General features: G+C 33.4%; 13 protein-coding genes across 27 annotated transcripts; 4 read left to right on the top strand and 9 right to left on the bottom strand.

Annotated features, from left to right (window-relative positions):
* Window positions 1–3,024: 3,024 nt before the first annotated feature.
* On the bottom strand, window positions 3,025–5,656 carry LOC107412652 (F-box protein At5g46170). 2 transcript variants are annotated; one of them, XR_001580975.4, is made up of 3 exons: window positions 3,933–5,656; window positions 3,584–3,695; window positions 3,025–3,436 (listed from the first exon to the last, which is right to left on the bottom strand). XR_001580975.4 is itself a non-coding variant. In XM_016020466.4 (2 exons), the coding sequence occupies exon 1, from the start codon at window positions 5,152–5,154 to the stop codon at window positions 3,964–3,966; it is 1,191 nt and encodes a 396-aa protein (XP_015875952.1). In that variant the 5' UTR covers window positions 5,155–5,654; the 3' UTR covers window positions 3,025–3,436; window positions 3,933–3,963. The 2 variants fall into 2 exon arrangements, 1 of the variants encoding a protein (XP_015875952.1); XM_016020466.4 differs by lacking the exon at window positions 3,584–3,695 and having other exon boundaries at window positions 3,933–5,654.
* Window positions 5,657–13,362: 7,706 nt separating this feature from the next.
* LOC107412663 (ornithine aminotransferase, mitochondrial) lies at window positions 13,363–21,177 on the bottom strand. 2 transcript variants are annotated; one of them, XM_016020483.4, is made up of 11 exons: window positions 20,759–21,177; window positions 19,797–19,905; window positions 19,347–19,577; window positions 18,586–18,745; window positions 18,362–18,417; window positions 17,631–17,783; window positions 16,496–16,593; window positions 15,861–15,941; window positions 14,992–15,225; window positions 14,200–14,377; window positions 13,363–13,815 (listed from the first exon to the last, which is right to left on the bottom strand). In XM_016020483.4, exons 1-10 carry the CDS (start codon window positions 20,950–20,952, stop codon window positions 14,224–14,226), a joined length of 1,470 nt encoding a protein of 489 aa, XP_015875969.3. In that variant the 5' UTR covers window positions 20,953–21,177; the 3' UTR covers window positions 13,363–13,815; window positions 14,200–14,223. The 2 variants fall into 2 exon arrangements, with proteins under 2 accessions (XP_015875969.3, XP_048319526.2); XM_048463569.2 differs by lacking the exon at window positions 20,759–21,177 and adding an exon at window positions 20,377–20,511.
* A 2,796-nt stretch (window positions 21,178–23,973) lies between these two features.
* LOC107412623 (KH domain-containing protein At4g18375) lies at window positions 23,974–29,839 on the bottom strand. 4 transcript variants are annotated; one of them, XM_060816875.1, is made up of 9 exons: window positions 29,473–29,804; window positions 28,707–29,319; window positions 27,209–27,703; window positions 26,285–26,524; window positions 25,936–26,202; window positions 25,185–25,240; window positions 24,999–25,095; window positions 24,390–24,522; window positions 23,974–24,301 (listed from the first exon to the last, which is right to left on the bottom strand). In XM_060816875.1, exons 2-8 carry the CDS (start codon window positions 29,295–29,297, stop codon window positions 24,391–24,393), a joined length of 1,878 nt encoding a protein of 625 aa, XP_060672858.1. In that variant the 5' UTR covers window positions 29,298–29,319; window positions 29,473–29,804; the 3' UTR covers window positions 23,974–24,301; window position 24,390. The 4 variants fall into 4 exon arrangements, with proteins under 4 accessions (XP_060672858.1, XP_015875932.3, XP_048319508.2 ...); XM_016020446.4 differs by having other exon boundaries at window positions 23,974–24,522; window positions 29,683–29,839; XM_048463551.2 differs by having other exon boundaries at window positions 23,974–24,522; window positions 29,473–29,803.
* Window positions 29,840–30,619: 780 nt separating this feature from the next.
* Window positions 30,620–33,046, top strand: LOC107412528 (probable glutathione S-transferase). Its single transcript, XM_016020315.4, has 3 exons — window positions 30,620–30,981; window positions 31,825–32,420; window positions 32,528–33,046. The coding sequence occupies exons 2-3, from the start codon at window positions 32,091–32,093 to the stop codon at window positions 32,861–32,863; spliced, it is 666 nt and encodes a 221-aa protein (XP_015875801.3). The 5' UTR covers window positions 30,620–30,981; window positions 31,825–32,090; the 3' UTR covers window positions 32,864–33,046.
* A 301-nt stretch (window positions 33,047–33,347) lies between these two features.
* LOC107412570 (protease Do-like 5, chloroplastic) lies at window positions 33,348–37,031 on the bottom strand. 3 transcript variants are annotated; one of them, XM_016020368.4, is made up of 8 exons: window positions 36,606–37,028; window positions 36,139–36,288; window positions 35,646–35,708; window positions 35,396–35,485; window positions 34,792–34,914; window positions 34,312–34,399; window positions 34,015–34,089; window positions 33,348–33,809 (listed from the first exon to the last, which is right to left on the bottom strand). In XM_016020368.4, exons 1-8 carry the CDS (start codon window positions 36,888–36,890, stop codon window positions 33,703–33,705), a joined length of 981 nt encoding a protein of 326 aa, XP_015875854.1. In that variant the 5' UTR covers window positions 36,891–37,028; the 3' UTR covers window positions 33,348–33,702. The 3 variants fall into 3 exon arrangements, with proteins under 3 accessions (XP_015875854.1, XP_015875863.1, XP_024931805.1); XM_016020377.4 differs by lacking the exon at window positions 36,139–36,288 and having other exon boundaries at window positions 36,606–37,030; XM_025076037.3 differs by lacking the exon at window positions 33,348–33,809 and having other exon boundaries at window positions 34,070–34,209; window positions 36,606–37,031.
* A 3,669-nt stretch (window positions 37,032–40,700) lies between these two features.
* On the bottom strand, window positions 40,701–41,903 carry LOC107412509 (uncharacterized). The gene has a single exon (XM_016020288.4). It carries the CDS (start codon window positions 41,755–41,757, stop codon window positions 40,903–40,905), a length of 855 nt encoding a protein of 284 aa, XP_015875774.3. The 5' UTR covers window positions 41,758–41,903; the 3' UTR covers window positions 40,701–40,902.
* A 3,996-nt stretch (window positions 41,904–45,899) lies between these two features.
* On the top strand, window positions 45,900–47,598 carry LOC107412499 (receptor like protein 29-like). The gene has a single exon (XM_016020277.4). It carries the CDS (start codon window positions 45,970–45,972, stop codon window positions 47,410–47,412), a length of 1,443 nt encoding a protein of 480 aa, XP_015875763.3. The 5' UTR covers window positions 45,900–45,969; the 3' UTR covers window positions 47,413–47,598.
* A 2,702-nt stretch (window positions 47,599–50,300) lies between these two features.
* LOC107412675 (glycolate oxidase 1) lies at window positions 50,301–55,052 on the top strand. 2 transcript variants are annotated; one of them, XM_016020491.4, is made up of 12 exons: window positions 50,301–50,655; window positions 51,691–51,865; window positions 52,115–52,239; window positions 52,632–52,678; window positions 52,770–52,847; window positions 53,054–53,178; window positions 53,368–53,434; window positions 53,558–53,620; window positions 53,705–53,774; window positions 53,894–53,994; window positions 54,292–54,396; window positions 54,651–55,052. In XM_016020491.4, the coding sequence occupies exons 2-12, from the start codon at window positions 51,729–51,731 to the stop codon at window positions 54,834–54,836; spliced, it is 1,104 nt and encodes a 367-aa protein (XP_015875977.2). In that variant the 5' UTR covers window positions 50,301–50,655; window positions 51,691–51,728; the 3' UTR covers window positions 54,837–55,052. The 2 variants fall into 2 exon arrangements, with proteins under 2 accessions (XP_015875977.2, XP_024928411.2); XM_025072643.3 differs by having other exon boundaries at window positions 50,302–50,655; window positions 51,811–51,865.
* A 2,806-nt stretch (window positions 55,053–57,858) lies between these two features.
* Window positions 57,859–64,334, bottom strand: LOC107412684 (disease resistance protein At4g27190). 6 transcript variants are annotated; one of them, XR_007237698.2, is made up of 4 exons: window positions 64,198–64,334; window positions 59,393–62,365; window positions 59,128–59,232; window positions 57,859–58,533 (listed from the first exon to the last, which is right to left on the bottom strand). XR_007237698.2 is itself a non-coding variant. In XM_048462895.2 (3 exons), exon 2 carries the CDS (start codon window positions 62,344–62,346, stop codon window positions 59,440–59,442), a length of 2,907 nt encoding a protein of 968 aa, XP_048318852.1. In that variant the 5' UTR covers window positions 62,347–62,365; window positions 64,198–64,334; the 3' UTR covers window positions 57,859–59,232; window positions 59,393–59,439. The 6 variants fall into 6 exon arrangements, 4 of the variants coding, with proteins under 4 accessions (XP_048318852.1, XP_048318857.1, XP_048318851.1 ...); XM_048462895.2 differs by having other exon boundaries at window positions 57,859–59,232; XM_048462900.2 differs by lacking the exon at window positions 59,128–59,232 and having other exon boundaries at window positions 57,859–59,075.
* Window positions 64,335–69,866: 5,532 nt separating this feature from the next.
* On the bottom strand, window positions 69,867–71,416 carry LOC107412561 (protein TIFY 5A). Its single transcript, XM_016020357.4, has 3 exons — window positions 71,229–71,416; window positions 71,006–71,135; window positions 69,867–70,281 (listed from the first exon to the last, which is right to left on the bottom strand). The coding sequence occupies exons 1-3, from the start codon at window positions 71,339–71,341 to the stop codon at window positions 70,081–70,083; spliced, it is 444 nt and encodes a 147-aa protein (XP_015875843.2). The 5' UTR covers window positions 71,342–71,416; the 3' UTR covers window positions 69,867–70,080.
* Window positions 71,417–82,647: 11,231 nt separating this feature from the next.
* On the bottom strand, window positions 82,648–87,307 carry LOC125422875 (uncharacterized). 2 transcript variants are annotated; one of them, XM_048475271.2, is made up of 5 exons: window positions 86,762–87,307; window positions 86,405–86,516; window positions 85,306–85,398; window positions 83,508–83,717; window positions 82,648–83,110 (listed from the first exon to the last, which is right to left on the bottom strand). In XM_048475271.2, the coding sequence occupies exons 1-5, from the start codon at window positions 87,100–87,102 to the stop codon at window positions 82,937–82,939; spliced, it is 930 nt and encodes a 309-aa protein (XP_048331228.1). In that variant the 5' UTR covers window positions 87,103–87,307; the 3' UTR covers window positions 82,648–82,936. The 2 variants fall into 2 exon arrangements, with proteins under 2 accessions (XP_048331228.1, XP_048331235.1); XM_048475278.2 differs by having other exon boundaries at window positions 83,508–83,708; window positions 86,762–87,297.
* A 1,095-nt stretch (window positions 87,308–88,402) lies between these two features.
* LOC107412550 (pyruvate dehydrogenase E1 component subunit beta-3, chloroplastic) lies at window positions 88,403–91,643 on the top strand. The gene is made up of 4 exons (XM_048475267.2): window positions 88,403–88,809; window positions 88,923–89,026; window positions 89,136–89,179; window positions 90,288–91,643. Exons 1-4 carry the CDS (start codon window positions 88,713–88,715, stop codon window positions 91,258–91,260), a joined length of 1,218 nt encoding a protein of 405 aa, XP_048331224.2. The 5' UTR covers window positions 88,403–88,712; the 3' UTR covers window positions 91,261–91,643.
* An 11,394-nt stretch (window positions 91,644–103,037) lies between these two features.
* Window positions 103,038–105,636, bottom strand: LOC107406906 (9-cis-epoxycarotenoid dioxygenase NCED2, chloroplastic). Its single transcript, XM_016014127.4, has one exon. The coding sequence runs from the start codon at window positions 105,349–105,351 to the stop codon at window positions 103,459–103,461; it is 1,893 nt and encodes a 630-aa protein (XP_015869613.3). The 5' UTR covers window positions 105,352–105,636; the 3' UTR covers window positions 103,038–103,458.
* Between the last annotated feature and the right edge of the window lie 19,045 nt (window positions 105,637–124,681).

Below are 124,681 nucleotides of genomic sequence, written 5' to 3'. Positions count from 1 at the left end.
CTGTTGGTTCTGTGATGTACCTCATGATATGCACTAGACCAGATTTGGCTTTTGGAATTAGTGTATTGAGCAGGTATATGGCTAATCCGGGAAGAGGTCATTGGGAAGCGATGAAGTGGCTGTTGAGATATCTTAAGCAAACAGCAAATGAAGGACTAATTTTCAAAGGAAATCAAGATGAAATTGAGTTAAATGGTTACTTAGACTCGGACTATGCAGGAGATAGGGACAAGAGGAGGTCTATTTCTTCATATGTTTTTACCCTATGTGGTAATTGTGTGAGCTGGAAATCACATCTACAACCTGTTGTAGCTTTATCAACAACCGAGGCGGAATATATAGCTGCAACAAAGGCTGCTAAGGAGGCAATATGGCTTAAAGGTCTACTAATGGAGCTGAAAATACTTAATCAAGATGTGGTGTTGTTTTCGGACAGCCAAAGTGCAATACATTTGTGCAAAAATCCTGTTTTTCATGAGAGGTCTAAACATATCCAAGTAAAGTATCATTTTATTCAGGATATGGTTTCACAACAAGTGTTTAAGTTGGAGAAAATTCCAACTGAGTTCAACCCATCAGATATGGGAACAAAGGTCCTGCCTGTGAGCAAGTTTAATGCTTGCAAAAGCTTGCTCAGGATTGGGGCAGGTTAGACTTGAAGAGAGATGAGATTGCTGGGAAGGTGTTTGAGTTTCTGCACGTTTTGTGTTTTGAGGATTAGGTGGAGATATGTGAGAATTAATCCTCAAAACTTTTGTAAAATGTGTTTACTGGTTTGATGTTATGACAGAACAAAGAAGAGGAGAGAAGCTGCAGTTTTTTGGTTGCTGGTTTTCTGATAGAACGGCATCGTTTATGAAGCTGAAAATATATCTCTTATATTGCCACATCAGCAAAGCTATTGGGCTCACTTAAACAATGCTATGTCGTTTTGTTTCATATAAGTTATATCAGTTTTTGATGCCACATCACAGCAAAACGAGGTGTTTTAAGAGAGGCAGTTCACAAAGAAATATAAGGTCTTTTTCAAGCTTAAAAAGAAAAAGGAAGAAAATAGAGAGAGCAGCTGGTGTGTCTTCTTCGTGGTTCTAGAGAGAGAAAGTTCCAGATCAGGTTTTAGAGAGAGAAATTCCAAAGTTCTTTGTATGGGTTTTTCTACACCTTGTTTTTCTATGTGAAAGAGAGTGGTTTCTTTGTGAAACACAAGAGTGAGGGTGTAATTGGGACTTTGGGATTGGTTTTGGGTTTCTTGTGTGAAATCACCATTGTTGATCTGGTTTTGAGCTTGTAAACACAGATTTTCTCATAGTGCAGAAGCTTCATACTGGAGCACGGGGACGTAGGTCAATTTTGACCGAACCTCGATAAAATTTCTGTGTTGATTTGTAGTTTAGATTCTTGGATTTTATTCTTAGAATACATAACAAGTAATAAGGATCCTAAATTTTTTTTTTTTACTTCCTTTCGTGTGAAAGAAAAAAAAAAAAAAAAAACCCTTTGGAGACAATTTTGTCCTTTTATACTGTGATCATAATTCATAGACAAACTATACTGGTTTTAGCAATTAGCACCCGAAGCAATTTAAAGAATTGTTATCAATCAATTATACGCAGTTAGAGTTGATCTGAAGCAGTTGGAATTTTCTAGTCTCATAAATTTTTAGAGCAAGTTTAGTATGCGGACAGTGGGCAAGGGCAAAAAACTTTATGTCCATCAACTTAAGCAGTTTACATGCGATGACAGTCAATTGCTTGTAGAATTAATGAAATTCCATATTAGAAAGCAAGGACATTATGTTTTCTATCTGAAAGTCTTTTCCAACAGAAAGTAGTCAACTTTCACTAATCTGGGGGCCTTTCCACCAATTGACACAAAACCTTTTTTGTTACATAAAATAAATGCAACCAACATGAAGTGGTTTAATCAAATGCAACCCACCAATCATCTATTTTAGGACACGCATTCATATGCCTCTTCATGGGATGATGGGAGCAGAGACCACAAGTGAGACTTTGCTTGGAAATCGTACGTTTTTTTTTATAGCTCACTGCTCCTGTAATTAATAGGCATCTTTTGCTCATTATACTTGCAATTATTTAGCAGACATGGTTGGTTTTTGGATCAAAACCCACATGGTCTGCAGCTTCACCGAACAGCTTGTTAAGATGAACAAACAGAAGTTTGTTTATAACTTCCACCTGAAAATGTTTTTGACCATAAAACCACATCTTGGATCATATGATACCTTCAAAATACGACCAAACAGGACCCAAAAGTAAAGGAGAAGAGATTAGTTTACAGCTTCACTGTCCCCCTTTTAACTTAGCTATCAAGTATCAATCAAAGCGAGCACACAAGTGGTAGCGTGCGACTTTACCAAAGTTAGTTTTTCCTTCCGGCTCAACTTTTGTAACGAGCAAATGGAGAATATGACGATTTGATGCAGTAGCTTTTGAGAGTTTTCTGGAGAAAATTTTAAGCAGTGGAGGAAGTTGGATCTCCCCTTAAGAATAACACAAGATTAACGGCAAAATTTATGCAGTTGGAGACTTGCATAAGCATTATTGCAAGTATCATGTTTGCTACAAATGTTGAAGTTGCTTAAGGTTCAAGATTACAGCATCACAAATAAAGAAGGAAACAGAAACAAGGAAGAGCGTGTTTTACACATTACGAAGGGAAACTGGACTGCTCAAATTAAGGGAAATAATAATTATACTGATTCCAATCATAAAATCATAGCTAATTCAGAACTAAGGCCACACCAGAAAGCAAGCTAATATATTCAGCTAGCTTTAAGATTACCCCTTTACACTGTCAAAACACTTTCACCATCCTTATTGGAATCCTCCAATAAGACACTCTACCTTCGATTCAATATTCAAGTTATGTTAACCATCCTTCGATTCAATATTCAAGTTATGTTAACCATCCTTTAAGAAGGGCCGGCCAATTAGCATACCAAAACAAGTACAGAAGCATCAATGTCATTCTGCCATTACTGTAATTTGATGCTGCATAAAATTAATCAAAGCTTAATACTAACTACATTGCTCAAATGAACTTTTAACATATATCACAGAAGCATAACATAGTCATACCTATAATATTCACATACAGAGAGATGACAAGATAGAAGTAGATGACTACAAACACCAAGCTCTTACAAGATCTCAATCTATTTGGGGTGGGTGTGTGAACTCTTACAAGCATATGCCTGAAATAAAACAGACAGCAGATGCGTTTTCAACTCTTTCTGAGTTGAAGGGTGATACATTTTGTAGCGCATAATCTGCAGAAGATGGCCACTCCCATGGTAGTCCAAGCAAGATTCATCTTCATGTGGAACAAATACAAAATTGTTCAGTGGTTATCCCCTTTCAGAAATACCCCAATTCTTCTTTCTCTCCTATTCCATCCAAGGCTTGTGCTTTACCTGAGAATCCCAATTCAAACTAAATTACATGAAACTTGGACTCTGAACATAATACACATTCAAAACCCAAAAAGAGGCAATCTAAAAACAGATGTAAAATCACAAGATGAGATGATTTTATTACAATAATTCAAGAATTAAACCTACACTTTTCAACGACTGCCTTATTCTTTTACTGCCAGAGGCCCAGAAGTTTTACTTAATGAACCCAAAAATGTTCCCTAAATTTTCAGGGCATTCTACATAACACCAGAAAGTCCTGAAAGGCCAAAAGAAAATTAACAGGGCCAGGGAATAAGGAATTTCAGAACAACGATGATGCACAATAGAGATTAGCTAAAAGAATATATGCTAATGGGTTCTTTTCTTTCATAAGTTGAAAAAAAGGGGACTGATAATTAATTCCAGTCCCACCGAAACCAAACCATCAAACATGAAACAGCAATCAATTTAGGCAAAATAAATAAATAAAAGAATGGCATAATTCAAATTATACCTCAGATCCTTCCCGTTATTCCTCTTCCCATTCAGAAAGAGTTCATCTCAAGACAGTAAGTCCGCCTTTTGACCAGAATCTTGGCGGCAGTCCCGTAGGGCTCCTCGAACGCGGTGGAAACCCAAGACCCATCGGAAACCTCCTTCTTGGCCGGCGATTGCTCGCTGGGCCGAATGGCAACCAGAGTTGCTCCCTTCAACACAACCCCATCTGGCAATTCCAAGTGAGGCGCATACCAAAGTCTCATATTGAGAGCCGGCACAAGCGTCCTCTTCGAAGCCGACGAGGCCGACAATGGCTTCACCCTCAGCTCCTCCAGCTGATCTCTGTTCATGCACAACACCCCCTGCCCATCTGCATCCGTCAGCACCAAATTATCCAACGTCTTGTGCTCTGAGATTATCGGCTGGAGCAAATAATGCCTCGCCGACGCGGCAATCAGAGAGCTTATCGTCCAAACCACCCTCAGTTTCAGACCCCCATTGGTGTAAAACGATTCGGGTATGCTTCCATTGTCTTCACCGCCATTTCCGACGGCGGCGCAAAACCCATCAGCCCCTCCGTTTTCCTGAGCAAGCGAAGAAGACTTGGTGGTGGGCCCTGGATATATCACCGAAGACGCTCCGAGAATCACACAATTATCCAGAGTGGACCCGAAGTCGGCCCTCCATTTCAACAACACGCCGTCGTCTATACCCAATTCGCCACTGGGCAGCTCGATCCGAAGGAACCGAATCTCGTTGAAATTCTTCAGAACCTGAGTGGGCGAGTGATGGGTCACGCCGCCCTGGTCGACCTCCCCTTCCTCTTCGCTCCCGACGGCCAGCGACGACGACCCGGAACCTGAACCGGAAGCAGAAGAATACGCTCTTTTGGGGCCCAAAAACTGTCCGAGAGCCTGGAGCGGCTTCACAATACCGCCGAAGACTAAGCGGAAGAGGTTAGAGAAAGGGCCACGAGACTTATCGGAAGCGGAGGCGGAGGATGATGAGTCGTCGTCGGAGATGACACAATCAACCCGAACGACGACGTTATCAACCTGAGGAACAAGGGTGTGGAACCGACGCGAAACAGCGCAGCAGCGACCAAGGGCCTTGACGTCTCCGATCTTGTTGAAGACCAAGAGGAGGAGAGAATCAGGAAGGCGATCGAAGTGGTCGATGTCCACGGAATCAGGGTCCGGGAACACTCTGGAGGTCAGATCTAGACGCATGGCCGCCATTGCAGAGCGCGGACGATACGGAAGAAGAAAAGAGAAACAAAAAGAAGGTGAAATGGGCAAATCCCAGATCGAGCTGGAAGAAGAGAGAGAGAAGGGGGTGTGAGAGGAGGTGCGTCAGGGAAAGAGATGGATATATTGGGGAAGTGGGTATGGGGCAGATCTGGAACTTGAAGGATGATATGGCATGGCTTGGCTTTTGAATTTGGGTTTCCACAACAACGACCCCCCCTCCCCTCCCTTAATAATATTATTTGATTTGTCAAAAAAAAAAAAAAAAAATTGAACAAAATACACACCCAACCCAACCAGAGAAAGAAACAAATCTTATTGTTGTTGTTGTTGTTGTTGTTGTTGAGGTTGAGGAGAGCGAAAGAGAAAGAGAAAGAGAAAGAGAAAGAGAACGAGAACGAAGGGAGAAAGAGCAGGGGAGACTGGTGGGATGAGATAGATCCACGGTTGTCTTCACAGAAAAAGAGCGATTTAATTTTATGTGAGAGAAAAACCAAAAAAAAAAAAAAAAAGAGGATATTATTATTATGCACGTAAAAATTAAGAAATTGTTTTGAGATCAAATTTGTGTTGTGTGCGCGCGCGTGTGATTCTTTCACACTCAGACTCCCTGTGTGTGAGATAGAGAAAGAGAGAGAGTCATATATCTGTTTTTATTTGTTTTTATGTAATAGAGAGAGAGAAAGAGAGAGAGTGTGTGTGAAATATTTGTTTTTATTTTATGTCATTTTATATATCTTATTTCATTGTGTCATGTCTGTCCTCCCCATTTACCCAATGCTTAAAAATATACTAAAAATAAAAGTAAACCTTACAATCATGTTATTACAATTTTTTTTTTCAATAATAAAAATAATCAAGTTGCAAAGGAGGATTAGTATTACAAATGCTCTTATGTTAGATATTTATATCCCTTATCTTAAATTCGTGGAGTCTATAATTGAATATGGTACATTATTGACTTGATAGTGTCTTTTTTCTTCTGTATTATTTGTGCAATTCATCATTCAATTTCTATTAATTTAATTAAGATGCTTGCCACTACGCATCATTTTGCATGACTTTTATTTTTATTTTTATTGTTATTATTATTATTATTATTAATTTTTTTTGCATAGTTCATCCATTAATCTAATAATACAATTGCAAAACTTTGAGAGTAGTTTAATGTCATGTCATGTCATAAAAATGCAACGATATTATATTTTTATAGATGTCAATAGAGAAAAGGAAAAATTAAAATATTGTACATAAATTTTTTTTTTTTTTTTTAATCTTAATTCATTCCAATATCTGATTATGCATGTGTTTTTAATATACACAGATGGGTGGATGTATAGTTGGATTGGGTTTGCCGTTTAGCCCACTTTTTAAGATACTTATCCTTTGTTGTTGGACGTATCAAGTAATTCAATTTTACATCTTTGGGCCCAATATCGTCCGGTTTAATTGCAAATTTAACCCCGTATGTAAAGCATAGTTTGCAATCCTAATCTGGTATGCGAGGCATAGTTTTTGGTTTATTTGGGGTTGAATAACCGAAAAAAAAAAACAGAGAATGTATCAAAATTAATAATAATATTTTTAATATATTATTAATTGGTATATTACCATATTACCATAAATAAAAATATATTTAATTTAACTATAAAAAAATTTATAATTTTATTTAATAAATAAAATTTAATTAATAACTATGTGCTGTTTATCATCACTGGTAATAAATATCAATAAAATTTAAGTTAAGATGATAAAATACTAACTAAACGCATTTAATTATATTGACAAAATTAATTAAATTAAATCAACTATTTATTTGATTTTGTATACTAAAAATTTAATAAGGACAAATAAATTTTTTGGAACATCCAATTAAATTGCCGCATTATCTCACTGATACTTCATTACCAATGTCCAACGATGATAATTGTGCGGAGAGTATACAAGTGTTATCATAATCTATATTTCATCATCCTTGTCTTTTTATTTATTAGTTTTTAGTTTGGTGAACGAAAGTCATCCACCGTTGATCAAAACAAGAGTCGAAAAACTTCATAAAATAACGTCATGCCATAACCCTTTTCATCAACAATTTCTCACTTGTCAAATTTCAACAATTTATCATATATGAATTCCTTTTCGAATTTAGCATTTAGATTAGTTTTTCAGAGAATGTACGGAGCACGACTCCAAAGTCGAAAATCAAGTAAAACCCAGAGTGCAAGTAAAAAAAATTATCACAATAACTAGAAAAGAAATATATAAAACAGAGTACAATATATAAATCAAAGTTTACATTGTTGGTAATCATTCATACGTGTAACATTATAGTTAAATTGCATGGTTGGAGCTCATCCATTATTCATGCACACATATACCTAAAAAGAATATATATATATATATATATATAGAAGAAGAAGATGAAAAGAATATATATAAGATCCAATATCTGGTGCACCTAATATTGCTAGACCTCTATTTGCCTTTTGTTTTGATTCAAAAAGTATAAATATGAATGTAAATATGGATGGGTTTGGAAGCATGTTAAAGTGTATATTTGTATCCCAGATAGGTATTCAAAATTGCATGTGCAATTAATTAATTGAGCATAAAATTAAGATTGATTAGATCCAAGAAAACCAACCGCACGTTGTGGCATGTGTTGTTGACTTACCACCTAATTAGCTAAGCCAAATGGAGTGTAATTAATAATTAAACTCTTAATATCTTAAATGGAGTGTAATTAATAATTAAACTCTTAATTTCTTACATTTCATGATGATCATACCTGGCTTCCGTACTAGTTTCATCGTACAGACAAAAATATTAATCAACGTCCCTAGCTACCTACTTTACCACATGTTATTATTATTATTATTATTATTTCTTTTTCTGGTTGCGTTTGCAATTTTTGGTCAAGCTTTGGAGGATATGAACTTTGCATTTTAATCACTTCACAGCACTTTGGATTTCACATTCACCAGAAAAAAAAAAACCTTTCACTTGACAAATTAATCACTTCATGTTAATTATTTCCTTTATTAATTTTGTATTTATAAATTTTGATTCACTATTTTTCGTTGTGTATGTGTGTATATACATATATATATATATATATATATATATACACACAGATATCAAGTCCTACAAGTTTGACAAAAAATAATAAAAATAGAATAAAAAAGGAAATCAAGTCCTACAAGAAAGGCAAGCCAGTTTAGTTATAAAGGCATACTGGTTCTATGATATTAGTATGCTTTAACCTAGTAGTTAATTAGTTAGAAGATTAGTTCGAGATCTAACATGCTATAGATCAAGGACGGACCTACCTATATTTTAGGAATCAAATTGGAAACCTTTGCTAACAAGCAATGTTTCAGAGTCTTTTGCTTCAATACTTCTCGCTCACTTTGCATCGTGAAAGCGTCAAAACCATTAAATTCGAATATTACAAATCCTCCTGCACATATATATATATATATAAAATATAGATGCTATAATTAGAGGTTGGCTTAAAGTCATCACAGTATTAGGTAGCAAGTAGCGGGACACACGCTAGATTAATTGTTAAATTAGCTTAAAATTTCATATATATATATATATATATATATATGTATATATATAATATCCTTCCTATAAATATTTTTTGAACAACTTAAAATTAAGTGAAAATAAGATGTATATGGAAAACTTTCAATTCATTTTTTGTTTATGAACTTTAGTTCCCTTTGATTCAAAGTATCAAACTTTAAAAGAACTGATTTTCAAAAATAAATTTCTTCGAAATCGTGTAATGTTAAGTAATATAAATATTAAAATTTCAAAGTAATTAAATTGACTCTCCAATCACTTAACCAATAAGTAAGTCAAATGAAGGTTCAGTTCTTCTTTATGACCGGTTTATATATTTATTTGATTTTCATTCTCTCAGGAATCTTTCTCTTCGATATGTGAATTTTTTATTTATTTGGCATTTGAAATTAATCGAAATCTAAACGTACAAACACTAATAATGCATATATGAAAATATAAAAAGGAAAATATCTATTTACCAATACTATACTTGATCTATTTTCCTAATATTTTCATTCTGCATTCAGTTTAGCTTTGTTTGAAGAAACATTTCATTCTTAATTGAAAGTTAAACAATACTTTATTGTACTCAACACAGATTGCAAAATCGCAAACGATGGCCGTACGATAAAACTCGACAAAACAAATATTTTTATTATTATTATTTTTTTTCCGCCTTCTTACAGGATTGAATTAGGTGACCTACTACTCATAAATATTTGGTCGTTAATTACAAATACTTTGTTGGATTATATTTTTCACCAAACATGTAACATCAAAAAAAGACGATAGACAAGAATTTTGGAAGGTGTACCTAAAATTTCGATTTCAGAAAGGACAAAAATTCATTATAACAGGACAGAACTCTCTAGAAAATAAATATATATTTATATATTTGTGTATATTTTTTAATTAGTTTTTATTTTTATTTTTATTTTTTTACTGAAATATGGTTCTTATTTATTACATTACTTATGATCAATCTAACCGGGTCATTTTTATTTTCTAGCTAGGCTTGGAGTACTTTTATACTCGGATGAAACTAGATGAGTTACACATTAATCCTAATTACTCCCTCTTAACTAGATGAAAGTAAATTTTTGTTCACCAGATTTTATATACAAGGCTAATGCGATTGTTGTATATTCAATTCACTTTTGTCATACCAATTTTCAATTCCAATCAAGTGCATCTTTCAAAATTAAAAGTTTATTTATTTATTTATTTTGGGTCTATCATAAGGGTAGTATTTCATCTCATGTTCCACTTCAATCTTAATGGTTTATTTTCTGAATTAAGTCCATTTATAAGTGATAAAAACTCAATTTTAATGATTGATTAAGAGATCTTTCTCTTTTTCAATAAATTTGCACCTTTTGTCAAAAAAACAAATAAATTTGCACCTTCTGTTATAAGTGTATACAATGTTAGACATTGTCGCATCATTAGATTGTCACCCATTAATATGTACTCATGATGGAACGTCATTCACCTAATAATCCATAAATAGTGATTTACAATTTACACTCATTGGGTGTTGCATCATCCATTTGAAGATAATCATGTTATGAACAAGGTACATACATTCCCTTACTCCCCTTTTAAAGCTCCCTCCCCCACCCATCTTGTAGAACAGGGTCACTGTAAAGTGGAAGTGGACCACCTTACAAGTTCATCAAATATATGGCAAACAAAGAGTCATGGGTATATAATATGTATATAATATTATCGAAGGCACAAATTGGGCACCACACCAAAAAGTTTTGTAAGTGTTCCTTCCCATGCTCTAGCAAACTTTGTCCTAAATTGGCCATTCCTGGTTTTCAATATATATTTCTCGACTGTGTGTGTCATAGATTTAATTTCCTTCCCCAAAGCCCATGGTGTGCATGTATGCCAAGTTTCTGAAGGACTCTAGTGGGAAGGCTACTGTGGGACCTGAAAGGGGAAGATTGTCTTTACTCTGGCTCTCCTTTTTTTTTTTTTTTTTTTTTCATTCTTTCTTTTTTTTTTTTTTTTTTTTTTTTAAATTGTGGGTGTGGACCTATTGGGTGGCTACTGTTTTACTTTACGTTAAAGTTCAAAAGTAGCTTTCAAGCTTTTGATTTAGGTTCCCTATGCATGACAAAATTGACAATATGATAGGGAGATGATCTGCTGCCCTACCCAAGATCATTTCTTCTTTTTTTTTTTTTTTAGGTAAATGGCCTACCCAAGATCATCCTTATGAGAATTGGGTCCTGTATATAATTCACTTCACTTCCCTGATACTGTGTTTTTACCCCCAAAAAAAAAAAAAAAAAAATCCCTGATTCGCGTGTTAAAAAAAAAAAAAAAAAAAAAAAGAGAAATGGTTTTATTTAAACTTTTGATAGGGAAAAAACCATGTTAGAGAAATTTGATGGGTAGAGTTAGAAATGGAAGATCACTAGTCACTACCCACGCGGAGAAAAGTTATAATAGAATAAGATTAAAACTTTAACAGCTTTCTGTCTCACCCATAAAAGCTCCACTCGTTTTCTCTGGTTTTTATCAATATTGATTAATTTTCCTTTTTAACTTTTCCTTTTCCTTTTGTTTTTGGGTTCGATGTTGATTTGTGACCCTCATCTTATTTATTAGATGGGCTACAAGCTATCAATATATAGTTCATAGATTTTTATTTTTTGGCACTGAAAATTGTTACATATATTTAAGTAATTCTTGTTACCTTTATTTTTGTCTTCCTAACCTATGGTTTTCAACCCGGGCTTCCACTACAAAGCAAAACAGTATCAATAACCAACAGCTTTTCTTTAGTTGTATCCTTTTTTGACATCTCCAACAAAGCGTTCACTTCTCTAATAGAGGAAAAGATATATTAAATATTAAAGATTTAACACAAGGGTAATTAATAAACCTATTAAAAATTTAACACAAAGGTAATTAATAAACCAAGTATATATATATATATATATATATATATATGTATATACATATATGTTCTCATAGCCTGATGATCTTTTTTATGCAGCCCTCGTAATGGTGGAGGTGAATTCACAAGTGATATGCGCTGATTCTCCATTAATTAATTCAGTTTCTTTCTAAATTAATCAACCTATAAAGTTATTCTAAAATGAATAAAAAGATCCCTATTCTCTCCCCACTATGAATGAATCACACACAGATCCTCGCAAGAATATTTGTATACGATTTGATTTACATTGGAAGTGACCCATCCTTCTCATTAACAATTAAAAGAACCACCTACCTCACGTTCTCAAGGCCCACGTACCCTTTTTATAACTTTTTGCAAAAATAAAAATAAAATAAGATTGTGATAATTAAAGGATAACGAGAGAAAAGCAGGTATATAGTATTATCTTTATTAATAATATAGTGATTGTTGTACCCGTATAGATTTTTACATGGCATAGAATAATATAATCGAGAAAGAGGATTTATTTTATTAGTATCTATTACATATACTCTCTTGGGAATCTGGGCTCTAGAAAGTCTAAAGGGCTAGTGGGCTTAACTGACATAGTAATAATCTGGGTCCCAAAACAATCACCTCTCTTTTTCAATTTGACAACATGTAATCTTTAAACCATCCAGCAGCTGGCCACATGGATCTTAAAGAATATCTATGACTGAGTGCTGACCCAAAAATAAAAAAAAATAAAAAAAACTCAAAATTGAACACAACAAATTTACCAACATAAAAAAAAAAAATTAATAATAATAAAAACACACACAGACAATCACAACATATACAGGATCAAAATTCAACTTTCATCTTAAATCCCTAGCTCTTTTTGGTCACTTCTAAGTAAAATGTATTTAGGTGCGTTTCGGTTATTTGGGACCTCGAATATTAAAACAATTAAAAAAGAAAAAAAAAAAAGAAGAAAAAAGAGTTCTAAGGTAAAAGGAGGAGTAAATTAAGCAGCAATACTACCAGGACAGTTATCACTTTAAAGCATTTAGAGACATAATGATGAACTTTAGCAATGAGAGACAAGAAACTTTTCCATTGCTAAATAACTTTTGGTCACGATCAAAGTTCAAATCCTCATTTCACGATACTCATAACCAATCTTTATAAAAGTTTCATAATCCCTGGCACATATTCATTCATACTAAATAATAATAATGCCTAACAATCTAAGCTATACAATAATATAGCAGAACAAGTAAAGAAGATCATGAAATTAAGTGAATATTTTAGGGCACATCTTCTGTCTATTGGAAGCTGATTAGTTACAAAGTCCATACATACATACATATATATATATATATATATGATAAATTAGAAACCAGCTAAGCTTTTTTCAACAACTAGCCACAATACAGTGATGAAATCCAGCGAAGCTTTTATTTGATGTGCCTAGGTCCTTCCCAATTTAATAAGCTTGTCAAGCTCTCTCTCATGGATGGCTAACATGAACCTTCTAAAATAATCTTTTTTATTTAACAAAAGAGTCTCAACCTGTCCCTTTGCTATATATATAATTACATAACCACCAAAAGCTTTGCATTATTGTGTCTCCAACATGTCTCCTTCGACGAATAATTACGATAAGGAAAAGAAATACATATATGACAAGGTTGCAGAATTCCATAAAGAAAATAAAGAACAATAAAGAAACCAGAATAGAAAAAGAATTTATACGCTCCAAACAAAAACTTGATTGGATGGTGATTCATCTAGAATCAAACGGCTAAAAAAAAAAAAAAAAAATCAAATGAAGAAAGATACTAAATGCGTAATTAAGTTTTAGAGGGCCATGAGCTCACGTGTGGTGAGCACTTGCAAAATGACACAGCATATTGGGTACAATTCTAAATCATATGGAAACTAAAGATTATTAAAAGTGATAAACATTAAAAATTGTCCTTTAAGTGCCTCTACACCCGTGTAAAATTTCTAATTACAGTGTGTAAAAAGGTCTCACTATTTCTTTCGACGAGCACATTTGGATTGGATCAGGTTTCGTGCCTCATTTCTAAGACTTCACAAATTGGAAGGTGGCCCATTTTCAGTCTGAAACCCTTATGAGATTTATTCGCTAAGCCACATTGCCCATCAAACTGGATCTGCAATAACATGGGAAAAAGAAAATTACCAATTACTACCACACATCATCTTGTCATTCAGTATCTAGTTAATGTTAAATCTAAACAATGGATTACTTGCAAAATGGAATTAAAATCTAAGAGTAGAAGGGTGACCATGAAGAGCTTATTCAATTTAATTAGTTTTGCATCACTGTAGTTCTCTCTCCTATAAACATGAATTTGTAGTTTACATTGACATGAACACCTCAGAAACAAACAAAAAGGGGTGGGAGGTGGAGGGTCGAGGACAGTGTGGGACAAGTGAAAAAAGAGATGTAAATTCCATGGATAACTACGCCTATTGTAAGGAAAAAGTCCATAAATTCAGCATGTAATTGCCTTGCTAAGGAGAGTGAAAATTACATGCAATTCCAACTTCAGATATCTTCATTCGGAGAGACCATACAAGTTTCGTCCACAGCGGTCACAAACACTAGGAGCAACTGAGGAGATATTTTGTGGTTTTGTCTTCTGCATCAGTGGTAGATCAAGTTCAAGAACTTCATGAAGCGCATTAACACCTTCTTGGAGCTCATCCAAACTAAAAATTTCAAAAGTTAGTTAATTTAAAATTAATAATATATAAAGAAATAACATCAGGCAAAACTTTTTGTAGATTACTTAAATTGGATTACTGAGGTCCACATACATGCATTGAACTTCCTCTAGAATTAATTCAGACATATGTGATCCATTTCACCACAAGTAATCAATGTCAATGGAGGAAGTAGCATATAAGACCTAGAATATATGCATGCAAAATGTAAAAGTACATTTACACCCGACAATCCCATCCCATGTTGTACTTGCTATATTGACATAAAAGAAGATGCCGACAATCATAAATGGCCCAAACAATATAACAGAAGAAAAGAGAAAAATCCTCAGGGTGGTTCAGACCAACCATGAGAAACTACAAAGGCAAGCACCTAAGTATTGTTAACACTTGGAATTAAGTAAGATCTGGCTTCTGAATCACTGTAGAGAATTATGTCCAGTCACCAATATTTCAGTAAAATCTTTACATGAACTATAAACATCTTCCATTAACAAGGCCATATTTTGTGTGTGTATAAAATTTTAAATGTTTTTCATATCTGCATTTGTATGATTTAAAAAGATAGCAAAGCTGCTTGCACTTGCAAACTTATTTACCTCATTGATAACGGAGGAGTTAATCGGATAATAGAATCATGTGTTGGCTTTGCCAGGACTCCTCTTTCCTTCAACTTTAGGCAGATATCGTAAGCAGAAATTGGTAACAGATGCTTGCTACTGAGCTCCACAGCATTGAATAAGCCTCTTCCACGAACTTCCTTTATATAGTTAGGGAATTTCAGTTGAATCTTAACTAGCAGATTCCTAAGTTCTTCTCCCATTTGAGTAGATCTGCAGGATAATTAAGAATGTTTTAGAATAATTTCTGCATTCATTTCATCAGATGGTTAACGGGAGGGGGACTCAAAAAAAAAAAAAGAACAAACATATTCCATATATAAAAGTACAGAAATAAAGCAGGGAAAGTAAACCATGTTTATATAAAAGCCCCTTTATAACCCTGCTTAAATTCAATTCTAATATAACTTCATCACCATCTAATTTTCAGAAAGATTAACGATGCTGCTATAAAAATTCTTACGAAATGAAAAATGATGAGGTTACCACCAAAAAGAAAATTTAATAAGTTTCCCAAACTCGACGTTGAGCAGGATGCAATTTATTGGATGACCTATCTAGAAAATTCATCACTGATCCCAGGTTACAGAACATTTTCCTTTATTGCATTGTAATTTAAATGTGAATTGCAACATATAAAATTGAGCAAAGTAGACTATAGGATACATCATTAAACTTCACGATGAAACTAGATACTTGTAGATTAGCATCTTAAAGTTTCCATTGCACAAATTTGAAAACCACTACTTTGAAAAATAATGCATTATCCATAGTTTAATACTCTCTAGTTATCATATTCAAAATGGAACAGCTTCAACCCATCTTGATCTAGGTAATGAATTTGATACCTCTCAGCAAGTTTCTCATCTCTGATCACATCAAGTGAAGCAACAGCAACTGCACTGGCTAAGGGATTGCCCCCAAAGGTACTATAATTAGCAATATATAAAAATGGGTGAGCTCTTGCATGAAAACTTCCAAACAGAAGGAAAAGAAAACTGTCACAGAAATCCATTAAGTACAAACAAGGACGATAATAATAGTAGCAAGAATAAGAATAACAATAACAATTTGAAAAACAAAATCAAATTTCATGGTCTGGTCATCATAGATCAGACATAGAAATTAGAAGTTGTTTATTCTTTTGCTGGAAATGAAAACATAGTTATTCGCCTGAAAAATGATTCAAATTCCTATCTGTAAACATGAAAGCAGAGATAAAACTTCTCTAATAACCAATAGGGACTCTATAAAAAGTTCTATAAAAAGTTCTGGTGCTAAACAAGTGAAAAAGGTATTCCATACAAAAGCCCCTCTAATAACCAGTATTAGGGAATTTCCATTTTAATGCGGGCGCACTACATTTCTGTATCATATTGGTTTTGTAGGTAACCCTCAGCTTATTACAAATAATAATATTTCAACTCTAGTCGGTTAGCGGGTTATGAAATAGGATGCAGGAGAAAAGGTTATAATTACGCACCTTCCATGCTCTCCAGGTTCGATACAAAGCATCACATCTTTGTCAGCAAGAACTGCACTTACAGGTATTACTCCACCACCCAATGCTTTTCCTAATATCTGGTTTTTTAAGTAAATAAATTAAGAAAAAAAGATTAAAGTTCTTCTAAATACATAAACATTTTAGACTGATCTATGAGATGATAAATTACATGAACCACATAAACAAATAACTCATAGTTTGACTACAACTGCAGTACAAGAACTAAAACAAAAATCTGATATTCAGAACTTATAACTTTCATAAATGTTATTCAATACATGAATACTCAATCCCAAAGTAAACCCTTTTTTTAAATTTTTTATTTTTATTTTTATTTTTATTTTTTTATTGGGAAAATAAAGATATAAAATTGGATTGAGGTTAAAGCAGCTCTTCAATGCAGTTCGGCCTTTGGAAGTTCTAAGCTTTAAGTAAACAGAGTTTTACAACATTATGTTCAAATCTGAATCTGTTGAATATATGCACTCCAGCTTCAGGAGTGTTACAAGTTATTTATTATCGAGTATGTTAAGAATGGACAATTTTTAATTGTTTCAATTAGTTCTTAGATAAATTTTTCTGCTTACTCAAGTTTTGAGTATCGACTTATAACTTTCATAAATGTTATTTAATACATGAATACTCAATCCTAAAGTAAACCCTTTTTTATTTTTTTTTGGGGGAAAATAAACATATTAAATTGGATTGAGGTTAAAGCAGCTCTTCAATGCAGTTCAGCGTTTGGAAGTTCTAAGCTTTAAGTAAAGAGAGTTTTACAACATTATGCTCAAATCTCAATCCGTTGAATATATGCGCTCCAGCTTCAGGAGTGTTACAAGTTATTTATTATCAAGTATGTTAAGAATGGACAATTTTTCAATTGTATAAATTAGTTCTTAGATAAATTTTCTGCTTACTCAAGTTTTGAGTATCGACTCTTGGTTTACATGTAAGAACCAACTAATGAACCAATTTTTGATCTAATATGCAATTACATAATAATGTTTTTGTTCAAGTAACCATATGTCCAAATTACAAGAAAAGATGCAAAAATTTCTGCCATAACCAAAAAAAGTATCAATTGTTGAAAGGAAAAAGGAAGGTGACAGTTTACCACTACATCTGGTCGAACTTCTTCCCAATCACAAGCCAGCATCTTTCCTGATCGTGCTAAGCCAGATTGTATTTCATCAGCAATCATTAAAACATTATATTTTGAGCAAAGATTTCGGACAGATTTTAAATAACCATCAGGTGGAATTATAACCTATGAACAAAAAATACAATTCTTCTCAGAAAATTTGAAAAGAATGGAACAATTATAAAAATATGCTAAATCTGAGGTTTGGGAGAAGCAACCCTTACAGTGAATGCTATCAGAACATTCTATACTATAAGAGTTGTAATTGATATATGGATCTCTCATTGCCTGCTTTGCATGGTCTGCTAAATTTTGAAAGCAATGAGAAGGAAATAACCAAACACAATATGGGATTGACATGTAGGTAATGCTTGCTATCAAATCATATCTGTCAATAAGAAGGATACATGAACACCTTCTTTGTGAATGCTTAAAGAATGCCACCTGGTTCCATATTACAAGGATTTTCTATAATAAGTGAATTATCTGTTTTGCTGCTCTCGGTAAATACTTTGCCCCAGCAAAGAGCATAAATTGTAGGGACAACTAGAAGAATAGAGTAAAAATATGGCATATCTAGAAACTAAAGGTCACACAATCTAATACCTAGACAAAGTCCATACCCGTCACATGTTTTATGTCCTTTTAACATATCTTGTATGCATTCACAAATTGATAAACATTTAATTTTAGAGCAGACATACCCCAGCCTCTCCCTGGATAGGTTCAAACAGAAATCCAGCCACTCGATCTCCATTTTCTGCACATCATAAGAAAGGCAATCAAAAACTCAAGTACGGTTTTTATTCTAGTCTCAAACAGAATAAATGGAAAAGGCATCAACTACAGAATATTTCAACAAATGAGATATCTAATACTATAGTACAAACAGAACAAACACCTAACTATTAGAAAAGTGTATCCAGACCTTGAAAGATTTTCTCTAGAGCTACTAAATCACCAAAATCAACTTTAACATGTCCAGGCAACAAGGGCCCAAAACCTCGAGTTGCCTCATTGTCACAGCTCATTGAGATGACTGCCAATGTACGACCATGGAAGCAGCCACAACATGAAACAATGATAGCCTGCATAGAGTTCAATTTGAATAAGAGGCTTATCCGGAACAAAAACTTCAACTTACAATAACATATATAGATCACCAAAATGGTCTGAAGTACTTTGCTGTAAATCTAAATTAAACAGATGAAAATGCAGTAAAATAAAAGTGCATTTAGCAAAGACAAGAATATTTCAACAACTCAACTAACATAATTCAAGATCCATATGATAATATCCAAAACATAATGAAATTGGTGACTCAGCATTGAAGATTATCAATTTTGACATCACTAAGAGAAGATTACATATCCTGCCTGCTGTCTTACATTATTATCACCAAATAGAAAAAACAAAAAAAAAAACTCACAAAGTTTCTCTATATTAAGCTTTTTTACCAATTGCCTTTCTCATGTAAATATTATTGCATTTATTTGCAGTCTGTAGATGTACAAAGCATGCTTAGACATAAATAATTTAAGTTCAGACAATAAAACTAATCAAATCTGTTACCCCTGATCAATTAAGAGATTTATTAGCCACATTCTCTCTCTCTCTCTCTCTCTCTCTCTATATATATATATATATATATATGCATCTCAGTTATAAGACTCCCATCCTAGATTTTACCTCATCTTTTGGAATTTTCTTCTTCTTGTAACCCCATTTCCTGGCCAACTTAAGAGCGGTTTCAACACCTTCAGCTCCAGTATTCATGGGCAGCATCATGTCATAGCCAAACATGCTTGTGAGATGCTTAGCAAAGATTGGAAATTTATCATTATAGAATGCTCGAGAGCTAAGAGTGAGCTTTTCTGCCTGCTCTTGTAATGCTTTCATGATCTTTGGATGGCAATGTCCCTACAGAAAATAAATGAAGTTATATAATGGAAGGATTAAGCCAAATTGGAACTTCAAGACTATTGTCCTAACAACAAAATATATAATTGGACTGTTGATATGACTTCAAGCAAGAAAATTAATGTCATGTGATTTAAATAGAGATACAAGGTACTGGCGATAAATCAACTAGTTACAGAAGTTCATATACAACAGCATAATTTAGTGACTCATTTTTACCTGATTAACTGCAGAATAAGCAGAAAGAAAGTCTAGATATCTGTTGCCTTCTGGGTCCCGTATGGATGAACCCTTTGCTTGAGAGAATACAATGGGAATTGGGTGGTAACTGTTACAGAAATAAGTATATGATACAGATAAAGAAACTTGATCAGCAGATGACACTAAATAGTTTACTCGAAGAGAAGTATTTAAGACGTGGAAAACCATCCATAAGTGCAACATGCTTTGTGGTAATTGACATAAAACCGTACGTTAGGACAAACAAATGGTTTCCAAAAGCAGAAAGGGCGCAGCTTATGAAACGATGAGTTAGTATAATGGCCAGATCATTCAGTGTAGAAGACAGTTTCAAAATCTCTAGTAGAATACCCAACACTGAAAGCTTTTCAAAATCTCTAGTGTGAAATAAAATGGACTGCCTAAAAATTACAACTTCCAATAGCATCAGCCTACTATTAGAATTTACAAACATCCTCTATGTATATTGCAAACCAAAGGACAAGTTTCCCAAAAAAAGGTTGAAAAAAAAAAAATTTGTTGAGATTGATCAACATTAACTCATGAAGAAGTTTCATACCAGTTGAGGTTCCGAAAACGAGGTTCACTGCTATGCTTAGAAAACAGGCCCAAATAGACAGATAGGTATTTGGAGAAACAGAGTTCCCAGCCAGATGTTACATACATGTTATTTTCAGTCCCGTATGATAAGTTTTTCATCAAATACTAGTTTTGCGTACTGAGTATCATAGATCAGAGAGAAAACCGCGCAAAAAACTCTATTTTTAGCGCTAAAAACAGGCTCTATATATTTGTTTATTTATTTTTAAGTAAAATTGTGTTTATGTAAATCAGTCGTCTCTCGCCTAGAATATACTAAGGGAATCATGGCAAAAAGAAATCAAAATTAAGCCTCCAATTTCCACATAAATAGAGAAGCATGAGAGAGAGAGAGAGATTACTTGTGAGCACTATGCTGGTATTCAAAGTTAATGAGGTCCTGAGACGAAGAAGAAGAAGAAGAAGAAGAAGACGAGGCAGTAGAGCCACGAGGGACGGCACTGAAACACCTCCTCTGACTCCATAATACGCGGCGCAACATGGAATTCACCAACTCACCTCTCCTGCCACAATTCGCCATCATACTTACATACATACACCACCAATGGAGAGAGACAAGAGAGATTGGTTGGTTTCAGAATTTCAAGTTTTGGGGTTTTTATTTTATTATTATCAAATCAAATGGATTGGATAGAATGAATATAAATAGATAATTAGGCACTCTGCAACTTAGCACCAACATCAGACAAATTTAGATAATGGGCTTTTCTTTGTCGTTAGCTTATGCGTTAAGTGCCGCTGCCTCTCAATTCTCAATTCTCATTTCCCAACGCATGATATTGTATATATATATATAAATATATTTCTTATTATTACCATTTAAAGGCCATTAAAAATGTTAGCCAAGTAATTTGGTAATAATTTTGGTAGCAGCATTAGCCTACAACTTATGAGAAATGTTGAGTACACGTCGCACCCCAAAACAAGAAAATCGAGCGAGATTCTGCCGGTAGTGCACTGCCGTGTCGCATTTCCACACACTTCCTTTCTAATTTTTGTTTTTATTTTGTCATCTATCTCACGCAACTTATCAAAACCCCTTTTGGTTATTCCGCCTTTCCCACCAAAAATTCGTTTATCAAAATTTAACTATCGTTTCATTACTTCTCTTGCTTATAAGATGATAAATTTATTATAATGAGAGGGTGATCATATTTTGCTGGCCAAAGATGTAAATCTCTTCATGGTAAATTTGACAAGATATCTACCATGAACATAACAAATCTCAATCAAAATAATTATTATGCTGACAATTTTTGTTCCATTTTTATTTATCTATTTATTTATTTTTAGTACATGATCCAGACAAATAGAGAATTATGCAAATTTTTTCACCTCTCAACGTGGAAGAAATTTTACTTCATCTTACAGTACACCCACTTTTGGATTTACCCAGAAGCAAGCAACTTGCACTGCCACATTTATATTCATGTATCACAAACCAGTAACTATGAAAAATATTCAAAATTCATATTTTTATACTCCATTAGAAATACAACTTTCAGCTACCGCCATTAGATTATACAACCTGGGTATATATATATATATATATATAATATGCCCTGGTTCAAATAACCATACATTATTATCATCCCAACTGAGAAAAACATAGAAAAATAACATGACAAAACCTGAATCCCTATTCCTGTGTTCTTCCCCTTTACCCCGCACTAAAGTCTCCATATAGCAAACAAACAAAAAATTCACCAACAAATCAAGAAATCAAATATCAAATCCAACAAGCTAAATTGTCTTTTTGATATTAGTTTTTAGGACGTTTATGGGTATAAAGGATGATATGTTACAACAAAATTGTATACTTGTACAGGCAAATGCAAATTGCTGCTTTGTAGCGGATTTCACATCCCCACCGCACATGAAAACTAATAGACCATCAGAAGTGTATATCTTTTAGTGATTTCAGTTTCAGCACAACAAAACAAATCAATATCAGGGCACAAATAAATCGATGGCCTATACATGCACTGCAGCTGCTCTATGCTACTGACTCAGCATTAACCCCACTAATAGTGAAAAAGAATCTACCTGGTTGCCAGACAGCCTACTACCATGATCGGGAAAAACATAAAAATAAAAAAATACAGAACAATGGTATCTACAAAATTAACTAAAAGAAAGGGACTTTGAAAATTGTCTAGGAATGCAAGGCAGTGAAATGGCCAAACCTGGAAAAGATGACACAAGGCAGAAAGAAATTTTACAGTATATGCATTTGAGCATGATCCATTGAAGAAAGAGTAGTTGATTTTGATGAGCTTTTGTCAGCACATATATCCCTTTTCCGTGTATGAAGAAAAGATCCTATCAACTTAAAGCCATATATATCCAATAAGAAATAGTAACTTCGACAAGGTAAGCAGGTTGGTTCCAACGTTCAAATATACCTTTACAAATAATTCAAGGGTAAACTAGAAACACGGATACAAAAGAAGAATTATGGGGAAATGAGTAAAGAGCTTTAAAATAAGCATCATTGCTACTGCAATGGTTGTGTTATAGCTATCACAGCATATTTCAATGATAAGACGATCACGACACAGGAGGAAGAAATGTTAGAAGGAAGAATCACAATATGTGAGAACTTTTAGCCAATTGCTAAATATGCTGTACTAATTGCCGAAATATGCTGTAACAAATCATTCAAGGGTCACATAATAGATAGAACAAAAAACAAAAGATATGAGAAAACGAGAGTGAGTGACCAAGAAGCATCAGGATACTGCCGCGTTCATACTGTTTTTCATGGAGTTTATTTTGAATACCATAACACCATCAGGATGCAGAATGAGGAAATATTTTAGATAGCAGAATCTCAATAAGCACACACTTTGCCTTCATTAGGGGGGTTGGTATCAATTGAATGAACTATACTATCAATGAGCACAGTTCATTTCCAGAATCGCATAATTAATTTAACACCATGGTCAAATTTGAGAAACCAAAAATTTTGGTAAGAAGGGTGGTAAACCCAACCAGCCAAGGATCAGATAGACAGCGAACATAACTTTAAACTGAACAAACTGAATAGCCTCCTATTCATCAGCGCACCAAGGTAACAATACACTCCAAGGAAAGAGGAGATCTCAGATATGAACAGTAATCTTTGTCCAACAAAACCAAGAAGCAAAAGAAATGGAGAGTATTCAGGAATGAGTATGTTCTATGAGGCACAATCTACTGCAACTTCCCTTTTAGATTTTTCAGATACAAGGCATGCTCAATTCCGTCAAAGGAATATTACGAGATATACTTCAGAAAATTTTTGTAGATGGATTTTAAAGAAGGCCAGAAACAAAATAGTATTTGTTACACTGAATCCATGATTTAAGTCTGATGACATTTCATGTATCCAGAATCACGATGATTTGCCTGATAGTTTATCTAATTGCAGAAGATGATTTGAGCTATTTTTTCAGCTGCACTGGAAATGTAAGTCAAGGAGAATCTATAAAGAAGAGATTATCACCAACCACACTGCACTTGCACAAGTAGTAGAGAAGATGCTTCACAGAAGAAGCTAAAAGAAGAGGTTGAATGGACAGAATATACCATACATATATTATAAGATTGCTGAATAAATTTTTCCTTTCGACATCTTTGGAAAAGTTGGACTCTACACTAGGCAAAGATAAGATCAGATAAAGCAAATGCGAATGGAGTGAAAGAACTATAAGTTCCTGACCAAGTTTGAAGATAGTGCTGGATAAGAATCGACTAAGAGATAAAAGCGGAAACCTGTATCCCCTAAACATTAAGCAAGCAGTGAATCCACCTTCATGTCTCTGATATCACTACTACGTAAGGATCAGAAGTCCAATTGAATAAGCCTAGACTAGACAGAAGTCCTCTCCTGAACCAAAAACCTAAACGAGCAAAGGAGAGGAAACATGAGAGCGAAATGACCAAGATTTTAACTATTCAGCTTTGAACATCAATAAGTATCCTTAAAACCTTATGGGGCCATTATAAATGCCTGAATCAAGTTTTCTGCTGTGCGCTTCTGTTCAGGTGTTCCAGATATATGAGCAATACGTTCTCCACGGGAAGATTTGGACTCAGATATTTCTACAACTGCACCGGATATCTGGAAAAGAAACAAGTAGAAATGAGAATCCCTTTCAGGTAAACAAAGAAGCAACTAACACGTTCCACAGTATTGGTAAAACAATTTGAATTGGAAGCATGTTAGATCTACCCCTAGAAGCTCTAGAAATATATAAGAAAATACCATTATCAAGAAAAGTTAATTGTCCCATGACCGGATAAATGGTCAAAATTGCATGGCAAATGTGATCAGATGCAACAACAGCACAACTTTCATAGACAGGCCAAACTACAAGGGGTATCTATAGTCTATTCTGACATGAAGTTAAAATATGACATGAAAATTTATAACTCTCCTTCCTTAAACGTGGAAATATCATTTTATTTCTAACTAAATTTGTATTAAAAACTCTAATGACCTATCACAGGATTCGATCCAATGCTAACACAATAACTTACAAAAGATCATTGAAATAAAATGGATAATTTAATATCAAAAGAATAAGATGAACCAACCTTCCGAATATTGGCTATATTTGCCCCTCCTTTGCCCATCACTTTACCCACTGCATTGGCAGGAATCAGCATCTCAACTGTTGAAGAAGGGGGCAACCTGCATAAGAGGCATGAAATGATAGCAGTCTCCATTACAAATCACACAAACTACATGATCAAATCTCATATGGTGGTTGATATACTGACCCTCCATAGAGCTTAGACGAGTAAGATGACATAGATCCATAGCCATTTTCTCCCATCTATCAAAAGGAGAGGGAAAAAAACGAGTATTAGTGAGAAGAAGTTAAAGCTGTCAAAAATTTTCAGAAATACAAGGGTAAATAAAATTTCAAACAGATCAAATATATTAACAAGTAATCAACAGAATAAAAGAAGATAATCAAATATTACTGAACAACAATTGAACCGCAAGAACCAACAGATGAATAAAATAAAATTCCTCTTCTCAGCTAATGTGAATTAATAAATTCAAGACATCCGATACAGATATCTGCAAGGACAAACACAGTTCTCTTAATTGCCTTTCAAATAGATTCTTAAAATTTCACCTTCTACTTGAACATGGTAACTGATTTAAAACCTACCCAACTGAATGGAAAAATCTACAAAAATAAAAGATCTTGACTACCTTTGCAACAAAAGTGAGCACATAGAAACAATTATGGATGGTTCAACACCAAAAGACATGCAAAGATGGAAAGAGATATAAACACAATTTGGATAAATTTATAAATTATTTCATTAAAAGCATAGCGTAATGAGTCATATCTAACAACCTACTGATGTGAAACCTTAGAAGCATGGTAATAGAATCCTGCAGAATGGCACCTATGAAGAAAATTATAAATTACAATGGCAATCATGGTGGTTCTGATGCTGGTTAGTACAGATGACTGTAAATAATATAACTATTAAATTGGTCAAAAAAGCATACCGACAAAGACCCATATCCATAAAGACTACTTGACGAAATCATGCCCAAGCCACTTCCACTTTCAGCCCTTTGATCATAACCTAGTGAAGCAACTGGAGGAACAGAGGTCAGCACAGATGGCATAGAAAGAGCAGTGCCACCAGAATAAAGAGATTCAGCACCCAAAGAGAGGTTACGACCACCATCTCTATCTTTTAATGCATCATCTCTGAGCCTCAATACAATCTGAACAAGCGCATCTCTGACATTACCATTGTCTCCTACCATCTAAATATGAAGAAAAATTAAAATGAAGAATGTAATCAACAAGGAAACAGTAAACCACACAAATCAAAGTTTGAAAACGAACCTCAACAAGTTCATCATTGATATCAGCACACTTTGGCTTCTCACCTTTTGAAATACGGACATCAGCTTTAGTTCTCTTACGAATTTCATTAATAATTGAACCACTTTTTCCAATGATACATCCTATAACTTTAGATGGAACAAGAAGTCGCATAGTAACAGTGTCATCATCTTCATCATTTATCTTATCTTGCAGCAACAAAACAGCTTCCACTGCCATGGATTTCAGGTCATCGGGAGACTGCCAAAGAGCCAACTCAACATAATCAACTGTTCTTGAACATGAGTGTTATGTGCAGCTTAAGCAGAATGGTAGTGAAGAAACATAAATACATCACGAAATTAGGTTCGATATTACAAGAGCTATCATATCAAACAGAGATTAAATACATGCACATTTCAGTAATACATTTGAAATTAAATGATTTTCACCAAATAAAAATGTAAACAACCTGTTCTAATAAATAATGTTACCTGACATAGAAAAAGTTAAGAGACAGAAGTGCACTAACTTGGAAGGACAACTTTTTTTAACTTATCGACGTAATTAAAAGAACATATGTCAGCAATACATTGATGTTATAAAAGTGCTTATTGACTCTTCTTGTCCAATACTTTAATCCCAAGAAGTTAAGCTGGAAATGCTTACACAGGCATATCTCTACTCCAGTAATGAATCATTATACTAGAGATACGTATGGAGTAGAAAATTTCAGGACAGGCCCCAAATGGCACAATATGGTATTCCCGTAATTCAGGAATGGATTGAAAGTAATACTAAGGACAAGATAGGGATGGACGAGGGATTTTTTGACAGGGTTTCCTTACTTATACTTGTATTTTAGATACATATAAATGATATAACGAAGAAGTGGTGGAGAGGCCAAATGAATAATCAAGTATGAAGAAAGGCAAGAGGTAATACCTCTGTTGACGTGACAGTAATGATACACTCATCACGATCATCCCTTGTATCATCAACTTCAACACGAGCACCACTAGCTTGCCTTATACTTTTAATGGTGCCCCCACCCCTGCTGATTACACGGCCAATCTTATCAAAGGGACACAATACTCTCACAACTAACTCCTCTGATCGAGAGGCACCACTGAAACCAGAAACTACAGGAAGAGAAGATGAATATAAAGGCCATGCATTTGCAGTATCTGCATATCCTTGGAGATCCTGTACATGTGTAGCACCTAGGATTGGAGGGACAGATCTTGAAGGGAGAATGGAATCTGCACTAGGGTATAGCCCACTCGGTGGATAGAGTGGGACATCTGAAGGGATAATTATGCTTGGCGGGGCTTCTGGAATAGTTGTCTCAAGAGGAATCTCCTCCCTTGGAGTGAACTTGTACATAATTGCAGAAACTGCAAATAATGCTCTTTTCACTGCTTCAGGTTCACCAGTTATCTATTGACAAAAAAGAAACAAAAATTTACCCAAAAAAGTGTACTAAAGGATGATAGTAACACTGGACCAAAATGAAGAAAAAGAGCATGAAATTTAAATCACGAAACCAGTTAGCAAATGTTCAAGTGAAGATTTAAAATCTCAACTTAAATTTTTTTAATAGTTTCAAGACTCTTGACTTTTCCATGTGAGAATCTCCACCTCGTAGTGATTACAATTTATCGTCTCCAGTTATTTCGCATGTACTTTTAAGAGTGTGAAAGAACTCAAACTAATAACACGCCCAACAAAATTACAGAACAGAGAAAGAGGACCACATACTACATCAATTAGGTACAGTGCCAGATTAATTAAGTTACTGCACAATTGACCAGGAAACAATCTTCTGAAACATAGTATTCCAACTCTAATAAGTCCCTGTAGAGCCTCTATCTAACAGATCTTTACGCTAGAAGAACATCTTAAAACACATATAAATAAGTGTTCACAGTTAGTTCTAAAATATAATAGCAACATGCCATAAAAATCAAAATTAATGTTTACAAGGGAACCAAGAATCAGTTAATCGAACAATTGAGCCATCAAAACATTTTAGCTTCAAGTAGGAGTGTTACATGTTCGATATTTAGATCCAACATACAACATTGATCATTTTGCTTAATGCTTTGAGAGCCTGATAACTGCCATAGCACCATAAGCAGACCAACAAAATCAGTACATGTTGGATATCAGTTTTCCTTCGGGGACACCAAACTTTCTAGACAACTTTCCCCATTTACAATCAAGAAAGTTTTTATTATTTATTTTTAACAAAGAAAACAGTGCCAGATTATATAAGAACATACACTTGAAATTGCCACAAACTCTGAAACTTCTAGGCTGTGTCTGTTGCACAAATTAATATATACACAACAAAGCTATTCCAAGCAATAATATCTAAATGCTATAATGATAAGCCCTGAGAAATAAATATGCAACAGCTTAAGCTACGGCAAACACTAACCAGGAGAAAATTGTCAAAGTCCATAGCACATGAATGCGTCGGGTCAGAGGCATCCTTTGCAGTAATTTTAATGATTGTCCTTGTCTTGCTTCTCAGTCTCTTAATGGTGGCCCCAGCCTTACCAATTATGTTGGCAGACTGGCTAGATGGAACAAGAATTTGACATTCTTCTTTATCCCTCCTTTTCTTCTCAGAGTCTCCAGTAGAAGCCACAGCATTGGCAATAGCAGCATGGACCCTGAGAAGGGCATCCTGTGCAGCACACAAAGGCTGTCTATCATTGAACTCATCATCAACCTCAACTTCATCTTTCTCCTTAACATAGGAATAAATTATTATAACCCGATCTTTGGAACCCGGAAACGGATCCACAACCTTGATCTTTGCCCTTGTCTCTTGCCTTATTGAATTTATCACCTTCCCACTCTTACCAATGACACTTCCAATAACACCATCTGGACATAGTATCCGGTAAACCACCAATTCATCTCCACCACCCCTTTCATCTCTATCATTGACCCGCCTCTTCTGATTCTTGTAGTCCCCATCGTGGTCTCTGTGTGACCGACCACGCTTGCCAGTTTCACCCATTACTGGCAACTAGTTTTGCCTCCTGAAAACCGCAAAACCAATTATTTATATAAAACAGGCAAACATAGTAAATTCCCATTAACGAAATTAGGTTTCAAAAGAAGTCCTTCAAAAACTTCAGAAGTACCAAAAACCCAAAGCAGAAGTAATACCCAAGAAACAGAAAAACAAGTACCTTAGTCAAAACCTAATCATCAATCAGATTACATGGGGACCCAACAAAGAGCAAGCAGAAGTAATACCCAAGAAACAGAAAAACAAGTACCTTAGTCAAAACCTAATCATCAATCAGATTACATGGGGACCCAAGAAAGAGAAGATGAGGAAAGCTAAGAGACTGTGAAGGAAAATTGAAGACAACAAGAAGAAGGGACAGTGTACCAACCCTAGAGCAGAGACGGAAACAAATTGCAGAGATAAACATACAGAGAAAGAAAGAACTATGAGTGTTAAGCCCTTCGCAGTAAATTTCCTTCTTTGTTCGTTAAATGTAAAAATACGTTTTGCCTAGTATTCTGCGTTCTGATATCTTACATTGCCAAATCTAACAACATTTTGTTATTATTATTTCCTTTTTTTTTTTTTGGTAAATAATTATTATTTCTTTTTTTCTTTTGGAGTATTGCACTAAAATAATATAATTTACATTTCATAATTTTAAAGTATAATATAATTATATATATAATTAATTTAAATTATAGTTTCATTTCTATATATTCTGATATCATTTGATTTATGCCTTGACAAATTCTTCTAAGATTAAACCCAAAAAAAAAAGAAAAAAAGTGTTTCTAACTCTTATATTAAACCTATGATTAAAAAACAAACAAAAAAAAAACCCTCTTATATAAAACCTTATCTTTTTTTTTTTTTTTGAGGAAATATATTAAGCCTTATCTTTATTTAAAAAAAAAACAAAAAACAAAAAACCCTTATATTAACCTTGTGGAAAGTGTCGAATGATAAATTAAAATAAAAAATAATATTTTTATAGAAAAGTATAGAAATCTTTCTAAATAAAAAATAAATACTTATTTTGATTATTTTTAATTTAAAAACTAAATAAAAAATATATACTTATTATTAATTTTTAGTCTGAATTATCTCTTTCAACACAAAAATGTAAATTTTTTAAAAAATTAATAATAAATAAATATGTGAATAACATATTCTAAACAACTTAAATTGGTAAAAAAAATCCCAAAAAATTGAATAAAAATAAAATGAGTAAAGAAGTTACCAATGTTTATATATGAATGGCCATATTGCGTGGCATATAACTAATTGGAGTCTAAACTCTTTTTTTTTTCTTTTTTTTTTTTTTTGAAAATGACAGAGTATCCTCAAATCCTTTTCATCGAAATCTAATTTCTTTTATCATTTTTTTTCTTTGTTGAAAATCTGAACTTTTATCCTTAAAAAAGTATTAAGAAAAAAATCAATATTAATTTAGAATAAACAGGAAAACCCCTAGAGCCCCTGGCCGTCGTCAAGTCTCGTGGAGTAGTCTCTGTTCACGGAAGCAAGAGCCCGAGAAAGAGAGCACGGATCTGCGGCGACCCAGAAGAGCCATCAAACCGATCACTGATCGTTCATCGTCGCTTGTTTTGGATCCAAGAAAATTTACAACCCCTTTAAAATCAAAGTGGTTTATTTCATCGCTATTGATCTCGATAAATCAAAGGTGAGTTGCAATCCAAAAGTACCTTCAATTTCCGTTTTCGTGGATTTTTGAACTAACAAAGAATTTTCTTTTCTTTTTTCTTTTTTTCTTTTTTTTCAATGGTTTTCTTCCCCAAGCTTTGAATTTTATTCACCAACAAATACGGTAAAATGGAAAAAAAATTTCTGCTTTTGCAGTAAAATTTATTTAAAAAAAAAAATTGGCTGTGATGGAAGAAGAAGGAGATAAAGCGCCGAGGGAAGGAGGGAGCTCAGAAGCCGTAAAGAGGGTGAGGAAGCTGGTGCATCGGCGAATGCTGGTTGGGATTAAAGATGGTCGGTTTTTCTTGGGGAGCTTCCATTGCATGGACAAACAGGGAAACATCATTCTCCAAGACGCCGTGGAATATCGAAGCACTCGCCGCTCCCCTCCTTCTCCGATGGAGCAGCGCTGCCTCGGCCTTATTCTCATCCCTTCCTCTTGCCGTTCCTCCTGTCACGTCGATTGCTCCATCGAAGAGCAATTGGCTTTACTCTCTTTTTAACTTGGGAATTTTATCAAACATATGTTTGGCTCTATGTATGACACTTTATTCACATGCCAATATTGCTCTTGACAGATGAAAAATTCGGATTTTTTGTTTATATGTTTCAATGGGTTTTGATTCTTCTGCAAATCTAGGCTGCAACTAGTTATGTTTAGCTATTTTGTTTTATGTGTGTATACGTATGTGTATATATATATATATAGGGCCAGGCTATATGTATATTATATATATATATATATATATATATATTTATATATTTGCATTCAAAATGGGGGGCGGAATTGGTAAAGATGACCAATGAGATGATGGTGATTCAGATGATGGTGACGATATTGATGACGATTATGAGAATGGTTCTCACGAGGATAAATGCTTGGTGTCTAGATTTAGTTGGTATTGACATTTATTGTCTTTGACCAAATGCCATGGACCGATGTGTTTGATCCCCATTGCTGCACTATAATACTCTAATACATGATCTGGGAAAATGGTTTACCTATAAATTGCTTCCTTTGCCTCTCATACTTGCATAAGAAAGTTAGATAGCTAGCTTACTTTGGGCTTGAGCTGTGTTTGTTAAAACATGAGTGTTAGTGATGATGTGGTGGTTGATTTCTGGGCCAATGGCTTTGGGATGAGAGTGAGAATTGCATTAGAGGAGAAGGGAATCATATATGAATACAAGGAGGAAGATCTGAGAATTGCTCACAGAAGTAAACTGGTTCTAGAGATGAACCCTGTGCGAAAATCCGTGCCCATTTTGATTCATAAAGGAAAACCAGTTTGTGATTCAGCAGTTATACTTGAGTTCATTGATGAGACGTGGGAGGGGGATAGTTTCCCTCGCTTGCTTCCTGAGGATACTTTCGAGAGGGCTCTAACTCGATTCTGGGTTCATTTTATTGACAACAATGTTAGTTTTCCATCCACTTTATCTGGTACAAATTTCCTAGGTAGGTGAACATGAAATCTATGGAATGATTGTTTATTTGATCTAAGGATACTTTATGTTCTTTGCAGCTTTTCAGTACTCAAACAAAATTCTTAAAGAGCAAAGGTGAAGCCAAAGAAGAAGGCAAGAATGAATTGATTGCAGACTTGAAGCTTCTGGAAGGATTCTTAGGAGACAAGTTGTACTTTGGAGGTAATAAGTTTGGTTTCTTGGATATTGCTTTCATCCCCTTCTCTAGTATGTTTGATGGGTATGAGAGCCATGGGAACTTCAAATTGGAGGTTGAATGCCCAAAATTAGCAGCTTGGGTGAAGAGATGCTTAGCAAGAGAAAGTGTCTCCAAGGTCCTTCCCAATCCTGTGGAAATGTATGAACTGCATAAAAAATGGTATGGGATTGAGTAGACTTGATCAGGTCCGGATGTTCTTGGCTCCTCTACACGGAGTGGAGAGGCAAAGGTCCCTTCTTTGCGATGTTTGTTTTGTATTATACTGTAATTTGAGATACAAAATTACGTGCTTGTTTTATGAAAGCAAAATTTGGTAGTGTACTGTTATCAATAAAATAAACTACTCAACCATTCTATTTGTAAGAAATAAAACTTAAAAATATATATATATATATATATATATATATATATGAAAAAGTAAAGGTTGAGAAAGGAGGATGAAAAATAAAATTTCGTCGTTGATCAGGTGGGATCGGAGGGAATAGATGGCTTAAGAGATGCAAATCCTTTCGGACATATTTATTTTCTTTTCAGTTATTTGTCTACTTACTCCAAATAAATAAAACATAATATGTTGCAATTGATAGTGAGTAAAATGAGGATTTATCAATAAAAAAAGACCTTTTTTTTTTTTTTTTTCTTACCAAAATTTTTGGACATAAATAAAAAACAATTTATTGAGAGGATAAAACGACCACATGTTTACTACCAAATGGAATCTCTCTATTTACCGAAGCCATGAAAAGGACCTCATTTGTAAATGAGGAATACTTGTGAGTATATACAAATAACATCTGGAAACTGAATTGGGTTTGTAAAACATTGTGGACCTCTTTCTGTCCTCCCTTTCAATCTCTCCTATGAAATACAACAGTGGCTTCTCTATCATCTTTTGTCTCTCCTATCGAACGCACCATAATCGTGGCTTTTATCCATGAATGATCATACAAAAACACTGAAAACATTCGTGTACCTCTCACTCCAAGCATCTGGTTGATGTAAGGGATAAAATTATCAAAACCTATCACTGTAAGGTGTTCCATAGACGATGAGGTAAGGTACAGTGCGCACAACAGTATCAATTGGTATCGCAAAGTTGACACCAGATGATACTCCTGTTCCTGTAAAGCAAACGAAAATCAAAGGCATTCAAAATTTGGAACAGAATCAGTTAGCTTCATGTATTCATTATATCTTTTATATAAAAAGGGAAGAAAATTGAAGCATTCCACTAGTGAGAACTTAAATTAAATGTGTGATATGAATGAGCTGTCCAAAGAACTAAACAGCACATTTAAGAAAGAAAGCTGAAAGGAAAATATCTACCTTTGCGAGTGAAAGTTGCTGTGTTAACTCCAATAACATGGCCATATGAATCAATCAATGGCCCACCTGAATTTCCTGCATATTTTCAATGCAATTAAGCCAGAAAAAAAATAATAATAATAAACCTGATATATCTGGGGGATGATAGTGGCTAATGAATAATTCATATCATAACCAGAAGTCAACAACGATGATCTGTGTGTGAGAAAGAGAGATATATTATACAGACTTAAAAATCACAGGGGAAGAGTGACAACTATAATGTTGGATACAAAATCTATAACAACGAAAATTTACCAGCATTAATAGCTGCATCTGTTTGAATGGCTCCTTTAATGGCCCCTCCATTCGGTGAAGGTATCTCCCTGCCTAATCCGCTAACCACCTGCATTATGTAGTATTGTTCATAATAATAAGTATCCATCATGTAACCAAATTCATTCTTTTTTCTTTTTTTCTTTTTTTGTTTTTAAGGTTCACCATGTTATTCTTAGTATGTATCTTTTTTCCCACCAAAGGAATTATGAGAAATTTTATCAGTAAAGGGAACTGGTCAAAGATTTATTATTTATTTAAAGTTGAACAAAGGGGCAGTCCCAGAGGCATTCTAAATGACAGTTTGTAACAGTCCAGAACCAGCAACAGGTATTTAAAACACACATCGATTTCTGCATTGCTATTAGTGTTAATTATAGCCACAAGGAATTAAAATTTAGAACTCGGATAGGGAACTGCTCAAAGAATTAAGTTAGCAACAATCATATCATAGAAAAATACCCCTGCAGTTAGTGTATTCTCGTATCCATAAGGATTTCCAATGGCGAAGCAGCTCTGCCCCACATGTAAATCACGAGAGGTACCGACAACAACTGGCTTTAGTTCATATCCTTCAACATCAACCTGAACATATTATTAGGTTAAGCACCACATCTTGTATTGCTAAAATAATAATGAGATATGATATTCTAATAGAAACCACCATAATTTCTTAATTACAACTTCAACTAATTCATCATAAACCTTCAATGCTAATTTTGCATACTTAAAACTTAAGTTGACTACAATGTTTCAGAGTTTTGTCTTCTCTGTCACTCATCTTTGAATTCCTCTTTAAACTAAATGCTAAGTTCTCATAGCCATATTTCGAATAACATTAGACAACATGGAACCAGCATATCAGGAAAACATTTCATAATGATTAAAGTATCCTAAAGGCCGGGTCTGCATAAGCAGAGTCAATTGATTACTTACAATTCACGCCCTAACTTGCAGAATACTGTCAAATGTTATGTGCAAAACTCACTGAAATTGTTATCTGCATATAACAATGGGGGACTTAAAGCAACCTTTGTCAAGATATTGTAGTATTCTTGAGTAATACCTTAAGAACTGCTAAATCATATGCTGGATCATAACCAACAATCTTGCCTTCCCTATAAAAGCCATTGCCCCTTGAATCTGCCAAATACACCTGCTAAGAAAAGCACCAAAAATGTGCTTCCAAATAAACAAACGGATGATACACTAATTTAATAATAAATAAAAGTCCATTGACTAACAGTGAAAAGAATTAAAGAGGAAGTTAAATTACAATGTTTAAAATCACAAATAGAAGAAAAGAAGGACAGAACCTTACAACGCTGCAGTCCACTTGTATCAGTAATTAATTTTGTGACAACGTGGTAATTCGTTACCTGTTTTAAAATAGATTTCACCACTTTTAGTAACATGGGAGTGAATCAATGAGCTACAAGTACGGATCTAGTTACCTAGAGTATGCAATTACTAAGTGATATTTACAGCATACACCACTTTTCAGAAATCCTTACAAAAGTACGAAATGTAGTGTGTTAGATGATAACCATCAGATGCTAGATTATTTATTTACTGATCTTAGTAAAATTTAGTCACCTATAAACAAGTTCAAGTCTAAAGTTTATATAATCTGCATTATAAATAAAACAGAGAAAATTAGTCTATCTCCTCCCAAATATTAATGGATTTTTAACCGATAGCTGAAGAAATGACCAAAACTATACCACGAAAAAACAAACATAGAAGATGCTATGGGAAGCAACGTTTAAAGCAGAAATAAAGGGGAAAAGGGAAGATGGTAATGCTTACAATATGACCAAACTTATCCCAAATGAAGCCCGAACCTGTCCCTTCAACTTTTGCATTTATATCCTCACTAAGCATGAATTCCTTAGACGAGGTCTTGAGGTTTTTGTCTATCTCAAGGTCTTTAATAAAAACCACGGATGTAGAAGCTTCCTACAGTTAGAAGTAAAATAAATTAAACTTCTGCATTATGCTAGATAGACGGGCATGAAGAAAAAACAATTAGTTAAAATTTTGCAACTTTAAGGCCCAAATGCAAAACTTTTGTGAAAAAATAAGCACCCCCAACTATCAAATTCTTCTACCCAATCACATTACAACTGGCATTGGCTAAACAAATAAGCAAAACAACAAAATGTATCATTTTTACAAATTTGACTACTTCAATAAAAAGAAGAATATGCCAAACAAAATCCAAAAAAAAAATAAATAAATAAGTACACCCTTCAATAGAAAGAAGAAAAGAAGACCTGGAAAAGATGGACCATGTGGTCTTCTTCTTGCTGAAGTTCATCTTGCTGTTGCAGAGCAAGTGCAATATTGTGAAATGAAGGGGGTGAGCGAATTGGGCTGTACAGGCAGAGTAAGGAAGCAACAAGAGCAGTAGGACCCACTAGTAAGGTCCTTCGCCTTGTGAGGAGTCCCTTCGGTGTGGAGCTTGAAGTTGAAGGTGAAGAAGAAGAAGAAGAAGAAGAAGAGGTTGTGGGTATGATAGAAGAGGAGCTAAATTGGCCGAGGCAACCCAATACCACCATCTTACGTTTAACTTTCCCGGGTCTCAACTCTCAACCCAACATCAACGCCTGAAATTTATTTGCTTCTTTATTCGTTTCCATTGGACATAAAACTACGCTGTCTTTGCCTGCCTATCTTCTTCTTCTTTGGAAAAAAGAAAATTAAAAATAATAATAATAATAATAATGACCTAAAATTTATTTATTTTTCTTCTAAGAGAAAAGAAATATATAAATCAGACTTCTTTTTTATTTAAAACACAGTCGAACTTATTCCATTCTTTATTTTAATTAATATACCTTAAACAAAATTTTCTTTTTAGAAGAAAAAAATACTGTAATAAAACTTGTGAATTTTTTTTTTAAATATTGGTTAAAAATAGAATAAAATTACTTAATACCCCTGTCTCTGCATATAGCCTTGTCCAAAGTGTTGAATTATATCTTTTCCTGCTGAACAGGCTAAAATATTAATCATTGAAGCTAATGACAAAATATATGTATATATATTAATCATTGAAGTCTTGAATATATATATATATATATATATATATATATGTATATTGATGAATGAAGCACATTAACATATGTTCTAAAACAACGTGGAAAAAGGAACTATTAACTTCGTTCAGAAAGTCAAGCACAGAATTAGATAGAAAATTAAGGCGCATGCTACGTCCTTATTGGCAAGATGTTGTAATTTGAAGCTGTGAAGACCCTTTTTTTTGGGGTAAATATTTTATCTAATCAGTTATTTCTTCAAGACTTCAAAATATATATCCATATATATGTATATACGTGGAATTGTGTATATCACCAATTCATGAAACCAATACATGAAGTGGCATCTAAATAATAAGTTACAAATTCAACTCTTCATTTGAAAGAACGATTAAAAGTTGTGAGAGGCTTCATAGAATATCACATCAAAAATCTGAAGCCTTTGATCACACATATATCTATATAGACCTAAGAATTAAAGTCCCAATCTTCTTATGTAGATAATTAATGGTGATTCAGGCAATTCACATCAAAAGAAACGGAGTAGGAGTAAAGTAGGTAAACAAAGAGATCGCTTTATAAATCTATTCACATAAAATTAATCAGTAGATTTTAAATTATCGACACCCTTCCATGTTACTGGAGCTTGCTTACAACACCATGGCTTCCTTTTTTTCTTTTTTTTCTTTTTTTAATTAAAGTATGCTATTTAACCTGAAAAAGTTAATAACTGCTTCTCTTATCTCTAGAAATTGATTGAAGGGAAATCTGATTGATCTTGTCCACCTTGGAAAAGTACCTTTTTTTCATTTATTTAATTACAAAGGAGTATTAGGTGTCAAAAATCATTTTCTCAGGTGTTACCATCAAACTAATTTCATTGAATCCTCTCTAGCTTGCATGAATCATCTTCTAGCTTTTCAATAAAAATTTGTATTAATTACACATAATAATATGTATTTATATTTTTATATATTCAGTAAGGAGAATAGTCATTTTCCCACTCTTAATTTGTCCTGATCGACAACAAGGTTGAGATTAATGCTTTCTAAAGTTGCTACCCAAATTATAGATTACATTGCTTACTTGTTAATTAACTAATTTTGCACAAAAAATTTCAAAAAGAAAACTTCAATACAACAAAACCGGCTAGATTTTTCAGCTAATAGAAATTTCAACAGACTTGTACTTATGCTACCACATAATTAATTGGATGTGTGTTTATTCCCCAAAAATAAGAAAGAATTTGTACTTTTGACTAAACTTGTTCTCCTATAACAATTGGAAAAATGGGGGCCTAACATTGCATGTCAAGTCGGTTATGTCTGTTTCTCTGCTTTTTATTGTCGGAAAGATACAATGTAAAAGTATCATCTAAATAAATTTTATTTTTTTAATATTTATGCTGATCATATTTGTCGTATTGAACATGGCCAGTAAAAAAAGCTTGAGAACACTAGAAATCTGGCCGACCATATCAATTTAGGTCTTATCATAGCTATGAACTTTAATTTACTCAAGAGTTTTCTTCGATAATTGTGTGGGTATGAAACGTGTGCATTTAATACTTTTCTATTTTAATAAGGATATGTTGTTAATCGAACTAGAAGATTCTTTTACTTTATCAAAATCTTACAAAAATTTGATGGGGAGTATGTAAAATTAAGAGCGAAATTTGAGTCAAGGTGCCAAGAACTATAAGAATTCCATAAATAAAACTAATTTAACAAGAAGTAAATTGTATAATCAGTATTTGTATATTTTGATATGATTAATCAATGATTTTAAGTTCGAATCTTCATTTCTGCTTCAAACGATGCTAACGATACTAAATAAGGTTAGTTCGCTTGTTAACACCTATTAGTGTGAGAGGTCGTAAATTTGTAATGCCAAATTGAAGGAGAAAATTTATTGTAAATAAAAAAAAAAAACAAAACAAAAACAAAATCTCTATTCCAATGACAAAAAGAAAATTAAAGAAAAGAAAATACAAAGAATTTTAATATTTCATCGGGAATTCATTAGGGAGCTTGCCATCTATCTTTAAAATGCAGCCTTTATTTGTTTTGTATATATATCAAGTTAAGATATCATTTTTTTTTCTTTTAAAAGTTAATATTATTGTTTATAGTTTTGTTGATTGTTCATTTACTAATAAAGTGTGATTCCTTGTCCTTACCTTCATTTATTTTTTGCTTGAAACCTTCTTTCCCTATTTTATTATATTTATTTTTCATAGTTATCATAGAACTCATACTAGTCATTGTCATAAATAAACCTTTGGGGCAATTGTTTTGTGTGTGTCTATTTAAAAATTCAGCACTACATAACAGAGTGTTAAACTTCTAAAAAGTTTATTAATTTTCTGTAGACATTTTTTTTTATGATATAATTAATAATCCTACCTAATTCATTTTATAATAATTACTCTAATTGTTAATCCAAAATATACATGCTATAGAAGTGTTAAAGTATATCTAACTGTTTCCTAAAAAACTTAAAAACTTTTGCGCGAGCCTATTATCTTAAATATTTGGGCTACAGTTTTTCTTCAGGAGAATACAAAAGGAATGATTAACTAGATGTGTTTACTGTATCATAATTTGCAACATTCCAGAATATACACATTATTAAAAAAGTTTTTATCAACCATTAAATCCCAGCAGCAAAACTATAAATTGTCACAAAAGATCTGTTTTATTGTCACATATGTGTAGTGGTTGTGTGGCTAAAATTTTTTTGTGTTGAAGTCCATATAGCCACAGTCCATTCACATGAAATTTCATTGCAAATGATCTTATTAACAAAAATTAATGTACCGATACAATATCTATTGGTTTGCTGGCGGGGATTTCTTGTAGCAACATTTTATTTTAACATATCTTATGTATTTTTTTTTTTAATTCCATTATTTTCTTCTAATCAAAGAATGAAAAAAATAAAATATTTTATTATTTTTTTAAGAAAATTCTAACATGACCTTCTAGGGAATAATTTACAACTCATTGATTAGAAGATTTCTTTTTTTTATTATTATTTATAACAATTTTTCAATGCTAGATGTTTAAATATATGACGATAGATCCACAATTTTTTAAATATGAATATAAATGGGTTATTAATTGTCTCAAGTTTGACGATTAATAGAATCGCTTTCACACACAATTCGTACAATTGATTTTATGTATTCTTACTATATATAATTATGTGCACGGGAAGCATGCACGTATTTATATGCTTTTGTGAACATGGATCTGTTTTTTGGGGACTTCATATCCAGATGTATTTAAATTGCTAGAAATAATAAGTCAAAATTACCATTCTTACAAATTTATTAATTGAAAAAAGCATATATTAGACCGAACAAAATTAAAATCCACAAGAAAATAGAGAAACAGACAGCTCTGCCTCTGCATACATTAATCTAAAGCGATCGATTTAGCCAAGTGTAGAAGCTCGAAAATGTTATTAAAGAAAGAAACAAAACTTTTTTGGAATATTTACACGTATTCTTCCATAAATGGAACAGATATTAAACTTGTTGAAAGTTTCTAGCCACAGCTTGAAGCCGAATTTGCCTATTAAACTTCTGAATAAACTCCTCCACTCTTCTATTAAGTTCTTCATTTGACATGCTCGAAAATTCATTTTCTTCTACATGATCACTTTCTACCTCCTTCAGCTTTTCGGTCTCTGACCTCCTTAGATCAATGTTCTTCCTCTCATCGATCAACACCCTCTTGGCTTTCTCTGACTTACTTCGTCTATAAGTTTTTGCTGATTCAGTCTTTTTCCCGTCTTCATGACAAGCTTTCCCACCACCTGGATCAACTACGTGGATTATCCTTTTTTCTTGGATATCTTCACTGGGTTTTTCATGATCAACATCATGGTTGAGTTTTTCTGGCTCATTTTTAGTGACAATTTGCAATTTATTATCTGGGTTTTTTTCATCACTCTTTTCAAGGGCTTTTATTACCTGCTTTTCGACCTCTTCTTCTTGCTTGTGAATAATGTTACTTTTCTTGACGATTTCGGGGTGTTGTGATACGAATGAAGAAGAAGGATAAGGAGAAGAAGCATGAGAAGTTGTACTCCTGGCCTGGCTATGCCTCACGTACTCATCATAAACATCTGCTTTGCCTTTGGAGGAAGAGAATGAACCATAATCAACAGCTATTATGACAATAAGAGTATTGGAAATGAGAAACCAAAACTTGGTGTTGTTGAAGACGGTAGAAGGAGATAGGTTGAAGATATAGAAGATGGATATGTAAATAAAGATGGAGAAAATGAAGGCAAAGAAGGATATCCCTTTAGCCTTTTTTGGATAATCAATGGATTTATAGGGTGTCATGACTGAATCGTATGGTGGCAGTTTGGTCATGCTAAATTAGCAAAAGGAGGAATTTTTCAGTCGACAGAGAGAGAGGGAGAGAGAGAGAGATTGAGGAAAAAGTCTAGAGGGGCTGGGGGGGCCTAGAGAGATTTTGAGAGAGATTTGGTACAAAATTTTCTACTTGGTACAAGTTCCAAGAAACGAGGCCTTTTATAGGGGGCGATGAAGGTTCATGTCAAATAATTGAACCCACACCAAATTACAAATACCACCTTTCCTACTTTTCTAATTTACTTATATAACCTCATTAGTCATCACTTGCTTCACTAGCCTGATTGACTTCCAAAATTATAAATTTGCTAGGTCTTCTCCCATCACAAAAATATGGACGCTTCCAGAAATTCTCTCAAAATCAGCCTTTGAATATATAATGGGACTATATTATAATATTTGATTTGATTAATTATCATTAGATTGGGAGCAGCAAAAAAATAAATAAAATAATTTCAGCCATTTAATACCGCAGCATCCGCAAAACATGGGGTCTCGAAGCGAGTTGTGGATTTTATATGACAGCTCAACATGCCACGTTTTAAGAGGACGTCAAATGTCAAATTCCATCTCAGCATTAAATGACTGCAAAGCGACGGATGGCACTCCCTGAGTTTCATCCATTTGTTACGCTGTCAATATGGTACTAGTCTCTCTTAAGTAATTTCCTCATATTGGACCACCTACAACCATTGTGTTTCTCTGCTCTTCCATGTTCCCATCAAAATGTTGTTGAAAAAATTTCGTGGCCAAAATCAATCTGCAGCCTAAAGTAATAATGAATCTTTGGCTTTGTATAAGTGCTTGATCATGCAATGTTTTTGCAATTAATCTGCTTTAGACTCGTCAAAAACATATTGTTTGTACAAAGATATCTGTCAAATACCTTTGCATATATGACTAACCAAAATGAAATGTTATTACCAATAAGACTGCTTAGAAGATTATTTATGTCCAACTACATGTATATATCAATCCATCTTATCTGATATGATGGAATAATTATGCTGTTTTACAACAAAGATTAGAGAAATCAGCTCTTACATTTTCATACAAATGAAAACATTCTACGATTTTTGTTTTGTTTTTTTTTTTTTTTAAACTACAGTTATGCTAAATAGTAAAGAGATCAACTTTCCATTTTGGGACAACAAAATATTAAAAGGATTGCTGACATATATATATATATATATGTATATTATTAAACCACAATCTGATTTCAATAGACTGAATTTGTGAGAGGTGAATTCCTTCTTGTGGGCTAAAATTTAAATCTGTTTCTCTGTGACATCATATTAAATCACGATCCAATATTACCATTCTCAAAAAGTTTAAATTTGCAATAGGTCTAACTAGGTATGGTACAAAACTAAAGGTTGATAATAATACTCGATTAATAGTCGTTCTCAGAGACAAAAAGTCTGCAAAACCAGCCTGATCTCAGGCATGTTTATGATGCCGGGGGTCCCTCGGTCTGAACCGGTCGGCTTTTTGTTCTTAATTCCTGGCCTTACAGATGGGGGGATTCAACTTTACAATTGGGTGAGCCCTACAAGTACAGAGTCTCTCTTCTTCCAACTAGCCGCCAAGTGTTGGGTTTTTACCCACTTCGATTAACGCCATGTGTATGGTAGATGGAAGACAATGACATTAGAGATTTGTATGAGAACATTAATTTCATTTCACTCCAATCAAGGCCAATCATCATGGTACTAAATTGCTAATAATGATGATTACAATAATCAAATATTTGTACTTATATAATATACTTGATTGTTCAATTAATATAATTTTATAGTTTTGCTTGGCTATGCTTCAACTTCACTTTATTTATTTTTTTCTATATCTTGTGGGTGTTTTCAAAATTTTTTGCTGTGTTTTTGTTAACTTCTCCTTATTTTAATGCACAAAAATTGATGGGGTTGGAGTATTTAGAGACATGGTGGCAGTTCCTTATTGGTTGTAAGCTTTCTCTTTCTTGCGTAATGGAACTTCCATGAGATAATTACCAACATTCATGTTAATCATGTTTTTATGAATAGTGGTTTTGTGGTAACGAGAGGAACACTGCAAAGACAGCTAAGACAGAGAATGAGTTTGGTGTGCTTTGTTAATCAATGTTTATTAAAAAGCTTTGATCACGGAAGAAAGGCCACGATTTTGGGTGTAGCTTTCGAGATTTCCATGACTTTCAACTTAGTTGGTCTTTCTAATTTTTTTAATGTTACATGAAAGATCAATATGAGCTCATTTTTTTTTTTTTTTGAAATTTGATTTAAAAAAAAAAAAAGACAAAAGAAATTAAAATTTTATTACCACCGCTCAAAGTTTGAATCTCCATTCCAATTAAAGAAAAGAATAATGTAAACATTTTTTTATTTTTATTTTTATTTTTTAGCTTCCAGGAAGACGGCCTAGCTAGTACTTAAACAATAATTTGTAGAAGATAGTAAAGCGTTTAAATTCAATTTAATAATGTCATTTCATTAACTAATTCATCTGAAAAAATCGGCGGTTAGTTCAAAAAACTTGTTTTAATAGGGTTTGATGTATGAAAACCAATTGAACTTATGCAATATGATCCTTTTTTTTTTTTTTTTCTTCTATTTTTCCCCCTATTTTGTTGATGTATATTGATCTTCACCATGTCATCTTCTCTTTGGCAGTGAGTTGTCATGATGTTTCGTATTTTGTTGAATATTATTTTTTATGTTTTTATTCAACAATGTTCATATCAATCAGACTTGTCATTTGAATATCTAATTCTTATGAAATATGACTATTCATATTAAAAAACAAAAAAAAAACTACATAATTGACACATTAAATAAGTTTATTTTTTGGTAAATACTTTAAATAAGTTGTATAATTTGTATTTCAAATAATAATGTATCATGTCTTTTGACCCCAAAAAAAAAAAAAATGTTAATACATCATGTCTATTATACTATATTTCAATAATCATACTATTCTAATATTATATTCAATAAAAGGAAAGAACGGTGAAAAAATCCAAAATTGTAGACGAACACATCCAAAGCTGGCAGGAGACATGTTTTTCATATATATATATATATACAGTCCGCCTATATTGCGGACGATCTTCATACGGACCATAGTATTGGTAACGATTTTTTATAGTATTGGTGACGATTTTCTAAAAAATTATCGTTAATACTATGAAAAATCATCACTAATACTGCAGTTCTCATGTGGACCTTTTTCACCGGTACTTTTATTTATTTATTTTTTTAAATATATTAAAAGCTCGAGCTCAAATCCTATCGTAAAGCCCATGGGAGTGAGTCAACTCAATCCAAGTACTTCCAAAATGGGCCGTAGGCCCAATTTTACATCCCCGATGCTAAAGTCTGCTAACTGAGCCCCAAAGGACAAAGAGATACAGAGCCATGTTTTGTACTTTTAAATGTTAAACAAAACCTTTGCCTTGAGAACAAAACTATGTTCATCAACTTTTTTATATTTTTATATTTTTTGGCTTATCAAATTGACATAAATGGTATACATACATATATATATATATATATATATATTGAATAAAGAAACTTTTGGTTGCCTTGAGGGGTCTGCAGCAAAGAATATGCAGAAACATGCAGGTAGTAAAAATCAAAGTGGCGTGGGAGATGCCAACGAAGCTCCAAGTTTAACCAATCAGAGAAGATATAGATACACTGATAGAGACTGTAAAAGCTTACTTGCTGTTGTCGGTTTCTCCAAGATTTAAAATAAAAAATTTAAAAAAAATAAAAAAAAAAAAGCTATGTCCCATCCCATCAATGTTGCAAATTCTTTGTAAAAAGACTATTATGAATGCTCTTCTGACGAGCTGTTCTACTTGAAGTAACTCTTTCCCTTTTCTCGTCTCTTTGTGTTTTACTAGCCAAACTAAACACTGTCATTTTCACTTTCATGTGTTGGAAACAAACGAGACAACTTTGGGATTCCCCTGCACCTACCTGCACAACTACAATTAATCTATAAAATATTTATTACTCCATTATTTATTTTCTTCCGTCTCCTTTGTCATCAATGCTATTCAAGAAAACTAGGTCTCTGTAATAAAAGCCACATTTTTTTCCATTATTACCATCACTTTCTAGTTTACTTTCTTCAATTTTTTTCTTTTCCAAGTCTGTAATAAATTTTTTTTTTTTTTTCGGTCTGTAATAAGTTCTTGTTCTTTCTCTCATGGCTTCTGTGTCTTTTTTCCTTGTTGGGTTTTTCGTTTTGGCTTGTGTAGTAGTACTGGGAGCAACCCAGAACAACTCAGATGGGGTTGAAATGGGGATGGAAAAGGAGGAGCTTTTGGGGCTATTTGAAGTTTTAGATGCTCTTCTAGATGACTCCAACTGGGCCCAACAACATCCCCACCCATGCACTGAGACTCCATGGCCTGGTGTTGAATGCGAAGTTGGTCAAGACCCTCCCTTATTTCATGTCACAAAAATCCATGTTGGCCCTGATATCCTAAACGCTCCTTGCAAATCCTCTGCAACACTATCACATTCTCTTTTCAAGTTACCTTATCTAAACACTCTCTCCATTTTCAATTGTTTCTTGAAGTCACCTGTCACTCTTTCTCCAACTCTTTTTGGTGGTGCATTATTCCCTCCCTTGGAACATCTGGCTCTTGATTCAAATCCCTCCCTTTCAGGAGAAATTCCTCCAACTCTAGCAAAGATTGTTAGCTTAAAAGTCCTAAGCTTGTCGCAGAACATGCTAGAGGGGAAAATCCCAAAGGAAATTGGTGGGATGATCCTTTTAGAGCAACTTGACCTTAGTGACAACAATTTAAGTGGTGAAGTCCCTTTGGAGATTGGAGGGTTGGAAAACTTGACCATTTTGGACTTTAGCTTGAATGGTCTTGAAGGTCAAGTTCCTTGCTCTTTGGGTCAACTTCAACTCCTTCAGAAGATTGACTTGGGTTCAAACAGGTTTATGGGAAGTATTCCACCAGAAATAGGAAAGCTGAAGGGGTTGGTCTTGCTTGATTTGAGCTACAACTTTATAAATGGTCCACTCCCAGAGACCCTTTCAGGTTTAGAGAACTTAGAGCACTTAATAGTGGATCACAACCCTCTGAATACAGAGATACCGCAGTTTTTAGGTACTACCCTTAGGAAGCTCCAAACAATGAGTTTCTCGGTATGTGGATTAACAGGACCGTTGCCTTATTCTCTTTCTTCTTTGAAGCACTTATCTGCTCTTTCTTTAGACAACAATAGCCTCACAGGTTCAGTTCCTCCAAATTTAGGTAAAATCCCAAGTTTAGATCATCTGAATTTGAGCAACAACCAACTGAGTGGAGAGCTATCATTTCCTGAAGATTTCATAAACAGGATTGGGAAAAGGTTGGATGTTAGAGGAAACAATGGTCTGTGCACCAGCAATCACTTGTACAGGAAGAAGAACATTTCTGTTTACCTGGAAACCCCTCTCTGTTTGAATTCAAGTGGGCACAGAAACGACAAAATCTTTGGTGATAAGAATCCAAATGGGTTGAAGAGAATCAGACCATCTGAGCACCATATCATGGAAAGTTCAGAAGCTCCTCCATGTCTGAATCAAAAAGTCATTTCAATATTCAGCTTTCTTGTATGTTGTTCCCTGTGTTTTCTAATGTTTTTGTAATATCATGGTAAGCTTTTCTACTTGAGAAGTAATTTTAGGAACAGCTTTCTTTCGTTCTCCATACGAACCGATTATTCACGGGTTCATATTTCTTTTCTCGGAAAAAATGATTTGGACAAGAAAAATTAAACTTTATGGTATGTACGTGTGATCGTGGTCGTGGTTGGAACGTTGAGTTGCATTGCATGCAAGCATACTGTAAACCCAATAGATTTTACACTGCTTTTGCTTTATTTATTATTATTATTATTATTGTTATTTTTTAAAAATGTAATGTTAAAAGCTGAGCTCAACTCTCTTATCTTGTCAATAAGTGGTGTTGTTTGTCTGTTACAGCCTTTTAGGAAACGAAGATCAATGTTGGGTCTAAAAATCTCAGATTTTAGCAGTCCAAAGATACTTGGAGAGAGAGAGAGAGAGAGAGAGAGAGAGAGAGAAGCTTTAATTCAACGTAAACTGAAAGGAGCATAGCAGAGTATGTTAAATGCCTGAAATTGGTACGGTCCTTTCCAGTGTTGAGTTTGTAGCACTCTTTACTCTCCTCTTCAAAAACACATAAGGCCACGGCCATGAATATGGGTGTTATATACTTCCTACCTTTCCAATTAGTTGTTTTAGGCAATTAAAGTTCAAAAGTGATAGTTTTAAATAATGTTTGAGAAGAATAGCTGAAGTTGAGGGAAAATTTTCAATGGGCTTTAAGTAATTTTGATGGTGTGTACAGATTCCCATCGTGTATATATAATCTTTCATCTTGATGTTATAGATGCATATCATGGACCATAACCTTCCTTTTTTATTTTTTTTCTATTTATTATTTATTATTTTTGGTATATGGACCATAACCTTCTGTTGTTGCGTGGTTCTATTACACTTAGAGAAATTATCTATATAAGCACCGATTATGTAAAATTACAAAAAATAAAAAATAAAAATATAGAACAAAAATAAAAACAAAAGCAAGTTTATTCTCAAACTTCTTTCTAAATATACATACTGACAGTGGCTCAACATAATATCAAAGCCTAAAAACTGTTAAGATCCTATAGTTGAATCTAATTTTTTCTGTTATCTTATTCTTCTATTCAAAAAAACTCTCAAGTAAGCAACATTATTGCTGCTGGTGATTATGGAATGATTTTGATTCACTATTATCTTATCATAGACATATAGTATATACAGTTCAATATTTTGCTCATTATCTTTGTTTTCTTTTCACTTATAATTTACATATATATATATTTTGAGAATACATATAATTTATAGAAATGCACTTGTAAGTTGTAACTTGTGATTGAGCTCCATTTTGTTTTTCCTAATTAAATAAAACCCACAGTTCATACTTAATTATAAACAAAAATCACATACTGACATGCATTTATATTAAAATAATTTAACAAATACCTTCTTTATATATATATATATATATTCATCATGACAACACCATTATTGATTATAAATTTATAAACGGTCAAAAAGCATATATTCCATTGTGTTAGCTGATAATGTCGTTTAGATAGTATTAAAAAAACAAAAAAAAAAAAAAAATTCCAGTCATCATTATAAGACCAAGAACTAAGATCCAGTGACAAAAGTAAAGTAATTGGACCTAATTTGGGCCCAGACAGTTGTTTCATTCCTAAACACATCAATATACGTAATTGTATACACCCCAAAATAAAATCAAATTAAAACAAATATTAGTTAATTAGTAGCAACTAGCAAACTGTTATACGAATGATTTGGCGTGTTTAATTAGGATTTCTCTGCATTCAATTTTGTGCGGTGAGAATTACCATCAGCAGCCGTGTGACCGTGTCCAATTTTACTATATTTCACAACCCACGTGCATGGAAGTTGCGTGTGATGCACGAGCCAATCAAACTTCCTCAGTGAGTGCCGATATGGATTTCTGAGATTTTCAGATATGTCACTTTATAGAGGTGTCTGACGTTTACTATTGGTCTTCAGGAAGAAAGATGCTTCGAGTGCTCTCACTCATACCTTACAGTTGCCTACACCACATCATGAGGTGTGGCCACGTGGTATGTATAGGCTAACCTTGATTTTTAATCATTATATTTATAATTTTTATTTTTCAATTTTTGTTTTTATTTTGGGGGTTCTTCAGTTCAACTTCTTCCCTAATAATTTTTTTCAAGAACATGATAATGAAAAGTTCAAACTTGAAACTTCGAATTATAGTTAGATTAAACCTAGTCGTTTTAAAATTATTAAGTTTTTATGTAATTTCCCATATATATAAAAAAAAAATGTAAACAAGTAATTTCAAAAAAAAAAATTGTGTCAAAGTAGTACTTCCATACAACTAATAAATTTTCTATGGCAATAAACAAAAAAAGGTGACTTAAATGTAAAAATAAATTCAATTGCTTAAATTAAATTTCTTGAGTACTTGGATTTGACAATCCCTTAAAAAAAAAAAAAATGTTGGAGTACTGTATTTGATGCAAACACTATGCTACATTTATACTTTATTAGTTATCAAGCTCAGCTCCAAGCTTTTAGAATACTTTATTCAATATAAGCCTAAATGCAAAAGAAAAACACAAAAAGAAAAATGACTATTTACAAATTGAATCATAAAATGAGTATGTGATGTTACACTAATATAATCTTAGGTGATATATATAATATATGAAAGAAATAAACAAACACGTTATAAAAATCCTTATCATATTATAATTTCCATATTAAGAAAATCGATGGACTATGTTATATAATATATGGTATATAGAAAGTGAATATATTGAAATATGAAAATTAAATATTTTCATAGTCAGCAAAAACGCATATATTGATAATATAAATATATCATATATGTCATGTAGCCAGACCAATCTGCGCTGTGAGCAATCACAGCTAATTTTTTCTTTGGATGTATGTTCGTTTGTTTTTTTGGGATGAACACACAGAAAATAATGATATTCAACAGTCTTCCACAAAAGCGTCTCACATTTCCGTGAAAACAGATTTGGTTTCTTTCTAATGCCTGCCTTGGAAAATCAATCCACGACGCTGTCTTTCTCATCTGATGCCATACCCTTTTTGTCTTTACCTGTTCAGTGCTCATTGCTCTTCTTTAAAAATATTTACCTCACCATTTTCTCCATTTACTCTTCAGCTTGTTTGTTTCTTTGTTTGATCACTTTGCAAGTTGAAAGCTCAGTCTCTCTTCTGTTTGACCTGCTTTAATCTGCACCTTCTCTCTGTCTCTCCAAGGTCTGCTCTTCTTTGCTTCATTACTCATTAAGCTTCAATCATTTTCACTTGTGTTTTCCCACTCCATGGTTTTTTACTTTGATAATATGATTCGATTTTGACATGGGTTTTCATCAAAATCATTTGTTTGAAAGATTGACTTTGAGATTTTCTCGTATTGAAATGGATTGATATTGGATTTTTAACTTCAGTTTGGATGATAAGGGATATTGTTAGAAGTTGTTAGAAGTTGAATGAGATTGCTGATCATCTGTTTGATTTCTTTGTTTCTTCTCTCCTGAAGTGAGATTATTGAAAGAAAATATGAGATGTTGAATTTATCATATCATAATTTGCATTTCCAATTTTCTAGTATTGTTCTTAACTAATTCTATTTTGACATTGATTAAACTTTAGTTGTGATTTTAGTAACCGGATCGAGTCTGAATTTAATTTGGAAAGAAATCTCATAAGATTAGACTTTTTGTCTCTGATTTCTGTAGTCACGAGTCATGAGCTGCTCCATCATAAACAGATTCTCCTAACCTTATTAGAATCCTCTGTTGCTAACTTCTACAGATAGCCTCACATCCTTTCCAGTTTTAGCATGACAAGTTAGACCTTGTTTCTCCAATGCTTGCTATGCTTTTCTATCGTGTTAGAGAATATGATACTTAATTTTACAAATTTATTGCTTGAGTAGTATTTGATGAGTATTTTCAGTCATTTTTCTTTCCCGTTTTCTTGTTCTATATAAGTTGTTGCAGAACACAAAGTATGAGGCAGTTGTGATTGATAATTGTTACAAGGATTTCTGTGTGATTTTTTTTTATCTTGATTTATTGTCAAGCTCTTCTTGTGTTGTGGATCAAGGTGCATTTTCTCTAAGTTTGAACTTTTCCATTTTACTTCTTCCATGTGAAAGCCATCTTGTATCAATATTACACTTCAGAAGTACGTTACTTTTTTTACATGATTGTTCAAAGTCTTGATTCTCTAAATGAGTCTAATATAAGATCCATGCTTTTCAATCCACTTCTTTTTTATGTTATACAGAAAATTCTGGGAAGAGCATAATAAAAACTGTTGCAAAAATGGAAATCACTAATGTTTCTGAATATGAGGCAATTGCAAAGGAGAAATTGCCTAAGATGATTTACGACTACTATGCATCAGGTGCAGAGGACCAGTGGACTCTTAAAGAAAACCGAAATGCATTTTCAAGGATTTTGTAAGTTCTTCTCTTGTTTCTGGGAATTTCTTCTTTTCATTTGGTGTTTTATGGTAATCCATTCCGTTTCTTACTAGTTTACTTGAGCTAAATTAGTTTTTCTTTCTAAGTTACCCTCAAAAGGGAACTCGATGCTCTCATATTTTGATAGTACGTTATGTTTCTGTTTCTGCTTTTTGGCACTCTCAAGTATGTTACCGTAGTTTCATTCTGAGAAAAATATTGTTCCTGTTCTTTTTAATGAAACAGGTTTAGACCTCGTGTTCTAGTTGATGTAAGTAAGATAGACACGTCCACAACTGTTTTGGGCTTCAAAATTTCGATGCCTATCATGGTTGCTCCTACAGCCATGCAGAAGATGGCTCACCCCGATGGTATGACCTTTTGTTTTTACCAGATTTTCTCTATCATGTAACAAGTTGTTATACATGCATTCATACAAGGTGTAGACCATTTATTATGTTTGCATCAACATATATAGTGTGGTCGGATGAGTATTTGCATAGATCTTATGCAGAGATATAAAATGTATAGTCCATTTAGTATCAAGATTTTATTTGATCTCATGGTTGGAAAAATGTATATTCGATATATCTAAGCCAGAAGTGTACCCTGTAATTTGCATTCGCAACCACTGAAGCATAAACTTTGCTGAGTAATATGAATTCTAATAAACGGTCCCTGTTATCTACTTCAATTTCTTAATTCATCTATAAAGAAAGTAAAAACAGAACTTACGGAATATAATAATGTAATGCTTATTCAGGAGAGTATGCAACAGCAAGAGCAGCATCAGCAGCTGGAACAATTATGGTTTGGTCTCTCATTGTTATTTGTTTCTTCTAAAGTTTTTTTATGTATGCAACTCTGCCTTATTCATTTTATGCAATATTGGTTGATTCAGACTCTATCCTCATGGGCTACTTCCAGCGTCGAAGAGGTTGCTTCAACTGGACCTGGGATTCGGTTTTTTCAACTCTATGTGAGTTTGAAAATAATCCCCTATTTAATTTGTTACTTCATCAAATTTTCTTAATTCTACTGGTTTATTGGTTAGACCTATAGCTGCTGATATTGGTTTGAAAGTGCAATCATCAATGCTTCATGATATTATGAGAAACTTGTTTAGGATTATAATCTTTTATGAGTCATCCACCATATGAAATGAATTCTCTTCTTATCGATCAGGTATACAAGGACAGGAATGTGGTTGCACAGCTTGTCAGGAGAGCTGAGAGGGCTGGTTTTAAGGCAATTGCCCTGACTGTAGACACTCCAAGGCTTGGCCGCAGGGAAGCTGATATCAAGAATAGGTCAAGCATTAACTTAAGAATACAATTTGAACTAATAAAGACGATAACAGAAACTAGAAGATTGATTTCGTTCTTTTGCTTTCAAACCAGATATCCTAAATAAATCTCATAAATGGACAGAGATATGTAAATGCAATACAGGTTTACTTTTTTAGAAATTCCTCAAGTTTTTATGGTTTTCTGCTGCAGATTCACTTTGCCATCACATTTGACATTGAAAAATTTTGAGGGTTTGGATCTTGGAAAACTGGATGAGGTGCTACCTTTATGACTGCAATACCAAAAAAATTACTGCAATACCAAAAAAAATATCTGCCTGCATTTTTAATATGGATATAATTCATATTGTTCCATGATTGTTTTCAAACTGACCTTGCAGACGAATGGGTCTGGACTAGCATCATACGCTGCTGGACAAGTTGACAGGTCCCTTAGTTGGAAGGTAAGATAATTTTTTCTTAACAAAATTTCTTGAACCAGAAATCTGAAGCTATAATACCAAATATTCTATCTGTCATATGTACAGGATGTGAAGTGGCTTCAGACAATCACCCATTTACCAATACTAGTGAAAGGTGTAATTACTGCCGAGGATAGTAAGTACACTATTGAAGCACTCTCTCCTCATTCCCATTAAAAATCAGTTTTTTATTTCTGATCTCTTGGATTGCAATTATCTCATCATATAACCCTTTGTTTGGTTACCATGATGCAGCAAGGCTTGCCATTCAAGCTGGAGCTGCAGGAATTATTGTCTCCAACCATGGAGCTCGCCAACTTGATTATGTCCCTGCAACCATTATGGCCTTGGAAGAGGTATAATTTACATGCATTGGCATCTTTAGCCATTTCAACTATATGTTCTTTAAATTTTTACTTTTCGATATTTACAAATTATGTCGACCATTAGGAAACTGTTGAATATTTTTCTTCTGGGATTACTACTTTTACTCTCCAATCGGCATTTTTAAACAACCTAAAATTCTTATCCCCACTTGCCAATTCTATGCCTTGTTCCCTTCTCATTAAAGTTGTATAATACTCGGACATTTTGTTATTTTTCCTCTTTCATTTTTAATACATTGTAATGATTCTAATTGAGGTGGCTAATAGGTTGTCAAAGCCGCACAAGGACGAATTCCTGTTTTCCTAGATGGTGGAGTCCGACGAGGAACAGACGTTTTCAAAGCATTGGCGCTTGGAGCATCAGGCATATTTGTGAGTAAAGAATAGTGATTTGTATTGTGAACATAATTATTGCCTAAGAAGTAATAGAATATGTAAAAAGCAATGTTAGAAACTGCTGGTAATTTCAGCAGAATTGTTTTTAGTAGTTGTGAATTGCATTTTAAAAGCTGGAACCTAGAACCTATCATGATCTATAAGTTTGTTGTGGAATCTCATTTAGCTGTTTATTGTCCGTCATTAGTTGCTTCATTACTCATTGTGCTTAATCATGTCTTTAACTTCAGATTGGAAGACCAGTGGTCTTCTCATTGGCTGTTGATGGTGAGGCTGGTGTAAGGAAAGTACTTCAAATGCTCCGTGATGAGTTTGAGCTAACTATGGCATTAAGTGGTTGCCGCTCACTCAAGGAGATCACACGCAACCATGTTGTAACCAAATGGGATCATCCCCGTGTTGCTCCTAGATTGTAAGAGTGTTCATCTTCAGCCTAGTGCATTGATGCAGAGAGAGATCAAGATTTCAAGAGCTCATCAGTCGTAAGAATTACATATCTGAAGTTCTTGGTTCTAAGAATATGTACTGAAAAATTTGAAATTTTTGTATTGAGAATGAACTATACTTTCTATCAATGGCTAATTCTGTTTACGAACTGTATTCTCTATCAATGAATAATTCTGTTTTCTCTATATATTTCTCACTTTGCACATGAACATGATATTGATCCAAGTCTTATTATTGAGAATAATAATTTGCTGGGAAAACATGCTCAGCTATAATACAGTACAACAATGCGACACTGACTAATACATTACTACATATTAAACATACCCTTTGTGTATTATCATTGGTCATCACATCATTTAGACTTTTGAATCTATCATCTTTGAATGGAAAAAAAAAAAAAAAGAAAAAAAATAAAAAAACCTCTGTTTTTTAACATGACTATCTTATACATGTACTTAATCTAATTTAATTTTACAAATACAAAATAACAATAATAATCTGAGTTCATGAGTGGCTTCTTTTGTAAAATTCTCTAATTAAACAACTATTCCCCTAAAATGATTTTTAGCAAGAAAATAAAAAATATAAAAGTTCAATTTTTGTTTTCATTTGCTTGTCGAGTATTCGAATCATTTACTTCCATAGAAAGTATTCTATGGCATTTTCTGGTATTTTAGAATGAGATCTTTTTAGTCTATAAATTAATACAATTCAGGGAAAAAATAATAATAAAAAAAAACTAAAAATAAAAAAGCGAACTTTTATTTGATTTCCTCTTGGAGTATGGAGGACGTTTTAAAATTAATTACAAACATTCCTAATAAAAGATTATTTATTTTCTTAAATCATAGATGAATTTGGGAGGACGTTTTGAAGTTGATTACAAACATTCCTAATAAAAACTTTGTTTTTTTTTTGCTGAAATTCCTAATAAAAACTTGTATATATGTATTTGGATACAAATAATTCTAACATAATCAAATTTGTTAACTAAAATTTTAATCATCAATGAATTACTATTGTTTTATTAATTTTTACCTCTCATAATTATAAAGCATTATTAATTTATATTTAATAATAAATATCCATTTCAAGTATCATATTATTTAATTTAGAATGTTGATAAACTTTTTGTTCGTATAGTTTTATGGGTTTATTTTTATTTATACGATATAATAAAATATTAACTACTTAAAAAAAAAAAAAAAAACTATTGGGGGCCTTCCAACTTTCTCACAGTTTTAAATATTAAAATTCATCAAAATTTTTAATTTTTTAAAAGATTGAAAGGAAATTTAGTTCTATTATGAAAATTGAATTTTCGTAATATTTATTGAAATTTCGACAAAGTTTTCATAAAATTTCTATTAAAATATCTACATTAAATTCGTAACAATTTAATTAAAAAAATTCATAATATCTATTAAAATTTTAAAAATAACTATATAAATTTTTAAAATTTCCATGGAAATTTTGAAAAATATTTATAAAATTTATTTAAATTTTTTATAAAAAATTCATAAATATTATTGATGTTTAATAAATTATTTTACCAAATTAATTTTAGTGATAAGTTTTTTATCTTTTAATTGTTTTTCTAATATTTAATGATATAAATAAAATGGAATGAACTAAATTAAATAACTATGATAGGTTCTATTCATTGAAACAGTAATATATATATTTGCTATACATTTTGTATAAGATGGATTTATTAGAATCTTATAATTACACATTAATAATTGATTATATAAGAATGAAAAATAATAATATGAAAATACAATATTATGTAGAATCAGCATTGATAGTATTTAAATTAATAACATTAAGTGAATAAAAATAAAAAGATGATAGAATATATTATACTATATATTAAGGAATACTACATTATATTTTTATAGTTGATATATTAATAATTATGTAAAAATTTATCCAAAAGATATATATTTTAATAATTACTTTTCATATTTCACATTTCAAATGAAAACGAAAAAAAATCAATAATTTTCAATTAGAGTTTTATGAGTATTGAGATGATATTAAATATAATATAAGTGTAATAATTATTTTATCTTAATTAATAAACAATTTTATCAAACATATATATATATATATATATATATATATATTATATATTACATATTTTTATTAATAATAATTTATTTATGATCATTATTATTTATTATAAATTAAATTGATTACATAAATATAATATTTACTCAATATTTTTATAATTAATTAATTAAATAATCTAATCTTAAATTTTAAACAAAAACTTTTATTTTTTTAAATAAATTTTTACCAATATTCATTACTTTATAATATACTTATACAAATTTTTATATTTTAAATATTTTATATTTTTGGGTATCAAAATTTTAAAATATAATGTTGATATTGCCGATAGGTACTTTTAACGCGATTTGAAAACCGAAACGAGGCAAAATATCAGGGAATTTTTTAACATAGTCGTATGACAGATCGACTCTTTCTACGGCTTAAAAGTTAAATTTATTGTCATTTAGCCTCGTTTTTGTGTTGTAGGAATTAGGATGCATGTAATGTAAGGTTAAATTTTATTGAAGTAGAAACTAGAAAGAAAAACGTTTTCGACTTCTAGTGTTTTGAAACTGAAAACTTTTTTCAATAAGTAGAAAGAATTAATTAACAAAAATGATACGTAAAATTTTCTTTTAACAACAGAACAGAGTATTAGACGTTGTTTTTGTCTGGATCGAAAAAAATATTGAAGAGAAATTTGGAAAATCTTAATAAAGTAAGTTAGAGAGTGACGCAGAAAATCAAGAGAAGGAGAAAATCATTATTAATAACAATAATAATAATGATTGCAATAATCTCATCATATAAGCCTTAATTTTCAACTAGCATCATATGATTTCTATCTGAATCTATCTTGCTTAATTTTCAACTACCGTCATAAACGTTAAGAATATTACGGCTCTTAATTTTCAACTAGCATCATAAACAGCTCTTAAAATCACAAATTTATGATAAATATTAGAGTTATCACAATACCATAAATTTAGATATCAATATCTAAATTCTTACCCGGAAGTCAATGCGACTAACAGAGGATACAGCTCATGATCTATAGAAGAACAAGTCCTACTTATTGACTGTTGCAAATGTGATATGCTAGCCTCCAAACTCTCAAAACTCAATCGTGTTTTCTCAGTCTTGGTCCAATCATGGTTTTCTTCCTCTTGCTCTTGCAGTAATAAGGATTTTCTCTCATACTCTAATTTGATAATCTCTTCATCCTATATAATAAAGGAACGGCTAAATCCATGAGAGACAAGGACAAACCACAAGAAGATGAACAAGGAGAAGAAAAATCTTGATAAGTAGAATGCAGAGTTTCTTCATTTATCATCTCATAGAATATCATCGGAGTAGTCCTGATGGTGGTGCCGAGGGAGGGTAGAATCAGTGGCAGATAGATGCAGAAGAATGAAGAAGACGAAGTTCCAAGTTACAGTTCCTCCTTATTTTGAATTTATGCGCTTTTTTTTTTTTTTTAATTGTTTATTTCCCCTCATTTTGGCTAATTCTGCAATCTCTGTATATTTCTCTCTTTGCACGTGACCTGATATTGTCCCAAGTTTTGTTATCGCGCATAATTATTTGCTTGGATGACATGCTCTGCTTATGTTTAAAGAGGTTCAGGAGGGTTTCTGGTAATCATTTGAATTAAGGAAAGCAATATGCTACACTAGACAGTTGAGAAATATGGCATCAAATATATATATATATATACAAAATTTTGCTTAAAAAAACATCAGTCCCGCATCATACGGAGGTACCACCAATCATCAAATATATATATATATACAAAATTTTGCTTAAAAGAACACATCAGTCCCGCATCATAAGGGTACCACCAATCTTTTAACGACAATAAACTAAATTTTCGAGTTTACTGTCGACAACACACTGATGGCACGCTCCTTATGATGCGGAACTAGTGTGCGCTGTAGTAGAACTGTACATATATATATAATATATATGTTGTATGTATAATATATGTTTATATTCACCTTCAATATAAAGAAAAATATAAATCATGAAAGCCCATTTTTTATAAGCTTGAGCTTCTGGAATAAATAGTATTTCAATATAGCATCAGAGAGCCAGAGATCCAAGAGATCGTGAGGATCCAGAAAAAAAATCCAAAAGAAACGGACCTACATTTAAAGGGGAGTGTTAAAAAAATATATAAATAAAATAAAAATCTACCTTCCATCAGTTTAAGCTTCTGGAATAAATGATATTTCAACATGGTATCAGAACCAAAAATCCCAGAGATCGTGAGGATCTAGAAAAAAGCCCAAAAGAAACAGGCTGCATTGAAAAGGGAATGTTAGAGAAAAATATCAATGAAATAAAAACCGACATTCCATCAGCTTAAGCTTTTAGGATCAATAGTAATTCAACACAATAGAAGTTTAAAACATTATGTTTACTTTAAGATACTTAGCGTTGAGAAAGAGAATCAAATTACCAATCAAGTGATTCTCTGCTTTGTACATAAATATGTGCCACCCCGCTTCATCTATCATCCTTGAAAAATCGTTGTAAAAATCTTTTGGGACTAGGTTCATCCCACTCCAATTCATCCCACCATTTTCTGCTCCCTGTTATGCACCTCAGGGAGTTTGGCAAGTTCTCCATTGAGAAAGGCAGATTCCTTAGCTTCCCACAGTCCCATACATCAATAGATTCTAATAAATTGATGGCAATTGGCCTTTTGGAAATACTTTTCAGCTCAGGTAAAGTACTCAAATACAGCCTCTGTAGTCTTGGGAGTGTAAGAGTTGGAAAGGTAGTGTTGTTGACACCACCAAGTTCCCCACCTTCAATTATCTCTTCTACAGAATGGGAATTCCATAGCTCAATCTCTTCAAGATTCTTCAGGCACTGTAGCATTCCAACGGATAATATACTTTTAAGACTATTGCAATTATGGATATGCAGGGTCTTTAACCTTGAAAGCACATTAGCTACAGCAATCCCATAGCAAATAGCTTTTAAGTTAGGCAGCTTGTGGAGGATTAGTATCTTTAAGCTAGGAAAATAATTCTCCTCTGCCTTTATGATGTACTCCAACCTACTACAGGTGGAAATATAGCATTCCTTAAGGTCAGCCAAGTTTGAGGAATTCAAAAGATTTGATAGAATATCAATATCATTACAACCCTGTAATGCTAACTGTTGAGTATTGTCTGGGAGCAGAATGGAACTTCCACTGGTAATGACGTTACAACCTTCAATTTCTACACTAAAACCTTCTCTCGAAAATGGTAAAAAGCTTGACAGTTGTCCTATGCCAATATGATATCTTTTCAGCTCACACCAGTGTCTAGACTTCACATAGCTGTTGAAGCTGTTTGAATCCTCAAAGGAAAGACCAAGATTGCTAAGCTGCTTGGAGTTGAATATTTCTTCAAAATCTACTCCATTACCTATTCCTTGCGAAACCAATGACCATCTCCATTTGCTTTTGAACATAGATAGGCATTCTAGACGAAACAGTTTGGGGATTACCCCAGCAGGAAAAGTATTTAATTCTTCTGTGTAAGAAAGATCAAGACGCCTGAGATTTGTCAAGCTCCCCATATCATGTGGCAACTCTTCTAGCAATGTATATGAAAGGTCCAACACCCTCAATTCTTTGAGAATTGAAAGAGAAGGTAACTCTTTAAGTTCACAAAAGCTTAGAAAGAGCGCTCGGAGATTTTGTAAATTGCAAAATGAATATGGAAGCAATTCAATGGAAGTACCAGATAGGTTAAGAACTCTGAGATTATGCATGTATAGAAAGAAATCATCAGGTATGCCCTTTGAAAGGGGGTTGTTTTGCAGGAACAAAGTTGATAGAGTTGTACAATTGGGATGATCAGGAAGGAGTGCAATGTTGTTTTCCATTATGGAGACCCTTTCAACATCTTCCATCCAAATCCTAGGAAAGATTTTCAACCCAAGACCAGCTTTTACCTTGAACTGAGGAATCTCACTCGTGATTCTAATTGCCAAATCCCTCACCAAATCATGCATTCTAACACACCTTGTTCCAACACCCTCTAGCATGCAAGCATCTTTGAGTTCCTTTACCACTGCATGCCCTTTGTTTATCTCACGCTCCCTATCCCCCACTTCATCTATCAATCCTTCTGCCATCCAATATTCCACCAGCTCCTCAACTTCAATATTGTAGTTCTCTGGGAACAGTGCACAGTACAAGAAACAAGCTCTAGCTCTATCATTCTTCAAATGGCTATAGCTAAATTTCAAACGTGCAAAGACATCTTCTTCCATGCCTTCAATCTCTGCTCTTGAGCTTTTTAGTTCTTCCAATGCATTCATCCAAACTCTTACATTGTCAATTTTCCTCATGGCTCGTCCAACAGTGATGATTGCAAGAGGCAGACGGCCACATTCACCAGAAATCATCTTCGCCAATGGTTCTATTTCAGGAGAGCAAATTGCAGCAATGCCTGCTTTATCAGCAAATAAGTTCCAGGCTTCCTCTTCAGAAAGGATGTCCACTTTGATTTCCCTATGTGTCTCCATGCCCCGACAAACTTCCATGAGTCGAGTAATGAAAACTATCTTACAACCATTATCTTTATTTGGCTCAGGGATGCCCACCTCTTCCAAAGAAAACTTACTCCATAAATCATCTAAAACGAGTACAAATCTTTTAATTCTCCGCAAACATTGAAACAATATTGTAGACCTGCTAGTCACACTTCTATCATTTGGGAGGTCCATATCTACAGCTTTTGCTATGTCATCTTGCAATTTCTCCAAGTCAAAAGTTTTTGATACAGTCACCCAAATAATATGATCAAAAATCTGAGCTTCATTAAGCTGATTATTAATATGCATCATGATGGTTGTCTTTCCCACACCACCCATGCCATAAATACCTATCTTGTTGACATCAACATTCATTAAACATTCCTGAATCTCACGCAAAACCTTCATGTGTGTTGTTGTTGCTACCGACACTCTTGTTGGCATAATATTTCCACCATCTAGCAATAAATCAGCAAACAAACCATTTGGAAATGCCCCCTTTCCATGAAGCTCATTAACTTCTTTCATCTTTAGTGCAATAAATTTTCCTAATTTATAACGTGAATAACAATTAGGATAGCAACCTTTCATATATCTACCTTTTTCACCAATATCATTCTGCATGCCACTCACTTCATTCTCTACCTTTTCCACCAGTTTGAGCCACAACTGTACCTCACTTTTAGGCTTTTTTCTCACGTTCAATATGCCCCTGTTAATCTCCAGTTTTATGTCATTCTCTCTAGCATTTAGTCTCTCCAGGTTGACAAGCAGTTCCTCTAGAAGTTGCTCAACATTTAACAAATAATAGAACCTTCTTTCCAACGGCTTCCATATTGAATCTATGATGCATAAGCTAGTACCAACAAAATCCATAATGTCTACACGATGGAAACTATCAACAATAAGGGCATCCAAAAAAAAGAAAAAAATCAGACTATGACAGCATAAAAGAGTTATGATTAAGTAAAAAGGAATTTAATTTTCTAATAGCTGATCTCGGCTTATTACCTTTTTTTAAGGGAAAAAGGTTGTTAATGAAATATATAAACACAAGCTATATGTATCATACGTTTCATAATGTCATATATATGAGGTTTATAGACAATGAAAGATTCCCAGTGCCTTAGAGGGGCTGATCTCTTAAATGTTTGACAACATTGAAGACAGAATCATTCTGACAGAATAACCACTGCTAGTATTTTTAGATGAAATTTGCAAACATGAAAACCACTTAAGCATGCAATGGTGCAAACACATTAAGAAAGGTTACCATGTTTGAAACTAGAAAGTTAGAATTATTAATGATTCTGTAATCTGGATTGCCTCCAAGAAAGGGTAAAACTGTGTAGCCGCTTGAGAGTCTAAGAGGTTTACTATCTAAAATCAAGCAGTGCCCGTTGGGGATGGATTTTGAATAACTATATTTAAATGAAAAATAGGCTCTTAGTGTTACAAAGGCCTTATGATGTGAGTTTTTTGTAAGAGAATTCTCAAGTGCAGGGAAACTACTTTGTTTTCAATGTAGACTATGCAAGATTGTGGCAGTAATTTCTTGTGGGCATTGAGGCTACTCATCATGTAGCCATTGGGATGATGTGATTGGATGGCTTAACTTTTTGGGCATCAACTTCAATATCACTCTATTATAGTTTTCTTAGAATAGCTTATCTACCACTTATCTGGAAGAAAGAACCAAAACCATAAATTAGAGAACCGAAGAGCTATTGCTTCAAGCCATAGCAAATGTTATTAAATTAAAGCAATGTACCGTAACAATGTCAAAAGGGTGTTATAAACAGAAGAATCAGTAACGTATGCCAAATTTCCCACTCCAGTTTACAGAAGTTGCTTAGGCTTTCATTTGGTTTTTCAGATTTTTTTTTGGTTGGTTGTCGTTAGTGGTGTTGTTCATTTGTTAGCTTAGATTGAAGCTGATATCGTTATGATTTAGATTTTAACCTTTAATTTGTTTTTAGTATGATTATTTTATTGTAGCTTTATACTGTGAACTAAAACCTCATTCATGAAATGGAAAAGTGAAACATGCTATGCTTGTATATTGAATTTATAGTATGAAAGTTCCCTCAAGGCCTTTTTAGAATCTTCAATGCCAAATGAAATTTGACAAAGATTTTAGAGTACCCTCGAGAAAGAACATTATTCTAACCGTCTTTAATGTACTTGAACACAAAAATCATACAAGTAAGCTACACTTGTAAAGATAGAGGGTCGAAAAACCATTAAAAGGCCACTCTATCAAGTTCCTAGGAGCTTAAAAGAACTGGATGATAAAATAGGGTATCCACAACAGAAAGTTAGTCATCTATTCTGATACAAAATTTCAGTCCAAATATGAAATAGGCTAATGCCAGAGAGAATAAAATGATAGACACCAATTTACTCACTATTTAGCTGGAGAGGAGGTAGGTCACAGACAGATAATGAATTTAATTAATTTAATTTGGTCTGAAACAGATATTGAAAGTTGGAGCAGAATACCCAGAAATGTTACTTAAAGTTAGATGACCATGTCCAATTTTCTTCTTCAATGTAGACAAACCCATATCAGTTTCCATCCATTTGAGAAAGGAAAACATTCAGAAACCCAAAACAGGAAAATTTATTGAAGCTGAAGATGAAAGATTTACGAAGTGCATGGTCTTTTAGCAAAGAAATAAAAGAGAAGATAAAGATATCTAGGAAGAGAGCCATGAGTTTGCTTACGCTGGCTGAACTTGGATTGGGTGCTGGAGCTGAAACGCAAATTGCTTGGCACAGACGGTCGTTGTTGACTTTTCTTCTGTAGTGTGCGTTTATGCCTTTTTCATCAGTCAACATGTTCTAAATACATTTCCACGAGACTTCGTTCCAATAAATTATCATTTGAAAAATAATAATAATAAGGAAGTGCCTATTATATTTCTCTTTTATTAAGATATTTATATTACGCAATGACAATTATTCCTTAAAAAACAATGACAATTATAAAAATATATTAATTCATAACTAGTTTTATTTAATAAAAAAATATATTTGTCATAAAACCTTTTTTCATATAGAGTACTCACAAACGACATCAACTTTTTATTATGAGAAATATTTATCAAAAAGATAAATCACCTTGATTATTCCGTTTCCATTTGGGTCAATTACTCAATTGTTTATTGGAAAGGCATCCAACAAGCCCAATACATAGCTCGGAACAGTTGGCCCAATACTAGCTCAAGTTTAGCAGTCTAGATACAGATTTTGAAGCCCAAAACTTTTATCTTCATTTTGTTTGAATTTTTTCCTTTCAATTTATTATTATAATTTTTTTTTAAAAAAAAAAAATTCTAGAAGGACAATGTAATGGATGAAAAAAAAAAAAAGGTAACGAGTTATGGGTTGAGGTGGTAGTATTTGAAAGTTAACCCAATTATATTTATTTTGAAAAGTTTGAGAGAAAAAGTTTTTGTATCAGGTACAATATGCATTCATTATTTTTCCATTTGGTTAATTTTCATGTGTGTGGGTAAGTGTTTTATGAGGAGGTGCAAAATACCTATTTGTTTTGAGTAGAACTGTCAAAAAGGTGACCTAACCAAAGTAAAGCATGGAAGATCGGATCAATTGGAAAGGCAATTAAAATGAGGAAATGTTGTAAATAATTACAAACAACTAATATAATTACAACACTTTTATATGCCTAACCACCGGACCAAAATACACCTGGGAATTTGAGAAAAAGCAAAAATTATTGAAGCCGAAAGAGGATATAAATCATGAAAAATAACCGGGTCAAGAAATTCCACCGCATGCATGCACTACCTTCGTTCTTTTTCTTTTTTTTTTTTTCTTTTTTTAATCATTTGCTTTGAAATAGTACACTAGACCGTGCATGCTTGCGAATCAGATTTATTTAGGGCACAAATAAAACGTATAAAACCTTTTATTTAATTTGTTGCCTTTTTTTTTTTTGGATTAAATTGTTGGGTTTGAATACATAGGAGGCATATTACCGTTAATGAAGCTGATCGTTTCAGTGGATCTGAATAAGTCAAACAGAATTGAATCCAGTATATATAAAATCTATCTGAGATCTGTTTCATCATCATTGATGAAGACCGTCTTGCTTGACTTAACATTTTTGAAGGAGATGAAAAGCATGCGTGACGGTGATGTGACATTGTCAAGCTAATTAATTATCGAATATCTATATATCTATTTCCGATTGCGTCGTCGTTTTCAGTTTTTAATTTGTTACAATAAATTAACAATATATATATAAATGTAGAGAACTGTTTCATGTAAAGTTTCTTACGAAGTTGCCTCTACACTTTCGTGTGTGTGACCAAGAATATGCCTTGTGCATATATATATATATATACACACACATAGCCAGTCGCCTTGCTTTGCTCTATTTATGCGTTTTACACATTTCAAATCTGTCGTCATCTTAAAAATATCTCTGTCTCCATCGCCAATGTAGAAACTCTCAAGTAATATTACATCCTTCAAGTAATTAATTTTAAATAATATAATATTCCGAGTCAATCTCTTTTCTTTTTTTTTTTTTTTTTTTTTTTTTTTTGGTGAAAACTCCAAGTCAATCTTGAGCAGCAAAAAAGGCTTATCTCGTATTGTCTTGTCTCACACGAGAATCAAAAATTACTTGCCAAGTTAACTTTTAAAACTATATTATGTACAACTTCTTCCAACTACTACAGTGAGTGTGATCGCCTCCACAATTTTCACATGAAAAGTCATGAACAAAACCTACCCATTCTATTACATCTTTGGAAAAGGTAGAAAGGACAACTGGATAATTTGCTTTTAAGTTAATGTAGACCATATTTCCAAATCTATACCATTAATAAAATAAAATAAAAATATTCCCGCAAAAAAAAGTAAATAAATACACTAGCCCCAAAAAAAAAAAAAAAAAAGTAAATAAATAAACAAAAGTTACGTTGTATATCCAATCGGGCTCTAGCACTCAATTTCAAATCATGTTTTCAAATCAAGTCATGTGTGTACAACACATCATTACAAGTTTAATTACTTTATGTGTCTATACACACTTAAAAGTCTATACAAAACACTCAAAACGCTAGCTTTACTTTCAAAGGTTTTGGGCAAACTTGATTAACAAGTAAAGATTTTACACGTTTTACACAATTTGATAAATGGTAGTTTATAACAGCATTAGGGGGAAAAACAAAAAACATATTTCTAAAAAAATTGTAAAACTATATGTTATAATTTAATATATAAATGGGTGATGCCCACTGAAAACTGTATATATATATCTATATATAAACCTGATGTAGTATATTTACAAAATTCCCCTACCGCACTTTTAAGGGTGTTTCCCCATTATTTTCAAAACCACTGCAATATATCATATTCATGTACATATATATCTTCTATAGCAGAAAAGATGAGAGAAGGAACATGATATGCCACATGATATCTATTATTGAAATTCATGGTTTAATATTTATGTTTGTGTGTGAATACATAGAACGTTAGAAACCTCTATGAAATTTCCTCTTAACTATTAGCGAAGCGCCGAAAGCCCATTTTCTATCTTCTCTGGAATTTTCCTCTGGGCTAGCTTTTTCATTTAACTCGTTTATGTTATATTGAAATCCCAACACCTTCCTTGATCTTCTTCCACAAAAACCAAAAAAAAAAAAAAAAAAAAAAAAAAAAAAAAAAAAGTTAATTATATTATATACCACCGATTTCTTAAAAGATAATGAACATGCATAATCCTCAGTGTACATCCAAACAAAAAGTTAGGACGACCAATCAAAGTAGAGTTTATGGACCTTCCTGGAAAGCTATATCCTTGCCAAACAGATTTGACATTTTTGAGTACCAACCGTATGTTGAAGGAGCCCCTTTTTGAAATTAAACACAAAGTGAAACTTCATGGAATTTGTACAAATTTTTCCCATATTTTTATCAAAAATTTTTAGGACCAAAATTTATAGAAGAGTCAAAACATTTTAATAATATAGCTACAGCTTTTTCTAAGGCAATTGACAAATTCCACAAAAAAATAAGAAAAATAATATTCTATTTAGTGCTTAAAATGATGCTAGATTTAATCTCAGATTGAAAAATATATATATATATATACATATATATATGTTTTATAAAAGCCTTGCACGGAGTGTGTGTTTCACACCTGTGACCTTCACGTTATTAACATGATGTTCTAATATAACTGAGTGAGCTAATTAATAGGGAGAATGATAATGATATTATATTAGGAATCTATTAAAGATTAGTTCAAAGCAAACAAAATTAGGTAGGAAAAAGAAACTCTGAAACACACAATACTCTCTAGAAATCTCGATTCCAAAGTTAACAGATGAGCCAGGGTGCACCACATATCAGCTTGTTTTTGGATAAGGACCATGTGTCAACATCTTATTGATAAAACAAATTATTCACCAAACTACCGCTGAAGCAATTATACATGTGAGATTTCTTAATTTGATAACAAAAATGCATAGAGTTTCTTAATAACAATTATTGCAAGTCATCCACTTTTTTTTTTTTTTTTAAATTTGTCAACATCATATATGGTTGTTCCTATAGAAACTTGTTTCCGTTTTCAAAAACAAGTTTTTTTTTTTTTTTTATATCAAAATAATATCAAACAAGTAATCAATTACTTTTTCAAATAAAGAATATTGTTCTAGATAATGATGAATAATTCATACTTCTAATGAAGTTATAAATTTTATTATCTTATACTCTGTATAAAATACATGTTATATATATTGGAATTAATAAAAGCTTATTTAATTTCTTCAAAAACTAGACTCATATTTACTTTGTAAATTCAACAAAGAGACAGCCACTCTTATAATTTGTGCCAGCCGTACGGATTTAGCGTTCCTTAGCGTATTGAGGATGATTAAAACTCTGTAGCCTTTTTTTTTTTTTTTTATTTGGGTAAATTTCAAACTCTACTGTATTGCAATACGAAAAAGGAGCTAGTCTTGGTAGCTTGCATTCTATTTCACAACTCTGCATTGTCTAGCACTCCTTTTTCAGTCTTTCTAAAGATATTTTATGATTCTCTGACATTGTTTTTTTCTTTTCTTACCGTTATAAACCATCGACCAAAAAAAAAAAAAAAAAAAAAAAATTAATTGCGGTGAATTACCTATTTGCAAACAGCTGTTTGGAAAAATTAGTCTATAGGCCGAGAATCTAAACAGAGTTACATCTAATAGACTCTTTGACGATAGATTCAATTAATTTTGCATGGAGATCGATATGTCACGCACGTACATTCTCAAAGTCCATTAAACTATTAATTAAAATAACTACTATATATTTGTATAGTTTCATTGAATGTTGAATGTTGTTTCGTATTAGTTTGGAAGCATGATCCAACCGCGTGCCTTTAACTTTAGTTTATTTATTTAAATTCGGGATTTATATATGGTACCATATGCGCTTTTTATGATTCCACACACACACACACACTATATATATATATATATATAAATATATATGTACATATAATAAATACGCATATTATCATAGAAATAAATGAATAATTGTAAAAGCATATCAATACTAGCCAGGTAGGGTCATCATTTTATTTCTTTCTATTTTTTATGGATTAATTGTACTTTAATACTATTAATATTTTGTAATTTGGATTTTCAACTTTCAAAAGTTGCTATATAAATCTTTAGTTTTTTTTAATTTATTACAAATTAATCAAATTTTCAGTTTAACTAGATAAATTGTTAATGATTTTGTGCATAACTTTTAACAGAGTACGTAAAAAAGTGGACTAAGGTGTTGATCAAGGTGAAGAAAATATTAAAATAAACAAAACTGTTATTAGTTTATTTAGCAAAATTAAAGATTTGATCACTATGTAACAAATTAAAAATTAAAAATTTAATTCATTACTTTTAAAAGTTAAAAGCATAAATTACAAAATATCTATAAATTAAAAGTATCAAACTACAACTATTTTTTTTTTTGAACTAAAATTCTGAAAATAATGTGGGAATTTTATTTATTAAAAATAAAGGTTATCTACAAGAGGATTCAAATAATAGGCACGTGATCCCTATGAGAGGGGGTAATGATCTGTGCTTCATTAAATTAGGCCTCAATTTTTTATTTTATTTTACTTATATATTTTTTTAAAGGTAGCACGTATGAATTCAATATTAAAACAGTGAATTGGAAGATGTGGGTTTGAAATATTCGGTAAAGAGGAAAAAAATTATTGAAAATGTGAGGGAGACTTATAATGAGAAAAACAATTAAAAATATATATATATGAGACCATAAAATAAAAATAAAAAATAAAAAAGGTTATAATTTAAAGAGAAAAAATATAGATGATATGACAGAAGTGTATATAGTCAAAGAAGTATAATAAAGTTCAGGAAAAGAAATTAAAATTACCCTGGACGGTACATAATTTACAAAACACAAAACATCTCACCACGCTTACTAAAGAAGGATTCCTACATACTGTATACAAAGAACAATTTTCTTCTCTCCAATAAATCAACATCCAAAAAACAAAAAAACGAAAAAACAAAAAAAAATGAAATTAAAAATAAAATAAGGCTAATGATGGTTGTAAGGAGATGTAGCTTGAACACGGTGCCTACGCTTCTGAAGAAAGCGTTGGAGCGATCTTTTCATGGAAAGACCCGCTGTTGGGCTGCTCATCTGAGACTGCACATTCGGTGAGCACGGGTCGTTTCCTGTCGGTGTCTTCAATCTTTCCTCCACTTCTTTACTTGCATAGAATAGGATTGTTCTTGCCTGCAGCATCATATTTTCAATTTATTTATTACCACTTTTAATATATTTGGAAATATCAAATTAAGAAGATTATGTACATATATATTCATGCATGATTCAAGATTCAATTTGTTGGTCAAAAAGTGGAAATATATTATTTGTCGGCATGACACTGAATCTGATCCACCCCATTTGCAATTCTATTATTAATTTCTGAATATTCAATTCAATTAATGGGTAGTTCTATTTCTGATCTGATTTTGAAGGAAAAAAACGTGACAATATTTAATAATGTCTATAATAAACAAATTATAATATAAAATTTTAGGTACATCTGCATATTTGATGAAGTGGTAGAATTGTAGCCACAATAATGTTATCAAAAAAAAAAAAAAAAAGAAAAAAAAGAATTGCAGCCACAATATGGGTTTGACTCATTTTGTATGGGGTTTGGTGGGGTTAATAATTTTTTTTTTCTTTTTTGTTGAAATGGGGGATTTGAAATTCAGTTTCAAGAAAAAAAAAAAAAAAAAAAGACGACCTTTATGGCTGAATGGACAAGGGTTGACGAGTCTACCGAATCAAATTAGTAATTATGCAGAAACTAATGTAAATGAAGGAGAGAGGAGTAAGGTCGGCCTAATTCACCAAACCTAACAGTAAAAGATTTAAATTTAGCATGAGAAAATTAATGCAAAAATTTTACATTCTTTATATTAAGAAATTAAAACGCATGTAATTTTACCTGGAGCTCTGTGACATCGCAAACGCAAATATTTCCATTGTAGAAAATGGTAAGCGGTTGATGCTGGTGCTGCTGCTGTTGCTGTTGTTGCTGTGAATGTGATGGTGGGCTTTCACTTGACTCTTCCATCCTTCAATCACAAAATTAATATATCAAAAACATTAATTCCATTTCCCACACCATTTATTGACAGAGAGAGAGAGAGAGAGAGAGAAAAGCTTACATATTAATGGAGTAGTTCCGATGGTGGTGCTGAGGCAGCTCCGATGAATCTGCAGATAAGAAAGATGCAGAAGGAGGAAGAAGACGAAGTTCCAAGTTACAGTTCCTCCTCATTTTGATGATTTTTTTTTTTTTTTAAATGAAACTATTTGTTGTTTAACAAAAATATTTCAAAAAACCAAAAGGAGATGATGATGCGAAATAGATAAACACCACCTATATATATATTTTGAGAGAGAGGAGAGAGAGAGAGTCAGAGTGGAGCCCACATGAATGAGGGTGGTATAGGGAGAAAACTACTTGGAACACGTAACGCACTTAAACCAAACGCAAACTCGCGGCGAAAACGGATTATCATGCCTTCATTTTTTATTTCCCAAAAAGCTAATAAAACCTCTCGCTTTTAATTCCCTCACGTGGAACACGTTTTTTTTATTGCCCACACAATTTGGTTTTTACTGGCCCACATCCACAAAAACCGTGACTTTTTATTTTTCCAGCTGCTATTTCTTTTTCTTTTTGCCTTTTCTTTTCTTGTGTTGCCTCGCGATTTTTATTTTGCATTTTCCACTGATTTTCTTTTTCAACATGTGCTTCAGTCGACATAACTTTTATGTCCCTAACAAATTGACAAATTGGCGCTTCTTCTTTTTTTTTAAAAAAAAAAATTATATATAAATTTTGGGTTTTGACTCTTTTATTTTGCTCATAATTTATAACGATAACTTGAAAGAAAAGGATTTATATTCAAAAGAAATTAATCATGGAATCAATAGTATTGGGAACATGGTTTCGGTTCGTACACATGTATGTCGGCCATATCAATCGTTCAACCTGACACATGAATTGTGCAGAAAAATTTTATATATATTTTTTTTCAATAGAATAAAATTACGGATTTTTTTTTTTTGGGGTAATAAAATTACGGATATTAACACTTGACAATTGAAAAGACATTTATATTGTTGTTTACAATATGCTACAATTTCGTGAAGCTGTTAAATTTAATTAATTAGTGAGTGAAGTACATTCTATGTATGGGCGCCGAAAGAGATTCGAAATTATTATAATTGTCAAATTCGTTGTTTCTATTATGCGGTTAATTAAGAATAAAAAATTCAACCAAAAAAAAAATTAAGAATAAAAAATTAATACTTCCCCTAGTATGGTACTCTATGTGCTATTCACTTTTTCCGGCGATAAAATATATATATATATATATTTTTTTTTTTTCTTTTGAAAATTAATACTTACATTATAGTGGATGTCAAATTTAGAAGCAATTTGTTTCTCAAGGATGTTTACGTATGAATTTAAAAATCTTCTATCTTTCTAGATTTATATACATTAAGCAGTGTATATAATATAATATTATTTGCATCACTCAGTTAACCAGTTGGTATAGTTTACTTTTACTTTTTTTGAAGAGTATAAGTTATTCAAACCTGAAAAAAATAAAAACCTCAAATTGATATTTGATATATATAGATGTCCCACAGAATCCGAAGATCAGCTAACAGTTGTTGAAACATGGTAAATAAAAGTATATATATATATATATATATGTGGGAGCTTCCGAATCATCACCTCCTATGCAGAATTGAGGAATATGCGTTAGCACGTTTTCACATACTTATATATATATATAGATTAAGGAGCATGCAACAATTAATTTTAATCAATTAAGATAAATAATTAGTTTTAATGTTATTCCCATTCTCAATCTGTGCTTTGTCATCATATTTTCCTTAATAATTTATTCAATACAAAAAAATAATAATAAGAGTAATTAATACTGATGATTAATGCGGCCAATTGATGTATATGTCTATATGACAGCGAGTGCCATATATATATATATATATATAAACTAAAACAGCTATTAAAATAATTTTGTGTTTTTATTACAACTCTAGTAGGCGTCTTATTACCGTTGTGAAACAGGATTTTCAAAACTCCACTTTGTAAAATAGTTTTTATTTTTATTTTTTATTTTTTTTATTTTTTTTTTATAAAAGCTGAGAGACAAATATTTTACTCTGCCATGAGGATTGTGAGGGACCCAAAAAAATTAATGACTGCCTCCTTATCCCTGTGAATTACTGAATGCAAATGGTAAATAGAAAATGCTATTAGTGTTCTTATTTTGATCTTTATAAATATCAATTCTTTTGTTTGTAGGCCATTTTGGTTTCCAATGTTAGAATTAAGCTTAACTGGTCACATTAAACGTTTGGATCCTTATATGTATTTCTTTTTTGGATAGAGTTAATAGAGTTATTAAGTTTTGATCTAGGTAGGATTTCAAACCTTGCCTTGCTCTTATAAGGTTCTTACATGCATTTATTTTTTTGGGTAGTAGTGTTATTAAATTATAAACTTGAACTTCTTGGATCTTTGTCTTTAATATTAAATTAAATTACCATGTTATCATACTAGTGAGGTCCCTCTTTGGATAAAGTTAGTAGAGTTGTTACGTTTTGAATCAGGATTTATTTTATCTCAGACTCTGATACTAAATTAACTTACTATTTCTTCTAAAAACTTAAAACTGTTAATGTGTAGATTTATTATGTATATCAAGCTTGTCTAAAACATATCAATTAATAATTGAATATATTAACCTTAGCACTAATAAGAATTTTGGCTTTTAAAACTAAAAATCTATATGAAAATGTAAATATTTTGCACAAATCTAATCATTATTGATATCTAAATAATGATAAATAGTATTTTTATAAATATTATGCTGATTCCTTATATTTATCTTTTTGTCTGAAAGTGGAAAATATATATTTTTTATTTTTTTAATGATATAGTTAAGGAAAACTATAATTTTCATATACCAATTTTATACCCTTCTCAATAACAGCTGTATTAGCATTCGGGAAGCTACAAAAAGAATCAGCCACTTTATCCATTATAAAAAGTAACATTAATGACACATGGTGCGTGGGTCATGTGAACCCACATAACTTAAGAGATGTATTCAATTTAGATTTTAATGGATTTAAAATGAGTTATAGACTTTGAAAGATTTAATGGATTATTATAGAATTCTACAAACTCCATAAAAATTTTATAAGAATCCAACAAAATCTTTGAATTTAAGGCTAGATTTCATATTGATAATTTTCTTAACAATTTCACCATTAAAATCTTTTCAAATCTATTAAAATCTATCATTTTTTAAAATCTTTTAAAATCAATGACTTTTTAAATACTACCAGATTTTAAAAAAATTTTACAAAATCCTAATTGAGTACACCTAGATTTTAATGGACTTTTATAAAATCTATCAAAATTTAAATTGAATATCATTAAATTTGTATTAACTCTTTTAAAATCTAAATCGAATACTTTTAAACTTTTAAAGACTTTTAAAATATTTTAAATTTTAAATTTAATACATCTTTTTTAGGTCCGTTGTGTATAAAATGCTTTTCTTCCTTCTTTATTTTTTTTCCTTTTTTTTTTTTGTAAAAGGAAAATTACAGTTTCATCTTCCATTTTGTCTGTCTTATAAAAAATTCTTTTACTATTTTTTAAACTGTAAATAAAGCAAAAATTTTGAATTTTTATTAAAAAATAAAGAAGTAAATAAATATATTAAAAAAAATTATAAGATTTTGTTGGATAACTCGTTGGTTTTTTTCGTTGTAGTTGTTGATTTTTTTTTTTTTTTAGTGTTTAATTACATTTTTTTTTCTTTTTAACTAGATGTATTGTTTGATCACATCCTCTTCATTTTATAGCCTGACTTATGCTATTTTATTTTTTTTTCTTTTTGATAAATGCTGGAATTATTCTACATTTTTTTTTTTTTTTTTTTGGGGTTGAAACCGACTTATTCTACTTTGCTACGATCTCTATGTTTCTTTTTAATATTCCCTGACAGTATGAAATTCATACAGCTTGTACAATTAAGGTTGCCATCTATGATCCTACTAGATTGTCAAATGCTCTACTAGGGTATTAAAAATAACATGAAGAATGTGCTGTATTGGGGTGTAATTTATATTTATTAATTTGATTCTGATATTTAATTATGTCCTAACCGGAGTACCAATACTTTAAGGTATTGTGTAAATTCGTGGAATATTTGCACCCAGTCTTATTTTTATACTTTAGTCCCTTAATTAACTTTTATGGTATCAAAACCCTCTGAATCTCATAAACAATAATTAAAGCCTCCAAGAGCTTTTCAAATGGCTTTTGGATTGTTAAAATTCTTCTGTTATATTAGAAAAATAGATATAATTTTAAAAAAAGAAATATATTCCAATAGATATGGTTTAACAACTTTATCGAGCTAAAAATAAATAAATAAATAAAAAGGATTAAACTATAAAGGTCACCATTTACTTTCAAAAAGGTGCTAAACAGAAAATGTAAACGGTGTAACTTAACAAAATAAAAACAGTCCTTAACAAAAATAGAACCTTTTATTTTTTTTTTATTTTTAAAAAGAAAAGATATTTTATATATATATATATATATATGCACATCAATATTAGGAGATTGATTTTTGAAATAACCATCTATTGATTAAACATCTATATTATATAAACAGTAAATTTTTTCAAATTTTATTCTACATAGATTACAATTCACAAAGTTATTAAGATGCTGTAACCCTTATATACTTTCAGCTTTTTGAAGACATTTTTACATGTTAAAAGTTAGGCTAGAGGCATTTTTTTGTCATCATCATAACCTTATGAAAGCTTTCCAAGTGTTTTTAAACCAATAAAAATGAAGGTTTGGTGATTGTAATTCTACTATTTATGAAGTTGAAAGCTCCTAATACTAAAAAGGGGCACAAACGGCAAAAATGAAAAAAAACAAAAACTTGAAAAGATATGGAAATTTTTAAATTGTCATTTGGTAAGCTAGAATTTTTATTTTTATTTTTTTCTACATATAGTTGTGTACAATTTGCTCATATTAAATGTTAACCGATAATAATTATAGTTTATTAAACATTTTAAACAACTATAAAGTTGAAAAAAAAGAAAAAATTCATATAAAAAATCAATTCAAAGTTGTGTTTAATTTGATAATTCTTTTTTTTTTCCCTTCAACTTTATAATGAACTTATATGTTGAATTCTAATTATTATTAACTAACATTTAATATGAACAAATTGTATATAATTAAGCAAAAAAAAAAAAAAAACTAAAAACCGTCCATGATACTAAAGGACAACATTAATTTATTTTTGTTTTCTGGATAAGTTAATTTTAATGTGTTTTATCAATTAATTTATAAGAACATAATTCTCAAATCTGAGGAGAAATCTGAAGTGTATATTTATAATCAAGATTAAACATAGGTGTCATATTCTTGTTGGAAAACCCATCGCTTTTTTTGAATCGATTAACAAAATGAAAAGAAAAGAAAAGAAAAGAAAAGAAAAGAAAAGAAAAGGAAAGGGCGTGTTGAAAATACGCACATTTAAATATTTCACAAGAAATTTAATTACTAAAACACTAACCCACCAGATATATTTAAGGCCGTCATAAGTCTCGTGACCTTGTACCCTTAGCACGTCCATTAAAAAGTACCATCTCCAATATTTTTCCTTAGGCATATTTTCTCAACCCGAAATTGTCCGGGAAAACAAATATTGGAAAATTTTCACGTGAACCAAACAGGTACGGGTAGTGGTGGGCTAGGCAGGCAAGGCATTTCAGATTTGTATTTACTTGGTGGAAAAAACTTATGAGCTTGTGGTATAGAACGGAAAGCAAAATTTAAATTTTATTTTGTGTAATTCGGTGTAAATTAATTATTGCGCACGTGATTCATGAGACATACAAATGAGGCAAGTCCTGTCCTGTTTATTATGTGGGTGGGTTTCGGATGTGCCATGTGCCAACAATTTACGCAAAAAGATATTGTTGATTTGCCTCGGGATCCTGCCAGTTGGCAAAAATCATATCATTTTCTGCAAGTCGAGTGGTTGAGAAAATGTGCTTACTAGACATTTGCACAAAGATCCACAATACTTTTGATTATTACAATCCACCCAAAAAAATAAAATAAAATAAACAAATAAATAAAAATATTGAATAAATAAATAAACAAGAATTCTCTAGTTTTAAATCAGGGACTCGGTAGATAACAAATATTAAAAGGATTATCACATTTCACTGTAAATTATTTAAATTTAAATTTAAATAACAATTGATAATACAATTATCCGATAAAACATATGTTGCATCTTAAATTAATTAAAATTTGAATCTCTTAATAACAAATGGATTCAATAAATAGGTTGGAAGCTGTCCACCTTTGGTGGTCCTAGAATGTGACAATTTGGCAGACCTAATAAATTAGTTCTGCAAAGTCTAATTTGTGAAGTTTTTTTGGTTGAATTAACAAGTAATTTTCTCTTTGATAAAAAGAGAACCGTTCTATTTCTAATGACTTGCTGAATTGGTCCAGTGCATTTATTAAATTAGAGAAATTGAGTTGGTAAAAATTGTATTAATTATTATTATTATATTGTTAATTACTTAATCAAATTAGTTGGTAAATATATATTTTTTATCGTATCAGCAAATAAAGTTGGTAAACAGAGGTTTTTTTTTTTTTTTTTTTTTTTGGGGGGGGGGTGATAAATGGTAAGCGCTCTTGATATATGTAACATTAATAATTTGCATGACAATTTTGACAATGTACTTTTAAAGGGTGAGAGGGAAGAATCACATAACTTACTCCATTAGAAAATTTAACAAGTTTGGTTTTTGATTGGATAACAGAATCGCCTATTATTCTCCGGGTTATGTATATTTATATATTAAAAAAAAAGTCCATGAAATAATATAATATAATTTAAAAATCAACTTTACTAATCACAAAAAGGTAGAAAAATTATTTATTTATTTTTGCTTTGCCCACCTCTCTCTCTCTCTCTCTCTCTCTCTCTCTCTCTCTCTCAAAAACCAGGTACAGCAGTAAAGAAGATCCACACCATTGAAGAAAATGGTATTGTCAACTCTGGAATTGAAACAAGTTGCGTTAATGAGATTCCAGTTCTAGTTTCCGTTGGATTATAAGGGACCAAGTTCTAAGAATCTATTATCCAACATATATATTTAATTAGAGTCTAAATCATATTGGGCTTGACCCTTCTGACCTCTATCCCCCAAAAAGGAATAATTAGGCGACAATTAATTAATTATATCCAACTTTTTTGTCTTTGTTGAGCAATAAGCATCTTACTTGGTCCAAAAAACAATAATAATAATAATAAAAAAAAGCAATAAGCATCTTCTTTTTATTTTATTGCTATTGTTTATCATTTTATATTTTTACATTTCAATGTGAGTCAAGTTTTGCATACAGATGAATCAATATTAGGCATATGCCTCAGAGTGCAGACAAAATCACAGGATACGAAAAACAGCGAGATTGCGAAATCAATTTGAACTCTTAAATCTCACTATTTTTTTTTTGGTAAATCTGAACTCTTAGATCTCACACCCAATATTAAATTCATTATTATTATTATTATTATTTTTTATGTTCTTTCTTTTTGGGTTAGGAATGAAAAAGCATTTCTTTATAATGTACAACTGCTGGTGTTTGGCTTTTGAATAAATTAATATTCTGATATCGAAGACATGAGTTGTAGTTGTAGATACTCTGTTCATGATTTTCTAGCAATTGTGGTTAATTTCAAGAGGTGTTTTTTCTTAATATTATTTTAATCATAATTAAAACTAGTTTAACAACAGATAAATTTAGAGAATGATTGTAAGTTTTGATCAGAGAAGAATATTAGTTAGAAGAATATATTAGCTAAAGTACAAAATGCTAGCTATTATAAATTTTTTTTTTTTTTTGGGGGTGAATCTAGCTAGCCGTATAATCTGATAATAAGTAAGACACTTTTTCTTTTGCACAGAAAAAGATGTATATATCTATTAGATATTGAAGCATTAATTTAATTTAATTTTTTAAAGTTATATTCTCTAATCTTAATATAAGTCAGATATGGTCTAACAAATAAACCAATGAATATGAATATTTTATTTAGAAATGTAGGCATTAATGATCTCCATATCATCCTTTCTAGCTAGAATCAAAAATAAAGTGAGAGAGAGAGAGAGAGAGAGAGAGAGAGTTAATTTACTAATTTTGAAGAAACTGCTTCTTTTTCAAAGATTGGTCTTGATCTAGAAGAAAGCAAATGAAACTTTGAAAATTATCGTCCAAAATAAAATAAAATAACATCTAAACTTTGACAATTTGGGTAAAGCAAAAAATTGCACATGAAACTCATCATAAATCGTACTCAATTCATGGCGTGTCCAAGGGATATTATGTGGATGACATAAATATTCTTCCAATTCCAGGTTAACCTACACTTAACTCAAGATTCAGACCCTATATTAATAGCTAGATATTTTGAAACGACAATGATACAAAACCATGTTTTTCATTTCAATTTAATTGGTAGAAAAATTTGCACCATGTTTTTTTATATTTTCCCATTTTAGAATCTTCCAAAACGGACCCAGATTGAAAAAGAATAAAAGTCGATGCACACAGTATGAGGTACACAAAAATTTTGTTAATGTGTTGGGTGACTCTAGCATTATCAGAATAATCCATGTATCAGTTTCATAGTTTTGGATGGGTTTTCTACATTCTACTTTCTATCCACAGTTTCACTCAAACCAAACACAAAAATTCCACAGATTGCATGTTAGTTCTAGGTTACCTATATATACGTCCTCAAATGCTGCTTGCTTGCCCTAAATATGGTAATATCAAAGCAGCTCAATAAAAAGTATATATATATTCTACTTCACAGCTGAAACATGTTTTTATGCCTTCGTAAGTTCTTAAAAAACATGTTTCACTAATATTTTTTAAAAGTATATATTAACCACTAAAAATATTTTTACCATGATGTTATAGACCAACCTTATGGCTAAAACATTTTTTTTTTCCACAATTTAATGAAGCTAATAGTGTTTTAGCCATAGCCAACAACTCTGTAAGTTAAATGTAAATGTTGTAGCTAAATTAACTAGTTGTTGTCAATTGTGATTTAGGCGCAATTTTACTCAGCAAGTTCGCAGCAAGTCTTTACTATTGTTGTTTTATTCCACTTTTATATATATGTATACAATGACAGGATACCTGTAATTATCACTATTTTTTCTTTTGGAAAGAGATTGTGATGTATACAACGTAGATGGTGAAGCTTTTTAGTGGAGGAAAAACAAAAGCTTTTTACTGGAATTATAATTTTTTTTTTTTTTTTTTGATTATCAAATTGTCCAGTGGGTATAGAATATTTCAGTCCATAAGTAAGCAGTGACGATGAAATATAGAATAAAATGTAGAACAAAAGAAAGTTAACTACCATCGATCTTTGAAATTAATGCAGTCTTTGCCAAGGCAAGGACAGAAAATGGTCGTGCAGATACAAATCTTTGACAATTTCTTTTAACAAATCGCACATGAAACTCATCATAAATATCATGGTTCGACGGTGTAAAAGGACTTTTATCACACCCCAGACAAAAAAAAAAAAAAAAAAAGGACTCTTTTAAATGGCATTAGGTGGATAACATTACCTTCCCATCAAATCAAAAGTTAATTTATACTCAAAATTCAGATCCCTGCTATTCAACGACAAAAATGCAGATAAACCATGTTTTTCTTTTTGCTACAAGATATAAACACCTTAAAAGTCAATCCAATCTACATTCCATTTCAGAAAATTCCATCTAACTTTGAAAAATTCCTGCTTTGATTTTCTTTTTTCTTTTTTCTTTTTTTATTTTTAAAACCTTATTGTCATGGATCTGTACTCAAATTTTTTGGATTATGAAAAACATGATTGCGTAATATTAAAGTCACTGGTTACATCTAACAATTCCCACCTTCTCTCTTCCTTTTTTTTTTTTTTTAAATAAATTTTTAAATTTTGTATTTGATAAGTATTTTGAAGACACAAATAAGCTTGGATTGTGCATATATACAAGTTTGATGCATCCAACACAACCTCCACGTATATATCTATTATTGAAAGTCCTTTTTAAGTCCATAAATAATTCATATGAAGGTTTCTAACTAGACCCACAAATCACTCAACCAGACCAAAAAAAAAAAAAAAAAAAAAAAATCATTAAATTTGGTTCACAAATAGAAAATATGGAATAGAAGTACTATTTGACACGGTACTCAAAATGCTGTTTGCTTTCCCTTGATACAGCACATCAGAGCACAGCTCAATAATAGACTAACCCACTACTCCACAATGCTGTATCTGTTTTTCCTGCACAAATTCCTAAACAAAACACACAACAAAACATGGCATTGAATTGAACCTAACCCGGTAAAGTAAATATGATGAGACTTGGTCCCAAACAACATTCTTTTTCAATTTATTCCTTCGGACCTCATCAAACTTATCTTTCTATGTTTACTGTAAAAAGAAAAAGAGAGAAAATGGTGAGCCCCTAGGGTCATGAAGCTTTTGGGCAGGGGAATAATGATGAAAATTCACATCTTTGATGGAAATAATTGGCCGCCTCGTAGGGTAGGAGTAAATGCTATACGAGTTTATGGTAAGAAATATGCAGATCCCGTTTCTTTTTCATTTTTTTTTTTTTAAATTTCTTCTCTCTCCCCTAAAGGACGAATCATTCTTTAAACATGAAATGTATGTGTGGCATATGGCTTGTCAAATCATGAATTATTTATTGGGAGTTCATTCATTGAAATAATCAGATAATTAATATGGTGGAATGTCCAGCTATCGACCCTCCAAATGAAGGAAGATTAGAACAAGTTAATGTCATTTTTGATGTTTACCTATCTCCTAATATACTTCTTTTTTTCCTTTTTCTTTTTTCTTTTTTTTTCCCTTTGAAACTCCTAATATTCTTTTTGTAAGCTAACTTTTTAAATGTTTGAAAAAATAATACCGTGAAAATATATGTTAAAGACAAAGATGTAAAATTTAATTTAAGAGAGATTTTATAGTTTTATTTATTCCCTACCCCCCCCACCCCCCCCCCCCCCCCCCCCCCCCCCCCCCCCCCTTTGAATTTACACTTAAAGTTTGGAATGCTGACAATTTATCCATGATCCACCTGCCCACCAGTTAAGAAATTTGGCTAACCTAGTGCAGCAAAAAAATTGAAATCTTCTTAGAATTTAAGTGATAAACCACCACCAAGAACATCATGATTATTGATTGCTACCATTTTTATTCATAACGTAAGAGAAATGAATAATTCCTTGGTAGGAGAAAAGTATTGCTTTTAAAACGCAAAATTTTTACCAGCAATGATAATCAACCTATACAAACCAGATTCGTATTTAAAAACATGTGTTGCCGACCAAATCCATGGAGGATGAAAAGTAGTGATTAATTAATCTAATTCAGATAGGAAGAAAGAATAAGTCATAGATTAGATCCGCGACAAATGCCCATACAAAATTATTATCCACCAAAATAATAATAATAATAACAATAATAAAAATAGCAAAAGAAAGCATGGGTTTCTCAGCTCTTTATACTAAGCAAACACTCGGGAATATTTAACAACTTTCTTTTAATGCTTGCTTACTCCAAAGCCAATGTATAAAATAACAAGGTGTTGAGAAAGCAAAAGAATACGAGGAATATACATACATGTTTAAGATTGTAAGAAAGTAAGACCTTGACCCTGATATTCAACACCAAGGCCACTTAGCATTTTTCCAAGCAAAACAACGAGCCCCACTATTCCCAACAGCCTGACAGCATTGAAGTTTTCGATCACGTACCAAAACTTCCTCTCTGTATGCAGGGTGAGTATATCTTGGATGTTGAATAAATGGCACGCCTTTCCACCAAAGCATAAGGGCCTATAAACAAAATTGGTGTTTTAAAAAAAAAAAAAAAAAAAAAAAAGAATGACTCACTGTTTAAGCCTTATAAAAAAATTGTCTTAAAAATTTGTTAAACGGTTATGTAATAATCCACAAACCAAGATCAGAATCGACTACCAAGTTCTGAATTCATCAAAGAACTTAAATAAGTTAGATAACTTCATTGTGGACAATTGGTTTTGAGCCTTTTGGCAACAAAAAGAACTTGCTGGTATGACACCAATAAAGAATAAAACGAGCAAGTGTATCCTGCGAGTAACAACTGCAAGTACTTTGGCCATGCTTTTAGAGATTTTAGGTTTCTTGATAGAAATGATTCTAATTTCTAGAGTGCAGCCATGATCATAGTAAAGAGATTTCACATTCCACTTACATGCCAATATATCCACACTGCAACTTTATGAGGCATCAACCAGAAGAATATTGCATGATCAGACATTGAAGATGGGGACAACTTTTTGGCATTCAATGTAGCTGTGAAATAGTCACCAAGCTCAGGATGTTGAACTGTTATTGCCACAAACAAATTATCACCTGGAGCATTTGCTCTGATACTCCAGTTCCCAGACATATCCTGCAAGAACTTACACGAATGCTTATTTCATAAAATTTCATAATAAATACATTAACTAAATCTCAATTTTCATCACACACATATACAAACAATACAAAGAGGCAAGGCATTGAAATGAAATTTGGTGTAAGTTCTACCATTCCCCACAACTTAGTTAAAATAGTTCCTGCATTTTGAAATTCAATCGAACCAACTCCCTAATAAGAACATCTGTTTGTTTGCTTTAAAGTTCTGATCAGTGAACAATTTAACATAGCACAGTAGTCAAAACACAAAAAAAAAAAAAAACAAAAACAAAAACAAAAAAGCAAAGAAACAAAAAAATGAAAAATTGCATTAACTAAATCTCAATTTTCATCACACATATACAAACAATACAAAGAGGTACGGCATTAAAATGAAATTTAGTGTAAGTTCTACCATTCCCCACAACTTAGTTAAAATAGTTCCTGCATTTTAAAATTCAATGGAACCAACTCCCTAATAAGAACATCTGTTTGTTTGCTTTAAAGTTCTGATCGGTGAACAATTTAACATAACACAGTAAACAAAAACAAAATTATCTGAAGCTAGCTACTGCAAATTTTATATATGAGCATCCACCGACAGCCTCATATGCTAGCTTCCTTTAACTCATCCCGCTTTAGAGAACAAGCCATGTTCTTATCAGTTCTTACATGTATGGCAATTTTATACAGCGTCTCCCAGGCTACTACATTTTCAAATTTGAAGCTTTATTAAATCTATGCTACACCAACTAAATGATGAAAATGCTTCAGAACGTTGAAACAATTTTAGCCTGCAAACAGTTATTACCAAACAAATGAAACTACACAGGCTTACAAGTTTCAATTTGAAGCCCCCACACAACATGAATGTTTCCAGTTTATAGAGACACTTAGAAAGAATCAATTTCTATAAATATTTAGTGAAGTATTTCTACATACATATTTACAGAACTACAATTCAACTTGAGTACTCAACAACTTCAGACCCATACTTTTCAGCATATGAATTATTCCTATTTGCAACTGGAAATATTTTGTATGAGCTCCAAGCCAACCAATTGAAAAGCCTCAACAGAAAAAAACAAGACAGAGCAGTATTGATTAACCTAACTAATAGGCTATTAACCCCTTTCCTATCCCTGCCCACACTCATCCAGTTTGGGATACAATAGGCAGACTAATTTGCAATTTACTCAATGCTTATATCGCTGTGTATATAGGAAGCACCAAAAAGAAGAATCCTTTTCTCCCATCACTTTCAGTGCATTAGTATAGCTCTATAATAGTGAACATATGTTTCAGACATGAAAATCATTAAGAAAAAAAAAAAAAAAAAATGGCCACCCACTATATCAGCATGTATCTAAAAAAGAGAAAATCTATGCCAAGAAATATTTAAAAGATCAAAACAATGCACATGATAACTTCTAGATTAATTCTGTAGCAGAAAAATACTTGAAATGGTAATAACTTACATTAATAATAAGAATTATCAAATACTTTTTCACTATCTATCACAAAGAAACATAGCAAAACACAGATGTGTTAACAAAGCATAGACAACACTAACAGAAATTATGGAAACTTACCATAAAAGGACTGACATGTAATGGTTTTGCCACTAAATCTTGCTGGGGATTAAAAACAAATGTCACTCTTTCACCCCATGGAGTGTTGGTTACCTGAAACCAGAAATCACTCATTGGTGTCAACAAATAACCACATTTAAGTAACTTAGATAAACATCGATTAAAGACTCAGAATAACAATCTTAACAAATAAATCCAAATGATTTATAAATATGAGAGATTGGGCCAGAAAACAACTTATGAACCTCATTCACTTTAAAAAAATAAAAAAAAAAAAAAAAAAACTTATGAACCTTGAGCCGGAGATAAGCCACCTCCTCTCATTGCTAAAGATATATAAAATTTCAAATGTCTGCAACAAAAACTGACACCCCCCATTGAAGCAAAACCAAAGATGATGTACTTAATTAGAACGCATTTGAGACAGGTGGAGAAGCTTGGCCACTCATGTTTCCAGTCTTCTTTCTCTTTATGATCATGAGGTCTCCAGTAAACTATTCCAAACTAAGAGGAATCTAAATAGTTGCAGTCTCAAAGTTGTGGGCTTTTTTTAATTTTCAGTTTGTCTCCATTTACAAATTTTGTAGTCCTGAGTCAGTGAAGAAAATGGCAATTATAGTGTCTTTACAGTAAAGACTCCATCGCATATAGGCTTTAAGGATATCATGAAATAACCGTCGAAGCGAAGTAGGGACCTAAAAGATTGAACGAAACGATACATAGACAAGTACATACCTTATGAATTCTAAGGCCCTCCTTTACTTTAATTAAAATTAAGGGGATTCATCATTCGAAGGGAAGTAGACTACTCAAAAATTTCACATTTCATTTATTTTATTATGCCATAATTAAATAAAGAATTAAATTCAGAAAATATACTAAAACAAATATCCTTTGAGGAGTTCAAGCCTTGTAGTTATTCTCCACCACTTTTCTTTTCGAACCTTTTCATTTACGGCTAAGTGTGGCTCTTGTTGAGCATGAACAGAAGTATTTATCACTTTCATTGTGAAATCAAAGTTACGAAACCCAACTCTAATATAAACCAACAAAAATGTGCAGAAAATTGAAATAGAAGAATAAAAAGAACCACAGATACCTCGGCAATGCACTTTCTCAAATTCTGTTCAGTGCCTTGTACATCATAGCAATAATAAACACTCAATGGATTTTGTTCATACCCCACATTTGAAGGCATTGTCAATAGCAAACTGTTTAGAGCAAAAACACGTTCATTAATAAACTCATAAACCACAACCACATGCTTCATAACACAAATTTATCGATATACTACACATACTTAAAAAGAAAAAAAAAGAAAGAAAATGTTGAAAATCTACAAATTCCAACATAAAAAAATTATTTTTTTAATTCCCAAAAAGAAAAATTGAGGACATTGAAAATGTAAAGAAAGAGGACAAATTGTAATGGAGACAAAAGAAATGAGATTTTTTACACGGGTCCAGTGGTGGCGGCGATTCGGCGAGCTTCGTGGGCAGAGAGGTGGTTGTTGGGCGGGGGGTGGTCGGCATGGTCAAGGTCAATGAGGGCATAGCGGACGGCGTAGCGGAAAGAGTGGTGGAGTGGTCGGCGGCGCTCGTGACGGACGGTACCTTCAAAGAGAGAGACAGATTCAGAAACTTTGGAGAAAGAAGAAGAAGAAGAAGAAGAAGAAGAAGATGGTCGGTGGGGAGAGAAGAAGCGGTGGAGCAGAGTGCGGAGGAGGAGGAGGAAAGAGAAGGTGAGGGAAGTGAAGAAGGTGGAGATTATGGAGCACAATAGATAGACTACCTCCATCTCATCTCATCTCTTCTCTCTTTCCCCTATGTCATCTGTCTCTCCGTATCTCTCAATTAAAATTTTGATACATACATACAGTCCACACGTCCGTTTCGTTTTTTTCTCTTTTTCTTTTTTTTCTTTCTTATTTTGGTAGCCACAAACTTCCTTTTAACCAATCATTGGCTACCAATGTCACCAACAACCCAAAGCCTACAAACTCTTCTTTCTCTTTTCAATTTCTTTTGTTTTGATAGAATCCATTGTTCAATCCTTATTGTTGCCTTCTATAGTTGCAATTAAAATTATACATTAAATTATTCCCTTTGTTTTTTTTTTTTTTTTTTTTTCCTTTGTTTCTGTTATCTGAAGTAGAAGATTCAAATCCAGGATTATTATTAGGATTATTATATGAGAAAATCACTAGTGTAAAAGCTTTGTTACTTACTGGACCGTCCTGTAACTTCTACCATATGTTGTTATTTGTGAAGGGCACATGATTTTGACTGTCAATTGAATTAAGTGTCCAACACTTACAGTGCCCAAATCCACGGTTCCTTCGGCCAAGGTAATACTTTTTATAATAAATTATATGATAATTTAGGAAGAAAAACGCAACTTTGATAAAATGTATTGCTAATTGAGGAGTTAGATGCACATCACAGTAGAGGTTGATTATAAACCACTAGTTGGTTGAACGCGTAAGAGTTACAAATCGACAAATCACGATCTAATAACACAATAAAACTTTATGTGGAAAAAAAATAAAAATGAATTTTATAAAAGTTGGATAAACAATAAATAAACCTTAAAACTATTTAACGACTGCAGAAGAAAATCATGCAGTAAAATCATCCATTCATGTGAAATTTGGGTTTGGTTGGGTCGAATTTTGGCGAACCATTTTAGATGTATGTGGCTTTTCCATAAATGCAAGTGAAGTGACAGAGAAAATAACGAGCTGCTTTTTAGGGTTGGTCCAGGTTTGGTCACCAACGACACCATTTCGCATAATAGGCAACGGCCAACGCCCAAGTCACTCTGTATACCGGATTCCCTTCCTTTACATTGTAAAAAACCAATCATAACATTCCACGTATACATCCCAAGCTTCTCTTCTTTGAAATTCCTCACTAAATGACATGCTTACCCTTACCCTCCTCCCATTGCCCAACTCAATTCGTTGTGTTCAATAGCCATGTATATCATCAAAAGCAACTGATTAAGACTTAAAGGTAATTTCACCCCCCGGGCCCCCCCCCCAAAAAAAAAAGGAAGTTTCCATTTTTGCTTTAGGCGATGGAAACTAAGCGAGGTCTGGCTAATATGTGGCAGTAACGCTTCCTCTTAAGCCTTTTACCCCTGAAAGCCTCTTCAATTAAATCGCCCAACGCTAAGAAGAGCAACGTCAACCAGACAGACACACACCCATTCTCTGTTTCTTCCTCAGTTTCTCCGCCCACTCTCTTTCTCTCTTCCTCTTAAATTCACATTCATTTTTTTTTTTTTCTCATTCCTCTTCATTATCACTTCCTATTCTTTTCTCACTCTCCCCATCCCAGGAATTGGAATACCCAATTCTGCTTTTTTGAGTTTCAGAATCGAATCACTGCCACAAGTACTCTATAATGGCTACCATATTTCAGGGTCTTGGAGCAGCGACGGCCTTGTCCAATTCCTTCGATTCCAACAAATTCCACTTCCAATCTTGCAGATCCCTCTCAGGTTTTGTTCCCGGGAACTTTTCTTTTTTTGACTCCCCCCCCCCCCTTCTCTGTGTTCGGTTGCTTCTGCTTTGTTTGTTTCTATGTGGGTTTTGATTGTTTGATTTGATTCAGGGAGGAAAGCGGCCTTCTTGGTTGTCAGATCCGAGGGGAAGCTGAACCCAGGTCTCAATTCGAAACCCCGCCGGCCTGATCATTTTATTAGCAATGCAGTTGCAGTTAAAAATCTTATCTTTTCCTTTGTTTTTCTTTTATATAGTTTTGAGTTTTTTGTAAATTTCTAATATTGGTTTTAAATGGTTGGTGTTTGTGGGTTTTTCCTTGTAGACAAAGACGGATAGCTCTGCGGCTTCGACGGCATCGAAACCTGGGTATGATTTCCGCTCTGTTACTAAAACAAATCAAGTACCTGTAGTTAGTAGTAGAACAATAAAATTGTTCAATCTCCTGCTTTTATAATGTAGTTTCATGCATATCTAAGTTTTGATTTATTTACAAGTGTCCGTGTGCTTGTGTATGTGTTTGTTCTTCGTAACACGTAAAATGTGATAAAGCTAGGAATTTGGGGGCTATTACAATGATGATGTTAGGTTAAGGATCTCTGGCACTCACAGAGCAATCTGCATCCTTCGAGGCTGAATTATTTAGTTATTTTGTAGGCCCTTTGCAAGATTGTCATGTTGACTCTTTTTTCTGAGCTACATAAACGAAAGAAAGCTTTTTGTGTGTGCACGACTATATAACTGTATAATGTATCATCTGTGTGTGTATATATATATATAGTATGTGAGTGATGTTAAAGGGCGAAGTTTTGATATTTCTGCATTATGATTTACAAAGTTCTAATCAAAATGTATTTCTGTATTATGATTTACAAAGTTCTAATCAAAATGTGTTTCTGCATTATGATTTACAATGTTCTAATCAAAATGTTAATCTTTTGTCATGGAATCATGAGTGACTATTGTGAAGAGTTTAGAGTTGTGCTTTCATTTTTGTTTTGTTTTGTTTTGTGCTACTTGCTATCATATGCTGAATACTTTTCTTTTAGATTAATTTGTCTTTCCTGTGAATTGCATAATATTGATGGTTTTTGACATCCTGTTTTGTGTTTCCTATCCATATCCTGTCTTGCAAAATATGCTCATGAGCATTTCAAATTTTAACTAATATACAGAGTTGTAGTTGTATTCACGAAATGGTTATTTTTCACGTCTCTATGTTTTGTTATTAGCTGAGTTAAAACATTTTCATGGTTTCTGTGTTATTCAATGGTTTATGAATGAATATCTTAAAGGTCAGAGCTGAATTTATGTTCTGTAAGCTGTATCAACATAATTATATAGGCATTATCCTTCCATTTATAATATGTTAGTTAATTCAGTTATACCATTATTGATGCATTATCCTTCTATAGTAATTCAGTTATATAATTATTGTCTAAGGGTGAATCTAAATTGATAAATTTTATACCCTCAGGCATGAACTTCTACTTTTTGAAGCCTTACGGGAAGGCTTGGAAGAAGAAATGGACAGGGATCCTACTGTATGTGTCATGGGTGAAGATGTGGGTCACTATGGAGGCTCATACAAGGTGACCAAAGACTTGGCTAACAAGTATGGAGATCTTAGGGTTCTTGACACCCCAATCGCTGAGAACTCCTTTACAGGTATGGGTATTGGAGCTGCCATGACTGGCCTGAGGCCAGTAGTTGAAGGTATGAACATGGGATTTCTCCTTCTGGCCTTCAACCAGATTTCTAACAACTGTGGTATGCTCCATTATACATCTGGTGGCCAGTTTAAAATACCAATAGTTATTCGTGGACCTGGTGGTGTGGGTCGGCAGCTTGGGGCTGAGCACTCTCAACGTCTGGAGTCATATTTCCAATCTATCCCTGGAATCCAAATGGTGGCCTGTTCAACACCATACAATGCCAAGGGCTTGATGAAGGCTGCTATCAGAAGTGAAAATCCTGTGATACTTTTTGAGCATGTGTTGCTATACAACCTCAAGGAGAGAATTCCAGATGAAGATTACATCTGTTCACTGGAGGAAGCTGAGATGGTTAGGCCGGGTGAGCATGTCACCATACTAACATATTCCCGAATGAGGTATCATGTTATGCAGGCTGCCAAAACTTTGGTGAACAAGGGTTACGATCCAGAAGTGATTGATATCAGGTCGTTGAAACCATTTGATCTTCACACTATTGGAAACTCAGTGAAAAAGACACATCGGGTATTGATTGTTGAGGAGTGCATGCGGACTGGTGGAATTGGTGCTAGCTTGACAGCAGCAATCACTGAGAACTTCCATGATTATTTGGATGCACCGATTGTGTGTCTGTCTTCTCAGGATGTGCCAACCCCATATGCTGGGACATTGGAGGAATGGACTGTGGTTCAACCCGCTCAAATTGTGACAGCAGTTGAGCAGCTTTGTCAGTAGCTGCAGCAGTAAAAAAGGTCTTGATTATTTTGCCATTCTCATAGAGTTTTTAGCCTTTCTTGAGCATATTTGCAGCTTTATTTTTGAAATCTTATATTTCATATTGGATTTTGTTAGCGTTTGTTGTTAAAAATTTGCAACTGTTCATGGTTTTCAAGGTTCTTTTTCTGTTCCTACTTTTTCTTGAGCAATTGGAATGTAATGTAAGTTCCTATTTATCTACTAGCCCGTTAGATACGTGCAATAACCCACCTATACCCAATTGGTGTTCAGCTGCCAATTAATTGGGACTCACACTCGCCCCTGTAATGGATAGACTACTTCGCTCATGGCATGTGAGATGAGAACTATATCATTAATACATAATTTTTATTTGTATTTGATATTTTTTTATTTTTAAATTTACTTTTCTGATAGGCCGAACAACCTACAAGAAGAGACAAACCTGCAAAATACCAAAAAACAGCTTTCACTTTGGTGTCCTTCAAAAACCTCATGCAAATAGTCACCCTGAAGCACTCCTTCTATTGACCTTACTGTGATACTACCTTTTCATATGAATAGTACAACAAAGAGTAAATTCTCTGAAAACTCTATACCATTGCTAGCATTGGCATCAAGGCTTTTTTACTGTTAAAGTCTTCACTTCGTATAGGAGATGAATCTTTGTAACTTCTTGAGATGAAATATGCATAAAGAAAATCCAAACCTTCCTAATGGTTTTCTTTTTCTTTGCAACTAATTTCCTTTTATAGCATCGATGCGCTAGTCCAATTCAAGGCTTATGGTGTGAAAGACAAGAAACTAGGTAATAGAATGAAAATTTTTCGTTCTCAAATACCAGTGCCTTGCATATTATCATTGTAAACTTCTTTTTATTTTTTTTATTTTTTTTTAATTTTAAAAAAAAAATATATATATATATATATACACATTTTTTTATTTTCTTCTTCTTTTCGTTTTTAAGGTTTGAAGCTTATAGTTTAAAAAGGAATAAATTGGAAAGAAATGTAATTCAAAATGAAGTATATGTTAATTAAAGTCTTCACTTCATATAGAAGATGATTCTTTGTAACTTCTTGAGATGAAATAAGCATAAAGAAATCCAAACCTTCCTAATGGTTTTCATTTTCTTTGCACTAATTTCCTTTTAGCATCGATATGCTAGTCCAATTCAAGGCTTATGGTGTGAAAGACAAGAAACTAGGTAATAGAATGAAAGTTTTTCGTTCTCAAATGCCAGTGCCTTGCATATTATCATTGTAAACTTCTTTTTATTTTTAATTTTTTTAATTTTTAAAATATATATATATATATATATATGTACACACATTTTTTATTTTCTTCTTCTTTTCGTTTTTAAGGTTTGAATCTTATAGTTTAAAAAGGAATAAATTGGAAAGAAATGTTATTCAAAATGAAGTATATGTTAATTATAAGACTACAATAACTAGATATTCATAAAAAAAGAAAAAGAATACAATAACTAGATCTTAAAGATATAATCAGGTTTCAACTTTAACCATTGGAAATCTTTGAAACAGCTTCCAAGCTTTAACAAGTGCAATCCACAAGGAGTCCATATCTGTAGCTCTGAAGCCCACTTTCGTGTCACATGATGCTCAATACCAGAATAATCACAAGCCCAGTATTGAGTCTTAACAATTGTTAACGTTCATTTCTCCCCAATGTGCCTTCCAATTGTATTTTATGAAGGATGGCGTAGATAAGCTACTGAAGTAGTTTTTGCATTCTTTTTCTTTAATGGCTTGTCATTTATGTTGTCATGAACATGATAAAAACGTGAGAACCTAGAGAAATATATAGTTCTTTTGTGGTGTTGTGTTTGTTCAAGAAAAAGTTATTCAAATGGAGCTCCTTTTACTTAATTTCTACCATCAACAATTCAAATTGCATATATTTGCATCAAAACCTCGTCTAGTAAACACCTTTTTGTGCCCAGTAGCTAGTTCTATAGCACACCAAAAAGAAGGGGGAAAAAAAAAAAGTAAAAACCAATATTAAGTACTTTTTTCTTAGCATAGTCAAATGATGAAATGTAGGTAGGGGCCGAATATTTTTCATATATATATATATATATATAATATTATATATTGGTGATGAAGAAGGGCAATTAAATGCAACTATATATCTTCAAGCAAAAAAAAAAAGTATATATATATATATATATATGTGTTTGGATAAGTATCTCCGGATAAGTATTATCTCCTTCCTTCCTCCTCCAGGTGGGGTAGAAACAAGAATATTTAGGCTTGCAACAAAAACACTCACTGTGCACGTGTAACATGGGCAAGGCCTCTTCATCAATATTGTGTTACGTTTTCATTCTTTACACTTTTGAATGAAAATATATATGAGATGATGAAAAAACCAGCTCATTGGTGCTATGGGGTCCATTTAATATCTTCTCTGTTCTTGACATAAATTCTAGACTGCACTGTCATACAACTCTTCATGTATATATCTATCTATCTATCTATATATATATATATATGACCCATTGTTTGCTTCAAGGGCCAAACTAACCTCGATCATATGTCAATGTCGTTATCGTTGTCATTTTGTTAATTAATTTCTCATTTTCTTTGCTATTTTGGTCTCTCTCTCTCTCTCACTCTCTCTCTCTCTCTCTCTATATATATATATATATATATGCCTTTAGATCTTTCAATCACTTCTCTCCCGAAATCTTGGTTTGTCGCAATATATGGGCGCATATTTCTGATCTTTTTATATTTTCCATGCATTTGGGAATCTTAAATTTCTACTCATTAATTAACAAAAACAAAATCGTTTCTAGTGGTAACCAATTTCATGATTTCCCAAACCAATTATGAAACACACACACACACACACACACATGTTCCAATTGGTATTTCAGTAGGATTATTAACTAAGAATAGTTGGCTTAATTTTCCATCACACACTTTATTTTCAGAAATATAAAATAATCCCACCAACCAATCATAGAACAGAATATAAAATGCAGAAGTTAGAATATCAAAATCAAGAATACACTTTTAGTGACACTGACACATTTTGATTTGGCTCGTGCCAAAACAAATAGGGTTCTAGGAACACGTGCGAGATTCATTTATAAAACTCGTTTTCTGGGTTTTGGTTCAAGGGATTTGGTCTATGAGTCGGAAGGGTCAATGCAGTTGTTTCCTATGATAACATTATTATTATTGTTTAATTTAGACTCCTAGAATACACTATACGATCATCACGCCAATGTCATTAATATGTTTACACCGATCAAGTTCGGTTGTATCCTGCAATCCGGGAGTTTGCCATACATAGTCAGAGACACAACACAAATTCAATCCCACACGTGGCTTCATCTTCTCTTAACACGTGACACTGTGCATGCATACTCACCATGCTCTCCAAAACATTTGGAGTTTCTGTGATTGCCAGATACCCCGCCTTCCAAATAGATTCATGCATCGGTCGGTCGATAACATTGCGTGGCTTCAGAAATTAATTAAGCAGCTGCCATCAGATCATGAACACGCAATAATTTTTAATTATTCTATGTAAAAAAAGAAGAAAAATAATAATTTTAATACATAAATCTTCAAAAGACAAAAGGGGTGGCGATGATGAGGTGGTGTAATGGTTAATGTGATGATCACATTTAAACTTGCTGTTCCGTACTTTGTTCATGCAACAGTTTGCTCCACAAAACGTGTGATGCTGCAAATCTGATGTCTCATTCAAGGTCTAGATTCATTTGGAGAGATAGCTAGAAAGCTCTCTGATCTCGTAAAATATAATTTTTCTATATAAATTTATATAGTATTGATTTGAAGGACGAAATCTTTGACAAGCTTTAGGCAGATGAGTGATAAAAAATGTTGTTGGTTTGAATGGGTGGTTTGTCCAGTACCTAGCAATAGTACTTTAGTATTTCTATGTGCTACTACTGTGGGCGCTATTTGAAATGAAGCCAAGCTTGAGCTTTTGCAGAGACCTCGGCTGCCAAATTCTCAACCACAAAAATTGGTTTTGGCAACATATATAATGTGATTCTGTTTACATACTCAGAGTCTGCAGGAATGGAAGAAAATAATAACAGTAATAATAATGTCCCCATTTTACATGTGGTGGAGGGTGTTTGATATGTTCGTGGGCAATGCATGCTACACGTCGATTGCACAATTAATTGGAATTAATTAATATATCATATGCTTTCCAAAATAATTAAAGTCAACTATTAGTATTGGGGGTTTTAGTTGAAAGCGCGCTAATCCTTTTCCGCGTAAGCAATATTATCTTTATTTAGTTTTTTGTTTCTCAAGTTTATATTCTCTTGGACTCAATATTATTAATTAGTGTCTTTTGGTGCCACTAAGCTAGAAAATTAAAGCAATTTGACTCTATCCTTATCAATTTTCATATGCACCTACATTTTTTTTTTAATTGAACTTTTTGGAATTAATGTGCCGCAACGTAATGGGGTATAGTACAGTATTGATAACTCTAATCCTCTCACTCTATTTCTTAGCGAGAATTAATCATTTTCATTTTCATTTTCAATTTTGAGTACATTTCAATTTGGAGAGACTCAGCCACTGTGAAACTAGTTGATTCCTATATATATATATATATATATATATTATAAAATACTAATTATTCCACTTCTAGTTGTGATTAATACATATGTTCCTAGTTGTAATTAATATATATGTTTCAGGAACATAATAGAATTATTATATACTCGCAACACCACAGCCATTTAAAAAGGGATGAATATTAGTTGGTGAAATGCAAATTACCAAACAAAAAAAAAAAAAAAAAAAAAAAAAAAAAAAAAAAAAAACAACAACAACAACAACAAGTAGTTGGTGAAAGCGCTTCTTTTGCCGTCATTTGTTGTTTCGAGAGGGAAAGGCACACAAATTTTGAATGTTAAATTAGTTTGACAAAATGCTAGGTATACGGTAGTGCGTAATGCAATAGACCTTTATTGGGAGTAGCACATCATTATTTATTTCATTGGCAGAAAATTATTATTTGCAAAGTTGCTCAACTAAGAGCAAAATTATAATTAGATGTCAACTCTCTCTCTCTCTCTCTCTCTTTCTCTTTCTTGCTCTGTGTTTTTGATAAATACATTTCCAACTCGACCAAAATAGGTGTCAACTTTAGAATAAAGGTTATAGTGGAGAGGGAAAAAAGAAAAAGTTAACTAAAAACACTAGCATGCATGCATCACCCAATATGCATTCTTACTAATTCCTCTTCATGTACTTTATCATTTCTTGTTATCACAACCTTATAACCTTAAAACCTAACTAGGCAATAATAACTCTTCATTTCATTTCGTGATATTCTAACTATACATTTTATGTACTTTGGTATGGTTGCCCTTACTCGAATAGAAGGGAGAAAAAAAAATGCTTAGCTTAAATTTAGACAATACTAATCCCTGCATTAATATTATCATTTTATGAGCAATACTATTCGTTTATGGTGACAGTGAATCTGTTGCTATACATATATTATATTTTGTGCCGACGGATATGTGGATGATCATGGGAGTGTGCATATAATATTTAGCCGACCTCAAGCAAGACACACTTTTGTATTTCTTTTTGGGTATTTTAATCCTCAATGTTTCTTCAATGCCCACTACTTGATATATTTTAAGAATTGGGAGGGAGAGGTTTCTGGGGATTAAGGCTTGTCGTCTTAGAAGGGGTTTTTAGTTTTGGTTATCCTTGGAGTTGGAACATAAAACGTAATCAAAAAGTTGTTGTTAGATAATCTCTTCATCCAATGGAAGTGAGCAAGAAGGAGTGGCCACTTCCCACTTCTCTGACTCCTACCAATCTCTCTTTCACTCTCTGCATCATCAATTGCTGCAAAATAAATTAAATAAATCAATTAATATAGAGTACCAAGTTCACAAATTAATTAGTAATTGAAGATTGAACGGTAACTGATGGTGTGTTTCACCAGGTGACATATTGACTCTGAGGAGACAGAGGAATGAACATGACCTAGGAAACAGAATTAATTTTTCCTTTCTTTCTTTGTTTTTTTTTTTTTTTTTTTTGGGTAAATAGAATAAATTTTTCTTCTTGGAGAACAGAGAGAGAGAGAGAGAGAGTTGACCGTGATTAACTAAAATTTTCTGTGTCATTTAATAGTCATATTTTATTGTTTCGGATAAACTATACATATGTATATGATACTAGTAGATGTATGCATCATGGAGTTCGTCATGTTGCACATAAGTAATTAGAAGAAGTAGAAATGATAAAAATGTTTCTTGAACAAATGTCAAGATTGGAATTTGCAAGGAAGAGCATATGTGCAATATTCCTCTACTGTCTACTGGATGGTTTTTGCTTAATGAAACATGTCACATACAATTATAATTTTTTGTAATATAGTAATTTGATTTACAATATAACATGGGAAGCGGGGACGTGTGAACGGCGAGGAAAGATCATCCACGAGAGAGAGAGATCCATCATTATTATTATTCCAGCAAAATTTTCTGCGATTTTCTGTCCCTCTGACGCCTGTCAGGGTCAGCCCACCAAGCAAAACCTGCCAAACTCATATCCCCACACTTGTCGGTCTCTGACACGACCCTTTTTTTCGTTTGTCTTTTCTTTTTACTTTTATTTTGAACTCTCTCTCTCTCTCGCGTTCTCTTTTTCCAATGAAATTGAATTTTCCCACTTTTTTTTTTTTGTTTCATATATATGGTGAACTACTACTACCTGCGCATTCTTGGAGGTTTTTTTGCTGGTTTTCAGCTTCCACTCCACGTGAACTCCATGTGTACTTAGTTCTAAGAAACGTTTATGCAATATATATATATATATATATATATATAACACCAAATTTTCTCTTCTATGAAATTTTTTGATTTTAGCTTTATCTTTTTGTTGCACAGAGGCTAACTGCAGACTGCACATTAATCACTCAATTTGCTGCACCTGCACCATATCATATACATTGGTCGATCCATTATACTTTCAGAACATGTTACAATTGGAAAAGTTTTCTTTTCTTTTTTTTCCTGAATGGATTTTAATTAATAATTTCTGTATGAATTATACATATTATCTTCTTGTCGTGGGCCTGTAAGGTAGAAACTCATTTATAGAAAAAACCTATCGATACTATCAGGGTCTGAGACAAGCACAGGACTTAAAAGGGCTCAGAATATATAGCATGTAAATTAAAGGTTCATTTTAATTTTATATCATGTGAGATGAGTGACAACACGTTTCAATCACAGCTATTTTCATGTGTGAATGTGACACAAGCGACCAAACCAAACCAAGGCATTCGAGAATGCCCAAAAATACCGACATTTGCATGTGTGAGTCTACGTCCATTACTTAATTTCCTAGACAGCTATATTACTATTAACATTTTTTAACATTATGCTTCCAAATCAATATATAAATATATATATAAAAGATTAAGAATTAATATTAGTGATTATTGTTGTTAATTGTCTGACTTTTTCTATGCACGTAACGGTCATATAAATGAAAATTTAGCTTTTCAATTATGTATTCAGTGGTTCGCCTCTAACTGGATTGGGTTTGATTAGTTATATATATAGACGACAATGCAAAAACAGAAGAGACTATGTATACAAGGAGCAAAACTCCACATGGATAATCGAATTGCAAAATAAAGAAGTACTAGCTCTACTTGTTCAGTGGAGTAGAGCTGTTGCTTAATACACAACACAAAAACCTTTTTAGTGATGTTTCCTTTTCTTTGATCTTTCCTTTCAAGAAGAGATAGAGCGAGACATATTCATGTGGTGCATTGTTTTAATTTGTACATGCTTTCGATATGCGCTTGGTACTATGGTCGGTGGAACTTTATGCATAAGTTGACAGATGCTTTAGCACATGCTTGCTTATTCACCTACAAAAGCTATACTGCATTAATATATTTGTAGTATGTACACCATAGAAATTATGAATCCAAATATATATGTTTCACTCATAGATCTTCTATTCTTATCAATTGCAAAATTGGTGACTACAAAATTAAACGTGAAATTAATACTAGTTGCAAATATCGTCCATGTTCGCTGTTTTCTAGCTAATGGCTTGCCCAACCCACATGCTAGCTGGGTATATATAATTTGAATTTATTCGGAAACAACTTGAATTTATTTTCCAATTGAGTTTGCTTAAATATAGGGACAAAAAATAAAATTATTCTAGTTTTTAAAGGCCTTTTATTTAATGGCGACAAGATCTTACACTTTCTTCTTTAATTTGTTTTCTATTTTGCCTCCAAGCAAGGAACCAAGCAAAGAAAATCCATTTGGGATGTCCAGAGCCTTTAGATGTAACGCAAGATTTTATTCAGCACCAAAATAAATAATAAATAAAAGAAAAGAAAAGAAAGAATACCAAAGCAAGATAATTAGAAGTTAACCGTACAAAGAAAATAAAAATCAAAGTGGGAAAGTTCCAAACTAAGGTGTATATATATATATATATATATATATAAAGTTAAGCTTCAATCAAATTCATCTTATTTTAATAAAATAAAGTTCATTTTTTATGATCATTAGATTATATTAAAAATTAAAAATTAAAATTTAAAAATATAATTAAATATATTTAATGACATACTAAAATTTTATTTAAAGAAATAAACCCAATAATAAATAATATAATTTTAGAGTTATTATTTTATTTTTAAATACTTGTATTAATTAAATATTATATAAAAAGTAAAAAATATTGAAGATTACTTAGTGGCAAAATGATAGCGACAGGGCCTCACGGTTGTGGGAGTTTATACCGTTACTTTAAAACATAGTATTTAAATAAATATGCTACCACTAACTACTTGAAGCTTTGATAACTTTGAAATCAATTTTTTTTTTATCTCTCCTATCTTTTGCAATTTAAATTATTCCTTTCATCTCCATAGATATATGTCCACTTTGATAAAAGTATATTTAGATTATTCTTTTTATTTTAAACTAAAAAGAATAAATAAGTGAGCTTAGACGAAAAATTCATGTTTACATCGTGAATCAGAATCAATATTACTACAACTAGAAAAATCCATACGTGTTACTAAAAGGGCATATAAGATTGGCTGAAGATCAATTAATTGTTTATATAATAAGTTGAGCAATTGGGTATAGATGACTTTGCATTTTTTTTTTTTTGGCTACATAACATCAATTTTTTATTTTATTTTTCTAATTGTTTGTTTGTTTTTTAAAATATTGGAAGTGGATTTTTTTTTTTTTATATGAATGTGAAAATTTGAATTCAAAATCATTATCCATAAAATAGATTGAGAATTATTTATCTAGTTTGTTATTTCTGTTGACCGGTTAACCAATTTAATTTGTTATCCATACCATTAGTTGTTAATTTTAACAATGATAGAAATTGTTATAATTATATACAATAGCTATATACGCTTAATATTTATGGAAGTAGAGGAGTAGATTCTTAGTGTTAAGTGATGAGCAACATTGCAACATGGATAGAATTGACAAGCTTTCTAACAGTACGAAATGCATCCACATGTCTCGTCCATATATGAGGGGGTCAACATTGGGTGCTTTATTATCATCTATCTCCAATAGAGTATATTTTGTATTAAATATATACATATAACCTCTACTCTACTTGAAGAAGTTGAACCAAACCAGGTGGGGTTCCACCATAACAATCACTTAAAATACACTGACATAATTGTCCCAGCCATCTTTCATATCAAGCTGAAATATGTGGTGGTGAATGAAAAAAATTATAAAAAAAAAATATCTAAGTTACTGTGTGCTTGCATGAAAATCTTGTATGTATGTTGGAAAATCATGGTAGGTCGGTGAAAGTCCATGTAAATGAAGTGAAAAGAGAGAATAAAAGAATTGGAAGGAAAGAAAAGCAAAGAAAGGAAAAAAAAGGTTTTTATAGTCCATGTAGAAGAGCTAACGATGGTTGAAGAGTACTAAAAGGACTGGACTTTTTGGTTTTTGGACAAACCTACGATAAAAGGTAAGTGGTGGTTTCTGCTTCCCCACTCCCACTTTGATGTGTCTGTCATTGCCCAATAAAAGACCTTTTTGCAAAGTTATGGCCAATATTCAATCTCCGGCAAATTAAGAATAAGACATTTTATTTTATTTTTTAAAAATAATAATAATTAACGTATATGTTTGAAAATAACAGAAAGGGAAATGGTTGAGTTTCATTGTCATAATCATTTATTTTTTTTGCGCCAAATGACAGGCGTTGAATCTGATGGTTGGCACAGTAGATTTTCTACGGAGAAGATTGTGCCTTATTAGCGTAGAGGATGAAAAAACACATGCATATATATATATATATATATATATAAATTTATATTAAATTAGTTAATCAATTCCCATGAAAATACTATATCAATTATTGATACCAAGTGGATGAACACGACTTCCAGAATCTTTGCTAGTATTAGCTAGACATTTTTGTGAGAGTGAAATTATTATCCTATATAATTGCAAAAACCTGCCCTTTAAATTAAATTATGATAGTAGTAGCTTTGGAATTTGTTTTCTCATCGCAAGTAGTCATACCGATAACATCATGTTTTTATAGTCTATTTGAACAAGAAACATCAATATTTTATAGAAGGCATTTTAAAAAGACAAATAATTTTCCGTCTAAGTAAGTAACAAAGACTTTTCGAAGAGACAACTTAATAATAAAATTACTATTTTTTAAGATAATGATTTTGTGTTAGAACAAGTGGCCCACCAGTGGTCTTAATTTTGTTTGTCTAATTTCAGTTGCAATTAATTGGGAAAGAAACGGGCCATCATCAATCTCTTTAATGGTGACTTGTGCCATTATTTTCTACACTAAATATATATATATATATATATATATATATATATATCCTCATAGTAGCTTTTATATACTATAATTATCCTCCTGTTATTTTTTAGCTCTTTGAATTAGAATGCATAAACATAACTTATTGAACTATTAATCCGCTTAATCAGTGCGTATAGAATTGTGAGGCATTTAGTAATGGAAAAGTCAGATCAGTTGGGTGCAGTTTTACTTTTCCTTTTGACAATGTAAAATCAACATTTACGTTAGTTATTCTAGTTGAGCCTCTATAATTAATGGGACCTTTTTAAGGAAATTAATGTCAATAGTTTTTGGAGTGTTTTTTAAAAGGAAATATATATATATATATATATATATAGTTTTTTAACCGTCTATATTTATTTATTTATTTTTACTATCGGTTGCTTAATTTCTCTTGTAATGATCCAGTCAAAATGACCCGAGAATTAAAAAGAAAGACCGAAAAAAAAGAAAAAAACAAAAGGAGGAATGGGAATCATGATGGACCCCACATTTTTGGCCCTTCATTAAAACTGTTGGGATTTAATTTAAAAAAAATGAAGAGGGAAAAGAAGAGGGCGTTTGGTTCCGCTAATATCGGCTTCGACCTTGTTTGTGTTGGTCGGGTGGACATCTTTACAACGGACAGTTGCATTGGTGGGTATTTCGAATTCTGTGCTTCTTTTTCATCCATTTTCAATAACTCTTTTAACTTTTTCCTTTTATTTATTTATTTGTTATGTTCAATATTTTTTTCTCACTTACAAATCATTTTGCTTGATCATTATTATAAACGTTGATAATGTGAAATTAATATGATTTGAATTGAAATTGAAATTGAAATTTAATATTATATTAAATTAATATTAATTTAAAAAATTTAAACTGATGCAATGTTGAAACTATTTTATATAAATTTATTATGTATATGGAACAATATGAAACAACATTGACAGTGCAGATTCAGAACAGAACATTTAAAGAACCATCAACTTCTACTGTAAAGTAAGAATAGTAATGAACATATAAACCAGCTGAGCTCGAAAACTATCTACGATCCAAAAGCTACAAACTGGTCTCCCCAATAAAGGACAAAAGCCTAACATAAGCAAAACGGTCGTTAGGGTTTTAATGTTCCAGCAGGAGAATCCGGGGATCTGTCGGCCTCTGCCATCCCTCTGGTATAATTCTCCTTTCATAAGTTTATATTTTTTTATTTTTCACTTTTTCTGTTTTTCACCAGTCCACAAAAATGTAACACTAGCTAGTAGCAAAGCACACTGACTGACACTCCCTCTAAATTTACTCACTCTCTCTACGCCTGGTTTGCCAAATCTTTAGAGTTTACAAATGTGCCATGAAAACCGTACGGTACTCTCGACGGCAGCTTTACTGAAGCTTCTAACTCTAAATTCAGGGCGTTCACAATCTGCAGCTCCGATTTCCATGTCCTTTCGTCGTGAACGAATGCTAGAATATACCCCTCATCTTCACTCTCTGAATTTGCCGGGTCTTTGGGAAGGAAAAATGGCTCCCCACCGTATCTTCGCTCGCCGTAATTGTACCTTTTTACTTCCCCTGTTTTGAGGTCCACTTTCGCGAAACCCGAAACTTTGGGCCACGGTTCTGCGATTGCCAAGTAAGCAAATTGGGTCTTTCTTCCTAGCAGATTCCGGTTCACCATGCCGGCTTCCAGGTTTATTTGCCCAGAGTCAGCGATTATTGACCGGCGCGTTGACTCTCCTGTTTTCAAATTGAGCCTGATTTCCGACAGAACGCTCTGCAAGCTCTCATCGCATTCGTTGAAAATAGAGTCCGGCGGAGTCATGCACGACCCGATTACCACCACCTCGTCGGTCCCCTGTTCTTCCCAGGCATTCCAGAGGTGGAAGCAAAACGTGTCCGGCGATTCCACCCAGATGATACTGGAAGCGTCACTGGCATTCTTCCTTAGAATCCCAAACCGTGCTTTCTTGTTCTTGTCGTAGACTACTGGAGAGCCGCCGGTAATCATCTCTTGGAGCTTGAAGACCACCTGCTGGTCCGGAATCACCACGAAATTCTCTGTGATGGCGAAATCATGCATCATCGTCGGCACCGGAAGGGAAATTTCGACGTCCGGCGACTTCGTTCCGTCGGAAGAGAATTTGAAGTACTTGAGATACGGTTTCTTAACAACGTCGTAACTCAGAGCGAAAAGCTCGCCGGAGATTGGGTCCACCTTGGGGTGCGCTATCATAGTGGAACGGAGTTGCTCATCGAAATCGTAACGGCCTACGGTTTCAAGGTCACCGGAGGGTGTGATGCGCACCTGATAAGGAAGGTCATCCTCCGACATGGCCAGCAGTCTTCCGTTGAAGTATACGAGACCGGCGTTGGCAACTCCGGTGCCATGGCTATGGTCGACGAGGCCGAAAAGCCCTCTCGCATAAAACAAAAGGAGGCGGGCAATTCCAGAGTGCCCGTGGAGCTCACCGATTGCTTTGGGAAACACCGACCGACCGAGCTCTAGCTCTTGGACCAGCCTCTGAGTCTCGGTGAAACGGCAGGCGTAGCTGGCTGAGCCGCCATTGATGCGGATGGCATGAACCATACCATCGCCGTCGAAGAAGTGGTGACCGGCAACCGGCTCGAACAGCGGGTTGGCGCCGTTTCGGAGGTAGACACCGTTAATGCAATCGGGAATTGTGCCGGTGACCGGTAGTGAGTGGCGGACTTGTTGCTCAGGGACCGGAGCGAAGTTTCCGGAGATTTGGACATTTGGGTCGGCGGTTTTGGGGAGCTTGTGTTGGCGCTCACGGGAGACCAATGCGCCTTCGACCATGTCGAGAGCCATGGCGGCTGCTCTTTGTAGTGAATTCCAGTGTAGGGGTTGATGATCAAGGGTCTTCTTCTTCTTGGGCTTTACGGTTGCAGGGGTATCCTCTCTGGTAATTACAGGCGGTTGGTACGGTTGTTTTGGGAAATGAAGCACGGAAGCACAGCGAATGCTGCTGCTGCCGGCTGTTCTGGTATTGTTGGGCTTCTTGTTGTTATTGTTGTCTTTCTTCGTGAAAGAGATGGACTTTGAAGGGAAGCCCATTTCTACTATCGACGAAGAGGATGGCAGAAGAGTATGAGAGTGAGATATTTGGGCTCTAGCCCAACCAATACTTGAGTACGGTGGTGGTGGTGGTGAATGTGGTGGTAGTGAGGGAAAAGCAGCCATGGCAGTGAAGAAGAATCGATCCGCTTCTTCGACTTGTTTTGATTTTGAAAACAAAGAGAGAAAAACAAATGTTTGTTTTCTAATTTTGTCTCTGAGAGAGTAGTGGTAGAAGAAGAAGAAGAAGAGGAGGGAGAGAGTTTTGGAGAGAAAGGGAGAGAAAATGGGGTATAAATAGAGTTGGTGGGGAAGAGAAAGAGGAAGTTGTGCGGGCGGTGGTGCGCAAGGACGAAGTGTTTGTATGCATTGAGTTCCACCTCAGCCATCTAAGAGAAGACCACGTGGTGGATTTGTGGAAAGGGCACTTGGGGATTGACATATGAAAGAAAGGTTTCTTAAATTTATAATAATATATTAAAATACTATATATTATAAAAATATTATATATGTAGGTTGTGGGGCCCACCAACATCAACATTTAACATACATATAGAAAAAGCTTTTGGAATTTTTTTGCTTAAACCATAATATATGTTTGAGAGAGAGAGAGAGAGAGATTGAAAATTAGGAGGCTACCATTGGATGGGAATTATGGACCCATAAGTGTAAGGATTTAGAGTGAAAGAAAAGAAAGGTGAAAAATATGATTCAGACATTCATACATGCATAGTGACATAGTGACCCACACACACACACACACACACACAGAGAATACCTACACGCTCTGAAAAAATGGTGCGTGGTGGTTGCCATTTTAATTTTTATCAAAGATTTCCGCGTTCGTCCCTCAATAGATCTTCACACGTGGCCGTTTTCTACTTTGTCTCAGCCACGATATCTTGGTCACATCGCTTTGCCCCCACACGCTCACCGTCACACGCACACTCATCCACATGAGACCCCTCATCCCTATGCTATGGACTTTAAAGTGGTGTCTTCTACATCAACATCCTTGCCCCCACCCCCACCCCCACCCCCCCCCCAATCCCCTTCTCCTGTGCTTATTTGTGACTAGCACATTCCAAACCCCCCCCTCCCCCATTACTTATTTCTATGTTTTTTTAATTTGTTTGCTTAATTCAGTTACATGGTAGCCGTTATCTTTATCTATATATCAATCATTCATTCTATCTATGATTGTTTATATAAACATAGTACTCCCATGCATCCTGTAATGGAAATCTATATACAGATGTAATAACTACTATCGATTATCATTTCACTAAAGAAGAATTAGTAATTAATGGTCTATTGAAATTATAAGGTGTTGAAGGTGATGAACATTAATATCCAAATTTACTTATTAGTCAAAAACTTTCAAACAGGTATTAGCTGGTATGGTACGATCAAGACCCTTTTGTTATGGATCAATATATATCTAGTGTGCCTTATTATATCCTTGGATATATATATATATATATATACATACGTATATAAATTTTATATTGCATCAACTGTGACAGTAACATTTTGATGGTTACCAGAAGATGTCAAAGCCCAGCAGGTTCGTCAATGTTAAAAAACAAATTGAATTAATTTCAAAAAATGGTTGCATTCAAAATTAAAGACGAATTGGCATTAATGCATCTTTTGTAGGAAGGGGGGTGAAGTTATGTGTGGTTTTTGGATTTTCGTGATTATATCCAATTTTTTGGTTGCGGTCCTTAATCAAATGAACTGTCGAGGGCCACGGGACAAAGAAGGATTGAAAACGATGCTTTTGATGGTATATATATCTTCCCAGATTCTAATTAATTCCTTCTATTGGAATTTGGAATATGTTAAAATGAAACACCCAAAAATTGGAAGCTATATACGTATATCAAAATTCGAATTGGGATTGGCAGCTTCTTCATTAGAATCACCTACTTATTAGCTTTTGTTATTATCTGCTATTTCATATATATATATATATAATATAAAAGACCAGAAGCAGTACTAAGTTATTGCATGCCAAACACACCCTAGGAATTAACATGGTGTGTCTGTATTAATATATACTATATTTAATTTGAACAAGTTTATTAAGGAAAAAAAAGAAAAAACAACAACACAAGCCCGGTGTGCCTACTAATGTTGAAAAGTATAGTAGCCAAAGGGGGCCTATTTTAAAATGATCTCTTTTTCACAAATATCTTAGCTTGATGAGTAGTATCGGGTGCTAAAGTGAGAATTAGGTGTCAGAATAAATAGGTATTTGCACATCTGTTCTTGTTGTCATTTTTTGTTAGCAAATCTCTTATAAGAAGATCATATCTGTATTAAAATAATCAATAATTAAGCCGTGTTTATATATATCTCTATCTATGCCCCAACAAGGCAATCAACCAACGGGCATTGATGTCCCCCCCCCCTTTTATGCTTTTAATATTCTTGTTATCAATGTCATTTTTTTTTTTCTTAGTCTCTCCCTCATGTCATGGATGACTCTGAAAAACAAACATTAGTGCGAATTTAATGTTAATTTTCAATTTTATACATACTATATTTAGGGAAGAGATTGACAAACAATGATCCACACCCTTTTTAATTAAATTAATTAACGTGCTTGCTTGCCATCTGCTTCATTCAAAATAATATGTTACTCTTAACTGAAGTCCATGTGTCTCTTAGTACTCTATAACAAGATTGTGCTCTTTGTATAATTTCAGTGATAATGTAGGCATTAGCGCCAAACTTCCTCCTTCACCAGCAGAAATTGTGAAGAGAAAATGAACAGAAAAGTTGTTCATTATGGCAATTGACAACTATTTGTAACCTTAGTAAACACTAAAAGAATCCAAATTATTTAAAATGCCCTATAACTTATATACACTTTAAATTATTCCTTTTGTGTCAAAATATCCAACGCATGCAACATATAATATCTAGCTAGCTATCGCTTTTCTGCATTGAAATATATTTTATTTGAAGCGTATTGTACATTGTAAATTGATAAGCAACATTTCAGACTCCATTTGATATGTAACTTAATTGGAACTATTTTAAATATAGTTCAAGTTATGCTTAAAAACAAATTGAGAGACTAATTTTGTATATCAAAGAGGCCCTAACTACTCGCTCATAAAAAAGTTGACTCTCAATTTTGTACCAGCTAGCATGCAAAAAGAATTTTGAAAATGCACCAGACTAGCATGCATATCTAATTAAAGGAAAATTGCCTGTAACAATTGGATAGTTCACTGAAAAAGGCCCTTGGTCTGACCTAATTTATACAACCGAAATCAAAATACAATTAAGTTTGATCTTTTAATTAGTTGAGAAGTTGAAAGTATTGCACATGCATCCAATCTCTACTTTCTTATGGAATATTTCAAATAATATTAGATCAGATCGCTAGCCACACACCATGCACCACATATAAATTCGAAGCACTAACGCCCATGCATCTCAAACCATTGAACCTCCAACAATAATTAGGCATGAACATATTTGGCTAAAAAATATGCAAAATTTTATATACAGTATTATTTGAAATTGGTTCAAAAATTATTTGGAACTTTTCAATATATTCACAAACAAGATTTCTGTAAAGCTGCTGCTTTTTTCGTTTTTTTTCTTTTTTTTCAGCATTTGTGGATCGATATTGGATAGACTTAAAAGTCAATAATCACGTGGTGTATTAGTTTAGCTTGGAAGAATACGCGCAGTATTTCAATGATTCTATGCGCATAAAGAAAAATCTGTCTAGTCGGTTGTACTCCATGCAAGATTGACTATACTTCCTTCTAAGATAATCCTTTCTCATGGAATATCAAAGTTAGGCCTAATAGATAGTGGGGAAAATATACCTTATAACTTGCAAATTTAACTAAAAACGATTACGTTTTTAGAAAAATGGGCAAAATTGTATATACCATATATAGTTTGTTAAAACCAAGAAAAATAAAAGTTCTGAAAGAGATGTATATCGATATACTAAGCTAGTAGCTAAGAAAATATTGGAAAGCCACTTGTGAAAAGGATTTAACCACCATACGCATACAGGCACAACAGCAGCCTCCATGCTTATGTGATTGATCTGACAGCAAGGACTAACCCACACCAAGTGGCTTCACAGTATTAATAATACGTACGTTGCTAAATTAATAATGACGTTTTGGGAGGGAGGGGGGGGCAACAAATTAGGACTTGTATGATTTTGATCTATCATATCTAGTATGCTACAAATTGTGTGGTTTTTAAGTCGCTATTTATCCATTTTCTTCATCATTTTTTGTTATTATTTTTCTTTCCTTTTAATTGGTTGTAATTTCTTTGCTATATTTGTATAGAAAGAGGGTAGAAATTGTTTGCTAATGGTCAATTTTTAGGATGCATGAACTCCCCTTTGCACAAGGATTTGATTCTTGTTAAATATAATTGAGTGGATTACGCATAATGATGGAAAGTTATGATATATATATATATATATATAATCAAATTTGAGATCCATGAGCTCCGACAAATCACATGCTTAGAACAAAATTTAATTGAACCCCATATAACATGGATTTTGCCGAATGCTATGCATATGAGAGGCATTAATGAATCAATCGGTAAAGCAAAAGAGTGACATTGCTGATCATTTATTTGGAAATCGATGTTGGTTATTGGCAGTTATTAGCTAGCACATGGAATGCATAATAGCAAAATAAGTATATATCCAGAAGAATTAATATATATATATATATATAGATATGTATGTATGTATGTATGTATGTATGTCATGATTCAATTAATTAAAAAAAAAAAAAAAAACTAAACTGATAAATTGGAGTTTTCAGCTGAGATCTTTATATATTTTAAGGGGGCCGATAAAGCTAATCTCAAATCCAAGATCATATATGTATAAAAGTTCGAGCGGTACTAATATTAAAAAAAGATCAAATAAAATAAAATGGGAGAAAGCCATATATATATATATATATGTATGTATAAATACTACTGAAAATGAACTAAGCAATATGAGATTTTCCGGAGGAACTGGAAGTCTCATTGCTTAGAATTTGTTTCTTCAATAATTGAGAAAATAAAAAGACATATTAAATTATATAAATATACCAAAATGCCTGGCAAAGAAGTAGCCAAACAAGATTATTTCCTTTTGGAAATTCTAACACAGTCTAAGCAATTGTTAATTCATGAAATTAAGTTCAATAATAAAATCAATTAATTATATATAACAGTTTTCCTTTATGTAATTTTTACCTCAATTAACATGGAATATTTTTACAATGTATATATAATGACTGATTATTGAACCGCGAGATCAGCTTAATTACGATTATTATTGATTAATTATAGAATTAAGTTCTGCATACAAATTAATGTCAGATTGTATGGGAGAGTTACTTTTATGAAATTGAGGAATATGCATGCATTAATGCCAAACAGTTGTATGCTTGCCATGATGTCCGATAAAATGGTAGTTAACTTCACTCACAAAAAAATTGGCTGTGCGGTCCTGTCATCAAGGAATAAGTTATAAGATTGCAAAATTTGATTAACAATTGGAAATTAATAATTTGATTGCTGTTTCTGCTTGCTTTTTGTTCAGGGAAAAGAATAATATTATTAGAATCCTTCAGATGACCTAATGCAATGAATAGTACAGTAGACTCAGCAGTAAGAGACAAAATCAGACTAGATTTTCTTGGTCTTTTTTTTTTTTTTTTTTGAAAAAAAAAATATAGTTTCTCAATATATATATATACATAAAACCTAATCTATCATTCAAATAAACAAGTAGATGAATTTATAAAACAATTATAACAACCTCTTGATTCTTGAATGCTAAACCGAGGGAAAAACAGCAACAAACAACAAGTTGTTTATAGAATGTGTTTAATAAGCAACAAGAGGGAAAGCCACCTATGCATGACTATCAGTGGATGCAGCCCATGTGTAGCTATTATGAGAGAAACTGCTTAAAACCTAGTAAACTTTATGGTCCCAAACTCCCATGTGTACACATGGGTGCACATGTGTACACCAACATGTTAGCACAAAAATCATCTGGAACATTCATATATACAGAATTATAATTTAATAGTAAGCTATCTAAATTTTATGATTAGTTACATAAAAGTAGAATTAACAAAATATAAATAACAATATTAAATTATATTATTTATTTTTATATTATTAATATTAAAATCTAATAAAAAAAAATCAATTAAATTGTTTTATAGTATGTAAATTATAATAAATTATTTTTAAAAAAAATTATCCAATTTAATATTGTGTTACATCAGTAGCAAATACCATAAAGTAGCAAATACCATAAAATAGGTTAAGTAGTCCACGGAACCAAACTTGCATATATATATATATATATATATATGTATATATAAAGATACCATGTTCAACTACTGTTGTTTTTCAAAAATTTAAAATATTAGAAATAATATGTATTTATAAATGTACATATCCACAATATCTGCATCAAAAAAATAAAAAATAAAAAAATCTCTCTTATTCCTACCTTTGGATAAAATTTGGTAGGAAAGATTTAAGCAAATCCAAATTTAGGTATTTGAAGACAAGTCCTTCTTCTCAACCCCCTTTTTCCAAACCTTTTTTTTTTCTTTCTTTCACGAAAAGCATCTTATAGCAAGCTACACTCACAAGAGAATAGTACTGTGTGGGCATTGGGATACAAATCATGTGGTCCTCTTTTTTCTGCTTTATTTATTATTACTTTATGTTAAATAATTGTTTGCAAAGAGATGGAAAGGATAAAATAATTAAGAGATTCGCTAACTGATCCAAAAGACCAGAATAAACTACCAACTGCCAAGACTCACCTAACTCTACATCCAATTAAATTGCTAATGCCATAGAAGTAATCCTGTTCTTTTCCATGTTTTAAAAGGTTGGCTTACTAGTAGATAACTGCTTTAGAAGAATATAAAACCTTAAATGGGTCCTGCCCTGATGGTTTTTTTTTTTTTTTTCCTCATTGGATCTTTTCTACCTGCTTTAATTTACAAAGTACTTTCCTCTTTCTACTGTGCTTCCACTCTCTGTCTCTCACTAGGTGGGTCAAATTCTTCTAAAAAATCTTCAGAAATGTGTTGGTAAAAATCCCAGAATTAGGTATAAATTATTGGTTTTTAACAGGGAAAAAATGATAAAAATAAAAGCAAATTTAGTAGGCCTATTGGTCAAAAAGTGGAAATTTAGACAATATAAAAGGGTATACTAATCTCCTTATTAAAGAAAAGAGAGAGAAAAAGAGAATTGGGCTGTTTTTGGCAGCACATGGTATGCATAATTCATAGAATATGGGGAGAAAGATTGTGAGGTTGGTTTAGGGCATCTTTAAGCAGCAAAGGTTGTGGATAATATTTAGCCTTGCCAGAAACTCTCATGGAATATTGTTTTAGCAGAGTCTCTTTTTTTCTTCGTTTTTTCTTTTTCTTTTTCTTTTTTTTTTTCAAGGTTTTGAATATGGCACTAGAAACTAGAAATCCCATTAATTTTTTGTATAGTGATTAGTGGGATTTTTGTCTGTAGGGTGTACATGTTTGAGCAAATCACGCATTCTCTAATCAAGAGTTTTGCACGCTATTCCTTAATAAATTTGCTACTTTTCCACCTAATTCAAATCTTTCTCTCTCTCTCTCTCCCCCTCTTGCAAAAGTGCTTTTCTTGTTTGGCTAATTCTCCACCTTCATATTCTCTTTTTTTTTTTTTTTTTTTTTTTTTCTTTATTTGGCTATCATTGAGTTTTTGGTCGATCGTCCTTGGTGCATGAACCAGACAAATGGCATCTTAGATCGGAAGCATCTTAGACTATTAAGTGATTTGCTTTTCTACCAAAGGGATCCACCAACGTAAACAAGAGATTTAGACGTATATACGTATAGCTTGTCAAAGTAATCGAGGGAAGCAAACGACACGATTTGTGTCATCTTGTGTAAATCATGTTATTCAAGTTAATCCGGTTAAGGGACAAAGCTACTACAAGATGATACTCAATATATTTTTAATTTAATGACACCTCTTAGATTTTTATAAATTTTGCTTCTGAAAAAAGGGAAAAGATGTATTAAAAAAAAAAAAATTTAGGGTGATGCAATGTATATATATGTTTATAATAACCAAAATCTTACACATATTTAAATTGTTACAGATTCAATTTAAGATGCTATATTTCGGTTAAAAAAAAAAATGGTGACGAGCAATTAATCTTTCCAAGAGATAGTTTTTCATGCATGCATAGTGCTGGAAAATTAATGCATGACTATATATGTAGTGTTGGAGTACAAGGAATCTAATCGAAAAATGGTCAAAATTTAACAATGCCTTTTGGTTAACTTGTCTATTTTGGGTTACTTTTAGATATGGAAAATCATTTCGTTTAAGCAAAGGCTAGCAGGAACAGTTCATCGTACAAAAAAAGGTGAAAAACATGGTCGTATGGGTCTCAAAATTCCACTAGAAGTAGTGCCTCATAAAACAAATAATATTGTAGGTTCAAAGAAAAAGAAGCTGGATCGAAAATCAAATGCCACATTTTGATGGTGCAGAAATAACTGCTTATGGGATTATGCATCTGACCACGGTACCGGAGTTATTAATTCCAAGTTAACATGGACCAACTAATTAAACGTTATATATATATATATATATATTGATGATGATGATGATGATGTTCCAATTGATTGGTCGCCAAGCATCTTGGAACAAAACAAGTTGCACAATTTGGTCGACTACCAAATCACTCGTCAGCTGTTTATGTGGCATGGCATATTTCAGCTGCCAAACAGTCACAAACCACCAATGGTAGGCACCCAAAGGTGAGTTTATTCTCCCAACTTGCATTAATTTTTCCTTGATTGTCCATGTCATATTTCCATTCCATCTTTTTATATAATCCATGTCATTTTTCCATTCTTATATGTGACCTGACAAGTCTTTTAAATTTTTTTTAAAAAAAAAAAAGGAAAAAAAGTACTTGATTAATCGTAATCAATAATGGAAAATTTGAGCATGACTAGAGTGTCAAACAGATTAAGAGTGACAGCGTCTAGACCAATCAAATTAATTAAAGCAAAGACGTGATTTTATGAATGGTATATTGATTTGCCTCTTGAGAGCAATGGCATTACATTTTACTCGACATATTAATTCAAATTTGGAAAAAATTATATATTTCAGATTTTTTTTTATTTTTTTTTCCTCCATTTGCGATGTCTCGTCCATCTTTTCTGTGTTTTTCTTTCGTAGGTTGTCAGACGGGTATATATCATACTATCATTCTGTTGACTTACGTTTAGAATTAGTCCTCAGCATTTCTTTCATCTGTGAAAAATCTGGCATAGAGACTTGACTGTGAAATTTGGAAAGCTGACAAAAACCCATTGAAGGCCCTTGGCCTAATTGAAGAGAAGAGTTCAGGTTCCTGTTAATTTGTGACACTCTTTTTATAGTACTAGTGCATGCACCACATATATATGTGTGCTTTTGGTGATGAATTGAGAGTTTGATTATACGATCAATTATGTCATAGTTATAATTGTCTCTTACTGAATTATTACCAATATACGTAATCTAATTCTTGTGTAATTATCTAAGAAGAGACGAGTGGTATGTACAAAAGTTGAAAGTTTGAATATCTTATCTCATTAAAAAAAAAAAAAAAAATCCTTTTGATAGTCATTTAAATATCATGGTTGGTAATTAGTTGATAACCAATGGAAAAATAGATAAAGGCTAGTAAGTATGAGAAGGTTGAAATGGATGGGTTTCAGTATTCGATTTGGAATAATCCCCATGCGGTCGGGCAAATTTTTCATCGTCGGACGCACGCAAAAATAAAAAAATCATAGAATAATGAAAAAATTCTAAAAATTCCAGAAACGCAGAAGTTTTCCGGTTCCCAACTTCCCCATTTTCGTTTTCAATCAGGAGTATGGACAACCAACAAAGAAATCTAAATGCCCTACAAAGTTCACTTAGGGCTCTCACGTTGAAACCCATCCCGGGGTCTGATGAAACCAAGATAGAAAGAATTTTAGTGGGAAAGCTCCTAACTATTAGAAATTTCAGAAGATTCAAAATTACCGAAATCATTCCAAAAATCTGGAAAGTAAGCATTAAGGTTAAATTACAGAAAATAGCAAACAACAGTTTCACATTCCTCTACGGATCTAAGGAAGACAAGGATGAATTTTTCAGAGGAAGACCATGGTCCATTGGCGGGGCACACGTCATCCTAAAAGAGTAGCCTGTGAAAATGGCACTCAACGAGATTTCCTTCTTCACCACCACCTTCACAATCCAAATACATGGCCTTCCCCCTGTTTATCTCCATGAACAAACAGTGCAGCAAATCGAAAATATGATGGGTTCCATCCACATAGACTCAATCTCAAAGAAGTGCATAGCGGGGAATCATTACCTAAAATTCAAAATTGATCTCTCAATCAACAATCCATTGCCACCAGGCTTTCTCCAAGAAAGGGAGGATGGGGATGAACGATGGATCCAATTCAAGTTTGAGAAACTTTTAGATTTCTGCTATAAATGCGGAAAGTTAGATCATGTAACCAGAGCTTGTTGGTCTGAAAACCCAGCCACCATCACCACTGCAAAGGGCATCATTTCGAGACTCTACGGACTGTGGATACGGGCGGAACACGGCGGAAGCTTGCTATTCATCAACATGCCAGACAGTGTTGTGGTTCTCTGACCACTTTAGAGAAGAAATATGAGAAGAAAATAAAAGAATTCTATTAATCTCTTAAAAATAGAATACAAAAATAAAAACTTCTCTCATGGAGGATTCTCTCGTGGAACCTCTCTCTGCACTCTCCAATTCTCTCTGGAATTGCTCACTCTTCTCTCAAGTTCTCTCTGGAACTTAAACAACTCTCTCTCTTGTAGTTTTCTCTCAATTCTCCTCACTTGGGAGGATTGAGATTGCTCTCTTGGCTTGGTTTTCATGAAACGGTAAGGAGCCTATTTATAGGCTTACAAGGCCACAATTTTCAACATCTTAGCCCACAATGGTGTCAACAATGGTGGCTGTCAACAATGGTGGCTGTGGTTGGTGAGGTTGGTGCGGCTGTGGTTGGTGAGGTTGGTGCGGCTGGACTTCACAATTCTCCCCCTCCAGCCGCATTTAAAACTGATGGTCATCTGCCATCTATTCCAGCTATGTCTCTGCATAGCTTCAGCTTCTCTTGAGCAACAACTTTTGTTAGCATATCTGCTGGATTCTCTTTTGTGTGGATCTTTATCAGTTTCAGCAACTGTTGATCTATTACTTCGCGTATCCAATGATAGCGGATGTCAATGTGCTTTGTACGGGAATGATACATTGAGTTTTTGCTCAAATCCATGGCACTTTGGTTATCACAATGTATCTTGTAGTCTTCTTGCTTGATGTCCAATTCTGTGAGAAAACGCTTTAACCACAACATTTCCTTACCCGCTTCCGCTGCGGCAATGTACTCTGCTTCAGTAGTGGATAAAGCAACACACTTCTGCAATCTTGACTGCCATGACACAGCTCCCCCTGCAAAAGTGTAGAGATAACCTGATGTAGACTTTCTATTATCAGGGTCTCCGGCCATATCTGCATCTGTATAGCCTTCTAAGATTGGATCACCTCCCCCGTAGCACAAGCACAGCTTCGATGTACCTTTAAGATACCTGAGAATCCATTTGACTGCTTCCCAGTGTTTCTTTCCAGGATTTGAAAGAAATCTGCTCACAACACCTACTGCATGAGCAATGTCTGGTCTGGTACACACCATTGCATACATCAGACTTCCTACCGCTGAAGAATATGGTACTGAAGCCATCTCCTCTATCTCTTCTTTGGATGAGGGGCACAATCTCTTACTCAACTTGAAATGATTTGCAAGTGGAATGCTAACCGGTTTGGCTTTATCCATGTTGAATCTCTTTATCACCCGTTCAACATACTTCTCTTGAGATAGCCATAACCTTCTATTCTTCCTGTCTCGGATTATTTGCATTCCCAAAATTTGTTGAGCTGGTCCTAAGTCTTTCATATCAAAAGACTTAGACAATTCTTTCTTCAGCTTACTAATCTTCATTGCATCTTGTCCAACGATCAACATGTCGTCCACATATAGCAAAAGTGCAATGAAGTTTCCACCTGAAAATTTTTTAATATAAACACACTGGTCTGCTGCAGTCCTTTTATAGCCTTGACTCACCATAAACGAGTCAAACTTCTTATACCATTGTCTTGGTGCTTGCTTGAGGCCATACAAGCTCTTCTTTAGCTTGCATACGAGGTTTTCTTTCCCTGAAACCTCAAATCCTTCTGGCTGCTCCATGTAGATTTCTTCATGTAAATCACCGTGAAGAAATGCTGTCTTCACATCCATCTGCTCAAGCTCTAGGTTTAGACTTGCTACTAAACCAAAAATGACTCGAATTGAAGTCATTTTTACCACTGGTGAAAAAATCTCATCAAAGTCAATTCCTTTCTTCTGAAGAAATCCTTTGACCACCAATCGGGCTTTGTGTTTCACCACCCTTCCGCTGCCATCTTTCTTGAGCTTGAACACCCATTTATTCTTTAGTGCCTTCTTTCCTGTTGGAAGCTCAACCAACTCATAAGTATGATTTTTCTACAAGGATTCCATCTCATCTTGCATTGCTTGCAGCCACTTTTCCTTCTCTTGATGAGAAACAGCTTCCTGGAAACTCTCTGGCTCCCCTTCTTCAGTAAGCAGAATATACTCAGATTCTGGAAATCTCTTTGATGGAATTCGGCCTCGCTCAGATCTCCGAACTTGTAAACCACTGGTTTCAGGAGGTGTACCATCATCTGACCGCTGTGATGGCCCTGCAGCTGCTTGAGAGGATTGAGTCTCCCCCTGCTCATTATCCCCTTCTTCCTCCTGGTCTGCTTCTGGTATATCTTCATGCACCTCATTATCCTCTGTGGCTATTTGTGCTGGTGCTGGATTAGGACAAAAATTCTCGGCACTAGAACTATAATTAGGAGACATTCTGGGCTTTTCAATGTCTTCCATTTTCTGGTTTTCTTGGAATACTACATCCCTGCTTCTAATAACCTTCTTGGTTTTCGGGTCCCATAACCTGTATCCGAATTCTTCGTCTCCATATCCTATAAAGATGCATGGAGTAGATCTTGCATCGAGCTTCTGTCTGAGCTCCTTGGATACATGTACATAAGCTATACAACCAAACACTCTTAAATGAGAGTAGGAGGGAATCTTACCCGACCACATTTTCTCCGGAATTTCAAAATTCAACGGTACTGACGGTGATCTGTTGATTAAGTAACAGGCGGCACGAACAGCTTCTCCCCAGAATGGCTTTGGCAGCTTAGCCATACTGAGCATACTTCTGACCTTTTCCATAATGGTTCGGTTCATTCTTTCTGCTATTCCATTATGTTGTGGGGTGCGAGGGACCGTCTTCTCATGTCGAATGCCGTGTCTTCTGCAGTAGGCATCGAACTCCTTGGAAGTATACTCGCCTCCATTATCTGAGCGGAGACATTTCAGCTTCTTTCCTGTTTCACGCTCTACCATGGTATGAAACAGTTTGAAGTAATCCAGTACCTGGTCCTTTGTCTTCAAGAAATATACCCACACCTTCCGTGAAGCATCATCAATGAAGGTCAGGAAATACTTGTTGCCACCTAATGATTCTACCTCCATGGGACCACAAACATCAGAGTGCACCAGACTAAGCAACTCTGATTTTCTCGATGCAGAGAAACTGAAGGAGACTCTATGTTGCTTACCAAACAAGCAGTGATTACAAGGATCTAGCGCAGCATCCTTGCAAACAGTGATAAGCTTCTTCCTTGCCAAAGTGGACAATCCTTTTTCACTCATGTGACCGAGTCTCTGGTGCCACAGATTTTGAGACGCCTCTCCTTCTGCAATATTGAGACTGTCTGCACATATCTTCACATGAGTCTTGTACAACGTTCCACAAATATGTCCTCGGGCGACAACTATGGCACCTTTCGTCATTTTCCATGTGCCTTTACTGAAGTAGTTGTCATAGCCTTGCTTGTCTAAGGCTGCTCCCGAAAGTAGATTAAGCCGAAGGTCTGGAACATGACGGACATCCTTCAAAGTGATTGTACAACCAACATTCGTTTTTATCTGAATATCACCAGTTCCCATAATCTTTGCGAAACTGGAATTTCCCATCTTTACTGTACCAAAGTCTCCTGCTTTGTACGTTTTAAAGAAATCTCTGTGTGGAGTGACATGGTAGGATGCTGCAGTATCGACTACCCACTCAACATCTTGGGTTGATATATGAAGGCATGTCTCTTCTTCGGTGGAGCAGAGCGCCACTTCTCCTGTACAAGTGACTAGTGTCTCTCCATCCTTCTTCGGCTGATTACCTTGGAGTCTCTGCTCTCTCAACAACTTTCTGCAGTTCTTCTTCATGTGACCCTCCAGGCCACAATGATAGCACTTATACGATGATTTTCTGCCGTCTGTAGATCTGCCTCTGCTCTTGCTCCTGCCTCTCCCCCTATCTCGACCACCTCTTTGCTGTCTTCCTCTCTCTGTGACGAGGGCATGTGACTGATCCATGCCAATGTCCTTTCTCCTGGCCTCTTCATTAAATAGGGCATCCTTAACCATAGCCATAGTAAGTTTGCCATTCGGGGCCGAATTGCTGAGAGAGACTACCAATGTCTCCCAACTGTCTGGAAGAGAGCTTAGAAGTAGGAGGGCCTGATCCTCATCCCCTAGTTGGTAATCCACAGCAGATAGTTGATTTACCAAGCTCTGGAACTCACTGGTATGCTCGGCTACAGAAGTTCCACTCTGTAATGTTAGATGTACCAATCGCTTAAGCAACAGGGCTTTGTTCCGAGCAGTCTTGGCCTGGTACATGTCCTCCAATTTTGTCCAGAGGGCATATGCATCCGTTTCCTTCGCTACATGATGGAAGACACTGTGGTCGATCCATTGCCTGATCTGACCGATCGTTTTCTTGTTTAATTTCTTCCATTCTGCTACTTTGCTGGGATCGGGGTTTTCGCCTTTAGCTTCTATAGGATCAAACAGATCCTTACAATTGAGGAGATCTTCCATCCGAGGTCTCCAAAGTGTATAATTTGTGGCAGTGAGCTTAACCATAGCTCCCGAAGATGATTCTTCCATTGACATTATGGCTTGACCAAAAATGGAGCTGAATTTGGCAAAACGGAGTTAACCGTTGCGTCCGGAACGGCCGAAAATGGTGGACTTGACTCTTCCGGGGTCAAAATATAATTACCAAAAATTTTAGGGTAAAAATGTAATTTCACAAAATTTCTAGGTCAACCTGCAAATACAGAAACTACAGGGGTCAATCTGTAATTTCCAATAGTTCAGGGGCTGTACCGTAATTTCAGAACACTACAGGGGTCAATCTGTAATTTCCAATAATTCAGGGGCTGTTCCGTAATTTCTGAAACTTCAGGGGCTGTTCCGTAATTTCAGAAAATATTGCTGACGTGGCAGATGGTGCTGACGTGGCAACACGTGGCAGATGACGTGGCTAACACCGTGTCGGCTTGCGTGGCAGATGACGTGGCAGGGGTGCGCTGACGTGGCTGATGACGTGGCAGCTGACGTGGTCGTCTTCAACCTCCAAACGGCGCGTGCGGCGCGTGGGCGCGTGAACAGTTGCAGAAAAATTTCAGTCGGCGCGTGCGGGCGCGTGGGACGTCAGTTTTCTCTCCGGCGAACTTCGTTGTTCTCCTCTCGTCGGGTACTTTCACCTGGGATTGTCAAATTAATTATTTGAGCAACTTGCCGAAATACCAACTTGAAGAACAGTGGCTCTGTTTCTTCAAATTTTGAACCCAAGCTCTCGATCTGGGCTCTGATACCACTTGTTGTGGTTCTCTGACCACTTTAGAGAAGAAATATGAGAAGAAAATAAAAGAATTCTATTAATCTCTTAAAAATAGAATACAAAAATAAAAACTTCTCTCATGGAGGATTCTCTCGTGGAACCTCTCTCTGCACTCTCCAATTCTCTCTGGAATTGCTCACTCTTCTCTCAAGTTCTCTCTGGAACTTAAACAACTCTCTCTCTTGTAGTTTTCTCTCAATTCTCCTCACTTGGGAGGATTGAGATTGCTCTCTTGGCTTGGTTTTCATGAAACGGTAAGGAGCCTATTTATAGGCTTACAAGGCCACAATTTTCAACATCTTAGCCCACAATGGTGTCAACAATGGTGGCTGTCAACAATGGTGGCTGTGGTTGGTGAGGTTGGTGCGGCTGTGGTTGGTGAGGTTGGTGCGGCTGGACTTCACAGACAGTTCAACGGCTAGATTGGCGTTTATTAAAGAGAGATAAAATTTTGGATGAATGATTGACCAACAACATGTCAAAGGTCAGAGCAGCAAAAGTGAGTAACAAATTTTGGTGCTCGCGGATGGCTGCAAAAGCAGACCTATGGAAGACCTACAAACAGCGGTGGATCTCTGTCTTAAACTAAGCTCTCTTAAGCAAACCCTAGATTCATCCTACGAAAGCGATCTGAATGAGATTTATGCAGCCTTACTCCACCAAATTAAAATCTCAAACTTCGATCCCCAGGAGCTAGGTAAGTGGGCCTCTACTTTATTGTCCAACATTTCTCTATTCAATAATCAAGAGAGAATAGGCTTAACTAGGCCACTACCTGAACCTGGCCATTTCACTAGGCCAAGTAGGTCAAAGCTAGCCAGGAAAGACAAAAGCCCTAGACTAGCCAAAAGAGTAGCCCAAGCTCTATTGGACTTCCAATTCAAGAAAAGCTCAAGAATATGTTAGGAGTCAGCGTATAGGAGGTTACCGTTATGCGAGGGATTTGAAAACCCTACATAATAAGAAGATGACCCACAAACACTAGGAGAAGCTACCTCGGAAACCCGAACTTTTCACCTTGGCTCCGAAGAACACTCGGAAGACAATTCCTTTATAGGGAGAGACATGGATAATTCCAAAAGATCCAGAAATTGGAAGCGAGACACCAGGAGAAGCTTCCACCAAAATGCAAGGACTCTCAGAATTCCTGAAGATAGGCAGACCGTTTCCTCCCACCAGGGTTTTCAATTGGCCAAGGACGCAGGCCAAATCATTCCCTCCCCCCCCCCCCCCCCGGCGGCCGCGCCGCCATTGAACATGATTTCATGGAATTGCAGGTGAGCAGGAGGTGGCAACACCCTTAGGGTCCTTTGACATTTGGTGAAAAAACATAAACCTCACTGCCTTTTCCTTTTGGAAACCAAAACCTCAAGCTCAAGAATAAACAATATTCGTAATTCCCTGAGCTTTACAAACTCAGAGATAATAGAGGCTAAGGGTACAGCTGGAGGAATGGTGCTAATGTGGAGTGATGACTTACAGCTGATGATAGATTGGACCTCCCACCGTATTATAAGTGGAGTCATCAGAGGATTAGATGGCAAGGATTCTTCGTGCCTATTTGGATGCCATGGCACCCCCTACAGAAAGGAGAATGCAACTTTCTGGAATCAGTTGGAGTCAATGGTTTTAGACTGCGATCTACCTTGGCTCTTAAGGTGATCTGAACAAAACCATGGACTAATAAAAAAAATTTGGAGGAAGAAGTTGGTGGAGGAAACACCCCTTCTTAAAGAATTTTGCCCAGAGTGTAGGGGCCATTGACCTTGGCTTCTTAGGGAAAAGGTTTACTTGAGGAAATAAATAGGAAGGGAAGGCCTACATTAAGGAACGTTTGGATAGAGGACTGGTTAACCAAGGATGGCTCTCCTTATTCAACGAAGCTAAAATTGTTCATTTAACTATGGATCAATCGGATCACTCTCCTTTTCTTCTTACCATCCAAGAAGTAGTTCCCAGACATAGACGCCCTTTTAGATTTCTCAAAGCCTGGATCAGTGACAGCGCTAGCTTCCAAGTTGTTAAGAAGGTCTAGGACATAGAACCGAGGAATGGGATGGAGGCCTATAAACTCATGAGAAGACTAAATTGGTCTGCCTTGGCTCTTAAAGAATGGAACAAATCCTACTTCGGCCATGTCTAGTAGAAGATAGATATGCTCGAAAAGGAACTGGAAAACATCCAATTTGGAAGCACTGAAGACAGAGCTAAACAAATCTTGATTGAACAGGATTTAAGAGTCCATAGAGCCAGACTTGAAAGCATTTGGAGACAAAAGTCCAGAGAGACTTGACTTTTAGAAGGAGATCGCAATACCAAATTTTTTCACACCAACTTCCTAATTCGAAGAAGGCAAAACAAAATAAATTGTATCAAGAAAGGTGATACTTGGCTTCACAACCAGGACCAGATTGGCCCGTACTTCAAGGAAGGTTTTACTGACCTTTTTTCTACTTCTAACCAAACCTTACCAAATGATATGGATGCTATGGGAGAAAGCTACATCATAGATGAGGAAAATGCCAGACTTATGGAGATTCCCTCGGAAGAAGAGATTAGAAAAGCCATTTGGGACCTTCACCCATTGAAAGCCCCTAGTCCATATGGATTCCTAGGAGTTTTCTATAAAACTTACTGGGACACAGTGAGGACCCAAGTCATCAAAATGGTGCAAGAAAGTTTCAAAACTCGAACAATCACAAAAGGAATCAAAAAAACCATGCTAGTGCTCATTCCAAAATCTAAGAATGCAGTAGACTTTAATCACTTTCAGCCTATAAGCCTATGTAACTTCAATTACAAGATCGTGGCCAAAATACTATAATCAAGGCTAAGACCTCTGCTGCTCACTATTATATCTCATAACCAAGGTACTTTTGTCCAGGGAAGGTGGATTGTGGAGAAGACTGTGATAGCATATGGATTGGTTCACAAAATAAGAACCCACAATAAGAAAAGTGGGCTAAAGTTGATCAAAATAGACGTTGAAAAAGCGTACGATAGCTTGGATTGGACTTTCAGCACCCAGGCTTTAAAGCTGTGGGGTTTTTCTGAGGATTTTAGAAGAATGATATTTAGCTGCGTGAATTCAGTAGAATTTGACATACTCATGAATGGCAGCAAGACAAATATTATTAGCCCTGAATTAGGAATCCGGCAAGGAGACCCACTTTCCCATTCCTATTCATTCTATGTTCTGAAGTGTTTTCACGTCTAGTGGATGACAATTCAAACATCCATGGGATTAAAATTAGTAGAGGAGCACCAATAGTTTCTCATCTTCTGTACGCGGACGACATACTAGTTGCTTGCCTGGCTGATTCCCAAAATGCACAGAAGGTCGACAAAATGCTAAAGACCTTTAGTTTATGGTCTGGGCAAACCCAAATCAGGAAAAATCACAAATCCTTTTCTCTAAATATACCTCTAGGCGAATAAAGAAAGTTATCAAATAAATCCTAGGCTTCAAGGAAATGAAAGAAGGATCCTTATACCTTGGGAACTCCCTAATTTTTGG

Source organism: Ziziphus jujuba, chromosome 1 (genome assembly GCF_031755915.1).
Source record: "Ziziphus jujuba cultivar Dongzao chromosome 1, ASM3175591v1".
Classification (NCBI taxonomy): Eukaryota; Viridiplantae; Streptophyta; class Magnoliopsida; order Rosales; family Rhamnaceae; genus Ziziphus; species Ziziphus jujuba.
This window is presented reverse-complemented; position numbering and strand designations above follow the sequence as displayed.

Bases quoted from the DNA above. Each gene is read 5' to 3' on its own strand.
- LOC107412652 (XM_016020466.4), bottom strand. From the start codon at position 5,154: ATGGCGGCCATGCGTCTAGATCTGACCTCCAGAGTGTTCCCGGACCCT.
- LOC107412663 (XM_016020483.4), bottom strand. From the start codon at position 20,952: ATGTATGTAAGTATGATGGCGAATTGTGGCAGGAGAGGTGAGTTGGTG. The intron at 17,784-18,361 runs GTATGTCTGCTC...TTTTGTTCATAG, and splicing joins CTATCCAGGGAGAGGCTGGG to GTTATAATTCCACCTGATGG. The intron at 14,378-14,991 runs GTAAATAAGTTT...TGAAATTTTTAG, and splicing joins ACTCCTCCGTTATCAATGAG to TTTGGATGAGCTCCAAGAAG.
- LOC107412623 (XM_016020446.4), bottom strand. From the start codon at position 29,297: ATGGGTGAAACTGGCAAGCGTGGTCGGTCACACAGAGACCACGATGGG. The intron at 27,704-28,706 runs GTTAGTGTTTGC...TTTTGTCAATAG, and splicing joins ACTTTGACAATTTTCTCCTG to ATAACTGGTGAACCTGAAGC. The intron at 26,525-27,208 runs GTATTACCTCTT...GCTCTTTGGCAG, and splicing joins TTACTGTCACGTCAACAGAG to TCTCCCGATGACCTGAAATC.
- LOC107412528 (XM_016020315.4), top strand. From the start codon at position 32,091: ATGAGTGTTAGTGATGATGTGGTGGTTGATTTCTGGGCCAATGGCTTT. The intron at 32,421-32,527 runs GTTAGTTTTCCA...TGTTCTTTGCAG, and splicing joins TTCATTTTATTGACAACAAT to CTTTTCAGTACTCAAACAAA.
- LOC107412570 (XM_016020368.4), bottom strand. From the start codon at position 36,890: ATGGTGGTATTGGGTTGCCTCGGCCAATTTAGCTCCTCTTCTATCATA. The intron at 36,289-36,605 runs GTCTTCTTTTCT...TTCTAACTGTAG, and splicing joins ACATGGTCCATCTTTTCCAG to GAAGCTTCTACATCCGTGGT. The intron at 35,709-36,138 runs GTAAGCATTACC...ATTTTAAAACAG, and splicing joins GGGATAAGTTTGGTCATATT to GTAACGAATTACCACGTTGT.
- LOC107412509 (XM_016020288.4), bottom strand. From the start codon at position 41,757: ATGACCAAACTGCCACCATACGATTCAGTCATGACACCCTATAAATCC.
- LOC107412499 (XM_016020277.4), top strand. From the start codon at position 45,970: ATGGCTTCTGTGTCTTTTTTCCTTGTTGGGTTTTTCGTTTTGGCTTGT.
- LOC107412675 (XM_016020491.4), top strand. From the start codon at position 51,729: ATGGAAATCACTAATGTTTCTGAATATGAGGCAATTGCAAAGGAGAAA. The intron at 52,848-53,053 runs GTGAGTTTGAAA...CTTATCGATCAG, and splicing joins TTCGGTTTTTTCAACTCTAT to GTATACAAGGACAGGAATGT. The intron at 53,621-53,704 runs GTAAGATAATTT...TCATATGTACAG, and splicing joins ACAGGTCCCTTAGTTGGAAG to GATGTGAAGTGGCTTCAGAC.
- LOC107412684 (XM_048462894.2), bottom strand. From the start codon at position 62,346: ATGGATTTTGTTGGTACTAGCTTATGCATCATAGATTCAATATGGAAG.
- LOC107412561 (XM_016020357.4), bottom strand. From the start codon at position 71,341: ATGAGGAGGAACTGTAACTTGGAACTTCGTCTTCTTCCTCCTTCTGCA. The intron at 71,136-71,228 runs GTAAGCTTTTCT...TTGTGATTGAAG, and splicing joins CGGAACTACTCCATTAATAT to GATGGAAGAGTCAAGTGAAA. The intron at 70,282-71,005 runs GTAAAATTACAT...ATGATGCTGCAG, and splicing joins GCGATGTCACAGAGCTCCAG to GCAAGAACAATCCTATTCTA.
- LOC125422875 (XM_048475271.2), bottom strand. From the start codon at position 87,102: ATGGAGGTAGTCTATCTATTGTGCTCCATAATCTCCACCTTCTTCACT. The intron at 83,718-85,305 runs GTAAGTTTCCAT...CATTCGTGTAAG, and splicing joins TACATGTCAGTCCTTTTATG to TTCTTGCAGGATATGTCTGG. The intron at 83,111-83,507 runs GTAAGTGGAATG...TTTTGTTTATAG, and splicing joins CAGTGTGGATATATTGGCAT to GCCCTTATGCTTTGGTGGAA.
- LOC107412550 (XM_048475267.2), top strand. From the start codon at position 88,713: ATGGCTACCATATTTCAGGGTCTTGGAGCAGCGACGGCCTTGTCCAAT. The intron at 88,810-88,922 runs GTTTTGTTCCCG...GATTTGATTCAG, and splicing joins ATCTTGCAGATCCCTCTCAG to GGAGGAAAGCGGCCTTCTTG. The intron at 89,180-90,287 runs GTATGATTTCCG...TTATACCCTCAG, and splicing joins TCGACGGCATCGAAACCTGG to GCATGAACTTCTACTTTTTG.
- LOC107406906 (XM_016014127.4), bottom strand. From the start codon at position 105,351: ATGGCTGCTTTTCCCTCACTACCACCACATTCACCACCACCACCACCG.